The sequence below is a fragment of the Odontesthes bonariensis genome, chromosome 4 (assembly GCF_027942865.1).
Source record: "Odontesthes bonariensis isolate fOdoBon6 chromosome 4, fOdoBon6.hap1, whole genome shotgun sequence".
Lineage (NCBI taxonomy): Eukaryota > Metazoa > Chordata > Actinopteri > Atheriniformes > Atherinopsidae > Odontesthes > Odontesthes bonariensis.
Window position 1 is genome coordinate 10,672,013 of NC_134509.1, and position 144,179 is coordinate 10,816,191.

The 144,179-nt window shown below is 38.4% G+C and overlaps 5 protein-coding genes across 33 annotated transcripts; 3 read left to right on the forward strand and 2 right to left on the reverse strand.

Moving 5' to 3' along the window:
* Positions 1-1,952: 1,952 nt before the first annotated feature.
* Positions 1,953-28,325, reverse strand: prss12 (serine protease 12). Of its 3 annotated transcripts, none has more exons than XM_075462922.1 (14): positions 28,296-28,325; positions 26,288-26,587; positions 24,720-24,858; positions 23,644-23,816; positions 23,338-23,497; positions 22,571-22,749; positions 21,787-21,928; positions 21,467-21,687; positions 16,611-16,752; positions 10,986-11,191; positions 10,297-10,375; positions 8,718-8,840; positions 4,779-5,074; positions 1,953-3,276 (listed from the first exon to the last, which is right to left on the reverse strand). In XM_075462922.1, exons 2-14 carry the CDS (start codon positions 26,532-26,534, stop codon positions 2,954-2,956), a joined length of 2,430 nt encoding a protein of 809 aa, XP_075319037.1. In that variant the 5' UTR covers positions 26,535-26,587; positions 28,296-28,325; the 3' UTR covers positions 1,953-2,953. The 3 variants fall into 3 exon arrangements, with proteins under 3 accessions (XP_075319037.1, XP_075319036.1, XP_075319035.1); XM_075462921.1 differs by lacking the exon at positions 28,296-28,325 and adding an exon at positions 27,549-27,609; XM_075462920.1 differs by lacking the exon at positions 28,296-28,325 and having other exon boundaries at positions 26,288-26,879.
* mettl14 (methyltransferase 14, N6-adenosine-methyltransferase non-catalytic subunit) lies at positions 26,410-38,892 on the forward strand. Of its 2 annotated transcripts, none has more exons than XM_075462924.1 (11): positions 26,410-26,581; positions 28,443-28,531; positions 28,851-28,938; positions 30,171-30,248; positions 32,722-32,809; positions 32,902-32,992; positions 33,147-33,288; positions 33,703-33,795; positions 36,187-36,303; positions 38,037-38,247; positions 38,378-38,892. In XM_075462924.1, exons 1-11 carry the CDS (start codon positions 26,540-26,542, stop codon positions 38,680-38,682), a joined length of 1,344 nt encoding a protein of 447 aa, XP_075319039.1. In that variant the 5' UTR covers positions 26,410-26,539; the 3' UTR covers positions 38,683-38,892. The 2 variants fall into 2 exon arrangements, with proteins under 2 accessions (XP_075319039.1, XP_075319038.1); XM_075462923.1 differs by lacking the exon at positions 26,410-26,581 and adding an exon at positions 27,662-28,149.
* A 14,724-nt stretch (positions 38,893-53,616) lies between these two features.
* Positions 53,617-84,384, forward strand: LOC142378437 (uncharacterized). Of its 26 annotated transcripts, none has more exons than XM_075462926.1 (57): positions 53,617-53,729; positions 55,780-55,828; positions 55,989-56,045; positions 57,290-59,284; positions 59,974-60,096; positions 60,185-60,346; positions 61,178-61,386; positions 61,651-61,715; positions 62,012-62,160; positions 62,259-62,306; positions 62,522-63,004; positions 64,484-64,692; positions 64,957-65,021; positions 65,318-65,466; positions 65,565-65,612; positions 65,829-66,185; positions 66,560-66,634; positions 67,130-67,299; positions 67,714-67,778; positions 68,006-68,160; positions 68,316-68,372; positions 68,599-68,811; positions 69,014-69,168; positions 69,379-69,443; positions 69,709-69,857; positions 70,069-70,107; positions 70,720-70,806; positions 71,009-71,163; positions 71,374-71,438; positions 71,704-71,852; positions 72,050-72,088; positions 72,533-72,766; positions 72,969-73,123; positions 73,334-73,398; positions 73,664-73,812; positions 73,950-73,985; positions 74,514-74,747; positions 74,950-75,104; positions 75,315-75,379; positions 75,645-75,793; positions 76,051-76,089; positions 76,975-77,163; positions 77,366-77,520; positions 77,731-77,795; positions 78,061-78,209; positions 78,479-78,517; positions 79,445-79,633; positions 79,836-79,990; positions 80,201-80,265; positions 80,531-80,679; positions 80,882-80,920; positions 81,170-81,424; positions 81,649-81,803; positions 82,007-82,071; positions 82,337-82,485; positions 82,647-82,682; positions 83,269-84,384. In XM_075462926.1, the coding sequence occupies exons 2-57, from the start codon at positions 55,798-55,800 to the stop codon at positions 83,511-83,513; spliced, it is 9,168 nt and encodes a 3,055-aa protein (XP_075319041.1). In that variant the 5' UTR covers positions 53,617-53,729; positions 55,780-55,797; the 3' UTR covers positions 83,514-84,384. The 26 variants fall into 26 exon arrangements, with proteins under 26 accessions (XP_075319041.1, XP_075319042.1, XP_075319048.1 ...); XM_075462927.1 differs by having other exon boundaries at positions 81,254-81,424; XM_075462933.1 differs by having other exon boundaries at positions 81,317-81,424.
* Positions 84,385-90,984: 6,600 nt separating this feature from the next.
* On the forward strand, positions 90,985-92,277 carry LOC142379243 (5-hydroxytryptamine receptor 4). The gene has a single exon (XM_075464386.1). It carries the CDS (start codon positions 90,985-90,987, stop codon positions 92,059-92,061), a length of 1,077 nt encoding a protein of 358 aa, XP_075320501.1. The 3' UTR covers positions 92,062-92,277.
* Positions 92,278-94,862: 2,585 nt separating this feature from the next.
* adra1d (adrenoceptor alpha 1D) lies at positions 94,863-101,739 on the reverse strand. Its single transcript, XM_075464387.1, has 2 exons — positions 100,454-101,739; positions 94,863-96,186 (listed from the first exon to the last, which is right to left on the reverse strand). The coding sequence occupies exons 1-2, from the start codon at positions 101,403-101,405 to the stop codon at positions 95,639-95,641; spliced, it is 1,500 nt and encodes a 499-aa protein (XP_075320502.1). The 5' UTR covers positions 101,406-101,739; the 3' UTR covers positions 94,863-95,638.
* Between the last annotated feature and the right edge of the window lie 42,440 nt (positions 101,740-144,179).

Consider the following 144,179-nt stretch of genomic DNA (forward strand, 5'->3'; position numbering starts at 1 on the left):
AAGCTCATTGAAATAATAATAATAATAATATATAAGTTTTATATAGCGCTTTTCCAAATGCTCAAAGACGCTTCTAATAATGCCATATGTGCAAATAATGCCATATGTGCTGTACCTTAAGCTGTAGATGGGTCAACAAAAACATTGGAGTGTGATTGTTTTGAATTTTTTAAGCAACTTTTTAAGAATATGGTGTTTTTCTTTCGAAAACAGAATCAAGCTCCAGTTGACAAAACCTAACTCCCAAATTTCTATGTGCAGCCATCTTAAAAAACAGAGTCAAGTCATCGCTCTTATTATCATAATAGTATTTAAATATTTAAAAGAATAAATAAATGATTTGTGTATTGTGAGACTCTGTCCTGCAATGCGTCTGATGTCGTCCACAAAAAAAAAACACATTTGGAAAAAGGACTGAATCTAAAGAGGAAAAGATAAAGAGATAGTGAGTTTGAAAGAATAAATCCCACAGACATTAAAAAGTTCAGAAGAAGAAAAAAGGCTTTTATATACAATCTAAAAAGGCCCTGTAACCATGAAGTCATTAATGTTCTGAAAATTACTTTATGAAAATCAGTTGAACCCTGGATTGGGTTAACGTGTAAGAATTTAATTTAACATTTTTCATTTTTCTCAATAATTTTGTGGTTTATATTTCATACCAGTTTTATTTCCACCCAAGGAAAAAAGAATACATGGCATCAAAGTGGTCGCAATAAACATATTTCATAATGACACCAAGATCATAAAGCATCATCATCTATAAATTCACAGAGAATACATATAAAGTACTAAAGATTTGTGATATTTCTGAATAAATAGCTAAATTTTCATGTTGTAGTGTGCAATAATGACCACTGGATGGCGCACTCATAAAGCTTAGCAGTGGACTGAAAAACTGAGACTTTTCAGAGGCCTTCTTTCAAAGCACAACATAAGATACATTATAATATAGTCTGTTTAATTGCATGAACATTCACATGCAGCTTTTGTTCCTCTAGTTTTTCCTTTACCCTCTGGGCTTGTTATTGTATACGGGGCAGTATTGTTGTATATGTGGACATATTATGGAGTGCTCAGCTTTCTCTCTGTGAAGGGTTGTACTGAGGGAGAAATGCAGGGTGACACCCTCATCTTCAAGGAGGCAATGGTGCCCCCAAATTTCATAGCCTTCATAATTCTACAGAAAATAATCACTTGCGACCCACGTCCAGATCTATAGCAGAAAAGTTAATAGTCTCTGTTGTCAGAATCTTTTGAAGCTATACTTTACACAGGCTACTTCTGCCTTTTCAAATTGCATTGGACAGAAATTATATGACACCGATTTATTCTATTTGTATGCGTTTGAAAAAAATCAATTAGGTTTTGCTTTCACATTTGCATTAAAGGTGAGTTAACACAAGTCGATTATTCAAGTTAATACTACGGTAACAAGCACTGTTCGATTGAAATTCCGTCTAAGATATGACTACAGGACCAAATTTCCCCTGTAAATACTGCAGGTAACAGATGAGTTTAATTCACATGCTAAATGATAACATCTCAACATTAAACAATTGTTTTGACATATAGTTTAAGCACATACAGATTAGAAGTAAAACGCACCAAATCCTGTATAAAATATGTCTATTTCTAAGAATATAGCTTTTCACTGTAACAGTTGGTCCCACCTCTGGTTTGCCTTGTAAATGAAGATGGCTCAGAAACTGGCTGTCGTCACTGTGCGACATACCACTGAAGCTGTGTGTAGGTGTGTGCATACACATTGTCTGACATGGGGGTGCTCTGTTTGACAGCTAGCTGTCAGAAAAAAACCCCGAAAGAGCTCTGCTGCTCCAGCGGATGTAACCTGACAGATATTTGACAAAGCAAGTCACATAAACCACTCAGAAAATATTTCAACATGTGTGTACAGAAAAATCTTAAGAAAAAACACAACAAACTGTGACTTCTTATAAAATGTTAAGTTTATGAGGGAGTGTTATAGCTCATTACAACATTAACACAAAATAAACAATAAGGACAACTTATAAGGATGAAGACACTTGAAGGGTCTTCAATCTCTTCAAGTGTCTTTACTTGTTATCAAAAAGAATGTGGGTACAACAAAGCAATGCTTTAAAATACTGTTTTGTGCTCTGATTTCACTTTTTTTTCTATGCAAACATTACTTCACAAAAAATGAAGGACTAATACATGTTAAATATTAAGTGGAAAATCCTGAGAAATATTAAGACCTGAAATCTGCTTTGAACAGAAAGTAAAACAAAGAAATTGAACATAATGAAATGAGCTTTAGAGACATATTTAACTTCAGCAAATGTCAATATGACTACAATGTCTAACACAGAAGCATTGAATATCATGCAGTAAAAGTACCAAAGAGGGGATTTTAGTGCAAGTATGCAAATTCATATCATGCAATTGCTTACTCTTTACACACGAGTGCATGCACCAACAGTCTACCACGTGTTTGGTCCCTTTTCAACATAGTTACATATTCCAATTCATAAATTAAAATCATAACAAAAGCAAGCACAGAAGGCATTTTTCTTAAAAATGTGTAGTATGCAATGTCAAAACAAAATAGAGACGTTTAAGTTGTGGCAAATCCTTGAAATATTTTGATTTAATACTTTGAATACCTTGACGCTCCTAAGACTTAAATCATAAAGATAAGTGCTGATGATTAAGGTGAAAGCAAAGCAACTTCCTCTCAAAAACAATATAAAACATTTTTGGGAGAATAAAGTTTAGCATTGTCCTCTTAGCCTCCACATTTGAAAGTCACATGATCAGTTGCATCACCTTTTAATCGCGTTATTATATCGTGACATCACATATTCATGACTGAAATATATTGCTGCATTGGTTGCCATCTGACCGATAGAGTCCCAAGAGTCATTTACTCGCATTGAGGGTTCAGTGGTTTCTATTTGTCAGTCACCTTTCATCGCTTTTTCTCATCATGTCCAATTACTTTGCGTATCCAAGAGCTGAAAGCAGAGACTTTGGTGTAAACACCAGGAGACTGTTGTGTCCTGCAGGCATGACCCCAAGATGTGACCCCATAAACCACCCAACCCCCACCTGGACGCTCACACACCAATGGACCTCCACTGTCACCACGGCAACTATCCACACGCTTCTCTGACTGGATGCTGCCGGCGCAGAGCATGCGGCTTGTGAAGGCGCTCTGGAAATACTGCTGGCAGTGGCGGCGAGGGAGAAGGGACAGCGGCGCTTGCTGCAGGGTCTTCGAGTATGAGCGTCCTGTAAAAAGAAAGAGCTCATAATTGATTTTGAAGGGTATGAATAGGCATCTGTAAGTTTACAGATAGGTGGCAATGGCTAAAGCAGCAGCCCAAGATTCTCGTAACATCCCCGGTTATGTATCACACCTGCATCTACAACAACCTTTCCAACTCATGGCTTGGCATCAAGCTTTGTTCCCACATAATGTTTTCTAATGAAAAATTGTCATGCTTTCACAATGGAAGGTCTAATAACCACAAGATTGATTGCTTTGATTGATTGCTTGATTGCCATTTGGTGCAGAAATTCACGGTCTCCAGAGGATGGACTGTGAATTAAACCTTTTATCTACTGCTAATGTTAGATTGGTTTCTGTTTAAACAAACACTTTGGTGCTAGCAAATGTAAGCATTCCAGCACACAAAAATGAAGATCCACTTTGATGGAAATCAAGTGTTTAGCCTTGGAAACACATCCACATGTTGTTCTTTTGATGCTTAAAAAATAGGCCTTAAAATCAGGAAAAAAATCAAAGTGATGATTATGGTTAGGGGTTTAACAAAGAGGAAGCTTGTTTGCTAAATCTCCACGTGCTAGCATCACTGTGAGCCTTAGCAGGGCGACTGTTTTAGCTCACAACACCACTGTGTAATTTCAGGATGTGAAGCAAAGATTTTACTATGTTGGCCAGTGTTCAGTAGATCAGCAGAGTCTCATTTACCACATTCTTGCTATATATGATATGTGATATGAGAGCGACTGAGAGCCAAACACAAGGAGCTGTACAAAGCAGACCACTAGCCTTGAGTCAAATAGCCATTGCGAAACATCATACACTTTAAATAGCCCGTGTTTCCTCACTGAACCAAACTGATAAAGCTCTTGCGCTCACAACAATCACCCACACAAACATGCAAATTTTATCACACACTGGCATGATAGATATCAAAAATTACTTCTCAGTAGGGAGAACATGCTCTTGCATAGTGTGAGCATGACCTTCTGCAGCTCTTATGTTGCTATGATTAATGACATCGGCATGTAATTTAAGGATTGCTAACAGATGTGTGTATGTAAGCAGGATCAAGTGTAAGTACAGACAGAACTTGAAGTCGAACAAGTGCAATTTATTGGAGGAGGATTGATTTTTTACTTTCTCTGGCTTTGTGGTTGAATTATAGAATATTTTTCAAGTGGTATTTTTCTTTGAAACCATTCTGTCATTGTTACACTGTATATACTGTAAAATGTATAACCTAGTCACTAAGACAATACATAGCGAATGTTCCTTTATTTTTCTCCTTTTATTACCTCACTTTTTCAAAAATATACACAATTGTTGAGTTTTTCTCAAACATTATCAAAACATTATTTTTTGGCTGTTATTTATTTTTTTTCCAATGAAAAGTTTCTTTGGCATCAAATGTATTCATAATAAAAGATTTCCAATTGATTCTGTTTTGTAAAATTCTTTTATGCACTCCTCTCCACTCCACACACACACACACACATATTGTCACCTGTGTCACCCCAGCCAGTAATGTGACAGTTGCTGGCTTGTTTGAGCACTCTCTCTTTCCTCATGGGTAGACAGGCGGGAAGGACGTGTCGGCTGAATGACACACACTCCCCCGGCGTCTGGCCCACTGCCCCCGGTGACAGACGAACCAAAGCCAGATCGTAGTCGTTGCTATGGGAGTGGTAGCTTGGTTGGAAGACAATTTGATCAACACCGTACTCCTCTTCATACTCCTCCGGGACAAGGGAGTGGTAGTCGCCTACTCTTACTTTATACTGCTTGGTGCTGTTTCCATACCTGCAGAGGGAGGCATAGAGAGAGGTCTTTAGAAACTACGGGCGTGTTAGTTTCAGCAATCCTACTGTTCATCAAACATAAGTAATAAGTTTATAAGTTCTGGGAGTGAATACCTGGATCAGCAATGGTACAACTAAATATGGCTGAAGCACACACCTTTGAAACCCTCTGTATTGATAGCTTGTAAATTTTGAACAAGATTTCAAGATTTTATGAAAAATTTGAATTACAACTTTTTGCCTGATTACCGAGAATGAGTCACTTTTGATAAATAAGGATTTCACCCTTCTTCCAATTCTTCCAAGGGGTAAACTATTTCAAGCTGGACCTGAGAATGAGAACAGACAGGAATAATACAAATAAATCTATCACTGTGCCTCTGTGTTGTTTATATCTGACTCACTGCTTTATTATTAACATAATAGAGGATTTTAATGCTTTCATTGTACTTGTAAGATATACATGGTCTTTATGAAATGAAGCAAGATGGAGAGAGGAGTGGGGTGAGCCAGGGACAAAGATGGAGGCAAGAGAAAGATGAGAAGAGGAGTGAAAGAAGGAGGCCTTTCGATTGCGCCAAGTCTCTGTGTCCAGTTACACATGCTAGAGAGTTTCCGGAAAGATCTCTTGACCGGTGAATGCCATTGCATTTCTGGCAGAGCAAAGACACTGCTGACCAACCTTTTAAGTACATAAAAATTCCCACGCATACACACACAGTCCAACGTTGCTTATGAAGTAATATAAGACAACCAGCCATGATCTTGTGCTAAAGAAAAATCAGGATTAAAATTGACATTTAATTTGTAGTTGTTATTACTGAAAGCAGTTTAATTACTGCTGGCAGGCACCCTGCTGTACAGTTACAAGGTATAAATAGCTTTAATGTGTTAACTGCATGCGACCAATGACACAAGGTCACTTTTTATGAACCTACTAATGAGAGAGTAAGAAATAAAGTAATATGATCTCGCTAGCAGCATTGGAGAACTTGAGTGTAAATTCAAAAAGCATACGTTGGCATACAAACTAGTTTTTATATTTATGTATTTTTTTATTTTCAGTATTTACAGCATTGCGCAAATTCTTGAGACACGTCTCATTTCTTTATAATTTCCTCTAAAGTAGTCCTGAGCAATAGTTCTAGAGGCTTTCTGCAGGTCTTTCAAAGTGGTTCCTTGAACATAGGTTGCTTTTTTACTCATTTTCAGACAAATCTGTCTTTTGCTTTGTTCAGCCAATTAAAAGTTAAGCTATAAATCATCAAAGCATAAAAAGCAACCTAACTCAAGGAATTAACCAGTGAGAAGCAGTCTACACAGACAACTTGGACCAAAACAAGCTTTAAATTGTATCTCGAGGCACTTGTCATCCTCTCACAAACCCACATTTGTTTCTATTTCTTTAGTTGAATCCACAAAAAAAAATAAAAAAATAAAAACAAAACAACAAAAAAAAACACAGTTTGACAGACATTAAATAGTATTATTGTACAAACAAGGTGACTTCAAAAGAACTATTGGATTAAACCTTGGCATATGTCGGCATGATATGCAGTGTGTCCCCAACATGTTTGAGGAAATTGAACATGTGCACAACAATCAATCCTTGCCAGAATGCAGATTTCAACATTATTGAGGCAGTGTGGGATCATCTTGACAGAGAACAGGACAAAAGGCAGCTAACATCCAAAGAAGAGCTTTTAAATGTCCCTCAAAACCCCTGGAGAACTATTCCTGTAGTTAACTTAAAAGAAATTACAAGAAAGCTTTGTCTAAGAGGGTTCAGTCTGTGCTGATGAATAAAGATGGTCATTCTGAATACTGACATTAAAGCTTGTTAGGATTGTAAAAAACTCTATTTTTGTCTTATGTATTGTATTTTGATTAATGTTTTAATAAATTGCTGCACCTATTTTACTGGCAATGTATTAAAAAATAGGGGTGGCTTGAGACTTTAACACAACATAATAAGTATATATCTATCAATTCATTAGTAACTCTGAATGCTTTGTCTATCTGTGTTCTTGTGTGTGTAGCACCTTATTTGGCTTCATTGATTGTGAAGTCAGAAGTCACTGTTTTGGCCTTTGTGCTCTGGTTTTGCGTGCAGAAATTCCAACAGTTTGGAGCGCGGACAATTGATATGTGAGCAGTCAGAGGAGTACCTTCGAGTGTTTCACATTTACTGTCGAATTACACTGCTCTTTGAAACAAAAGTAAATCTAAAACTTGAGACTATCCTGATAAGGGATCCAAGGGATCCAGTTATAACTAGCATAGAGTGCCTTGTGAAAGTATTCACCCACTTTGACATTTTTCCTATTTTGCTACCTCTCAACCTGAAATTACCATGGACTTTTGTGATATTTGTATCATCTGATCAACAAATGGCAATACCAGGACTTCAACCAAACAATAAGGAATAAATTACTTTCACTCCCTTTTTTTCCAATTTCTGACAATTGATGAGCTCTTCAAGTTTTGCAACAACTTTCTTTGCATAAAACCTATCAATTATTTTCTCTAGCTGTGGCAACACCCTCGTTGTCAGGCTGTTGAGGACAGTTACTGAGTTGTCTCTCTGTATTTTTATAATCATCAGACGAGGCGTGATAGATGGTCTTTCATATTGGCTTTACTTAACAACCTGCGCCATTACAACAGTACCGTGCCAACTGCACATGCGCCCCCTCACACCTGTTGCATGCTGGGTAATGTAGCTCTAAACATAGTACTCATAACATCACAGTTACGATTAAGACTAACTATTATGGCTATGCCTGCTGTGCAGTATTAAATGATTTTTAACCAAGTGGGATTAAAATTAATCATTTCAATCTGTAATTCTACTGGTGTCCCACATCCATTTATTTTATACATGTACCTGTATATATATATATATATATATACATATAGTATATACATATATATATATCGTTGCAAATGGCCTCGTTCCAATGAAGAAAGCTATGGTGAATTGTTTTGTCCTCTTTTAAATGTAAAAACATCAGGCTTTGCAGTGGTGGAGCCTCTGATAACCATATTGAGTTGTGGTTCTAATATCAAACCCAAGGGCCTGAACAAAAACCTGGTAACAATATACATATATATATATATATATATATATATATATATATATATATATATATATATCTTAATATACAGTTGAACCTATCGTAAACTGTATAAACATTAAATGCAGACTCTGTGGTTGGTGTCTTCTCTACCACTGCCTTCTTTACCATATGTGTTAAGTGATTGATTTCAAGTGGCTGGCGCCATGGAGAGGCCCCAACACCAGATGATGTAAGGGATTTCTCCCTACCACCTGCACTATAACCACAGCTAAACCTATACCAATGAATATTGCTGACATTTTTTCCAGGTTCTCATGCATCTGGCGGATATTCTGGCAGAATATGTTGTTTCAGCATTGAAGTGATTTAGCTGATTTTAGGTTGAGTTCAGACTTCAAAGAAAAACATTAACTTAGTGCGAAACATTATAAAGTTTGTAGCAATAGCCAGGACAAATGTATGCAGAAGCACACACACACTATTCCGTGAATAACTTCAAGACTCTGGCACAAAATTAAAGGTGTGTGTGTTAGTGTACTGGAAGAGTGAATGTGTGCTTTGGACCTTTTGAAGCAGTGTGCTGAGGTGAGGACCCAGCAAGTGTCGATGAGGGTTGCGCCACACACCAACCTCCCGTCTCCTTTAGATCCACGCAAACGAATGGCAGCCTGCCACGGCCAGCCACCCCTATAAACATAAACACACACTTACTAATACCAAAGCAATCATAAAAGTGCACAGATCTCCTCAAATGCACTGACAGAATCCAATCCACAAGACTACATTTTCACATTAGCTAAATGAGCACATTGCAAAAAGGCATACGGTTATTGCACGTGGATTCATTTAAACTCAACCATAAACAAATACTAATCATAGCATCGTTTTTTTTTTCTTTTTTCAGCCAGTAAACATTAACAGGACCTGCAGAATGAGTTTACATGAGGCAATGTGAAGTCTAAACATGTATCTCTAAACATGCACACACTCATCCAATGAGTAATAAAAGAACTGCCTATTTCTCCTTCTCTCTCTTGAACCATGTATAAAGCAGGGTGCATATTCTTATTTAGATTTAGATTTTGCCACAGAAAACTTGTAAAATAAGCCCATTTGTACTAAAAAATTATCTCATCCTCCAACAAGATCAGATTTCTAATCATGTGCCTTCATCGTTACATCTGGTCACTTAACAGCGACATCACAGGCCTACATGGTTTTCGTCACATCTTTGTTTTTGTCTTACATTTGCTCTTCTCTTTGCTTAGTGGCGCTGGTTTAGTTCTTTTATTTTCATGATATTATGTAGGAAGTGAACTTTGAAACAGTTTCAAATTTCATTCTTGATGTTTCTTTGGACTTAAACAAATAAGTGAAATGTATGTTGCTTCAGAGTAGAAGAAGAATTGGAAAGGTTCTGCTCGTTTTCTTGAATGACTGGTTGATTACAGCTCAAATTTAGTGTTGAATCATTTGCACTGAAGACTACACAGACCTTTTTTGGAATACCCATTACACTGTGCACTATAAAACACATTGTTCCATGAGTATATAGATGACTGCTGTTTTCACTGGCTGTAAACTGACAGAAATAGAAAAATGTAATGCCTTTTAGGTCATAAAATGCTCAGGAGTGCCAGCAGTATGTACTCCATATTTCAGTACGTTTTTTTTCTTTCTTTCAACAAATGGGTTTGAAAGGTGATTTGGCAGCTATTCTTGTTGGCTCCTGCTGCTCCCTCCAAAATGCAAGAGTTTCTTGAGGAACAGTCAGCTTTCAGCCTGTTGAGATCACCTTTTTACAAAGGGAACAAATGTTGCAAATTTAGTGGACAGTTATGTCATAAGGGCTCACAGTCCCACTCATAGTCGATCAAAAGGGTGACTTTTTTCTCTTTATAATCATAAAGCAATTTCAGTTTCAGGAACAAGAAAAAACAGTTGTGCCCATCAAATTTTTTTTACTTTCCCGAATAATACATTTGGATTTAGGTACAACTGTAGTCCACACAAATTGGAATTTCTTTGCTTGTAGCTTTAAATAAGCTCTTTTCCATCTCCAAATTGTAGACCTGAAATGGGGTTATTTTGTGACAGGCTCTCTCTTGGCTGTTATTAATCCCCGCTGTCCCCTCCAGCTTACCTCAGAGAGTTTTCTCCCCCAATGATTCGACGCTGGCGAGTGTGTATGAGCCTCAGACCACAAATGGAGCTAACAGGATCTGACAGAGACAAAAGAGGGACAATTGGTCACGTATAGGAGAGAACTCGTGGAAGTGTGATGATTGCTAAACCATACATTTCGGCTCAGATGTTGCACCTATTAAATATTTAGACTGGTCAAAAACATCATTTTTGAAATTGATATTTTACTACCACAGGTGAACCTGAAATGGTTTAAAAGTTAAATAAATCAGAGATCCGTTTCAGAGTCTGAGTGTTTGTGATGTTAAAGTCTGTATGGGGAAAAGACAAAACACCGTATTGCGCTGACTTTACTCTCAGAGCATGTTCATGTAAGAAATGGTGGCAGTTGCACATGTGGAGGTAATAGATAGCACTGTATGAGTCAGCCCTGATGTGTGACAGACAGGTTGAAGCAATAACACAGTTCCTCCATTTTACCATCTGGTTTTATACACACAGTCAGCCCCAAACTTTCTACTAAACGTCTTACCATTTGACTTTTCTGCACTGGTTGGCTTCTTGTTCATTTTTTACTTGTAAAAGACACACTGGCAGTGTTTGCTAAACACATTATATTTCTCCATATAAATCAAAGAGGCTCTATTCATATCAAGGAAAACATTTGTTCCCGACAATTTGACTAACCTTTGACCTCTTTGTAGCTTTGCTGTGATTCACCATAGTCACAGATGACCCCGGCGTCCTCACTGTGGCGGCAGTTGTGTGTGCCGGGCATCTGTTTGATACAGTCTGCTAACGAGCGCTCCTCACCATTGCACTTTACATTGTCCACGTGGATGGGGCCTGTCCCTTCCCCGAAGTATGCCATCACACGGGCCTTAGCAATGCCACTGGAGGGGACAGACTGGCATTTAAATGCAATGACTTTGTTTCAGCTATGTGAAACAAGAATACCGACACAGAAAACTTTTCAAAGCAGAAGTCAGAGGAATAGTTGAAGATATGTCGGCTTAGATATTACAGTTTGACATTGTCAGGCTGTGATGTAAACCAGGTCAAAAACCTTTACAATCTGATATCAGCATAATCATTTTCTCACCTCTGACATTAACTAGCAAACACCTCTCGCAGACAAGCTTGTAGATTGTGGTTGCGCATGTGTAGACTGTAAACTTTAATTAAGATTGATAGATAACTGAAGGAGAGGGTCTTATGTTTCATCCCTTGTATATAGTGGGTGACAGATCTTGTAACGCTAGTCATCCATAGGGAATCTCAGGTCTCTAACTAAGACATCTTGCGTGATATCTGTGTCTCCACAGTACTTAGCATACAGGGGGAAAACCTCCAAGTCATTTGGAAGTACGCCTTGAGACCGACATCTACCCGCTTGGTATGTTTCGGTAAGGGGAGCAATTTTTCAGGCAACTCATTTCATGTGCTGCCCATAGAATATTCTGGACACTTTTTTTCACTTTTGGATCAGGTTTAAATATAGCAAAGTTGTAGACAAGAAGAAAAAGTGTGGCTGAAGAGCTGCAGACACAATTGCTGTTAGGATTCCTGTCCACCATGTCCTCAAGCTGACGAAACTCTTTCACTATATCACAGAACCAAGAGTGTGTTCACATTAAAGCTTCTGCATGCTGCAAAGGTCAGAAATTGGACAGAAAATGTTCTTTTCAAGTTCATTACTGTTTTAAAGATACTTTTTTTCACAAATTTTCTAAGACCTATTCAGGGGAGCCCGAAGTGGTAATATTAGTCAGTAGTAGTTTTATTTTACTTCAATTCAAACGTTTCATTTATTCAGAAAATCAGAGCATTTATTTGTCTCTTAACAAGAAAAAGAAAACTGGGCCATACATAATGGAAATAAAACCAGTATACTATGATTTGCAACTCATTATTCAATTTAAAAATGTACAAAGACTATCAAATGAGGAAAGGGTATTATTTTGTTGGGAAACAATATTTCAGAAAGTTCGTAATGATGAAATATATCATTAGTAGAAGTTCTCACGGTGATGCAGCAGATCAGTAACATTATCAGGTAAAAAAAAAAAAAAAAACATCTCCAGGTTAAAGATGGGGAAAAGTTGAACACTTTGTTAAAGACTGTCTGGGCAAATAATTAAACAGGTTGAGAGTATTTTTTATCAGAACAAACTTGCAAAGAATTTGTGGATGATTTCATCATAGACTGAATAATAAATTAATTCATTTTGAAAATCTGTAAAAATATCTTTATGCAGAAGACAAGACAGGAAGGACGGAGGAAACGGTGATCTTGTGGTCCTTAGGTTGCAATGTATTGACAGAGGACGTGATTCTGTTGACGAAATCACTGCACTGGCTCACAAACATCTCTGGAATCCACAGTAAGCAGCTTTAGCTTTCACAAGTGTAAGTTAAAACTTAATAAAAGAAAAAAATAATAATCTATAAAAAGTCCCCTTCTCCTAATCAGAGCTATTTTACGATGGAGATTAAGGTGGCAAACTCTTTAGTAGTCTAAATCTAAATTTGAAATTCTTTCTGGTAATGGAGCCGCATCCTCTACACTACAGAGCAGAGGGACCAAGTGGCTCTATATCAGGCACTGAAAACATCTGCCTCATTATGAAATCAAGAATGAGCTATAAATTAGGCGCTGAAGTGTTGAACAGCCGTGATTCTGTAGCAAATGAGAGTGGGAAAAATGTGTACTTTTTAAAAGTACAGCAACTGGTCTCCTCAGTTCCCAAACACATAAAGTTTTATTTAAAGAAGCGATGTTACACAGAGGTGAACATGAGCCTGTCTTGAATTCATCTCATACATGTGACATTCAATATGTTGTCTCTGTTCTGTTCTCAGTTAACTACAGGGTTGTAAAGGTACCTTTGTAAATCATTATATTTTATTTATACATACTTTTTTGAATTTCAAGTGTCTGAACACATCCATACATAATAGTACACATTCTTATGTACTAAGCCATTCAAAATGTTCAGTACATGTAAGCACATCTGTACTTGGATTGTCCAGTCGAAGGTGATTTTAGCTCAAGCATTTGATTTTTACTGTAATTTGTGTGTATGTGTGTAAATCATATTATGCTTTACAGCCACCAGAGCAACCTCTGTCCCTTAGGGGGGCTGCTATGTAATAAGATGTCACCGCACCCTGCATGACACAAAATGACGATTCCAAGCATGGCTTTTACACACCTCTACAATTCTCCCACAATTATGCACTCCAGATGTGGCTTTCATGCACACGATTATCTGTCATAGAAAATTGGGTAGCTAAGGGACCCTGTTAGGGGGGGTGATGAGACAGAAAATGAAGAGAGTTTGTTTTGATACAGCATTCCCTAGCCATCATTGAGAAAGCATCTCAGAAGGTAGAGATAATGGGAAACAGGTTCCCAGGTTTCACCTTGACACATCTGCCATCATAAAAGTATCTTTTCCAAACTAGCCTGTTCTGTGGCTCGATGTTTATTTTGGGTCTACACAAGGGCTCAAAAAAATCGAACAACAAAGGCAGTTTGCAACACACCGTGACACACCATGACGAGTATTTAAAAACTTCAGTGAAGAACAAAAAAACACATTTTAGTGATTTCCAACTCCCCACATTCTAGTTTAGCCTGAAAATTCAAGACATGTGTGATGACAGTCTGAAGTGGAAACAGAAAGACATGAGAGAAACAGAGAAACGGGGGCTGAGCACAAGACAAATGCCAAGTCTAAAAGGTGGTGATGGATTTTGCAAACACAGTAGGCAGAGTCTGGATTCACTTAAGTCAGTCTAATGTATAGAGTGATCACATTACAAAGCCACAATTCAAAACTGAGTTTTTCTCCAGCAGCTGAACTCTTTTCCGACATCCTGATCCCGACCAAAACTCAAAATGAAATAATGTTAAATAAAATTGCTTGACCATATATGTGTCAACTAGCAGAAACAAGGGTTTTTTGATGCATATAATGTACACATAATGTATAGATTCAATGTGCACTAGTCACTTCATGCACTTCACATCAAGTGAAGTCACATCACTTCATTCAGTAGCAGGTTCAAAGCTGATGTAATTCTTTAATTAACGTAAATGCACTATAGTGGATATGGCTGGTTTATTTATTAACTGGTGAATCAAATTGACATTGCTATTGAACAGCATTATTGTGGGTAAAAATGTATCATTATTCATCCATCCATCCATTTTCTATACCCGCTGAATCCGTCGGTCGGGTCGCGGGGGGGCTGGAGCCTATCCCAGCGGTGTATCATTATTCATGAAGCACAAATGCTCGCATCAGTGCCATTTTCAACATTGTAACATTTTCTCATCTTTCTTTTCAGCTCCTGTCTAAGAAAGCTTTTGATACTTTCCAATCAGGCTTTAGGCCCCACCACAGCACTGAGACAGCTCTGATCAAGGTGACGAATGACATCCGCCTGAACACAGATACAAGTAAAGTCACAGTCTTAGTTCTGTTGGACCTGAGTGCTGCCTTTGACACAGTTGACCATGCGATCTTATTACAGAGATTAGAAGACTGGGTGGGAATCTCTGGTCGTGCTTTAAACTGGTTCAAGTCCTATCTGGAGTACAGGAAATATTTTGTTGAAATTGGTAACTGTGTCTCAGACCAAATGGCTATGACCTGTGGGGTTCCCCAGGGGTCAATCCTGGGACCCGTATTGTTCAATCTGTACATGCTTCCACTAGGCCAGCTAATACGCAGCTATAATGTGTCCTACCACAATTATGCAGATGACACTCAGATCTACGTGTCACTGATGGCAGGAGAACACGAGCCTGAAGATACATTGTGTCACTGCATCGAACAGATCAGTGTGTGGATGCAAAACAATTTTCTCCAGCTAAACTCAGACAAAACTGAAATCATTGTCTGTGGCCCACAGAAACAAAGAGAAAGTGTTCTCAGTCACCTTGAGACTCTCTCTCTAAAACCTAATTATCAAGTTAGAAATCTCGGGGTAATATTGGACTCAGACCTGAACTTTAACAGCCACATTAAATATACTATAAATATAATAATAAAGATAATATAAATATCGACCATATTAGTCCAGTGCTCAGGTCTCTGCACTGGCTTCCTGTCGCTCAGAGAATAGACTTTAAAACAGCTCTGCTTGTGTACAAGTCTCTTCATGGTCAAGCGCCAAAGTACATCTCTGACATGTTAGAGCCATATGAACCAACTGGGACTCTGAGAACCTCAGGGAGGGGTCTCCTGCTGGTGCCCAGAGTCAGGACTAAACAAGGTGAGGCTGCGTTTCAGTTTTATGCTCCTAAAGTCTGGAACAGTCTTCCAGAAGGTGTGAGACAGGCCTCAACTCTGACAATGTTTAAATCCAGGCTGAAAACAGCTTTATTTAGCTGTGCATATGACACCTGAAAGTATTTTATCTGCACTCTTCACTTTTAAATTAATTAATTAATGATTATTTTCAATGGGTTTTTTATTTCTTTATTTTTTCTAATGATTTTATTGACTTTTTATGTAGCTGTAAAGCACTTTGAATGACCTTGTGTACGAATAGTGCTCTATAAATGAAATTGCCTTGCCTTCTTTTAAAGGCGGACTATGCCGAATATTGCTAAAAACATAAGTAAATTATGATAAAACATTTAGACTCATACAAAAAAAAATCTCGCTCAGTCACGCGTTAAGAACCAGTGGAAGTGTGCGATAGTCTAGCAGAGACCGCCAAGTTGCCGGTATGTTTCTAGCTTTTTCTCCCAGTATTTGTTGCATTTGGTCTGACTGTGTGGCACTTTCCTGCACGGTTTTGTGGAGGTGTTTGTGGGGTTGAAGGTGCTCATTTGTGCTTTAAAACGTAATGAAAAGTTTTATTTCTGATTTAACACCGTCTTTTACTCTCAAACCCTTTTCAAGACAGTCCAGATGAGCTGCTGCTCTTCCCTCCTGGGAATTCACACGGCACCGTATTAGTGAATGTTTAAACAAAGCATTAGTTTGTCCGGGGCAAACGCAGATGCTGCTCCAAGTTTGAATCTTGTGTTTGTAAATTGCAACCAAGAGCATTTGTTTAGCATGTCATCTAGCAAAAGATAACCTATCTCTCCAAACTGTGGTTTATCTGTACCGCTCCTTTTCAAATTCACGGCAGTAGGAGGTGTGTGGAATTAACCACTTCAGATGGCAAGTGAAAAATTTCCTTTGATGCACTCCAGGGGTTTTCTTGATTTGTTGTTTTTAGCCCATTATCCTGACTTCCAGGGCCATCAAAGAGTGTCTGTTCACATGTGTGCGCACATATAAATACCTGTAGCCTAGCTGCCGGCACACCACTTCAGCATCATGATCAGTCCATCCATCATCACAGACAGTCCCCCACTGACCAGACAGAAAGAGCTCAACACGACCTTCTCTGGAACTTTCTCCTCCCATAAGCCTTACTGGCATATCTGCAGGAAACACACACACACACAACTCATTTTTGTTTGATTTATGCAGCTCAATATCTTAATATACAGCAAGTGCTTTCAGGGAACTTTTAAAAGTCAATAATTCCCTTGAGAGGCAGGCAGGACTTTCTATAAACAGGATGATGTACAGATATTCCTTGCTGGCTAATAGTTATTTATGTTCATCTAAATTACCTAAAACCCAGAGTCTATAAATGCTCAAAGGAACTACACACAGATTCCCAACAAACCTGATCCCCCAAGCTTGCAGTTTAGTGAATGGGGGCATGTGCACACATGTTCTCTACAAAGGAAGTAGTTGGAACACCTGCATTTTTTTTTTCCTTTTTAAAAGAATGGGTGGGTGTGGATGGGTGTGTGTGTGCCAAAAATGGTAAAAATTCACAAAACTCTTCAGCTCTGTTCCCTCTGTAAAGAGCATTTATTTTCATTTGCTCTCTGTCCTTCACTCACTCTCTGCCTTTTTCTTTCTTTCTCCCACACGTTATTCACACACACACACACACACCAAGCACCCACACTGTTAGTCAAATCAGTGTAAGCTTTATGTTTAATGTGCACGAGCACACCACATATACTGATCTCATTTGAGTGAATGCTAATGGCTTTTCCATATGTGGACATTTTCACTATCAGCTTACACTCTCGCCAAGTGTCATTTCAGTCAGAATTTTTGTTTTCTACAGAAAGACAGAATTACTAAAAAAAAAATGTTTACGCATTGTTTTAAAGCTATGAAACGTGTTATGTGTGTGTTAACCAGCCATAAATACGTTCACCATTAAAGGCGGTAATTCTGTAACATCTTCGGCATGACCTGACTCTTTGTGGCTGCATCAAGTAAAATCCAACATTTAGTCAATGCTTTTATGTGGGACATACAAAGTTAAGCAGGGTGAGATTAAGGTAGAGGAGTTAACTGTGGGAATGTTTACTTCCCCGCTGGTGTTGGCTATTGATTAAACGCTCTTGTTTGTCTTCGTGATAAGAAACCCAAACAATTTTTCCCTCTCTCAACTAACACACACAAACACAGAGAGTCAGTTTGTGTACCCGCACCACAGAGGATTTTACTTTAGGCTCATACAAACACACTCCTTCCAATTAATCTGATGGCGGCTGAAGATGCTGCTGTCATGTGCGAAGGTGCCCAAGACCCTTTATAATTAAATTTGCAAAGGCTTTCTGTCTATCTAGGTCCTACCTTTCCACATTTACATATTGCTTTCAATATGGCACAAATCTGAACTGCATTCAGTGACATAACCTCACAGGCATGCACATAAGCAGCAGGTTAATTTGACATATGATCTGGTATTCAGAGACATGGATCATGTCATTAAATGATGAAATAATAGCTGAAATTTTACTGCTCTGTGATTTTCCTTCCATCATTAGGAAAGGCACGAGACACACATAGCAGACTGCAAATAGCCCGTTGCACAGAATACACAAAAGTATAGTAAAAAGTTAGCATTTTTCTAGATGTAACAACTATTCTAATTTTAAGTTTGTTAAAATCTTTGCTTTTTAGCAAACTCAAGTGTGTGAAAAAGCAATGTTTCACAACCACAGCATGTTTGTCAGGTTAATACTGACATGTTACAGTAAGAGCATTCTAACCTGGTTTTTTGTCACACCTCAAATGATGTAGTGTCTAAATCTGTATAAATGGCAAATATTATACGTCACTGTCGTGTTTGACTGAAATTGCGAGGGACACTGAAGTAAAACTGACCAAAGTAATGAAAAAAACAAAATGCTGCTTTTGTAGCACGTGGAATTAGGCCCAAATAATTTTTAATGCACTGAAGGTTAAATGTTGTTCCTCAATTGTAAGTCGCAAGCATTTGCAAAATTACAAAAAAATAAATGTTTTGTAATGTTGATGGAAATGCAACAGATGAATGTCGCTACAACATGGGTAATACCAACTGATCCCCTACGCACACACAGACACACATATTACATTAGTGTCCTTACACAGCCCAATGTGATGATCTCTAACGGACGATGAAAGAGGCAGAAAGAGTTCAAAGCACCACCAGCTTTATCTGTTTTTCATTCCTTTTCCAAAATAAACAGAACAATTTGGCTATGGTAGGCTGAGGGGGGGGAGGGGGGGGGGGGTTACACACACACACACAAATTGTTGTTATGACGTAACTCTTATGTGGGATGTAGTGTGAGTGTCCCTCAGGCCCAAACAACAAAAGCCTCCTAAAGCCAACTAATGAAATAGCTTGTATGTGCTTGTAAATAGCAGTGATGCTCTTCCAATTTATCATCAAATGGGATATAAAAACTAAAGAGAAGTCTGTCTTTCTGTAACACTGAACAGACTATTCAGAGTGGAATACGGTACATTCAGCATCAAGACAGTTACAATAGTGAGAAATCTGAGCCACTATTCTGCCTCATACATCTCCAGCCTTACCACAGCTTTATTGGTGTCTTGAGGCTGTAGAGACTGACATGAGTAATGATTCTGCCACCCAGCACTTCCCCAAGCTTTCAGCAAGTTCTGACAATGCTATATGTGTATGTACCTTTTTTATAAAGAGGTGCTGTTGTATAAGAAAGAAATACATTTTTAATTTTGCAGCAAAGACTTAGATAGAGGTTTTCCAGCAGGTTTATTACATCGTAATGACTTTTCATGCAGCCCAGTTACTGACACCGGACAGGCCTACTGAGCGCAATGCTTATTAGTAGAAGCATGATTACATCATCCTCTGCCTCTTGGTGAAGGTTGGCTTTCCTCCACTAAGATGAGATCTAATCGACTGCAGATTCAGTCTGGTAGAGATTTTACAAACAGATTTCAGATCGGCTTGCATTGTCATTACCTGCTTTACAAACTGAAGGGAAATTACATAGACTCTTTCATTATTTAATTTCCTGTTCCACATTGCTGGGAAAGCACAGAAGGAAGTCTGAATTTATACTGCTAACAGTGATAGAAATTCTCATAGTTTTAGAGAGCTTTAAGGATTTATAATTGTGTATTCTTCTATTTTTTTAAGTAAAACTCCAAACGTATATATATATTTTCTTGGGAAATAGCACATGCATGAGACAAAGAATTACGATATTTGTCGAACTTCATCTGCTTGAATGAGCCTAAATGAGCGAAATTAGCTTAATGTCCCTTAATTCTACTATGAGATACCGAGCAGCACATAGATAGAAAGCCAGTATGGTCTGAAGTAACCCCATATGGACAATAAAAATGATTCAACTCCACATTAAATGTGCACCATAAATTCCAGTGTAGCGATGTTAAAGTAGTGGTGTTATGATCTCTTGTACTGGCTCATGAAAGAACTATAGTATTTTAGTAATCCAGTTGAACATTGCAATAATCCTGATGTGGATAGTGGAAACACGATGACAAACCTTGTCTTAATATAAAAAACATCATCTTGCATGTACGTAGATGCCTTCAGGATAAATAAGAGAAACATCTTTTGCTGTTTAGAAATGACAACAACACGGCCAAGGACACAGATTCAGCCTGTAGTTCAAAAAGTAGGATTTGTGTTAAAGAATGGCCACAAAAGAAAATGGGTCTTAATTTATGCGCTTTGATATGTGGCATCTGTGAGGGTGAAGGAACAAGTAAGAAATCACAGCTGAATCTGAAATAATGACCTTTTACTGTTTTAAACAAACGTTGTGGCCATGTTTACATTGTTTACTTAAATGCAACATGAAGTCTTACAGTCTTTAATGTTCAAAGTTATGTGGATTTCATAAGTTACAAAGTGTACCTAAAAACAGTTGGTGAGTTTTTTTCTCATGGTCATAGCTTAACTGTGACACTAAATAATTTCAGCTGTACTTACATGTAAAACGACTCTGAAGTTACGTTCCATTCCACAACAGTACGACCTACTCCCTGATTCAATCACATTAATAATAAGAACAATAATTAATATGACAAAACATATTCAAATGCTTTGGAAAGCTCTCTATTTTTTTCCTAATACTTCTGAACTCAAGTAAGATGTAATGACTCAAGGGTAATTATGTCGTTCAACTTAACGTGAACCGATGAACCATTGGTCTTCACACATACCACAGTTCCCTTTGAACTGGGTATTTCTGCTGCCAGCAGTTTGAAATCTTACTGTATACCCTGTGGAGTGCACTTCAGTAACCACCGGGCAATCAGAACACAGACTGAGAAAGTTAGTTTACATGTACAGTTCACAGCGACAGTGAATCTGCAGCTGCTCTTCAGAGGTGAAGGGAGACAAGCCCGTGCTTGCACTACTCTGATGACCTGAAAAGGATTCCTAGGCACGGTTTGTTTAACACATTGCTAAATTTAATTTTTTTTTTATTTTGGTAAAATTGTTCTTTGCAATATTCTTTTTTTGAGTAACGCCATCATCATTTCTTATCGACAAATACTTGTGTCAAAACCAGACACACTGGCCAGAGATGCTCAAAGACTAGCCCCACATGTAACTGCTATCTCTTATCAGAAATACCTTCCTACAGATAGCACCCCAAATGTCCATGAATGTTACGGTTAGTTTGATTTCGGCTGTTTTTTAGGCCCAGAGATAGTAACATCTGAACACATACATACCATGCATAGAGCCTTTTTTTCAACCATTCATAGCAGCAGTGCTGTCTATTAACTTGAATGTAGGCCTCAAAGTACGATAAGACGCAGTCTTACTAGTTGGAAGACTGCCTCCATTGTGCTCAGGGCTGCATGCGATGTTAACATCTTCACTGTGTGTGCAGTCATGGCGGAGCCACTCCCTCCTGTTGCACAACAATAAGCTGGGTTCTTTCCCCGTGCAGCTCACATCATCCAAAAGAATAGGACCTGACCCCATCCCAAAGCGAGAGACTGGGGTGTTGTCTAGACCGTCAGAAAGGAGAGTCTCACCCACTCTGCAAAGCATCCGTGAACACATTCTTTTCATTTATTGATTAGCTATTGATTGGAGTACATGTGAATGTGCATGAATGAGCAAGAATACTCCACAGTACCTGTAACCAAGCTGTCGGCACACCACTTGTGTGTTGGATTCTGTCCAGCCATCATCACACACTGTGCCCCACTGACCTCGGTAGAAGATTTCTAAACGTCCCTCATGACTTCCCGCACCCCCAAACAACCTGGTGGTACCGTCTGCAGAAAATGAGATGAACCGGCACAAAGAAAAAAGATGAGGGTTGCTCTAACAATACATGAAAACATCTTTTCTCCTTTTCTTTCAAAAATGGATCGAGAGGCTTGTAAGTTTTCAGGTGTTATAATTGATCACTACAGTACTTCTGAGGTGTGTAGGTTTGTCGGACAGACTCTAATGAGGAAAAGATTTTTTTTTTCTAATTTGCATTAATTCGTCTTTTTTCCATCTTGTTAGGACATACCTTTCCGGAAACAGACATTCTTACTTGTCTGGACAGGAAAACAACAATGCACAAGATGAACAGTGACATGAATCAATTACAAATAGTGATCCCATAAAGTAGCATGTACAATTCATGTATTCATTTTTCATACCCACTTCATCCTATTCAGGGTTGTGGTAACATGTACGTCAGGAGGATTAAAATCAATGTATATGTTATCTGTTCCACCCTTTATAGACAGTTCAACATACCTGTGGAAATAACGATCCATCATCCTCAAGAACATTTTTCCAGTTAAAGGGTACATGTTGCAACACGTAAATGCGTAACTGATTGATTTGGAGTGAAATATATGTGTGCATACCACTTGCACGTTTTTAACATTATTGTAGACAAGTTAGGAATGTTGGCCTACCTGTAAGACGGCTGCAGGACACTCCTGCATCCTCAGAGTGCAGACAGTTATGCTCTCCCCAAGCGCTTTTTGGACACTGCTCCAGAGTGAGTTCGTTGCCTGTGCAACGCACCTCATCCAGCCACACACGGCCTGAAGCCTTGCCAAAATGTGCCTGGCCCCACGCCCTTGCAACACCACTAAAAAAAAGTAAGCACACAATGTAGTGTACAGTAGAGTAATAGAAGGTTTGATTTGTGGTAGCACTAATGCAATGGGAAACAGATGTGCTGACTGATCGTGCCTTACAAAGGGTATATGATTCTGCATTTGTTTACCGTGGATCATATGTCTTTGGCATACAGCATTTCATATTTACTGTTGAGAAACTGCGTGTTAGGCTCAATCGAACAAACATAAACATTGCAACACATTTCCAGAGAATATAGAGTTGCTAAATATGCATATCACTGTGGTGTTAGAATTCATGCAGGAACAATGAGCCTGATTCACTATTTGACCCCCAGATGTTCTTTACTGCTCACTCTTGTCTCTGTGTGTCTGAATGGAAAGAATACTTGTCATACTTTAGGAGACAGAGGGAGAGAAAGATGGCTTGACACCCACATTAACTCAGCTTCATTATTTTTCTGTCACATGTATTCCTCTTTTGCCATTCTGACAGTACATTTAGTTTATACTACTTAGATTTTAGAATTAATATTAAAAATTAAGAATAATATATCTTTGTGAGTGAGTGTGTGTGTGTTCGTGGTATGTCTTTTCACCTCAACCCCAGCTGTCGACACACCACCTCTGCATCACTGTCGTCCCATTGGTCATCACATATGGAACCCCACTGCCCTGCATGGAAAACTTCAACTGTGCCCTCTGACTCCGAGCGACCTCCCACCAGCCGTATAGGAAGCGTCATGACTGCTGTGGAAACTTTTTTTCCCATTTTGAATTACATACCGAGAGCATTTCTTTAGTGCTGTAAAACTGTAGAAGGTTGGCAAACTGATCTGATTTTATCATATTCATGCAAATCTCGATCCATCAACCTCAAATAATTCCCCATTTGGCTGGCCTACCTTGCTGTTGGGTGCAGGTGACAGCTGCAGCCAGAGAACACTCCTCTCCATTAGAGGTAGTTTTGCGACACTGGAGCAGGTCTGGCTCTTCTCCCTGGCAATGGACTGCCATCCAATGGAGCTTGGCCATGCCTGGATAAAACAGGGGAACTGCACGGGCATGACCTGACATACTGGAAGCAGAACAAAAAACATGTTAACTACTTATACTAATGAAAATTAAGTTTGGTTCTAAACTCATATCAAAATATATATGTATATATATATATATATATATATATGTATACATGTCTGTTTGCTCATGAGCCTAAAATGCAGGGCCAATGCAACAGTTTAACAACCAACAGCTTTCAATAATCGACCATGTGAAAGTCATCAAGAAGGATTCCAGCTGACATATGGCTGAAATTGGCCCTATCTCCTTTTCGCAGTGGACTTTCATTGACTCCTGTGTCGATGTGCACATGCTGATTTGAATATAGACAGGCGTGTGTTCATGTCATAAGGTGGGCCAGCACTGGTGTTAGTGACAGCATGTGTAGTAAGTGTACACAGTGACTCTGTTCTCTGGGGAAGGCAGAACTCTTTCTTAACTGACTACACCAGTCTTATGAACACTGTTGACATGTATGATCTGTCTACAGGCTCCCTTGAGAGCTCTTCCACCATGACTACATGCCAAAGTGAGAGCAAGAGACACATTTGCACACGTGTGTGAAGCAGAGACCAACTGGGGGAAAGAGTGAGCTAGTATCAACGTAAACAGCTGAGCTCTAAAGGCATTTAAATACCTCTGGCGAAGGAAGGGTTGGAATGCAAGGGTCATACAAGAAAAGTACAAAGACTTTGCAGAGAAAGGAGAATGTCTGGAGCATGTTGTGCACATCCCTGAAATCAACATCAAACTCTTCCATCTGTCAAACCTCTGTAAGCAGTTTCAGCTTGTGAAATTTTATGGCAGATGGTGGTTGCACTTGCACCTGCGTCTGAATATTTATGTGAAGAGGAGGAGGCGAAGAAAGAGTGACAAATAGTGCACATTAAGCACAAGTGTATGCATGTGTGCTCTCACTCACCCCTTGCCCAGCTGTTTGCAAACCACTGCAGCGTCTTCATCCCCCCAGTCATTGCTGCACACAGATCCCCAAACCCCTCCCAGGTACACCTCCACCCTGCCATCCAGTTTGGAGCGACCTTCTTGCAGGCGCACTGAGCCTGGAGTGGACGAAAAGACAATCAGAATAAGATAAAGACATGTCTGAAAATGTTGACAGCAATGTGTGAGTTAGAAAAAACAAGGCAAGTGTAGCAACTGGAGAAGAAAATAGGCAAATAGTGCAAATTTAGAAATTGAGAAACAAAAGCTTGGGGGAAAAGAGAAAAGGGAAGACAGACTGCTTTTGGGTTTGTAAAGATGGCACATAAAGCATATCGCTGTCTAAAAATGTAGCCAATTAAACAGTCTAATCTACTGTACTTCAAAAAGTACTCATTTATTTTCAGTTCACAACTTTGAACATATTTAATTTGTTTTACCAAATCACATCTGTTCTATAACAAAACCTTAGTAGTAACAAAAAAAAAGAAACAACAACTTTTGACTCTTTTATATATTGTTACACTTAAATATCTTCACAGCATTTATCCCCAAACACATGAGATGTCTTACTAAAGGGGAACCCTCTCCACTGCCCTACATGTTTATTCTACTGCTGTGTTAAAGACACTAGACACTATGACAAGGATTTGAATTGGAACCGAGCAACTGTGATAGCTGCATTTTTTTCCACACATAGTGCATGCTGTTTACACTGCCAGGGTACATATGTGTATATGAAGAGTTGGGTGGTTGCCTGTGTGCATGTTCATGCTGACACGCACACACCCATAAATAGTTTTATGCACAGGTGGAGGGAGGTCTATCTCATGCTGCTATCAGTATCTGAACTTACACTGGAGAACACCCACTCAGCGTCTGCCCTCTTTTTGCAAAAGCCAGGAAATACAGAAACCATACTCAACACCCAACTGAAAGACATGCAGTCATTCAAATATCTTCAATAACTGTCTTAATATAAATATTATTGAATGAATAACTGGGAATAATCCATCCACACAATGTTGATATACACCAAGACTAAAAATACAGCAGGCTGCCATGCTTGTGCCAGATGGAAATCACACACTATTTCCTGTCACCAGTCTTACAAAGTTAATCTCTGAGTAATCCAGAGATGCAAGGCTTACTGTGTATCCTGTTTTAATTACCTGGCATCAATTTACTCTTTTATGCAGCTTAAACCTGTTTTGCAGCTAATGCCTGTGCAGTCTTGTCGGCACACTTCTTGTTTGCCATCACATCAAGTCACACTTGAGAAACAGAAGGTGTGTCCCTTAAAGTTCAGAGCTCCTGTAAAAAACATCTGTAGACTCCTCTCAGTTCATCATCAGCCCAAATTATTAACAAGACTGCATGATAAGACCTACTTTCTGTTGTAGTTGCATTGAATTTTTAATGATCTCTCTGTTCATTTGGGAATTTGAGCTTGAGTCGGTCCATAATATTATTCGTCATCTTGTACAGATTAGCAATTTATTTTCCCACAAAAAGCCATTCTAACTTCAGGCAGGCCTGCATGTTTACCTTGTTTACAGTCGCAGTACCCCCAGTCTACTCTGCCTTTGTGATTCCTGAAAAAGCACCAGGGTCGGATCCTGCCGTCGGGGTTGCGGCAATGATTGTGCTCCCCTATTCCTTTGCCCGGATAGCGCTCCCTGAATCCGGCCACTTCGGTCCAGTTCATGCACCGGGTTCCGGACTCGGTGACGTCTATGGCTCCCCGGTAGAACTCGTCTTTCCCACGGCTTCGGACGCAGTCGGTGAACGGCATGATGAATGAAGGGACGCTGCTGGAATTACAGCCGCTCGCAGCCACAAGTACGGCTAAAAAGGCAAAAAAAGCCCCATTCATGTTAGATGCGTGACTGTGAGCCGCTGATAACGGTCAAAAGTAATTAACTCATCAGCTGACGCTTTCCAGTCATCCACTCAGCCTCATCGCTTGGCAGTGGGACTGGAGTGAGATGGAAAACGACGCAGATCGATGGAACTCCTTGTGCGTATGTGGGCTGATGGGCAGGCAGCCCTCCGACTAAAATTCATTATCATTATTGCAGTTATAGCATAACCACGCTACACGTCGTATCATTTAACTGTAAACAAACGTGACCCCGAATGGCAGCAGTGCCATTTTGATGTAGAAACATTTTTCTATGGGTGTTTATTTTTCTTTCTTTTTTTTTAAGCCCACGTTTTAAAATTTGGTGATATTATGTGGGCTGTACACGATGTGTGTGAGCTTTATCCTGATATCAAACAGAACTGTGGACTTTGCAGTGCGGATATAAAGGTTTGGACCCAGGCAACGATGCAGGAGTCCATTACCCAGTAGACCACATAAAGAATAATGGCACCATGTTGATAATAAAAAAAGTTAGTTCAGTTAATATAGTTAAAATACATTCCTTTCTTCTTACATTATTGTACATTTTTGCTTTGATTGCGCAAATACAAAATATCAATCGAGGCCTATTTTTGTTTATCTTTATGGATCTTCTACTAGTTAGGATAGCAGTTAGTTAAAAAGAGGCTTTTCTTTGACATACCATGTCCTTGACCAATCTACCAGGTCTGTGTTGATTGGGGACAGCAGAGTGGGCCTTATGTACGTAAGTGGCTGATCATGCATTCTGCATTTTGGCGGAAAACAATACGAAATTCATATCTACATATCAATAAATGCGTACCCTGTGTGTATGACAAACGCATACAATTTGTGACATCGATTTCATCGTGTCTTTGAGCGTGTCAGACTACTAAAGAGCAGAATACAGATAGAACAAACCGTGGACAAAGCGACCCCAAGTGTCTGTTTACTTCATGACCGCTCCGAGGCTTGGTATTATTTTGATTGGAAGAGCAATATGGAAACGTCAAACAAAAGCGTCGTGACTAATGACATCATCATCAGGCGACAAGTCATTCCAATTGTTACACTTTGGTGTCAAACCGGCGTACGCCGCTATTCGGATATGCGGAGCTTTCTTTCATTAGTTTTTTCCCTCGGTTCTGTAGTTGACTCGGTCCTATTGCTTCTCAATAGCTTACCTGCTCATCCTGAGCAACTAAGGTTATCGTGGATGTAAAAGCTCTTGTGTAATCTACCCATACTATGGTTAATTTAGTGGACACAACTCAACAATTAAAGCCTGAGTATACTGGTGGGAAAAACGAGCGCACCCATTGTGATTTTTAGCGGCTATCTCGATAAAGCTGTTTGTTGCAACCGCTCGGTGCTACAAGATTCATGTGAAATTGTGGTGTGCAAAAACAATCACGTTTTTTTTAACCACTTATAATTAACTAATACCAGAGAGGAAATGAATAGCAGGCTTCAAGAGATTCGTGAGAGACAAAAACTTAGGAGGCAGCTGCTAGCTCAACAGGCAAGTACACATTCAACCCCCAGTTGTTAGCATGTTGCTATATATCAAATCCACCAGTCACAGCTGCAGGGGAACTAAATGCATATGTTGTATGGAAAACACAACCTTGGGGTTAAAAAGAAATAATAACTTTAATGGGTGCTTACCTACCAAGCTGACCTAGCAAACATTTGCACTGGTGCAAGTACAGTTATACACGCTAGTGAGTGAAGCAATACATACAGCGATATGATTTGTATCTAAGCAAATATTTTGTCATGGTTTGCATGTACATTTTTGTCATCTAATTATAGCTGGGAGCTGAGAGCGCAGACAGTATCGGAGCGGTCCTTCACAGTAAAGATGAACTGAAAGAGATAGAAGAGACTAGAGAAACATGCAGGTAAGATAAAAATCCTTCCACACAAACAATGCGGAAACAGTTAGTACACAGAAAAAAAAGGTGTAATTGAAAGTTGATCAGTGATATAATTCAGTATGTTTGCAATGTTTCCAAATACAGGCCCAACATTTCAGCCTCGGATGTCTGTGAAAGCATTTTCTCTTAGTTCTTAGTATTTAGCACTTAATTTTGGCTTAAAAATACTTTGAAAAACATTTATCTCGAGTTTGTCTAGTTTGGCCTAATCGTGATCCGTGCCGGCTGCAGATTATTGTGCTGCTGGTGTAGAAATCAGTTGAAATATATTTTGGTTTTGCAGGGCTTCATATGATAGCACAGCTCCCCCTTCCAAAAAGAAGCCACAAACCGAGGGAGAGGACACAGAGGAAGATGTGGAAGAACAAAAAGTGAGTCTAATCATTTCCTGAGTGTATGGGCATCATCAGTTGACACAATCTAAAGAAGACTGGAAAATAATAAATATTTGTAACATTAAACCTATTTAAAACACTTTTAAGCATATGTTACAGATTGATTTTCAACTACAACAATTGTTTGAGGAATGATTTATGTGGGGACACTGTAGGACAAGCAATTCCTTATGGAGGTGGCTCCACTCCCTCAGGGAATGGTGATTAACCTCTTGCCGTTTGATCATTTTTTTTGAAGCAGTCCGAAGAACAGGCATAATTATCATTATATTACTAGATGTAAAGACTGGCCAGATGTGAGCTGCCTTAACAACTGAATTTCCCCACTGTGGGATCAATAAAGTTGATCTAATCGGATCTAAGATGGTGTCTGCTTTAGGTTGTAGTTTGTACCACATAATGTAGACCCAACCAAAAATTCAATTAAACTTTTATGATGAACAAAATAAACCAAACTGAATTTTACTTGAGCTTTTTTTCATTTGTAATTTGATTGATTTGTTTATTTTTTAATAATAAATAGAGCCATGTGTAGTCAGTTTATAAAGATAGATCACATGACTAACGCATGTGTCGTCTGTCTCTGCAGACAGGCTATTCATGTATTATGTTTTGCAGTCTATTCTTGCAGATTTGACAGCTGGCCATGCTGGTTTTCAAACAACTTCTTTATTCAATCGCGTACCCGTGTGTTCAGTGCCTCAGGGTTGCTGCAGGCTTAGTTTAAAGTTCAATGACACGAGGATTCTTTCAACCAACTAATGGTCTGCAGTGTTTTCACGTCACCATTCAGTATTGGTTCAGTTTGCCAGTTTTCATTCAGGAGCCTAAGCTGAGGTAGCGCTAAAAAAATGACTTTCGGTGCTACCCGTGAAAACATCCAAAAAAAAGTAGATTCAATTTGAGTGCAGTTGTGCAGTACCACCTTATTGAAAACGGCTAGATATCTTCTCTCACTCTTAACCTTCCTGCCTAATATTTTAAATAAACTTTATGTAATTACTTCTATCCTTAAGAATTAGTTATCAGTTTATTTGTTTCTGTGAGAAGGATTTTCATGATTAGTCTAATTCTTTTACATATTCAATCAATTCTTCTATGATCAAATTGGTAGCACTTCCGTGGTAGCACAAACAACCATGGAAGCGGTGCCTTTTATAGGCAAAAATATAATTTTTTTGTGTGTTTTGTCTGTTTGTTTGTGTTAGGATGAGGTGGAAGTGCAGCAGCCTGATGAGAGCAACCCATATGAGGAAGTGTATAAAGATTCCAGTACTTTCCTCAAGGTTTGAAAGCTTTCTGTTCCACACACATTCATCATTTTTCTGTTTAAACGCTCTCATACTCGTAATCCACCGATTGTGAAATTCTGGGCAGATACCGTTGTTGGGCAAGGTAATCCAGGGCAGGTTTATTTGGGAAGGATATTATTATTGGATCTTATACAAGACCAGTCAAAGTGCTTTGCATGAAACATTAAAAGCATTACCGCAGCGTACAGAAGAATGATCAAAAGTACATTAAAACAAACTTAAAAAGAGTAAAAGAAAATAAATAAAAACAGAAAAGGCTGAAATAGAATAAGAATAAAAAGTTACAGTGTGAGGAATTAACCATTGTTCCGATAAAAGGAGGCAGCATATACAACAGTTTTTAACCTTGATTTAAAACAGCTGAGAGTTTCAGCAGACTTATGCTGGTGACGGATATTTTTGCCGGAACCATTTATTTTCTCTTTGAGGCCAATGAACGGAGCAAATATGTCTTCTAGTTTTAAATGATTTCAGCTCTTCGTCACACTATGTTTGAATGAGCGCAAATTATTTCCAACAAATGTAGAAAAAAATCTTTCTTTGTTTGGACTTTTCACATAAAACAGATCTGTGTTTTTAAAAATAAAAAAAAGAAAAGAAGAATTCAAAACACTTTTTATACCGTTGAACTATTGCAAAATCAATGACTTATCATGACCCAACCTTTTTGTAGAATTCTTTGTGCTTTACAACATGAAATGGGAATAAATCTTGTCAGTTGTACAAGCACAACAAAACTGAATTATGCTGGTTATTGCCTTGCTTGATGTTTTTTCTATTTCGCGATTGGCCAATTGCAGTTCACAAACCGGATATTTGCCACTCGTGATTAGTTTATTTAGGAAATATGCACGTCACCAGCAATAACATTTCGGTGCCATGTGATGATTTGGTTAGTCTCAGTTCACTTGAATCAGGAAGGTTTTTATTTATTTTTTTTACCAAACAATTTCCTTGAAAACAACCGACAGAGGATTTTTATAACGTCTCGCAGCCACATGAGGTGGGAATTAGGTCAGACATGATGTACCATCCATGCCAAGAGCTCGTGATTCTGACGTCAGGGTTTCTGAGATTAGGTGCAGGAAGTTCCGTCTCTCTGAAAGGTTCCTGCATTAGTTCTGACTTGCTGAACTTGTGTATAACTTTTGGGTATTTCAGGTAATGAACCAATGAGCGGATTCACTGATTAACAGAGCGTAAAATCACATTATTTAAGGTCACAAAACCTCTTCATCTGATTATTTCACACAAAGTTGGTAGGCAAAAAGAAAAAGGTAGCAGGCACATGCACAGTGCAAGCTGCCCTGTCAGTGTGGCTGGTGTGGGCCAATAATGTGGATATTTATTTAGATACACCCAGTTTTATCAAACTAAAAGGAAACGTCCTCCTCAGACAGAGGTCAGAATACCATTCAGACGATGCTTTAAAGAATGAATAAACTCAGTTGTTTTTAATAGAATGTAGTAGAATGTTCTGTCGAATAGAACAACTTTTGTTGAAATCTCAGTTTTAGCGGAATTACAAAATGTTCCAGATGTCTATGGTGAGCAGATGATTTGGAGCAGTGTGAAAATGTTTCAAAGTTAAAAACTGGGAGTAAAAACAATTAAAAACAAAACCATACCGTCAAAATAAAAATATTGTTTTGTTACAATCAGATATTCTTCACACGAGTGCTGAGCATACTTCCGTCGTTGGCAAAACTGAGATAAGCAAGCCTCATTTTAGCTGAACTGAATGTTGAAGGACAAGTTTTGGTTTTGCAGGTCGACTCTGTGCTTCACAAATCTTGGGCGTAGTCACGGGAATGTCACAAAGAAAGTCAGATGATTCATCTGGCATTAAACTCTCAATGACGCTGTCTTGTAGTTTTATCAAGATGAGTTAATTGTGGCTGAGCCTGATGTTCAATTCTGTGTTGTTCAACTAGTCATGCATCTACCTGAAGGTTGTGATGATATAACGTTTGGAAATGTAACTTCTTTTCTAATACTGTTCTTAGCCATGAAGGCATGGCACAGTACCGTGACAGCAAACGGCGCAAATACACAAAAGTTATCTTTTTCTTCTTAGAAAGCAAGTTAAGTCAATTTTAGATGCAACTCCTGCACCGACGATCCATCTGGATAACCGTGGCTTTGACCACTGCTGTGGATATAGGTTTGATAGAAATGCAACAGGGTGTTGCTTAATAAATAAGAAATAGGGCCCATGTCTCTGGTTATTAAAAAAAAAAAGAATACTTTTTGATTTTTTTTTTTTTTCTTTTTTATCATTGATGTGGCCTCTCTACCCTGACACACTTTATTGTTTCTGTGAGTCTACGTTTTTGAATGTTGCAATTTTCAAAAGTAACTGCATTAAATTTCTATGTATGTTCTTGTCTTTTTTTTAAATTAGCCTTTGTCCTTCTTCTCTCTTCCTCTTTTCGTTCCCTCTCAGGGTACCCAGAGTTTGAACCCTCATAATGACTACTGCCAGCATTTTGTGGACACAGGGCACAGGCCACAGAACTTCATCAGAGATGTTGGTGAGTGTATGCTTGCTTTTGTGAGTGTTCCCAATCACGTGTATGCAGGCTTTGTGCATGTGCATCTCTGACCTCTTTCCTCTGTGTTTAAGGCTTGGCCGACCGATTTGAAGAATACCCTAAACTCAGAGAGTTGATCCGACTAAAAGATGAACTCATATCCAGCACCAACATTCCTCCCATGTATGTTAAAAGATGACGTGAATATTAATATTTGCCTGATTGTCAGTTTAATTAAACATTGCTTGATTTAAGGCACTGTCGTTGATGTCTAGTCGGCATCAGCATTTCTGAGAAGAGCTGGCTCTGCTTGAGGCGTTTATGTGTCTGTGTTAAGGTACCTCCAAGCTGATCCAGAGCACTTTGACCTGCGAGATTTGAAGTGCCAATTTGACGTGATTCTGCTTGAGCCTCCCCTAGAGGAATACTACAGAGAGTCTGGCATCAGCCACACTGAACGGTTCTGGACCTGGGATGACGTATGTATGCATGCATCTTTAGATGGCTTGCATTTAGCACTCGTATGTTAAAAAATACGAAATGTACTTAGGAGTGGCTTGGAGTGTCATGTTCATCAAAACAAAGAAAGATAACCAGTAATGTGTTGAAGTAAGAAATGAATGTATCAGTTATATATATATATATATCTTTCTAAAACAAACCAAAGCTAAATTAACATAGTTTTGTGAGTGATGTAAAGGACCTGTAACCCACGGGCACACGCAAAGATCCAGAATGATCCCACTGATGTGCAAATGTTGAAAAGCAGCCCAAAAGCTTCGCATTCGAGAAAAAAGGTCACTGTACCAATTTGAGAATTGTATGTTTACTATGTATGAAGCATCCCTTAAAGCATTTTTTTTTCACAATTCTCTACTTTCTTACTGTTGTAGATCATGAGACTGGAAATTGAGGAGATCTCCGCCATACGCTCCTTCGTCTTTCTCTGGTGCGGCTCTGGAGAAGGACTTGATTTGGGCAGAATGGTAACATAATCTAAGTAATTTCAAAGCCCAGACCACAATAAACCAGCCAGATGTATCGAGTACTAATTATGTCTGTTGGATTTCTGTGTATTTGATACCCGAGTTAGATAACAAGCGTGTATGTTGTGATAGCCTCACGTGTGCCTTTGTGTTCGTACCGTAACTCTTCACGGCGTATGTAAGGCCTTCATCTATTACGTGTCGTTTCGTGCCAAGTAAGCAGACCTATAAAGAGTTTTGTTATTTTTGTTACATGTAGATATTTTTTACTCTGACGTACGTTGTCTTTGAGCTTATCAGCAGCACTGAGTCACAGCCTCGCCCTGCGGTTTAAAAATAACATTTGATTGTTCCCATCACCTGTTTTGTCTCATGTTTGAGACACAAGGACACGGGAGCAACTTTTACAAGTTTACATTGTAAAAGGTTATTAACATGACATTATTTAAAGCACCAAAACAAATGTCGGATCTTTGTGATGTCTGCAGTGGCTTTTCGGCTGTTCTCTGTTTTAGACGTAGCTGAGAAGCAACTGCAGACTATAATTACCCAGACAAACTGGCATACGGAACCTGGGTGTCATCCTGGACTCCACCCTTTCATTTCGGTCCCACATCAAGAGTATCACTAAATCTGCCTTTTTTCACCTCAGAAACATCTCAAGACTCCGGCCCTCATTATCCGACTCAGTAACAGAGACCCTCATCCACTCATTTATCTCCTCCCGTCTGGACTACTGCAATGGTGTCCTGTCTGGGCTACCCAGTAATGGCCCTGTCACACTGTTGCGTATGAGAGAAGCGTATGAGTTGCGTATGAAAATTAATAATATAATTTTCATACGCACGAAAAGTCCTTGAAAATAAAGAATGACTAGCGTATGAGTAGCATATGAACTGCGCATGCCCAGCGTACGTTTCAACGCGCCTATATCAGCAGCCTTTCCACATTAATTTGCTCCATTATTGCAGTAGACGATGCGCTATCAACATCTCTCGAGACATTCATCTCGATCATGCCTCCCAAGAAGCAATCGTCGTTTGCCCGGGCCCTGGGCCGAGGAAAAGGCAAAAAAACACAAGAATCCTTCTCACCCAAACCTGCTGAAATGCCTGATGCACCTGCGGCTGATGAGTTACATGCTTCTGAGCGATCAAGTTCCACAACTCCTCCTCCTGACCGCTCCCGTGAATCGTCGGTTGCCTGCCGCCTCCATCTCCGCCCGTCTGGCGGAGATGGAGGCGGCAGACGGGCGGAGGCTATAAATACGCTAGCTGTACGGTACACCTTCATGCCAACATATGGCAATTTATGTCCAGCGTTCTCGACCTATCAGGAAAGTACCTATATCGTACCTCTAGCGTATTCAGCGTATGCCTAGCGTATGCTTAGCGTATTAACCATACGCACAAAAGTTTTGAGCATGTTCAAAAATTTATTTCTGCCTCAGCGTATGTCAACGTATGCCAGCGTGCTTGAAACGTATACAACCTATGCCTAACGTTCCCCTGGCGTATGTCAGCGTATACCAGCGTATGAGTGATAATTTTCATACGCAACTCATATGTTTCTCTCATACGCAACAGTGTGACAGGGCCATAAGGCCCTTGACAGGTTGCAGTGTGTTCAAAACTCAGCTGCCAGGGTGCTAACTCACACCAAGCCCTGGCAGCACATCACCCCCATCCTAAAGCAACTTCACTGGCTCCCAGTCAAAGCATGCGTTACCTTTAAAATCCTTCTCTTGACCTACAAATCTCTCCACTCACTTGCACCTAAGTACATCTCTGATCTCCTCCACCCCTACTCCCAGTCACGGCTTCTGCGCTCCTCAGACAAGGACCTACTTTCCGTTCCTCGCACCAGACTAAAAACATGGAGATGGGGCCTTCTGTTCAACTGCCCCTACCCTATGGAACAATCTGCCACTTCACATCCGTTCTGCCCCCTCTCTACTACAGTTCAGAAAGAATCTAAAAACACATCTCTTCTCCATGTCCTATTCTTAAACCCACCCCTCCGCCCCCCCCCCCTTTTTTTTTCTCTTGTTAAGCGACCTTGGGTACCCTGAAAGGCGCTTTATAAGTCCAAGTAATTATTATTATTATTGTAAAACCAACAGTGCAATTAATACGTATATTACATGAGTACAACTGAAAGTACAACTATTGACAGTTTCGATTCTGCAGCACATTAGGGTATTGTCGGTCATTGGCTTAGAAAAAATGTATTTTGGATTGAATATACGTTATTTATTGATATATGAATGCAGCCATTTCAGATTATTTTTTAAAAAAAAAGTTCACCATTTAATAAGTGCCTTTTAAATTGAGTGCTTGGTTTCTCCTTGCAGTAAACACATCTGTCATTTTATTATATCCTGGATTATAGTGTCTGAGGAAGTGGGGCTTCAGGAGGTGTGAGGATATCTGTTGGATCAAGACCAACAAGAATAACCCAGGCAAGACCAAGGCACTGGACCCAAAAGCAGTGTTCCAGAGGACCAAGGTACACACAAAAAGAACCACCAGAAATGTATTCTAGACATTTATAGTGGTGTAAACCTTACGCAATATCATGAAATAATGATTGTTACAGATTTCACATATGATAAGTTAAGTTAAGTGACTTTATTTATACCCGGAGGTAGATTTGGTCCTCCGCTTTTAACCCATCCAGGTTGGCACCTGTTGACATAGATGCACAGGGTCACACACTCAAGAGACAGATGCCAACCTGGAGCGGTGGGCAGCCATGAAAGCAGCCGGGGAGCATGGGGGTACGGTGCCTTGCTCAAGGGCACCTCAGCCATGACAAGGAGGTGGACTGACACCCCTCCAGCTATCCGTTCCACCAAGCGAGAGTGGGAATCGAACCGCCAACCTTCCGGTTATTGGATGACCGACTCTGACCACTGTGCCTCCCCAATATGCCGCCCAATATGATGCAGTGATGAGGGAGCCGTTAGCAGACAAACCTACCCAAAGGTCTTAGCGTGGTGTTAGGTACCACATGCAGCCACAATAGCTTTGGTGGACATTGGCACTGATATGAGAATGCTGATCATTGATGACAGTGCTCCTCTTCCTGCTCTTGACGGGGGCATTGTTTTCTTCTCCACTTTTGTCGTTGTAGTGTAGTTAGCGGAAGTGTTTTTACTTTTTTCAATTATTTATCTTTTGATCTTGAGCCACAGGTTAAGTGCTTGCATTTATTTGCATTTTGTGTTGGTTTTTTTCCACTAATAATTCATAAACTTGTGACTTGAGTTGCAGGTTTAGCTTTAGTGAAAGGACTGACTGGATTTATTTTTTTTATTTAGAAAGAATTCAGTCATTTTTTTAATTATTTAGTTTAAATACATATTTACTAATGTCCAGCATGTTCTATTGTTTAAAAATTATTGACTGTTCAATGGAAAAGTTTTTTTATTTTTCTTGTTTTTAACTACGACAGCTTTTCTAAGACTTGAGCATGTTCTCTCTAGAACAGGAAGAAAAATAAGCTTAAACAAGTTTGTCATTTCTGCTCATGCCGGCTCTGTCTGTATTCTGTATCTCTTTCTTTGTATCTGAGTTTCACTGAAGGTGGAGCTCCAACGGCTTCTTTTACATTGCTACACATGCGCACACACACACGGATATCAGCGGTGAACCAGTTGAAAGTATTCATGACGCATCGCCTCAGGCTTACAGTTCATCAGCCAAACCACAAATATGGTGTAAAAACATTCTGGTTTCTGCTGAAAGACAGGAGAGACTTTTAGTCTCATACCCAACACATTTCAAGCATTTGTTTTTAAGAGTAACTGCAAAACGTTTCATTTATTGTACAGTTCTAATGCATAAATATGGTCATATATTAAAGATGTGTGACTCTGCGAAAAGGTGTACTTGGACTGTTTTTCAATTATCATTATACTTCTATTCAGTTGAGTTTATAAAGCATCAATTAAAAGTCATCTCAAGGCACTTTGTGGAGAATGTACCAAGTTCAACCCATGTCCAATCAATTACAGTCCAATTCAGTATTGAGTTCAATACAGTTGAATATAGTATGGTTTTATTGAATTGTGGCATAAAATTGCTATTCATATGACAATATTTATCTCTATTTTGTCTGGGGCAACATGTCTTTATGTAAAAAAGTTGTTGTTGTGACAGGCCTTTCTGTATATGCTACATCTAAACTGCTACCAATGTTAATTGCATCCATAGTGATGTAAAATGCTCTTGTTCCAGGAGCACTGCCTGATGGGAATCAAGGGAACGGTGCGCAGGAGTACGGATGGTGATTTCATCCATGCCAATGTGGATATCGACTTGATCATCACTGAGGAGCCCGAGATGGGGAATGTTGAGAAGCCTGTGGAGATCTTCCACATCATTGAGCACTTCTGTTTGGGCCGCAGGAGGCTGCACCTGTTTGGAAGAGACTCAACCATCCGACCGGGTGAGATGGATGCGCTCTTTCCATGAAAAACATAAATGAACCATGTCCATGGTTGCTTTCTTTTTCACTTTCTCTGTCTGGGCTTGTTTCTCAAGGAGCATGTTTTGTTTTGTTTGTTTCTCATTTGTAGGCTGGCTGACAGTTGGTCCCACTTTGACAAACACCAACTTTAACCCAGAGACCTATGCCTCACACTTTCCTTTTCCTGACACTCATCTATCTGGCTGCACGGAGGAAATAGAGAGGCTGCGGCCCAAATCGCCTGTTAAGCTGAAGTCGGATCGTGGTGGCGGAGCACCCAGAGGGGGACGTGGTGGGCCAAATGCTGGTAGAGGTGGAGACAGGGGCAGAGAAAGAAACAGACCAAACTTCCGAGGGGACAGAGGAGGGTTCAGGGGCAGGGGAGGGCCACATAGAGGGTTTCCACCTCGCTAAACCAACTTACACAAAGGTTGTTTTTAGTTTTTTTTTTTTGTTGTTGTCCTTTTAACACGCTTGTTATTGTTAAATAGCGGCTGTTGGGCATTTTGAACGTGTGATAAGTCTTTTTTTGTTTTTTTAAAACAATTTTGTTCTGTGAATATTTTTTTTTATGCATCTACATCTACAACTACTATTGCCAGAATAAATTTCCTTTGTATAATTTTTGTTTGTGTCTTGCCCTTTGTTATTAGCTCAAGTCTTTCCTTTGAATGCAGTTATGGAAATACTGTCCAACTGTAGAGCTCTAATATTTAAAGAGCTGGTGGTCAAAATTCAACGTGTAAAAACTAAGTGATTAAGTTAGTTTCTACAATTTATTTTTTTTGTATTGTTATTCCAAAATGTCAAATATAGTACGGTCTTACTTCTACAATAGCTCTTATTAAGATATTTGTCATCTTCAGCACGCATGTTGACTCCGCTCAAGCTGATTGGTTGTTTGCCTCTGTTCATGTACTTTCCGCATGGTCTTACTTCTACAATAGCTCTTATTAACATATTTGTCATCTTCGTCAGAGCAGCATGCATGTCGACTCCGCTCAAGCTGATTGGTTGTTTGCCTCTGTTCATGTACTTTCCACATGCTGTTGAGCATGTCTTTAGAGTGCCTAAAGGAAGGAGTGTTACTATTTAAGGAATGTTGCATGTACGGTTAAAATTGCTAAATCATTTTGTGTACACTGTGCGTGTACCTGCACCTGTTAATCATCCTTTAAAAAATATTTTAGCCTTCAACAGTGTACAATTACCACTATTGTTTGATTCCCAGGTATGGATCCAAGCCGTCCACATAATGAGTCTGATTCAGCTGATTAAGCATAATTAGAAGCTCAACTGCAGAGAAGAATTAAAACAAAATTGGCTTTAGCAGGAAGCAGGTTTTATTTCACATTTGGCCTAAGGTAACACCGTGGCTCAGTTTTGACAGAAAGACTTGCTCGCACAGCTGAAAACTTGTCAAGCGTTTGCAGGACACTTTTTTTTTTTTTTTTTTGTACCTAAGAATTTATGGTGAACAAAATGATGCACAGCAGTTCTTTTTATCAACTGACGAGTGCTATATCCATTAGGCCGTCGTAGCAGGGAAGTGACTGCTGTGCCTATTAAGGTATAAGCTATAAAACTAACTATGGTTACCCGTTTCCCAACGCTTCCTCCTTCACTATCAAACTGAACAATAAAACTTTTATCCATTTCAAACACTCTTCTTTTCTCGGGTAACAAATTGAACAGCCAGCAGTAACCCTAGATTGGGATGTTTCAAGTATATTTTAGAACTTGTCATTTCAATCATTTCAATAAATACATTTCCACAAGAATAATATCCATAGCCATAAAAGCGCAGGGCTGCATCCCACTTAGAGCAGGTTGTCCTTTGTCTTGTCAAAACTTATAAGACTTTAATACAAGTTTCTCATTATGGATGCTATTTGTACATCAGTCAAAGTTGCACCAAACTTAAGACATATTTTTAGTACTATTTTGCTGGCATTCTTTCTGTAAACTCAGATATAATAGTTTTCAACATATTTAACACTGGACAAAAGCAAAAAAAATATGCATCGCAGCATGCGCAAATCACAGCATCCAGCGTTTAATTCATAGTTGTTGATTATCCGTGTGTTTTCTATTATGTCTCTATGGACAGTGAAATAAAGTAATTATGAAATCACAGATGCAGAATTAATGTCATATCTTAACATTAATGACGTGTGAAAAACAGTCTTATCAAGCTAGAATTTTCAATTTTCTTAAGTCATTAATTTGGCAGAAGGCGTGATCATGCGACAGCACTGTGTGAGGAAACTTGGCAGTGTTCTCAGAAACAATAAGGAAAACGCCATAACGAGGATGTAATCTGAAACAATCAACTTCATTGTAAAAAGATACTTCGGACACAAGACAGTGTCATGCAAATAAACTTTCTCAGCATTCAGAAGTGATTACAAGGCAGTCTCAACAATTATGTAATCTGCAACAATAGACCAGACTATGCAGGTTGTTTTGTAATACACCTCACTATAAATTAAGTAAACACAACAACGCCAGTTTGCCATGTAACTTATTACTGGCTATTAATCCCCGTACTCATTCTAAAAATAAACATACAAATCGTATAAACATATTACAACAACAGATTTTTGCTGTGTAATAGCAGTAATAATGATAATAATAACATATACATTAGAACTAATAAAAATAATGATAGCACACTGTATAATTAAGAAAGGTCGAGCAACAACTTTTATATTCGATAAAAGTCTAATTTGATTTCTTGCAACCTCTTGAATACGTTTTGTTACTTTCATGTTTGAAAAAAAAATGTTTTTCATAATTCACCCTGGACCACCAACAAGTGATCATAGACTGTCTTTTGTGCCCTTGACTTTGTAACAAGCCACTTGTGACAGAAAATAACGTTTTGACTGAAAAGATCAAATCTAAACGTCTGACTGGTGAGATTGATCGAGAATGAAGTTACATCGATGGATTATTTGATAACTGCCAATAAATTAGTGCATTTAAACATCAATCCTAATTTAATTTCTATTTGAATTAAATAGCAATGCCCGAATGACTGTAAATTAGCAAAGCATTTTATCTGTATTTTCATTCATCGGTTACTGCCTAATTCCTCTGTCTGAATCGTCTCTTTTTCCGCTGTGCTGGTAGATCGTTCTGTCTTTGTAGTTACAGTACATTAGTCTCCTCTCCTCAGCAGAGGGAAGGAGGGGACAGACGTGAAGTTCTCCCACGCGTTTGATCTTTTGTGTCATTCATGGATGCCACAACATAGACACAACCTAACTCTCAAAGCCTTTCATGAATTGTGTGCCTTTTGTTTTGACAAGCTCGCTAAAAATACAAAGAGCATTGTTTCGAGATAAAAAATAAAGAAAAAAATAATCCAGAGAAAAGACCAGAAAACAAAAGCCAAAGAAAATAAACTGGAAGAAAGAGCATCGTTGTGATCCACATGAGAAATGGAATCTATGACTTTTACACATTTGACTAGAAAGCACACAGCTGTCCATCCTCTATCAGTAGAAAAGCTGCTTGAATTTGATCATCTTCAGCTTTTTTTTTCTGTTACAGCAATGATAGCATATTGTTATTATTCTCATCCTTAGAGTCTGCGTGCATGTCAGTCGTCATGTGGAAATGTTTTTTTTTTTTAAACATCCATTGTACCAGAGACTGCTGCTGTCAGCATCACAAACAGGCAAAATTATAGTGACAAACCTTGAAAGGGGTGCAGCTGAGATTAAAACAACAGCTGAGTGAGTCGCGGGTGTGGCCACTTCCACAGTACAGGCTCGTGTGATCCCATCACAACAGCGTCTGCTTTTTAGTGTACAAAGACCAAAAGAATGCAGTTGTTTTGAACATTAATATGTTAGACAAACACTACTTCTTATTTTTTTTTCACAATGGTCGACAATTTTTGAAAGATTTTTTCATTCTCCAGCAGACATGGCTACGTAAAGATCTTCTGGGGCACAAGCCCCCAGTCACCTTAATCAATTATTTTGAGGTTGAAGACCTGCTTCTCATAAACGTATAGACAGAATGCTACATGAACATCTCTTCACGACGTCCACTACTGCGCCTACTGCCATATAGCTGGAGCTGAAAAAAAAACTGGTAAAACCTAGAAGTGTAGGCTCGTGATATAAATCTTTATGAAAAAAAAATCCACCGAATAGTAACACCGTCAAATGTTTAAGGCCTAAAAGTAGTACTCTGAATTTACAGAAAACAAGTTTTCATCTCACCTTCTTTGTTCTGACACTTCATTCAACGCCCTCTGTTCCTCCAGCATCCTCCTCCTCTGTTTATTAACACCAAAGAAAAAGGAGAATTCAATTAACCGTAGCCTCCGTTAACTGATATGATTTTCAGCATGATTTCAGTGTGTTTGCTGAGTTATTGTGTGTGTTTTTGTGGAATCCCAGTGAATGTGGGTGAAACAGTTACTGCCTTCCCATTGTAACCATCTCTCTGTCCAGCTTCTATCCTGGCTTTTCGTGCTCACTTTTCTGCTCCCCCCTCTCCGTCATCCTGTCTGCTCGTGTGCTCTCAACAAAAATTCAAACATTAAAAACAAAATTTAAAGTCTAATCTGAGGTTGTGAACTGATTTATAACATTAATGTTAGCTTGTTATAGGAAATGCAGTCAGGAGTCAGGTTGTGTTTTGAATTTACTCCCTCATCTGAAATTGGTTGTCTACTTTAAAAAGAAGAGAATTGTATCACCCTCTATTGGAAAACCGATTATTCAAGCGAATGAGGGTTTAATCCAACGCTCCAAAACTCACTGTCTACTTTGTAGCCCAACTTTACAAAGATAAAAGATGTTGTGACAGTTCTTGATAGAAGTGCATCACAATCTCGTAAGGCAATTGTGCAAGCAGTACAGGCAGAACTAAAGAGTCCGTTTTAACCATCCATCACCATCAGCTTTGAGTCTAGCTTGCTGCCAAGTTTACTTCTTACTTTATTTGGCCTGTCTGTTTTAGCACGTAGCAGTCAAATATTCTCTGTCACAAATTTTTCCTGAATCGTCTACTTCTCTGCTACAAGCGCAGACGTGTACACTGTCGCACAAAATGCCCAGTGCTCCACTAAAAGACAGCAACAGTTTCACCTCAGCTTCTAATTAATCTGCAATGCTTGATATTGTGGAGTTATGAAAAATAACTCTCTCAAATGATTCCAAACTGCCTGCATGTTAAAACTCCTGTTGTGAGTTTTTACTGCGGAACAGCTGCTCAGTACTGAGGCACGTAGACCCAGTTTAAAGGGTCTGGTGTCACCTATGGCTACAAGATCTCCTACCTCTGAGTATGTTCACGTCAAAAGAAAAGATTAAGACACTTGTCAGCCATAACAATTTAAACATGCACATTCATAAGTCATGTGTCATGTGAAGCTGACACACAGCTGATTTATAAGCTGGAGCTTTTGTAGTAAAGTCCGTCATTGTTTCAAGTAACATTTTTTCATTGAATACTTTTTTGTTTATTGTTTATTTAATCATTACAATGCTTTTCATTTTCCAGACATAAATCAAGAGCAAGCAAAGAGTAATCATCAGGCTGACAATCACCCTTTTCATATAATCACAGACTTTAGTGCAGCAATTACCATATCAACAAGCTGACCTACCGCAACTCTCAGGTTAACTTGGCCTTCACCCACTTCAATGTGGGCTCCTCATGATAGATTAGATGATATGTGAGCAAACAAAAATGAATGAATGAATGAAAAAAGAAAACAACTAATTCTCAAAGCAATGGGTTGGTGTGAACTGAGGACAACTCCTCTCAGACTTTTGCTTCCAGCTTTAATGATTATTCAAAAGTGCTACTAACATGGTGCACATGTTATAAAATTTGGGAAGATCATGACAAGCCAAAACCACACTAAAAGAGTACGGTACATTTTTACCATTGTAAAGTGGCCTGTTGCACTTTCAACTTGCTTTAGGCCATGCTTTTTGAGTTGATTTGGGGAATTATTGAGGGCAAAATAAAATGTCATACCTACTGGGCACAGCTTTTCTATGTTGGTTGAAAGCTGATTAAGTGCTTGATAATTACAACCAATTACAATCAACTATCCCCTTATGTGTCTTTTCAAATAAAAATAACTATCTTAGTCTAGACATAAACTGTACATAAATGATAATATTTGAGATTTGTTTGTGGTATTTGACTGTTCAACTTCAACAAATGTTCAGATTAGTTGAAGGAGATTTCTATATCTTCCTTAGAGCCATGCAGGAGCCACAATCTCATACAAACTTCTGCTGTATTACAGCCGAAAGCCAAGATACGTACAACCACGCTTTACCATTGTTGTGGTTTATGCTGCAACAGAGGAACAAATAACGATATTTTTAGGGGTCTGCAATTTCCATTTTCCAGTTTTCTTCTATTTGAAGAAGATGCACTCCAAATGGGAATACACAGAGCTTGGGGGTGGTGGACAAATCACAAGATGTGGGTTGGGGCTGACAACAGCGAGAGCAATCTGATATGAACTACAGGCTTATGTTTAACAGCAGAACAACATAGTTGCGACAACATACATTTCGTCTTCTGCTCGCTCATGAGTTGTGCTTTCCCCTCCTACAACAAGACGTAGGAGGGGAACTCACGAGAAACAAACGTCCCTCAAGCGTAGTCCGTACTGTTTTACAGTAGACTAGATTGTGCATTTTCTTGATCATGCTTACAGTTAACAACCTGTCTTTGTTTTATTATGCCACCATAGAAATACTTTATGCTCTTTGTATTCAATAAATACCTTTAACAATAGTGTTAAAGCCATCTGTTTAAAGTCTTATGAAACCTTTTGATGGCACAGCCTACAACCTTTGTCCTTTGAAGGAGGAAGTTGGAAATCTTTTTCTTAAATACTGACATGTCACATTAGAATGGGGAACTTTTACAGAGTGTTGTTTCCCATCCTCTGATTAAAAAACATGTTTGACTACATTACACTGAAAAACGTCTGACTGCCAATGGCAAACAGATCTTTATCTTTTCTTTTTTGGTTCTTTGGACTTGATAGACTAGACAAAAGATTATCAATGACTAAGACATAACATCTCAGATGTAATACAAACAGGCAAAACAAAAAGGAATCTATAAAGATCAATTACTTTCACGTACAGTTTTTTTTTACAACATCTTAAGCGGTAACTCTTCAGATCTTTTGCAGAATGAAAGACTCCAATCAAAATAATACAAATATATATAAAAAGCACAATTTTGTCATTATATTCCTCTTACATAAGCCTTATTCTGTTTTTGTTTTTTTAATTCTGACATTTCTACTTTCCTGGGGATTACAAAAGACACAAAAATTACAAAAAGAAATTCACGAAACACTGCATGAGACCAATTTTTGTTAATGGAACTCATGGACATATTCATTAGCAGTATTCAAGTTTTCTAGCAACCTGTTGCTTTTTTCTTATCATAACTTTTTGTTTTAATTGGAATTGTACGAATGGGACTAATTTAGATTTCAATTATCTTAATTTAATTCGATTGTTATTATATTATTGAATTGGATTATCATTGGTTTGAATTGGACTGTGTCTTTAAAGTACCTTGAGATGACATTTGTTGGGATTTGGCACAATATAGATAAACTTGACTTCAACTCAATCATATTTCCCTCTATACGCTTGAGACAATACTGAACATCAGAACAAAATATTTTTACTGCAAGCTCAGAGAACACATTTGGAATGGCAAAAGCATAGATTAGTGTATCCAGTGTAACTACAGTAAAAAGTACTAAATAAGCAAGAAAGAAAGAAAGGAGGAGATATTCCCTCTTTCTCATATTCATACCAAAGGAACCAAAGACGCTCATGGTTCAGACAACTCTGCTTGTAGGTTCTTTTTAGCTCCCTCCTTGTATTGCTATAGTTTTACCAGCACTTCAAAATATGACAAGCAGTTTCAACAGTGGGAGTAATAGTAGTAATTATTGCAGTAGTAGTGGTTACTCCAGAGCTCATAAGCAATGGTACAAGGGCTTGAAACAGTATTAACAGTATCCGCTTTAGAAATAATGATGACAGTGTTGGTTGATCTACTAGAATTGGAAGTATTGTTTGTGATACTGGCTGTGGTACTTTTTGAAATAGAACATTATTTTTCCACCACAAACAAATAATACTACTTTAAAGTTAAAAAAAATCCCCCGCAACATTTACAAAGAATGGGTGATGAAAATGATTCTAGGTTAGGAACAGGACGGAAAACAATTTAAGAGATCATACTACAAACATGCACAAGTAACAGGAGCAATATTATGGCAAAGTGGAACTGAATATTTCGGGAAAACTCCCATTAATGTACTATGGGAACTTAAAGGCTCACAAGTAAGATCACACTTAACTTAAGATAATTTCAGTTTCAAAATATCCAGCAGCAACAAAATATCACATGAATAAAGGAAACAAAAAAAGGGCAGAAGCTATGTGGCCATATCTGCCATGGGAGCATGACGGCAGATAAAAGTATACTTAATGCGGTGCAGGACAAAGGTGAGAACAGAGTTGGTGACCGTACAACTGTCTGCACAAAGGCCAAAACAAAAGTTAAACGTATATAACAGCTGCACTCCGCTGTCTCTCTGCTCTAAATTTGATCATTTATCAATTACATCCTTCGAAGTCAGCTGGCAGACTGCACTCTTTTTCACTATTATCTATTGTACTCTGAAATCTCTTCCTGGTTTGGTCAGTTTATGTCATGCTGTCTGCTGCGGGAAGGTTGATGCACAGTTCTAAACACATATATAACTATACATGTCTTTTTAAAAAAATAATTTTTAACCCCTTGTCCTGTCCAGCATTATGGCAGCAGAATTGTAATCTGAATACCGTTAATGCCAAACACATTTGCTATGCCGGCCCGAGGGAAGCTTTATGAATGTAAAGCGCCGTGTATACTCTCGCAGCAGTGTGTCGCAGTGAGCTTGTCGCAGACATGACGCAGTTATTTTTGATTTATGCCCACTTTTGAAGCGCTATGCCACGCCACAACGCAAGAGGGACAATCACGAACAAGCTAGGATTGTGGGTGTGGTGGGTGGCGTCTTTCTCTTCCGGTTACGGAGGTCATTCAACAACAATGGCGACTGGACGAATGCGCACTTTGATTGAGATGCAGCTGATCGATCTAGAAATAAAAGAAATATTGCTACTACTGGAGCTGGCAGAGAGGCGAAAGAATCGTCACGGTTAGCGTCACCATTAGCCAGTTAGCAAACCGGAAAAACGCATAGTGTAGAGCGGATGTAGAGTTGACCAATCAGAGGCCTCCTTTCTCTCCTCCCTGCGGCGATGTCTGCGGCACTGTCTGCGGTGAGTTACAATTTTGAGGAGGTGCACCAGAGTGTCTGCGTTAACTGCGACACACACGCAGACAACCTGGTTTCCGACCATAAACCGCCCTTAAGCCTGATTTATACTCGGAAACCAGGTCGTCTGCGTGTGTGTCGCAGTTAACGCAGACATGCCCCCCCCCTACGCAGACACTACGCAGACACTCTGGTGCACCTCCTCAAAATTGTAACTCACCGCAGACAGTGCCGCAGACATCGCCGCAGGAGGAGAGAAAGGAGGCCTCTGATTGGTCAACTCTACATCCGCTCTACACTATGCGTATTTCCGGTTTGCTAACCGGCTGACGCTAACCGTGCTAACCGTGCTAACCGTGCTAACCGTGACGATTCTTTCCCTCTCTGCCAGCTCCAGTAGTAGCAATATTTCTTCTATTTCTAGATCGATCAGCTGCATCTCAATCAAAGTGCGCATTCGTCCAGTCGCCATTGTTGTTGAATGACCTCCGTAACCGTAACACTCACAATCCTAGCTTGTTCGTGATTGTCCCTCTTGCATTGTGGCGTGGGATTAACATAGCGCAGACAGCGCTTCAAGGCATAAATCAAAAATAACTGCGTTGTGTCTGCGACAAGCTCACTGCGACACACTGCTGCGAAGTATACACGAGCCTTTAAGCCTGATTTATACTCGGAAACCAGGTCGTCTGCGTGTGTGTCGCAGTTAACGCAGACATGCCCCCCCCCCCCTTACGCAGACACTACGCAGACACTCTGGTGCACCTCCTCAAAATTGTAACTCACCGCAGAGACAGTGCCGCAGAAATCGCCGCAGGGAGGAGAGAAAGGAGGCCTCTGATTGGTCAACTCTACATCCGCTCTACACTATGCGTATTTCTGGTTTGCTAACCGGCTAATGGTGACGCTAACCGTGACGATTCTTTTGCCTCTCTGCCAGCTCCAGTAGTAGCAATATTTCTTCTATTTCTAGATCGATCAGCTGCATCTCAATCAAAGTGCGCATTCGTCCAGTCGCCATTGTTGTTGAATGACCTCCGTAACCGTAACACCCACAATCCTAGCTTGTTCGTGATTGTCCCTCTTGCGTTGTGGCCAGGGTCGTAACCAGGATTTTTCAAATACCGAGGTCAAATATTGCGATAAATCTTATTTGACAAAAAAAAAACATCCTAATATGTTGACTTTTTAAAATACAGTTTGGAAATGTGAATCAACAGAGGTAAATCACAAGTCCATCAAGGAGGTGAATATGTAGGTGAACAAGTTTATTATAACAATGTGATCACAAAAGTAGAGTATTTGAGTGAGTGAGTGAGACTCAGTTCTTCCCCTTTCTTCCTCTACTGACTCTCTCTCTTCAACTCCCTCATTCTCATCCTCTCCTGTGTCATCTGTTTTAAAATATCCTCATCAGCATCACCATTAATATTATTGTTATTATTAATATTCCATTATTATTATTATTACTATTGTCACCATCATCACCATGCATGTGCATGACCCACTAAAAGGTCAAATGAATGAGTTGGGTTATTGGTCTAACCAATGTGCAAAATTTTAGACACCATTTGCAATAAAATCCAAATGGTTCATTTGGAAAAATGCAATCATTTTACCTAAGTAACTGGTTGAATCCACCCACTAAATTAACATCGTAGAATGTGCCAAACAGACCACAAGATGTTGGCTGTATTTTAGATGTATAGTCTCAATTCAATCCATTCACTCAACACAGAGAAGACATAGGTATCATGCTGGGCCTGACAACTAGCTAAATGCTGGTAAAACTTGGCTTCATAATGCACCATGAGCAGCACAACTAACCTCAAGATTGTGTCATATGAGGGAGTACACGGGGTATTTCATTCTGTTATTTTGCCCCGTGTGCATCATCAATTGTTTTAAGTAAAATGAAAAATATAAGTTTCTGACCCAGTTCCTATTAGTCTGCTTTATTTACATGTAGGAAGCCATATAGCACTGAACAAAACTGTAGCTAGTGAGGCTGAATGACCACTAGCCACAGTTGGCACAAAACTGTCAAGCCCTGATTAAAAAAAAAAAAAGTTAGCTTAACAGCCCAAGCCGTGTCACGATTCCCAATAATTTCATTACAGGTCGCTACTTTTTTTTTTTTGGAAAATCGAATTGAGAGAGAGATTTGTGTGCAGTGTGTTTGTGCCGACTGGAAAACGAAATCCTAACCAAGGGGCTTTGTGACTGTTGCTTGAAATGCTGAGGACAATGATCTAGCATCCTCCTATTCCTAGCCGCGCTTTGAACAAATATGAACATTATGAACTGTCACTCATTCTCACTGGCGATTGGCGAAATGAACTCACCTCCTTCTCTCTTTCTTTTCCCCTGGCCAGTTGGCTTTCCAAAGCTGAGTTTAGTTTGTTTAGTAGATTTCTTCATCTTGCTTCCATTTCCTAGCTGACTTTCGCGTCGAAGCTGTGTAATATGATAAACATGTTTCCAATGGCGGGTGGCGTAAAAAAAAAAGAAAAAAAGAAAAAAAAGTCGGGTGGCGTTTTTCCGCTCAGTTTTAAAATATAACGTGATGATAAAGGGATTATGTGGACTTTATTTTCAGAAAAAAAAATGAGAATGCATGCTGATCTTTCCACCAATCAAAGTCAGAACGATTTTCATCATATATTAATTTGACATTTCTCTGAATAAAAAAAATAAAAAATTTAAAAAAAATAAAAAAAACACCGGGGAAAATACCGAGGTCATGACCTGTGTGTCCTCAATGCTGGTTACGGCACTGGTTGTGGCGTGGGATTAACATAGCGCAGACAGCGCTTCAAGGCATAGCCTAAATCAAAAATAACTGCGTCGTGTCTGCGACAAGCTCACTGCGACACACTGCTGCGAAGTATACACGAGCCTTTAAGCTCCCCTTGATGCCCATTAACTCCTTATGTTTATTTATTTATTTTTGTTACAATAGTTAACATGATGTGTGATAGTACTGAACCGGACCGGGGGACAGAGAGAGGGGGAGAGCGAAGAAGGAAAAAAAAAAAGAAACAGAAACATTAAGAGACAAACATAGAAAACAGTAAAAAGTCACACAACCAGCTGCTACACCTGTCAAAACAAAACTGAAGACAATCCACAGCTTTTGTGGGGAATCCAGCCTTAGAGACACCAGGAGCACCTGTAGCCAGACAAGCAGAGAACAAACACACAAAACAAAAAAAAAGCACAAGCAGCAGCCATCACATGTAGTATAACTCTGGATATAGATGACCTTAAACCACAGGACAACACAACAACTGATTAGCGAGCATGCTACTTGGCTAATGAATGTGTGTGTGTGTGTGTGTGTGTGTGTGTCTGCATGAACATGCAATACACATAGATGGTCCCACATAATAACCATGCTTAAATATCAGTGTATAGGGCCACAATCCACAGCCCCCCCAGCAATCAGAATCAGGCTGAGAGGGCCCCCAGACCCAGGCCACCAGCAGCCCCCATGGAGCACAGAACCAGAAGACTGCACCCGCCCCATACCTGAGAGGGCCAGGCGCCCCAGACAGCCAAGCATAGTGAGCCATCACATGCCCCAGTGCCCCCGGCCAAGCAACCCGGGAGTCAAGACGTGCCCACAGGTGGGTGAAGCCATGACGGGGAGAGGCAACACCCTCCCCCCCATCAGGAACAGCACAAGCATGCTCATGTTCCCCCTCCCCCAACTCCGCTGGGGTGTGGCGCAGTGGGCCAGCAGCCCCCCAGATCCCGAACCAGCAGGACAACTCTTCCTCCCGCCCCAGGCAGCAACCAGGCAACAAGGGTGTGGGAAGACCCCCCCCCCCCCCCCCCGTCTAGCTCTTCAACATTTTTCTAATAGTGAGCATTTAAAATTTAGGGGCGCGGCCCGCCGGGCAGCCTACTTACCCAAAGAGCCTACCAGATACCACTCGGTGCTACCACCCCCCAAGACGCAGGCCGACAGGGCCCCCAGACCCAGGCCACCAACAGCGCCCAAGGAGCACAGAACCCGGGAAGCCCACCGTAGGGACAACCATGCATCCACCCAGAAGACAGCAGAGGAAGCCCCCGGACAGAGCCCCCACAAGCATAGGGCAGAGGCCAGAGGTGGCAGCCTACCAGCCCCGCCAGGCCCCCGCCACCCAGACATGGGTCGTGCGCCGGAACCGGCCCCCGCAAGTCCGAGCACCACCAAACCCCCTATATAACTATACATGTCTGTAACTGTTGATTGTATATATTGTATTTATGCCTGACAGGTACAGAAATCATAGAAATGTGTGTGGCTTCTGCGGGACTGCCAGATGCATGCAATCATGATTTAGCATAAAATTCTTTACTTTGAAATCAGAACTTAACTCCCAGTTTCCTGGTATGTTTCATGCAACACACACCTTACCCACACACACACCCTCTTACACTTACCGGCAGATCACATTCTTCCTCATTCTGCAGGAGCTGGAAAAAGTATGAGGGGGAGGGGGAGAGCTTGTTGACTTACATTTCTATGATGCCAAGCTTATACACCATTGTGTCCACAATAATGTCTACAGACTATTTAGAGGCATGGTAACAATTGAAAGTATTGATTCAGTTTTAATCTCTTTATTCTTTTTAGTTTTGTGACTTTAAGTAGCTTGTTTACAGACTGATTCAAGAAACTACAAATCATCATTGACATGCAGACCATCAATACAAATCCTTTGTGGGTATTGTCCAAACAGCATATCTTATTCTAATCAGAATGATAGCATAGTAATATATATTTTGCTTAAAATGACAAATTTACTTAGTTACTGTTGCTAGCTATATTGTAAAGCGTGTCTCGTCTCTTATGCATTGCAGTAATCTTTTACGTCACAGGGATGACGCATTGTAAAAACGACATTGCCATTCTTTTCAAGTAAGAATGCTTCAAGAAAATAGCATCTAAAATTAGCTGTTTTTACATATCACTCATTTTGTGAAAAGCTGCAAACCGTGTAGAGAACATGCATCTCAGTCAATTTTGATTATAGTATGAAAATATAAATACTACAATTACTTTGTGAATGAAGGAAAGCACAAAATGTGTAGAAAAAAACAACATTGCTGACACTGTAGAAAAATAATACTGGTTGTACAATAAATAAAAGCAGAAAACCAACAATGTCCTTGCAACTATCTCTGATTGTAATGGCATACTGGTTGATAATCTAAATAATCTTTAGATTTAGCCTAATTCAGGTGGTAGAATGATAATTATGAAATTATTCAATTAACTATTTAATTCCACAACCATTACAGACATGTTTTACTCTGTTTGCACAGCTCTTAAGTTACTGAACCAGTTAAAATAATCATCACTAAAATGACTATTTTTAACAAGTGCATACAAAGCCTTTGAATTTGTGGTTTCTTCTTGATGACCATCACTACCTTAACATGGTTCATCAGATATAAAAGCTTCCTAGTCTACCAGTTCTTTTGGTGGGCATATATGCCTGACTGATGATCAACTATACTTTGAGATGTTTTCTTTCTTTGCTTTTTTTTTTTACATCTTCTTATCATTCTGGTAAAAATTCTCAGAGGGGACAACGAACATTAGTCCATCTGACAGGTGTACAAAATATTTTTGGTTATGACGATCACACAATGATTGTGAGAAAACAAAGCAGTTTTGAGGCACTACCACTTCTCAAGTATCAAATATACATTTATATATATATATATGACCTTTTGCAGAAGTGCTTGAAAATCCCATATCTGTATATCCAAAAATTGCATGAATGCTGTTTACTTTGCCCACTAAACAACAATGGCATTTCAATTGCTCAAACCTACGTCAGCATACCCCCCCCCACACACACACACACACCAACTTGGTTGTATATCAAGCTCTCCTTCATTCTTTTTACATAAAAAAAATTTACAAGAAAACAAGTCTAACAAGTTCGGTGAGAAATTCCTCTTAAAAAACCTCAGCCACAGACAACTCTTCACTTCCATCGTTTGAGTCCAGAAGGAAAGGTGTCTGTTGCGATCTCAGTTTTTGGACAAATCATCCACAGGTTGTTGAGAATATAAGAACATTTCTACACACTTGGACTCCACTGGGGTAAGAAAGTACATCTTTATATTTGAATAACTGTTTATAACTGAAAATGTAATATGACTTAGTACTGTATGAGAAATTACTTTGCATCCAGCAACTTTCTTTGCAAATGTTTGAAATGATGTAAGCGAACATCAGATTTAGCTTTTTCTTCCAAATCTTAATGGTTCAGTAACTGTCTTTCAAAAGTTTGGTTTTCTGTATAACTGTTTGTTGAATTGCATTCAAGCAAAAACCTTTGATTTCTAACTGTAATTTCTGCAATGTGTGCTTTACTTTTCCCACTTTTTTGGTATTTTATCAAAGACACCTTTAATCTTTATTGGTTCATTGCACCATAGATTCTAACAACAAAAAATGTCAAAAAGCAAAACATTAATTTTGAAAATATCCCTTCAATTAGAGGATCTTACAGTTAAACCTACAGCATATATTTGATGTGTACTTGTACGCTATGTGTACATTGACATGTACATTGACAGATTGCAATGCTTGGGTTGTCAGGGTGTGGCTGCTCTCGGAGCACCATCGTGCTCTGCCCATGGGATGCAATGAATATAGTAGTTTTTTGTTGGATAACAGGTTTTTGTGAGTCTCAAAGAATGTCACTTTTGTAAATATATCTTCTTTTATTGACAAATATACTGATATTTGAAAAAAATAATCATACAATTGCAACTAACTGTAAAAATGTGTAGAACAGAAACAGAGTGGTGTACTATGATGTAATTTATATAGAAGATCTATAATATTTGGTCACATCTTCAATGTGCAACGTTAAGGTCAGAATGTTTAAGGGATGTGAAGAATGTCTTTTGACTGATATTATAATGCGTGAAAAAAATGCAACAAAAAATGGCAGAGTCAGTCCTCTAATGCATTGTAGTGCCAAACATATGCCACCAGAGGCCAATTATGATACAGCAAACTGGCGAGTTACTTTGGCAGCCAAACTAACTATACACTCGTGTACAGCCAGATAGTTCTTACCCTGTGTTTTAAATACTTTGGATTAAGATCCAGTGATACAGGGCAGCCAGTAAACCCAAATTGAGATGTGTGTGTTAATTGTTACACAGGTTTATGGTGAAAGCAAGCAGCTATCAATCTCTATTGTGCATCACAAATACCTCTACATCTGTGTTTCAAGTGCAGAACTTCACAAAGTTCAATTAAAGCCAGACAGTCCTTATACCTTTGAGAGTTATGGGTCTCAGCGATTAACTAAAATATCATCCAATACATTTTGACTGGTTAATTAATGTCCTGATCAAAAGCTGACATAACATGATGTCATTATTGCCATCCAACTGATTTCTGATGATTGGTTATTATTATATAACTTGTAAATAAAATATTTAGTTGGACAGACACTGGAATTTAATTCATATGAAATATAGTTACTGAAAGTAGAAAAATAACTGACACAACATGGCATGATGGTGTTCCTAAATTATGAGCCCGGAAAATAAATTGTTTAGACAAATTCTAGGCCTCGCAGAAAGCGGATACACCTGTGGATGGAATCTTGAATGGCAACTGTAGATGTGGGACTGCTATGTCAGTTTGAGGAAGAGTTTCACAAACTCGTCTCACTGGAATGTTGGCATAACCAATTCCAAACATCTCACTCCTGAGAATGTGTAAGAGAGTAGTTAATCTATGAGTTAACAAGTGAGTCAATGTCAAGGATAGAAACCTGGGAAAGTACAGTCACTGAATAATAAGCACTCTTTTTGTGTCGTTTTATCTGAGCTGTTGTATTAAGTGTGCCTTCTAAAACTGATAATGGTTGAGATGAATTCTAACTATAGCTACACTTTAGGCAGTTGTATGGGTTATAAAAATGACAATGAGACAAGAGTCTCAACCTTTACTTTTACATTACTTGCATGCAAGTAGAATACAGATATCCTAGATGTATGTAGCCAAATATGTGTTAACAGGACAGAGAAAATTCTCTTTTTAACATGTGTTTTAAGAGCACAGTTTGATAAAATGGCTTCAGCATGCATTTCTTTCAACAAATGAAAATGTATTCGATGTTTAACAGGAGGCAGACACTCAGACGATGGAACTTCTCGTTTTCCTTCTGTTAGCAGGTAATTGTTGGCTTGCATGTGTCAATGTATGTCTGATTGTGTCTGTGTGTGTGTGAGAATTGGGATTGTTAGAGAGAAAGAGAAAGAGAGGGTGGGGGGGGGTAACAACAGTATCTTGAATTAGACTGAAATTATTCATCAACTATGTTTTTGTCTGTAGGGCTGGTTGGAACAACATCAGCTCAAGCTACTGGTACTGGTACTACCCCAACACCAGGTAATGTAAATAAAAGTTTCAATAATAATAATAATAATATTAATAAATAATTTGGGCCAAACCAAGGGGAAAACATTTTCATTAGCATCCTTGAGATCCTTATCATCTCTTATATATTGACTCTACCTTTTTTTTTTGTTATACTAGGATTTCTGTATCAGTTTTATGAGGCAGGATCAAATGCTACAGCACATCATGTTATTTAGAAAATTCCAAAAATATGAGTCTCAACAGTGTTGAAGAATAATCTCATGTGTCTATTAAACAATGAGATTAGAGTGATGTAGTATAGTTCTGAATATTCCCCACCAGAGGCCAGTTATGTCACTGGTGAAACAGGTTGGCAGCAGAGCTGAAAATAAAGTCCTGTATAACAGTGTCTACTATACACTCTTTGGAGTTTTGTAGTGCTCAACATTTGCCACCAGAGGTCAGTAATGATACAGCAAACTGGTGAAACAGGTTGGCAGCAGCACTGAAAATACACTCATGCACTGCTGGACAGCTGTGTTTATAATACAAATGATTAGATCTAATGATACAGGGGAGCCCGTCAGCTTAATTAAGCTACGTGTGTTAATTGCTACTAAAGAGTTATGGTGAAAGCAAGCAACTCATCAAGCTGTCATTCTCCATTGTGCCTTACAAATATCACCTCAGAACTTTGCAAAGTTCAGCTAAAGCCAGACAAAGAAGCTATACCTCTCTTCTTGACCAAAATATTCAAGAGATAGAAAATCTCTTGAATATGTGAAAATCCAACAATTTCACACTATTTTCAACAATGTCGGATAAGGATAAGTAACTCGTGAATTTTTCAGCATATTTTTTTTTTATCTGTCCATTTAGGCCAAAGCATATACCAACCATCCATTTAATTTCTTCTCATCAAAGAAATCAATAGAAACATAAAAAATCATTTTTACAAGATAATAATTTACTTAATTAAGAGTTCTACTCACGTGTGAGAGAAGGTGCTTGGAAACTATTTGAATATGAAAAATTGTTCTGTAATAATAAGGAATCCTAAGGAAATAATAAGGAATAAAGAATAATAAGGAAATATTATAATATTATATATGAACTTTTCAGGGTAATTTTAAATTTAAATCAAAATATCAAATTCATATTGTAAAAAGATCTTACATCATATCTTAACTTCTCTCTGTTTGAATTTTGTTAATGTCACACATTTCCACCGATCAATACAACTTCGTCCACGGTGATTACAACTTCACTACCAGATAGCACAACTTCATCCACGGTGAACACAACTTCATTACCAGACAACGCAACTTCATTACCAGACAACGCAACTTCATCCACGGTGAACACAACTTCATTACCAGACGACGCAACTTCATTACCAGACAACGCAACTTCATCCACGGTGAACACAACTTCATTACCAGACGACGCAACTTCATCCACGGTGAACACAACTTCATTACCAGACAACGCAACTTCATCCACGGTGAACACAACTTCACTACCAGACAACACAACTTCATTACCAGACAACGCAACTTCATTACCAGACAACACAACTTCATCCACGGTGAACACAACTTCACTACCAGACAACACAACTTCATTCCCAGACAACACAACTTCATTACCAGATAACACAACTTCATCCACGGTGAACACAACTTCACTACCAGACAACACAACTTCATTACCAGACAACACAACTTCATTACCAGACAACACAACTTCATCCACGGTGAACACAACTTCACTACCAGACAACACAACTTCATTACCAGACAACACAACTTCATTACCAGATAACACAACTTCATCCACGGTGAACACAACTTCACTACCAGACAACACAACTTCATTACCAGACAACACAACTTCACTACCAGATAACACAACTTCATCCACGGTGAACACAACTTCATTACCAGATAACACAACTTCATCCACGGTGAACACAACTTCACTACCAGACAACACAACTTCATTACCAGACAACACAACTTCATTACCAGACAACACAACTTCATCCACGGTGAACACAACTTCACTACCAGACAACACAACTTCATTCCCAGACAACACAACTTCATTACCAGATAACACAACTTCATCCACGGTGAACACAACTTCATTACCAGACAACGCAACTTCATCCACGGTGAACACAACTTCACTACCAGACAACACAACTTCATTACCAGACAACGCAACTTCATCCACGGTGAACACAACTTCACTACCAGACAACACAACTTCATTACCAGACAACGCAACTTCATCCACGGTGAACACAACTTCATTACCAGACAACACAACTTCATCCACGGTGAACACAACTTCACTACCAGACAACGCAACTTCATTACCAGACAACGCAACTTCATCCACGGTGAACACAACTTCATTACCAGACAACGCAACTTCATCCACGGTGAACACAACTTCATCCACGGTGAACACAACTTCATTACCAGACAACGCAACTTCATCCACGGTGAACACAACTTCATTACCAGACAACGCAACTTCATCCACGGTGAACACAACTTCATTACCAGACAACGCAACTTCATCCACGGTGAACACAACTTCATTACCAGACAACGCAACTTCATCCACGGTGAACACAACTTCATTACCAGATAACGCAACTTCATCCACGGTGAACACAACTTCATTACCAGACAACGCAACTTCATCCACGGTGAACACAACTTCATTACCAGACAACGCAACTTCATCCACGGTGAACACAACTTCACTACCAGACAACGCAACTTCATCCACGGTGAACACAACTTCATCCACGGTGAACACAACTTCACTACCAGACAACGCAACTTCATCCACGGTGAACACAACTTCATCCACGGTGAACACAACTTCACTACCAGACAACGCAACTTCATCCACGGTGAACACAACTTCATCCACGGTTAACACAACTTCACTACCAGACAACGCAACTTCATCCACAGTGAACACAACTTCATCCACGGTGAACACAACTTCACTACCAGACAACGCAACTTCATCCACGGTGAACACAACTTCATTACCAGACAACACAACGTCCTCCGTGGTCAATGCAACTTCATCAATAGTCAACACAACTTCATCACCGGTCAACACAATTTCATCAACAGTCAACACAACTTCATCATCAATTAACACAACTTCACCGTTTAACACAACCTTTTCAGCAGTCAACACAACTTCATCACCAGTCAACGTCTCAATTCCAGCAGAGGGTATGATATCTAAAGTGAATTTAATGTCTTTAACAATCAATTCAACATCATTAGACATTAAAGGGAAGGTGTGCAACGTATAGAGAGCATGTATGGTGGTTCATATATGCAGGAAATACAGGAAATTTCACCACACACACGTTATACAGGATACAGTGTTCTGTTTGTCTGTTTGTTTCTCTAGCACACACACCACACATTCACACACCAATGGACACGCTGGGGGCAACATGGGATTCAGAATCTTGTCTGAGGACACTTCAACTTGTTGTCTCGGGAAGCTGGGGTTTATTGAAAATTATTATTTGAGGGGGTTATTTCATTGGTCTTTAATAAGTTTTATGGTTTACACAAAAGAAAGAGTTTATGATTTTGAGACAAAAACCTCTTAAAACAAAGAGAAAACAAATCTACACAACAATATTTGAACAAATTCTAGGTATGATTAAGAAATCTTAATTAGATGGTTCTATTGCATGCAACTAAAGATTTTATCAGGAGAGCCAACTTCTGCCCTGTATTGTTAAAAAAAAAAAAAATGAAAATGTTTTTTCACTTACTGGTTGTAGCTATGACTTTCCCTAAATCATAGGACTTTTGCTGAAACACCAAGCAGCTGTAAAGTCATTTTGTGCACTGTATGATTTCAGCAAAATCATACATATAATGCAGCACACTTTCATTTACAGTCAACACAACCCAATCAACAGTCACCCTAACATCAACACATGGAAATACAACTTCACCTCTTAACCAAACCTCAACTCAGCAAAACACAACCTCTCCACCACCAGTCGTCACAACATCTTCAGGTTATCTAAGTTCTCCAAAAGTCATATAATTAAAGCCAGCTGATGTAATTTTCTGCAACCTCATTGCCTTTTAATGAAAACTCAACAGGGAATTCAACTTCATCAACAATGAACACAGCCTCGCCATCAGTGAACCAAAGCACAGCAGCAAATGCAACATCAGCACCTGTCCAAATAACGTCAACCTCTGTGAACACAACCTCGTCAAACACAGCCTCGCCACCAGCAGTCATCACAAGTTCATCTTCAGGTAAGTCATATTATTATAGCCAGCTGATGTTATTTTCTGCAATCTCATTACCTTTTAATGAAAACTCAAAAGTAAATTCAACTTCATCACCAATCGTCATAATGCTTGACCTCACTTTCACCGGCCACCACACCATTTATAGATAACTGAATTCCAGCCAAACGTACTGTCTCTTTATTTTCCTTGATTTTCTCAATAAACATGAAATCCTTAGAAAGCAATGTCTACATGCAGCCTTTTTTGTAGATGTACTTTGGAACTCCCATACTAGCTCAAAAGTAACATATATATATATATATATATATGTGATATATTATCACATATATCATATATGTATCATCCATGTGAATTTCAGTATTTATGTTTATATGTTTTTGTCTTCCTAATTATTGTTCTTTCAAGTAATACAACCTCACTACCACACATTATGACCACACCCACAACAGCCACTGCAATGCCAGTGAATTAAACTTGTGCCTCAGTCAATATCCTGTATCACTAAATCTCCTATAATAAGGTTACCTATACTTTACCTGTATGCCTGTTATTATCACTTTAATAACACATTTCATCACTATTTCATAAACTGCCCCACCATCCACAACAACATCTGCTCTTGTAAATGCATCTTCACAAGCAGGATAAGAACAATCTGGCTTCACTGGTAGTTTATAATTACCCAATGCAGCATCACCACCTGCCAATATGTCACTACAGAAAGTCAACATTATCTCATTTAATAAAAATCAGTCATTATTCAACCTATTTTGCATTCATCATGTGCCTTTTAAGGGAAATGTCTTTGGTTGTTGAAACTTTTTTAATTTCTAGGTCATGCAAGTTCCCCAGCTGTGAGTGAAAATTCGACAACTTCCATCATTACTACTGGTGCTCCAACTACAGTTAGAACTACAACACCTGCCCCACCGCCGGAGCCTAAAATCTCTTTGGGATTCAGTTTGAAACAAACCTTTACTCCAGAACTTGGAAACGCTTCATCACCAGCGTTCAAGGAATTAGAAACTAAAGTAACTTCTGCGGTGAGTTTGTATTTCTTTGCATACAGCATATTCAGTTGGTCAACATTTTTTCTTGTAAAATGAATACATTTTCCACACCCTCAAACTCGGGGAAATCACAAGAAAAATTATATGGTTATTGTCAACAATAACTAAGAGGTCATTATGACTGAAAAAGGCTGAGTTAACTTCTTTTTCAGGCAGTAATGATCATACACTCACACACAAAAAAACATACAGAAAAAAAGACAAAATGATTTTAACTGAAGGACTTTCGTCACACAGCTCAACAACATTTATTCACAAAAATTTGGGGAGGCCTTTAATCGCACCATCATCAAAGGCTTCAGGTATGTGATCTCTCTTTTTTTATAACTCTTTTGAATACGTCTTTTATCTTAGGTTGGAAACAAATGTAAAATGTACTTTAGTTTTACTTTTCTAATGAACAAAAAAAGATATTGTAGAAATGAGAAAAGACAATATGATTACATACTTCCATTTGATTTGTTGTTTCAGATCTGTTGTCACTGTTACACCTGTCATGAAATGGCAGTTACACAACTTAGCAGAGCTCCAATAAACAATACGGTCAGATTGCCGATAGCATTCAGTTATTTGAATCTGTAACAAATGTTTTTCACAGGAGTGGATCTGTTGTGGCAGATGTTGAGCTGGTATTCAATGAAGGACAGACACTTCCAAATGCCACTGCAGCTGCTGATACTTTAGTGGAAGCTGCTGCTTCTGGTAACTTATCTCTGCCTGTCAATGCATCAACTATTGTAGCCAGAGGTAAGGCAGTTGTTGTTTTTTTTCCTCAAATGTACAAGACTAATTTCTTCGATTAGAATATAGCACCAATTGTGTAATTGGAAATATGTCATTTTCAGTTGTAGAGACACCAACTGTAGCTCCAGTCACCACTGCACCTTCAACAGGTAAAAAAAAATATTTGTATCTTTGATATATTTCTTAAATTTTCTCATCTTTAAGGATTTGGGAGGGCTTTGTTTTAAGTAAGAACTGTTCCACTTATCATCAATTTAACTGTTCTATTGCTTTATTATGAGTGGTTATGAAAAAGCCCAATTAGTACATTTCTTTGACTGACTTTATTTCTAACATTGTGTAACCTAACATCTACTCCATGAAGCCTCAGCACCAATCAGTACGACCAAACTACCAACAAATGTCACGTCATCACCTATTAACTTGACCACACAACTTGTAAACATGACCTCACCACCGGTCAGCCCAACCACACAACTGAGCAACATCACATCACCTCATCTGAACATGACGTCATCACCAACTGTTTCAACCTCAACAATTCTCAATGCAACGTCACTACCACTTAACCAGACCTCACCACCGGTCAGCCCAACCACACAACTGAGCAACATCACATCACCTCATCTGAACATGACGTCATCACCAACTGTTTCAACCTCAACAATTCTCAATGCAACCTCACTGCCACTTAACCAGACCTCACCACCGGTCAGCCCAACCACACAACTGAGCAACATCACATCACCACCACTCAACATGACATCACCAGCACTCAATGCAACTTCACCACCACTCAACATGACTTCACCAGCCTCACCTCAAGTCAGCACAACGCCACTGCCAGGTATAAATGAAAATGAAAACAAATCATTTGAGGAAACTCTTTATTTGTAAGTGCCAAAAAAACCCCCACTAAAGCCTCGTGTCCACTATGCAGTCCGGTACGTGTTGGTTCAGAACGGTGCGGTACGGGTCGGGTCGCTTTGGGGTCAGCTTGCGTTCCCACTGTACAAAGGGGACCCTCAGGGGTGGGCGGAGTGCGTGCCGAAGCGTAAATAGCAAATAACAGCAAATAACAAATAACATCCTAATTTCGAACCACCTCCAAGCTTCTTCAGCTTAATGCGACACTGGCTCGCGGTCTTGTTGAAACCACTTTCTGCCATTTTTGTGGCAATCAGCTGGAAAACTTTTTCATTTCGCACAGCGCCATTGAGCTCCCGCTGCACAGCCTCCTCACCAACAACGGAGAGCAGAGCCTGGAGCCGGGTACCCCAAGCAGAAGGGTTACAAAAATGGTAACGGTACGGTACGGATTGGTGCGCTTTCGTGGTAATGGAAACACTGAAATAAGCGAACCGTTCCGACCCGACCCGTACCGGACTGCATAGTGGAAACATGCCATAAATGTCTTCTTATTTATAAATTGAAAGCCTGATTATGTGTATTGGATTAACAAAACTGTTCTAAAACCTGTTCTCTAGGTAACTGAATTTCAGCCACAGTCTCTTAATTTTCCTTGATTTTCTCAACAAACTTGAAATCCTCAGAAAGCAATGTCTACATGCAGCCTTTTTTATAGATGCACTTTGTATTAGTTTGGAACTCCCATACCAGCTCAAAAGTAATATATATGTATATATATATATATATATATCACATATATCATATATGAATAATCCATGTGAATTTCAGTATTAATGATTATATGTTTTTGTCTTCCTAATTATTTTTCTTTCAAGTAATACAACCTCACTACCACACATTATGACCACACCCACAACAGCCACTGCAATGCCAGTGAATTAAACTTGTGCCTCAGTCAATATCCTGTATCACTAAATCTCCTATAATAAGGTTACCTATACTTTACCTGTATGCCTGTTATTATCACTTTAATAACACATTTCATCACTATTTCATAAACTGCCCCACCATCCACAACAACATCTGCTCTTGTAAATGCATCTTCACAAGAAAGATGAGAACAATTTGGCTTCACTAGTACTTTTTTATTTTAACCTTTTACTGACCAATTGCACTTTATGTTTGTCCTGTGTTATCTGTTGTTGTTCTATGTGCTTATGTTGTTGTCTTGCTGCACATTCATTCGCCCCTTTTGGGGACAATAAAGTGGAAAGTTGAAGTTGAAGTTGTAGTTTATAACTACCCAATGCAGCATCACCACCAGCCAATATGTCACTACAGAAAGTCAACATTATCTCATTTAATAAAAATCAGTCATTATTCAACCTATTTTGCATTCATCATGTGCCTTTTGATGGAAATGTCTTTAGTTGTTGAAACTTTTTTTCATTTCTAGGTCATGCAAGTTCCCCAGCTGTGAGTGAAAATTCGACAACTTCCATCATTACTACTGGTGCTCCAACTACAGTTAGAACTACAACACCTGCCCCACCGCCGGAGCCTAAAATCTCTTTGGGATTCAGTTTGAAACAAACCTTTACTCCAGAACTTGGAAACGCTTCATCACCAGCGTTCAAGGAATTAGAAACTAAAGTAACTTCTGCGGTGAGTTTGTATTTCTTTGCATACAGCATATTCAGTTGGTCAACATTTTTTCTTGTAAAATGAATACATTTTCCACACCCTCAAACTCGGGGAAATCACAAGAAAAATTATATGGTTATTGTCAACAATAACTAAGAGGTCATTATGACTGAAAAAGGCTGAGTTAACTTCTTTTTCAGGCAGGAATGATCATACACTCACACACAAAAAAACATACAGAAAAAAAGACAAAATGATTTTAACTGAAGGACTTTCGTCACACAGCTCAACAACATTTATTCACAAAAATTTGGGGAGGCCTTTAATCGCACCATCATCAAAGGCTTCAGGTATGTGATCTCTCTTTTTTTATAACTCTTTTGAATACGTCTTTTATCTTAGGTTGGAAACAAATGTAAAATGTACTTTAGTTTTACTTTTCTAATGAACAAAAAAAGATATTGTAGAAATGAGAAAAGACAATATGATTACATACTTCCATTTGATTTGTTGTTTCAGATCTGTTGTCACTGTTACACCTGTCATGAAATGGCAGTTACACAACTTAGCAGAGCTCCAATAAACAATACGGTCAGATTGCCGATAGCATTCAGTTATTTGAATCTGTAACAAATGTTTTTCACAGGAGTGGATCTGTTGTGGCAGATGTTGAGCTGGTATTCAATGAAGGACAGACACTTCCAAATGCCACTGCAGCTGCTGATACTTTAGTGGAAGCTGCTGCTTCTGGTAACTTATCTCTGCCTGTCAATGCATCAACTATTGTAGCCAGAGGTAAGGCAGTTGTTGTTTTTTTTCCTCAAATGCACAAGACTAATCTCTTCGATTAGAATATAGCACCAATTGTGTAATTGGAAATATGTCATTTTCAGTTGTAGAGACACCAACTGTAGCTCCAGTCACCACTGCACCTTCAACAGGTAAAAAAAACTATTTCTATCTTTGATATATTTCTTAAATTTTCTCATCTTTAAGGATTTGGGAGGGCTTTGTTTTAAGTAAGAACTGTTCCACTTCCACATCATCAATTTAACTGTTCTATTGCTTTATTATGAGTGGTTCTGAAAAAGCCCAACTACATTTCTTTGACTGACTTTATTTCTAACATGGTGTAACCTAACCTCTACTCCATGAAGCCTCAGCACCAATCAGTACGACCAAACTACCAACAAATGTCACGTCATCACCTATTAACTTGACCACACAACTTGTAAACATGACCTCACCACCGGTCAGCCCAACCACACAACTGAGCAACATCACATCACCTCATCTGAACATGACGTCATCACCAACTGTTTCAACCTCAACAATTCTCAATGCAACGTCACTACCACTTAACCAGACCTCACCACCGGTCAGCCCAACCACACAACCGACCAACATCACATCACCTCATCTGAACATGACATCACCAGCACTCAATGCAACTTCACCACCACTCAACATGACTTCACCAACCTCACCTCAAGTCAGCACAACGCCACTGCCAGGTATAAATGAAAATTAAAACAAATCATTTGAGGAAACTCTTTATTTGTAAGTGCCAAAAAAAAACAACACACTAAATGTCGTCTTATTTAAAAATTGAAAGCCTGGTTATTTGTATTTGGTTTTCAAAACTGTTCTAAAACCAAAGCAAAAATGTAATATTTCAGTTTATATGTCTTGGTGTAAAAGTGTGCCACTGTGTGAAAACTAGAGAGTCTGTCCTGAATTTCACTCATGTGTGTGTTTGTAAAGAGACAAAGTCTAAAAAAAACATGTATATGTCTTCATTTAATTAATAATTTATATTTACCACCACTCAATGCAACTTCACCACCACTCAACATGACTTCACCACCACTCAACATGACTTCACCAGCACTCAATGCAACTTCACCACCACTCAACATGACTTCACCAACCTCACCTCAAGTCACCACAACGCCACTGCCAGGTATAAATGAAAATTAAAACAAATCATTTGATGAAACTCTTTATTTGTAAGTGCCAAAAAAAAAAAAGACACTAAATGTCGTTTCATTTAAAAAATGAAAGCCTGATTATTCGTTTTTGGTTTGCAAAACTGTTCTAAAACCAAAGCAAAAATGTAATATTTCAGTTCATATGTCTTGGTGTAAAAGTGTGCCACTGTGTGAAAACTAGAGAGTCTGTCCTGAATTTCACTCGTGTGTGTGTTTGTAAAGAGACAAAGTCTAAAAAAAACGTTGACATTTAATTAATAATTTATATTTACCATCAGTCAACGCTACCTCACCAACACTTAATGGTTTTCATCAATAAACAAAGTCTGATGCTTTATATGTGGCCCCAAATATAATCAGCAACAAAACAAGTCTTATTTCTTGCTGCAACTTCTATAAATGCAAACTTGTCAAATGTAATACTTGGTGATATTAACATACTTCTGTGAATGCAACCTTTCCACTAGCAAATGTAACACAACCAAACATTACAACGGTTTCTACGATCATAACAACTGCCGTGCCAGCACCACCAAGGGTCAGCCTGGGATTTAGTTTGCAACAAAACTTTTCATCTGACCTTGGTAATGAGACTTCTCCAGTGTTCCTGGCATTAGCAAAACAAGTACAAGATTCGGTAAGTATAAGAGCATGTCTTGTTAACTGCGATCTCATACATAATAAATTACGTATTCATTGGAAATTATTTGACAAAATATATTACATTGTTTGTACAAATGCATTCATGTTGTACCCTGCCACCAATGAAACAAAGTAGAATCAGGGAAACAATGGAGACTACTCCTGTCGCACTCACAATAAGAAGCTAATAATTTAAAAAAACATTACATGTCCATATTTCAGCAGACCTTTGACTGATACAGTCCAGTATTAAAATAATCATGATATGGATGAAATGTGTAGACATGCATTTTTCAACTTTGAAAAAATTTGGTAAGATAATCACGAAATTCATGGTGCAGTTATGGCTATTCTCCCGCATGGCTCATCCCTAATTTTCAATAACTTATTGTCAATTTCGTCTCTCCAGCTTGATCTCGTCTACAAGAACAAATTTGGGAATCGTTTCGTCCGATCTAAAGTCAGATCTTTCAGGTACGTCACATCACCACAAAGACAAAAACAGTTTCAATTCTAAAAGAAAAATGCTGTACAATTTTCTGTGCTCAAATGTTTAGAAGAAGTGTGTGCTTTAAAGTCTGATTGCTTATTGGCTTACATGACAATTGTGCCAAGATAAAAATTCTAAGTCATATCATCATTTGACATTGGATTGCCTGAAATAAAAGAGATGATAAATCTAATAATAATTTCTCTTACAGACAAGGTTCCGTTGTGGTAGATGCTGAGTTGATATTTAATGATACCAGCTCTGTCCCAGAAGATAATGAGGTGGCAAATACTCTGGTGGAAGCAGCCAACAGTTCCAACCCCAACTTCACTCTATCAGTGAATACAGCAACCATTGTTGCAACAAGTAAGTTTCTTCGTTTTTCATGGAATTTTTTTCAATAATATGTGGTACTATGAAACACAGTGAGCAAGTGAAATTTATCACTGCACCGTGAGCTGTTACCAAGCTTAAAGCTATTACATGTAAGAGAACAATCACGTTTTTTTTTGTCCCGGCAGGAGTGGTTACGACCACGGTTGTGCCTTCCACATCAGTGGGTTCAACTGTGTCAACAGGTAATAACATGACATTTGTTACATTTTTACTGTTTAATTCAACAAATCACATCTTACACATGAATTAAAGGGATTGTAAAACATGTTTAATCTCCATTGTGGTGTATGTGGAATATTCTAAATGAGAGCAAACTGGTTATAAACATTGATTGGCAGTTGTAAGACAAATACAGTATTTGTGGTGAACTAAATATTTATCTATTAACAAAAATAATTCCACCACCAGTTGCGCAAACTTCACCACCACTCACTTCAACCTCATCCCCACTGAATGCAACTTCACCACCACTCAATGCAACTTCAGCACCAGTCAACATTACATCACCAGCACTCAATGCCACTTCTCCAACAGTCAACATGACATCACCAACACTGAATGCAACTTCACCACCACTCAATGTAACCTCAGTGCCACCATTGTCCACCACGTCCCCTACAGGTAATAGGTCATTTGGTGTCTCTCAAAGCTAATACATAAATTTCAATTGATTTTACACAGCGGAAAAATAGAATAAGATTAATTAAGAATAATTAATTCCTCATGTGTCATCTCTAGCTGCAGGTTTTGCGATTCTGAACTTGTTCTATTGCACACATGTTAATATTAAATGTTTATGTAAGTAATTTTACTTTCCTTCCAGCTGCTACCACAACTGCTACTGTGATCGTAACCACTGCCGCACCACCAGAAACAACAGTCAAATTGGGATTTAGCCTGCAACAAACCTTTACCTCTGGACTTTCAAACAGTGATTCTGATGAGTTCAAGACATTAGCAAACAGAATACAAGAAGCTGTAAGTATAAATTTCTTGTTATCATTGATCTTGTGCTAAATAGAATAAATGTGATTTGTTTTGCAAATTATTTTAGCATTTTTGATAATACAATATTACAGAATGGCAGTGATGTGTAATGCAGCATAGTGTCGTTACAGCTGTTGTCTCACATTTCTCAACCTTGAAATTAGATAGCACTTCAACTTCTTGTTGATTTCATTTTTACAGCTGGATTCCATCTATAGGACAAGATTTGGCGTCCGTTTCCTGCGATCTCTCATCAGAGCTTTCAGGTACATGGCATCATGTCACAGACAATAATTATCAAGGCGATATTGTACTTTAAATAAGTTATAATATACCCAGATCCAAATATATGACAGTTATGAACGTATTTTAAAAAAGGCTCCAAGCTCTAAAAAATTTATGTTTCTCTTCAAAATGATTGCTCATTTGCTTTATTGAGAATTTTGTCACTTTGAAACATCCACTACTTATTATAATTTCACAATCAGCTGTCTGAAAGAAACAATGATTAAATAATAATTTCTCTTACAGACAAGGTTCCGTTGTGGTAGATGCTGATCTGGTATTCCATAATGCCAGCTCCGTCCCAGAAACAACCGAGGTGGCAAATGCTCTGGTGACAGCATCCAACAGTTCCAACTTCACACTCCCGTTGAACACGTCAAGTGTGGTTGCAACAAGTAAGACTCCTTATATATATGTATATATATATATATTTATATATATATACATATATATATATATATATACATATATATATATATATATATATATATATATATATATATATATTCGTTGATCATTAGTATTAACCGTAGAAAGCAAACAGGGTTTATTACAGTATCAAAATCTAACCCATTTAGTTTAACAATTTGATTTTTGTCTTGGTAGGAATTAATGCAACAACTCAACCTACCACACCAACTACAGGTAATATCATGACCCAACCACCTCATGACACTTTGACTTTGTTTAGTTTTAGAGATCAAATGGTTTCATCACCTCATGCACATAATGGACTAACAGGACCATAGATGTTTACTCACAGCTTACATATACATGGAATATTGTGAAATACAAGCAATCTGCAGTAATACTGATCACTATGAGAAGGGAAGTTTATTTTACATGTCATCATCTTAATCTAAATGATCTCCCCACCAGTTAACCCCACATCCTCACCACTAAACATAACCTCACCAGTAGTCACCATGACTTCACCAGCACTCAATGCAACCTCACCACCACTCAACATGACTTCACCAGCACTCAATGCAACCTCACCACCACTCAACATGACATCACCAGCACTCAATGCAACCTCACCACCACTCAACATGACATCACCAGCACTCAATGCAACCTCACCACCACTCAACATGACATCACCAGCACTCAATGCAACTTCACCACCTGTCAACATGACATCACCACCACTCAATGCAACTTCACCACCTGTCAACATGACATCACCACCACTCAATGCAACTTTGCCACCTGTCAACATGACATCACCACCACTCAATGCAACTTCTCCAACAGTCAACATGACATCACCAACACTGAATGGAACTTCACCACCACTCAATGTCACCTCAGTGCCAACATTGTCCACCACGTCCCCTACAGGTAAAAGGTCATTTAGTGTCTCTTACAGGTAATACATGAATTTCAATTGATTTTACACAGCGGGAAAATAGAATAAAATTAATTAAGAATAATTAATTCCTCATGTCTCATCTCTAGCTGCAGATTTTGCGATTCTGAACTTGTTCTATTGCACACATGTTAATATTAAATGTTTATGTGAGTAATTTTACTTTCCTTCCAGCTGCTACCACATCTGCTACTGTGATCGTAACCACTGCCGCACCACCAGAATCAACAGTCAAATTGGGATTTAGCCTGCAACAAACCTTTACCTCTGGACTTTCAAACAGTGATTCTGATGAGTTCAAGACATTAGCAAACAGAATACAAGAAGCTGTAAGTATAAATTTCTTGTTATCATTGATCTTGTGCTAAATAGAATAAATGTGATTTGTTTTGCAAATTATTTTAGCATTTTTGATAATACAATATTACAGAATGGCAGTGATGTGTAATGCAGCATAGTGTCGTTACAGCAGTTGTCTCACATTTCTCAACCTTGAAATTAGATAGTACTTCAACTTCTTGTTGATTTCATTTTTACAGCTGGATTCCATCTATAGGACAAGATTTGGCGTCCGTTTCCTGCGATCTCTCATCAGAGCTTTCAGGTACATGGCATCATGTCACAGACAATAATTATCAAGGCGATATTATACTTTAAATAAGTTATAATATACCCATATCCAAATATATGATAGTTATGGACGTATTTTAAAAAAGACTCCAAGCTCTAAAAAATTTATGTTTCTCTTCAAAATGATTGCTCATTTGCTTTATTGAGAATTTTGTCACTTTGAAACATCCACTACTTATTATAATTTCACAATCAGCTGTCTGAAAGAAACAATGATTAAATAATAATTTCTCTTACAGACAAGGTTCCGTTGTGGTAGATGCTGATCTGGTATTCCATAATGCCAGCTCCGTCCCAGAAACAACCGAGGTGGCAAATGCTCTGGTGACAGCATCCAACAGTTCCAACTTCACGCTCCCGTTGAACACATCAAGTGTGGTTGCAACAAGTAAGACTCCTTATATATGTATATATATATATATATATATATATATACATATATATATATATATATATATATATATATCTACAAATATATTTATATATTCGTTGATCATTAGTATTAACCGTAGAAAGCAAACAGGGTTTATTACAGTATCAAAATCTAACCCATTTAGTTAAACAATTTGATTTTTGTCTTGGTAGGAATTAATACAACAACTCAACCTACCACACCAACTACAGGTAATATCATGACGCAACCACCTCATGACACTTTGACTTTGTTTAGTTTTAGAGATCAAATGGTTTCATCACCTCATGCACATAATGGACTAACAGGACCATAGATGTTTACTCACAGCTTACATATACATGGAATATTGTGAAATACAAGCAAACTGCAGTAATACTGATCACTATGAGAAGGGAAGTTTATTTTACATGTCATCATCTTAATCTAAATGATCTCCCCACCAGTTAACCCCACATCCTCACCACTAAACATAACCTCACCAGTAGTCACCATGACTTCACCAGCACTCAATGCAACCTCACCACCACTCAACATGACATCACCACCACTCAATGCAACTTCAACACCTGTCAACATGACATCACCACCACTCAATGCAACTTCACCACCACTCAACATGACATCACCACCACTCAATGCAACTTCTCCAACAGCCAGTGCAACTTCACCACCTGTCAACATGACATCACCACCACTCAATGCAACTTCACCACCTGTCAACATTACTTCACCACCACTCAATGCAACTTCAGCACCAGTCAACATTACATCACCAGCACTCAATGCCACTTCTCCAACAGTCAACATGACATCACCAACACTGAATGCAACTTCACCACCACTCAATGTCACCTCAGTGCCAACATTGTCCACCACGTCCCCCACAGGTAAAAGGTCTTTTAGTGTCTCTCAAAGCTAATACATTCATTTCAATTGATTTTACACAGCGGAAAAATAGAATAAGATTAATTAAGAATAATTAATTCCTCATGTGTCATCTCTAGCTGCAGGTTTTGCGATTCTGAACTTGTTCTATTGCACACATGTTAATATTAAATGTTTATGTAAGTAATTTTACTTTCCTTCCAGCTGCTACCACAACTGCTACTGTGATCGTAACCACTGCCGCACCACCAGAATCAACAGTCAAATTGGGATTTAGCCTGCAACAAACCTTTACCTCTGGACTTTCAAACAGTGATTCTGATGAGTTCAAGACATTAGCAAACAGAATACAAGAAGTTGTAAGTATAAATTTCTTGTTATCATTGATCTTGTGCTAAATAGAATAAATGTGATTTGTTTTGCAAATTATTTTAGCATTTTTGATAATACAATATTACAGAATGGCAGTGATGTGTAATGCAGCATAGTGTCGTTACAGCAGTTGTCTCACATTTCTCAACCTTGAAATTATATAGTACTTCAACTTCTTGTTGATTTCATTTTTACAGCTGGATTCCATCTATAGGACAAGATTTGGCGTCCGTTTCCTGCGATCTCTCATCAGAGCTTTCAGGTACATGGCATCATGTCACAGACAATAATTATCAAGGCGATATTATACTTTAAATAAGTTATAATATACCCATATCCAAATATATGATAGTTATGGACGTATTTTAAAAAAGACTCCAAGCTCTAAAAAATTTATGTTTCTCTTCAAAATGATTGCTCATTTGCTTTATTGAGAATTTTGTCACTTTGAAACATCCACTACTTATTATAATTTCACAATCAGCTGTCTGAAAGAAACAATGATTAAATAATAATTTCTCTTACAGACAAGGTTCCGTTGTGGTAGATGCTGATCTGGTATTCCATAATGCCAGCTCCGTCCCAGAAACAACCGAGGTGGCAAATGCTCTGGTGACAGCATCCAACAGTTCCAACTTCACGCTCCCGTTGAACACGTCAAGTGTGGTTGCAACAAGTAAGACTCCTTATATATATATATATATATTTATATATTCGTTGATCATTAGTATTAACCGTAGAAAACAAAAAGGGTTTATTACAGTATCAAAATCTAACCCATTTAGTTTAACAATTTGATTTTTGTCTTGGTAGGAATTAATGCAACTCAACCTACCACACCAACTACAGGTAATATCATGACGCAACCACCTCATGACACTTTGACTTTGTTTAGTTTTAGAGATCAAATGGTTTCATCACCTCATGCACATAATGGACTAACAGCACCATAGATGTTTACTCACAGCTTACATATACATGGAATATTGTGAAATACAAGCAATCTGCAGTAATACTGATCACTATGAGAAGGGAAGTTTATTTTACATGTCATCATCTTAATCTAAATGATCTCCCCACCAGTTAACCCCACATCCTCACCACTAAACATAACCTCACCAGTAGTCACCATGACTTCACCAGCACTCAATGCAACCTCACCACCACTCAACATGACATCACCAGCACTCAATGCAACCTCACCACCACTCAACATGACATCATCACCACTCAATGCAACCTCACCACCACTCAACATGACATCACCACCACTCAATGCAACTTCAACACCTGTCAACATGACATCACCACCACTCAATGCAACTTCACCACCACTCAACATGACATCACCACCACTCAATGCAACTTCTCCAACAGCCAGTGCAACTTCACCACCTGTCAACATGACATCACCACCACTCAATGCAACTTCACCACCTGTCAACATTACTTCACCACCACTCAATGCAACTTCAGCACCAGTCAACATTACATCACCAGCACTCAATGCCACTTCTCCAACAGTCAACATGACATCACCAACACTGAATGCAACTTCACCACCACTCAATGTCACCTCAGTGCCAACATTGTCCACCACGTCCCCCACAGGTAAAAGGTCTTTTAGTGTCTCTCAAAGCTAATACATTCATTTCAATTGATTTTACACAGCGGAAAAATAGAATAAGATTAATTAAGAATAATTAATTCCTCATGTGTCATCTCTAGCTGCAGGTTTTGCGATTCTGAACTTGTTCTATTGCACACATGTTAATATTAAATGTTTATGTAAGTAATTTTACTTTCCTTCCAGCTGCTACCACAACTGCTACTGTGATCGTAACCACTGCCGCACCACCAGAATCAACAGTCAAATTGGGATTTAGCCTGCAACAAACCTTTACCTCTGGACTTTCAAACAGTGATTCTGATGAGTTCAAGACATTAGCAAACAGAATACAAGAAGTTGTAAGTATAAATTTCTTGTTATCATTGATCTTGTGCTAAATAGAATAAATGTGATTTGTTTTGCAAATTATTTTAGCATTTTTGATAATACAATATTACAGAATGGCAGTGATGTGTAATGCAGCATAGTGTCGTTACAGCAGTTGTCTCACATTTCTCAACCTTGAAATTATATAGTACTTCAACTTCTTGTTGATTTCATTTTTACAGCTGGATTCCATCTATAGGACAAGATTTGGCGTCCGTTTCCTGCGATCTCTCATCAGAGCTTTCAGGTACATGGCATCATGTCACAGACAATAATTATCAAGGCGATATTATACTTTAAATAAGTTATAATATACCCATATCCAAATATATGATAGTTATGGACGTATTTTAAAAAAGACTCCAAGCTCTAAAAAATTTATGTTTCTCTTCAAAATGATTGCTCATTTGCTTTATTGAGAATTTTGTCACTTTGAAACATCCACTACTTATTATAATTTCACTATCAGCTGTCTGAAAGAAACAATGATTAAATAATAATTTCTCTTACAGACAAGGTTCCGTTGTGGTAGATGCTGATCTGGTATTCCATAATGCCAGCTCCGTCCCAGAAACAACCGAGGTGGCAAATGCTCTGGTGACAGCATCCAACAGTTCCAACTTCACGCTCCCGTTGAACACGTCAAGTGTGGTTGCAACAAGTAAGACTCCTTATATATATGTATATATATATATATATGTATATATATATATATATATATATATGTATATATATATATATATATATGTATATATATATATATTTTTATATATATATATATATATATATATATATATATATGTATATATATATATATATTTGTTGATCATTAGTATTAACCGTAGAAAGCAAACAGGGTTCATTACAGTATCAAAATCTAACCCATTTAGTTTAACAATTTGATTTTTGTCTTGGTAGGAATTAATACAACAACTCAACCTACCACACCAACTACAGGTAATATCATGACCCAACCACCTCATGACACTTTGACTTTGTTTAGTTTTAGAGATCCAATGGTTTCATCACCTCATGCACATAATGGACTAACAGCACCATAGATGTTTACTCACAGCTTACATATACATGGAATATTGTGAAATACAAGCAAACTGCAGTAATACTGATCACTATGAGAAGGGAAGTTTATTTTACATGTCATCATCTTAATCTAAATGATCTCCCCACCAGTTAACCCCACATCCTCACCACTAAACATAACCTCACCAGTAGTCACCATGACTTCACCAGCACTCAATGCAACCTCACCACCACTCAACATGACATCACCACCACTCAATGCAACCTCACCACCACTCAACATGACAACACCATCACTAAATGCAACTTCACCACCAGTCAACATTACATCACCACCACTCAATGCAACCTCACCACCTGTCAACATGACATCACCAGCACTCAATGCAACCTCAGCACCACTCAACATGACAACACCATCACTAAATGCAACTTCACCACCAGTCAACATTACATCACCACCACTCAATGCAACCTCACCACCTGTCAACATGACATCACCACCACTCAATGCAACTTCACCACCTGTCAACATGACATCACCACCACTCAATGCAACTTCTCCAACAGCCAGTGCAACTTCACCACCAGTCAACATTACATCACCACCACTCAATGCAACCTCACCACCTGTCAACATGACATCACCACCACTCAATGCAACTTCACCACCAGTCAACATTACATCACCACCACTCAATGCAACCTCACCACCTGTCAACATGACATCACCACCACTCAATGCAACTTCACCACCTGTCAACATGACATCACCACCACTCAATGCAACTTCTCCAACAGCCAGTGCAACTTCACCACCTGTCAACATTACATCACCACCACTCAATGCAACTTCACCACCAGTCAACATGACATCACCACCACTCAATGCCACTTCTCCAACAGTCAACATGACATCACCAACACTGAATGCAACTTCACCACCACTCAATGCAACTTCTCCACCATTGTCCACCACTTCACCTACAGGTAATAGGTCATTTGGTGTCTCTCAAAGCTAATACATAAATTTCAATTGATTTTACACAGCGGAAAAATAGAATAAGATTAATTAAGAATAATTAATTCCTCATGTCTCATCTCTAGCTGCAGGTTTTGCGATTCTGAACTTGTTCTATTGCACACATGTTAATATTAAATGTTTATGTGAGTAATTTTACTTTCCTTCCAGCTGCTACCACAACTGCTACTGTGATCGTAACCACTGCCGCACCACCAGAAACAACAGTCCAATTGGGATTTAGCCTGCAACAAACCTTTACCTCTGGACTTTCAAACAGTGATTCTGATGAGTTCAAGACATTAGCAAACAGAATACAAGAAGTTGTAAGTATAAATTTCTTGTTATCATTGATCTTGTGCTAAATAGAATAAATGTGATTTGTTTTGCAAATTATTTTAGCATTTTTGATAATACAATATTACAGAATGGCAGTGATGTGTAATGCAGCATAGTGTCGTTACAGCAGTTGTCTCACATTTCTCAACCTTGAAATTAGATAGCACTTCAACTTCTTGTTGATTTCATTTTTACAGCTGGATTCCATCTATAGGACAAGATTTGGCGTCCGTTTCCTGCGATCTCTCATCAGAGCTTTCAGGTACATGGCATCATGTCACAGACAATAATTATCAAGGCGATATTATACTTTAAATAAGTTATAATATACCCATATCCAAATATATGATAGTTATGGACGTATTTTAAAAAAGGCTCCAAGCTCTAAAAAATGTATGTTTCTCTTCAAAATGATTGCTCATTTGCTTTATTGAGAATTTTGTCACTTTGAAACATCCACTACTTATTATAATTTCACAATCAGCTGTCTGAAAGAAACAATGATTAAATAATAATTTCTCTTACAGACAAGGTTCCGTTGTGGTAGATGCTGATCTGGTATTCCATAATGCCAGCTCCGTCCCAGAAACAACCGAGGTGGCAAATGCTCTGGTGACAGCATCCAACAGTTCCAACTTCACGCTCCCGTTGAACACGTCAAGTGTGGTTGCAACAAGTAAGACTCCTTATATATATGTATATATATATATATATGTATATATATATATATATATATATATGTATATATATATATATTTTTATATATATATATATATATATATATATATATATATATATATATATATATATATATATATATATATATATGTATATATATATATATATTTGTTGATCATTAGTATTAACCGTAGAAAGCAAACAGGGTTCATTACAGTATCAAAATCTAACCCATTTAGTTTAACAATTTGATTTTTGTCTTGGTAGGAATTAATACAACAACTCAACCTACCACACCAACTACAGGTAATATCATGACCCAACCACCTCATGACACTTTGACTTTGTTTAGTTTTAGAGATCCAATGGTTTCATCGCCTCATGCACATAATGGACTAACAGCACCATAGATGTTTACTCACAGCTTACATATACATGGAATATTGTGAAATACAAGCAAACTGCAGTAATACTGATCACTATGAGAAGGGAAGTTTATTTTACATGTCATCATCTTAATCTAAATGATCTCCCCACCAGTTAACCCCACATCCTCACCACTAAACATAACCTCACCAGTAGTCACCATGACTTCACCAGCACTCAATGCAACCTCACCACCACTCAACATGACATCACCACCACTCAATGCAACCTCACCACCACTCAACATGACATCACCAGCACTCAATGCAACCTCACCACCACTCAACATGACAACACCATCACTAAATGCAACTTCACCACCAGTCAACATTACATCACCACCACTCAATGCAACCTCACCACCTGTCAACATGACATCACCAGCACTCAATGCAACCTCAGCACCACTCAACATGACAACACCATCACTAAATGCAACTTCACCACCAGTCAACATTACATCACCACCACTCAATGCAACCTCACCACCTGTCAACATGACATCACCACCACTCAATGCAACTTCACCACCTGTCAACATGACATCACCACCACTCAATGCAACTTCTCCAACAGCCAGTGCAACTTCACCACCAGTCAACATTACATCACCACCACTCAATGCAACCTCACCACCTGTCAACATGACATCACCACCACTCAATGCAACTTCACCACCAGTCAACATTACATCACCACCACTCAATGCAACTTCACCACCTGTCAACATTACATCACCACCACTCAATGCAACTTCACCACCTGTCAACATGACATCACCACCACTCAATGCAACTTCTCCAACAGCCAGTGCAACTTCACCACCTGTCAACATTACATCACCACCACTCAATGCAACTTCAGCACCAGTCAACATGACATCACCACCACTCAATGCCACTTCTCCAACAGTCAACATGACATCACCAACACTGAATGCAACTTCACCACCACTCAATGCAACTTCTCCACCATTGTCCACCACTTCACCTACAGGTAATAGGTCATTTGGTGTCTCTCAAAGCTAATACATAAATTTCAATTGATTTTACACAGCGGAAAAATAGAATAAGATTAATTAAGAATAATTAATTCCTCATGTCTCATCTCTAGCTGCAGGTTTTGCGATTCTGAACTTGTTCTATTGCACACATGTTAATATTAAATGTTTATGTGAGTAATTTTACTTTCCTTCCAGCTGCTACCACAACTGCTACTGTGATCGTAACCACTGCCGCACCACCAGAAACAACAGTCCAATTGGGATTTAGCCTGCAACAAACCTTTACCTCTGGACTTTCAAACAGTGATTCTGATGAGTTCAAGACATTAGCAAACAGAATACAAGAAGTTGTAAGTATAAATTTCTTGTTATCATTGATCTTGTGCTAAATAGAATAAATGTGATTTGTTTTGCAAATTATTTTAGCATTTTTGATAATACAATATTACAGAATGGCAGTGATGTGTAATGCAGCATAGTGTCGTTACAGCAGTTGTCTCACATTTCTCAACCTTGAAATTAGATAGCACTTCAACTTCTTGTTGATTTCATTTTTACAGCTGGATTCCATCTATAGGACAAGATTTGGCGTCCGTTTCCTGCGATCTCTCATCAGAGCTTTCAGGTACATGGCATCATGTCACAGACAATAATTATCAAGGCGATATTATACTTTAAATAAGTTATAATATACCCATATCCAAATATATGATAGTTATGGACGTATTTTAAAAAAGGCTCCAAGCTCTAAAAAATGTATGTTTCTCTTCAAAATGATTGCTCATTTGCTTTATTGAGAATTTTGTCACTTTGAAACATCCACTACTTATTATAATTTCACAATCAGCTGTCTGAAAGAAACAATGATTAAATAATAATTTCTCTTACAGACAAGGTTCCGTTGTGGTAGATGCTGATCTGGTATTCCGTAATGCCAGCTCCGTCCCAGAAACAACTGAGGTTGCAAATGCTCTGGTGACAGCATCCAACAGTTCCAACTTCACGCTCCCGTTGAACATATCAAGTGTGGTTGCAACAAGTAAGACTCCTTATGTATATATATATATGCTTTGCTTTCTCCGGTAAATACTAATGATCAACAAATATATACATATATATATATACAAATATATATATATATTTGTTGACCATTAGTATATACCGGAGAAAGCAAAGCAGTCTTCATTACAGTATCAAAATTTAACCCAATTAGTTTAACAATTTGATTTTTGTCTTGGTAGGAATTAATACAACAACTCAACCTACCACACCAACTACAGGTAATACCTCACCACCACTCAACATGACAACACCATCTCTCTATGCAACTTCAGCACCACTCAACATGACAACACCATCACTCAATGCAACCTCACCACCACTCAATGCAACTTCAGCACCACTCAACATGACAACACCATCACTCAATGCAACTTCAGCACCAGTCAACATGACATCACCACCACTCAATGCAACTTCAGCACCACTCAACATGACATCACCATCACTCAATGCAACTTCTCCAACAGCCAGTGCAACTTCACCACAACTGAATTCAACTTCCTCACTTGCCAACATGACATCACCATCACTCAATGCAACTTCTCCAACAGCCAGTGCAACTTCACCACCTGTCAACATTACATCACCACCACTCAATGTAACTTCTCCAACAGCCAGTGCAACTTCACCACCTGTCAACATGACATCACCACCACTGAATTCAACTTCACCACCAGTCAATGTCACCTCAGTGCCACCATTGTCCACCACGTCCCCTACAGGTAATAGGTCATTTAGTGTCTCTTACAGCTAATACATTAGTTTCAATTGATTTCACACAGCGGAAAAATAGAATAAGATTAATTAAGATAAATTAATTCCTCATGTGTAATATGTCATTAAGATCTGTGTCATCTCTAGCTGCATTTTTTGCGATTCTGAACTTGTTCTATTGCACACAGGTTAATATTAAACGTTTATGTAAGTAATTTTACTTTCCTTCCAGCTGTTACCACAACTGCTACTGTGATCGTAACCAATGCCGCACCACCAGAAACAATTGTCAAATTGGGATTTAGCCTGCGACAAACCTTTACCTCTGGACTTTTAAACAGTGATTCTGATGAGTTCAAGACATTAGCAAACAGAATACAAGAAGTTGTAAGTATAAATTTCTTGTTATCATTGATCTTATGCTAAATGAAATAAATGTGATTTGTTTTGAAAAATATTTTAGAATTTTTGATAATACAATATTACAGAATGGCAGTGATGTGTAATATAGCATAGTGTAGTTATAGCAGTTGTCTCACATTTCCCAACATTTCCCAACCTTCAACTTCTTGTTGATTTCATTTTTACAGCTGGATTCCATCTATAGGACCAGATTTGGCGTCCGTTTCCTGCGATCTCTTATCAGAGCTTTCAGGTACATGGCAACATGTCACAGACAATAGTTATCAAGGCGATATTATACTTTAAATAAGTTATAATATACCCATATCCAAATATATGACAGTTATGGACGTATTTTAAAAAAGGCTCCAAGCTCTAAAAAATTTATGTTTCTCTTCAAAATGATTGCTCATTTGCTTTATTGAGAATTTTGTCACTTTGAAACATCCACTGCTTATTATAATTTCACAATCAGCTGTCTGAAAGAAACAATGATTAAATAATAATTTCTCTTACAGACAAGGTTCCGTTGTGGTAGATGCTGATCTGGTATTCCGTAATGCCAGCTCCGTCCCAGAAACAACTGAGGTGGAAAATGCTCTGGTGACAGCATCCAACAATTCCAACTTCACACTCCCGTTGAACACGTCAAGTGTGGTTGCAACAAGTAAGACTCCTTTTATACATATATATATATATATATATATATATATATATATATATATATATTTGTTGATCTTTAGTATTTACCGTAGAAAGCAAACAGGGTTCATTACAGTATCAAAATCTAACCCAATTAGTTTAACAATTTGATTTTTTTCTTGGTAGGAATTAATACAACTCAACCTACCACACCAACTACAGGTAATATCATGACCCAACCACCTCATGACACTTTGACTTTGTTTAGTTTTAGAGATCAAATGGTTTTATCACCTCATGCATATAATGGACTAACAGGACCATAGATGTTTACTATTTACTAGTAGTAAGCATTCGCTTACCACTGCTCAATGCAACTTTACCACCAGTAAGCATGACCTCACCACCACCTATTTCAACTTGACTATCATTATTAAAGCCTACAATTTCCACAGCAGGTAACTGATTGTCTCCATTAACCAATACATCTGTACCAGTTTTCGTTTTTCACTCAGCACACAAAATCGACGTTCTAGTATACATTGGTACCAAAACCTGTTTCATTTTGAGCACATTGAGTTGCCTGTGGTATGAAATGCGCTATATAAATAAAGATTGATTGATTTATTGATTGATTTGTAAATTTATAGTTAACAATCTCAACTAAAATTAGATTTACTTCCACTCATTGTGATTTCCCCATGCTTCTAAGCATGTAAGTATAGGGGTAAAACTTAATATGTTCATCAACGTTTTATTTAGAGACTTGCTACAGAATAACATTAATTGATAATTGGTTTGCTTACAGTCTCCACAACTACAGTTGCAACAACTGCAGCTCCAACAACTGCAGCTGCAACAACTGCAGCTGCAACAACTGCAGCTCCAACAACTGCAGCTGCAACAACTGCAGCTGCAACAACTGCAGCTCCAACAACTGTTGCTGCAACCACAGCTCCAAGTACCACTGCTAATGCTCCCACTACTACTACAACTACTGTAATCTTTTCACTTACAATGCTGGCTGTTGCACAGGTGCTGATTAATTTATAGCATCTAAGAGTCTCAGTAGCATTTGCTGCATGGACAAAAGTGCAACAATGCTTGTGCTTGTAAAAAAAAACAAAACAACAAAAGCTATAACAAGTGTGCATTATGATATTTGCCAATACATCATGTGGTAAAAAGATGTGTGCTGCATGTCAGAGATGAAGACAGTTTTTCCAAATGTTATATTGTATTTTATTTAAGGTACTAATCATGACAATTCTAAGCTAATCTATTTACTATACTTGTTTTGAAAATGCATTTATTTTGTTTGATTTTTTTTCCCCAGTATTGGACTGTTAAAATATTCTAAAAAATGCAAATACATAGAGAATAACGTACCACAAATGTATTTCTTATTAATAGCACTATACAGTATCACTCAGCAGGATACAATTTATCATCCAAAGGAACTCTTCAGTGAACGGGTGAAAATTAAGAGGTGTGTTGTTTATGTAGTATGGCACCAAAAGGTAGGAGAATTGAGGTTAAATAATCTTAAAGCTGGAGAAGATTTGTATTGTGTTTGAGATCAACAATTAATTTAACAGTTTTCAACAATTAGTTTTTATTCCAGATTTGTAAATGTGAGAACAAATATAATGACTATGAACTTTATGCAGCTAATTTTATCAATCAAACTGCCATCATATGTCTTTTGGCAACAACACCCAGTTCCAAGTGATTAGTGTTGGATGTGCACTGCGTTAAATGAGAAGTTAGATGATAGTCAAAAATGTTTAGGCACTATAATGACGTAAACATATATGCTTGATTGATCAACAGGGCCTATTGAATACTTTTTGTGTATGCTTTAAAAAAATGGATAAAACTGCACTGTTAATCAGCAAACTAATAAAAGGGTATATTTAAAATATTGTGTTGTTATTTGAATGTTTTTCTTTAGCTTCTCTTTTGTTGTCTTTGTCACTCATATTAAGAATGGATATGCTTCATATATGTTTGTAATGACTCATGAAAATAAACCTTTCAAATCATAATCTTTTTAAAAACAGAAATAAAAAACAAATTGATCATATTGTGCAAAAAAAAGAGGTTTTCAGAGGATAATCTGGAGATTCACAACTAAAAGTGTGTGTGTGTGTGTGTGTGTGTGTGCATAAGATAAATGCTGGAATGGAAACATTACTGTCATTGTTATGAATAATCTAAAAACAACAACAAAAAAAACTTTTAGCAGCCTCCGTTCAGCAGCCATAAAATACATTGGAAGTGCAATCGAACATTCAGTAAACAGATTAATGACTACATACATAGATTGAATTTTCTATGTAAATGAAAATAAAACTATGCAAAAGATTTAAAAAAATCTAAATAGAAAGCACCATATAAAGTCTCCAGCATAATCGCCTCCAGAGGGTAACCTTAGTGCAGTGTTTCTCAATTCCGGTCCTTGGGACCCACTGCCCTACATGTTCGATGTTTCCCTCCTCCAGCACACCTGATTCAAATGAATGGCTCCTGATCAGGCCACTGCAGAGTTTGGTGACGAGTTGATCATTTGAATCAGGTGTGCTGGAGGAGGGAAACATCAAAAACATGCAGGGCATGTTCACTCCTCCCCCATACAGCTGAGCTGAAACCACATACAGTGTCCAGCATAGAAAACATTGCCTGTCAAAGTTGTTTTTTTTAGTTTCTGTCCACACATCAGACTTTTTTCATAATCCCAAATAAATTCAAAAATAAAAATGGTCAGCTTCATCCTTGAGGACTATTTTCCACATCCATTGCATGGTTAATGTGGCAGTATATCTCCTTAGGAGCTAGAATCCTATATTAGTCAAGAATGTGACAGCATTCTTCTCTGAAAGGTTCAGCAACTGGTCTCCTCAGTTCTTACATTTTTACAGACTGTTGTTAAAACAAGAGGGGATGCTATACGGAGGTAATCTTGGCCCTGAACTTTTTTTAGGTGGGTTCGCTAATATTTTTCACAAAGTTGTGAATTATCTCAATTGATATGTTTTCTATATTTTATTGCAAAGCATATATATATTTGCTCATGATAATCTTCATACATACTTAACAATGATTGCATTCTGTTTTTATTTACATTTAACACATCGTCCCAAGTTTTTGAGTGAGAGCAATACTCTAAATTACACTGTTGATAATGAAATGTGTAATCAGCTTTGATAGGTTAGTGTCTTAGCACTCCAGTCTCTTCACTTGTCTTTCAGGAACAAAAGAGCAGATGTGCAGCAGGGTACCCTGCCTGTTAAGCATACTTGCAATACACATATGAATGACTGGTCTAAAAACATAAAGCAAACAGAGAAAATTAATCATTAAGCCTTTTATTGCACCCTTCATTAAAAATCCCTCATGTTTAATTAGAATACATTCGCCACACTTGAAATACGTCTGTCACTGGCTAGGGCCCAAGGTATTCATGCTTGGCAGGACTGACTCTGGTCTATTGCTCACTGACAAACATGAAAGGGCTGATGAGAGCTGTTTTAGGCATATGTAGAAAGCTGCATCTGTGCAAAAATAGATATGCTTTAGAATTATTATTATTATTATTATTATTATTATTATTATTAATAAAATATCTACGCTCAGTGTTGGTTAGCTTAGCTTTTTAGCGATTTTTGTCAGCATATATTAAAGTATAAAACTAATGGCAATAAAGTAGCAGAAATAGAATGACCTAATCATGACGCTTTTACTGGAGTCCTGATATGTTCTAGAGATGTTTTAGACACATTCCAGAGCAGTGGCATGTGCAAACACAAATGTCCACAACGTTTGCTCTAGATTTCTTGTAGATATTTTCCAATTAGATCCCTGCTAAAATCACTGCAACATCAGTGGCCGAGCCAATGTGCTCAAGTTGCAGCAAATATTCTGGAGAATTTGCTGTGACTGAGTTGTGTGAGCGTGTGTGCTGGTAACGGTTGCTGCTAATTCTTCAACCCACTGACCTGGTTGCTGCCTTCCACTTGTTCCTCGTTATTGTCAATATGCTCAGATGTTATTGCCACAGGTGATATGCTAAATGACAGCACATCCCACACACTGGACTTTTAAGGATAGATGTTACAGGAGAGAAGAGAACACATTTAAACAAATTACTTCATATAACCATAAAGGTTCCACAACAATAAACGGTAATGATAAAATATTTTGGAACTAACAAGCCAATCCTCATTACCCTCCTCCACCTTGGATGTATGATGCAATATTTTAGAATTCTACACGTTGAAATTGATGATGATCAAACAATAATACAGAGAGGGCTTAGGAAAGTATCCTCTACCTTTTCAACCAACTCTCAGTGCACAATGTGGATTAGCTACATTTGTCCATGGCTCAAAAGAGTGCCAATATTGTAGTTGTATTGTTTTGTTTAGGGCAGCATTTACGTGATGTGATGGCAATCCCCGAACTCTAATTATGGTATTTTCAATAAAAAAGTAAAATAACTTATTTGATGACTGACACTATGGGTTTGTTACATTGCTGTTCATGTACTAAAACCACCAGTTATCCCTTCCTACCTTAGAAGTGGCAAACAGCAATTTTGTGACAGTTTAATGTAATGTAAAATCTAGGCATGCTGCAGTTTTTCACAGACAAACATTCATGTAACTATTTTATTGCCTTGAACTTTTTTTACCTTTATTGTAAAAGTGCCATATTTTGCACAACATGGCCATGAGATGTCCTCAATGTAGTCTGTGTTGACCTTTTCGGTGAAATTATTGTAAGTCGTGTGGTTTTAATTGACGTTTGAATAACAGCCTTCTGCAATAGACATAGTTCATAAAAGGTTTGATCCACAGTGTATAGCCAAAAGTGAATGAATGCATAATTGTATAAATAGGGCTAGGTGTTTCAATCCCTAACATTTCTGCAGAGCACTCACCTTGTATGGAGATGCGTTTGAGTGTTTTGGGGTATTTAAATGGGAACAGAGGGTAGGAGAGAAGAGAGGTAGTGAGAAGAGAGAGAGAGGGTGAGGAAGGCAGAGTCAGGGAGAGGTGCCGGATCCTAGCCTCATTGGGTGTTTCGGCCAATTATCACAAGACATACTTAGCTGGGGAAGGCCCACCACAGGCTCATAAGACCTGGGCGTGTGCCGCCTAGTGACTGAAGTGGTCTTTGGCAGCCCATCCGGTTTCTTTTCGTTTCAGCCACAACCAGTGACCGCTTCGTTCAGGCACAGTGGAGAGTTCTTTGATTAATTTCCGCTGTGCCTGCCCTCTGATACTTAACTCCTTTAGCAGCCTTGTGGTGGAAAAGGCCACAAACCCCCTGCAACCCACTTCCACTGGACACACTCTCACCTTCCAACCTCACTGATCTGCCTCTGCTGCTCTGCTGCCAACAGAAGAAGTACAAGAGGAAGCAACAGACACAGAAGTACGACAGAGTGTTGAGATAAACAGAGCATATTGACATGTTAAAAGCACAGTAGCTAAAACCTCCTTGCAAGTAAACATAGCCTTTGCCTCAAATCCCTCAAACAAAGAAACCACATTGAAACGTGAAAAAAAGCCGAAGACTAAATATTGGTGTTGCTTATCTTAACTAGAAACAGATTATAGGCAGTAAAGGACCAAAATCTATTGTAGAACTACAATTCTAACCTTTGGATCCAGTTTATGTTGTTACTATAACTTGCCTTACAGTGCCAATATGTTAATGTATGTGCTAGAAATTGAGCTATTTATATAATGTAAATTGCACAGATGTAAAAGTGTCTTTGTTATTATACCCAGCAATCACAGTATCAGCAGAAAGATCCAAATTACTTTGTAATCGTCTTATTATTTGTCAGAAACTTAATAGTCAGACACTGAATGGATGTCAACTCAAAACTGGGGGGAAAAAAAAGCACAAAACATTGAATAGAGTTGGCAGGGGAGTTGGCACCAGGCTGCATTTTATTAGCTTGATAACTGTTGCATACGATTATTACAGCCTACTCCCCACCCCTCCCTTTCGTCTGCATAAAGCCTAGGTTGATGGAGCTGCAGTATTGCACAGACACGAGGGCAGACGATCATCTTTCTTCGAAACAGGTGAGAATCATGGTTAACTCATTTAACATCACCAAAGCTATTCTTTGTAGAATCATTTAGGAAAAGAACGATAATCCTACTTTATTTTATGCTTTAGATATGGCTTTTTGATTGCAGTGATTCTAAGAGAAAGTGGAATGTCCTTTAATATTTCATATTTCATATTCATGTTTATGTCAGTGTCATACCAGCATTATTTTCCACAAATCGGAAGCGTAATAACAGATTTCCACAGTGTATAAATTAATCTTTTCATTAATTTACTTTCATTACTCTATTAGTAATGTCATTTGTAAAAGGATGACATAAAGATATTACAAAGAGCTTTTGCAATCACGATATACGATTATACTCATCCAGTAATTACTGTCTTTTGACACTGTAAATCATTATATCAACTTTGAAGAGACTGTTATGACAGAGTCATAACTCAAATGTAAGTGTATGATTCTTGCAGTTATGACATCAGAATTGAGCTTTGAAAAAAATGTAAAAAATATTTCTGCATGGAGATAGGGTGAGAGGAGGACCGTCCCTATATTTCTTCACTAAACAGTGAAATGCCCTCTATTTCCAGGTGGGCATATTAAAAAAAGCCTTGACCTGCTTTCATAGAAAAAAAAAAAAAAGATGACTGCAGACTTTTTGATGTTCACAGCAGAAACTAATATAAAAGTGAATAACATTAACATGTTTGCACAATTTCAGTGCAACAAATAAAAACAATGTAACATTTTAAGAGTATGCCCCATTAACATATTTCTGGTTACAGTAACCTGATATATACTATTATTATTATCATCATTAATATTTATTAATTTATTAAAGATTAAAATCTTTAATTGTACCGTACTGTACATAATAGTGACACAGTTCCTTAACTTAAACCCTATGAATTAAACATTTCCATGGAAGAATCATTCCAGAAGTAAAGCTCAGTCAATGTTATGGTTTGCATTATCGTCATAGCTGTTATGCTGCAAATAAGTGGAACAAACTGCCAGTGGAGATTAAACTTTCACCAAATGTAGACATTTTTAAATCCAGGTTAAAAACATTTCTTTTCTCATGTGTCTATGCATGAAATATCTTTTAACTTATCTAGACTGTTGCCTGATTTTAAATTCATTTAAATGATTTTATTTGTTTCTCTTTATATTATTTTATGTATTTTTAATGCTTCTTGCACTCCCTGCTACAATGCTTTTATTTTATGTAAAGCACTTTGAACTGTTTGTAAAAAATTATATATAATATATAATATAATAATAAATTTGATTTGATTTGATTTGATTTCATCTGGGAGAAAGCCATTCCACTCTTCTGAAACACTGAATTTAATTTAATGTGTAAATTTAGTCAGCTGAACTCAAGATTGTTCAGAAATATTTTTTCTAATTCCAGCATAAAGGATGAAGTGCATACATGGATGAAATTATTATATTTTTTTTTATCTTGCAACTCAAAAAAAAATCCAATTTGTCTTATTTATGTGAAACGTGACATTGTAGTTTGATTGATTGGCGCAATCTAAGTGTTGTTTTGTTTTTACATTAAGTTAATTTGATTTGCAAAGTCCTAATGAATTGTTCTGGATGATTATAGTATTGTAAGCATGTTGCAGTTTTTACACTGTAAATAGGTATATATTTGAATCATACATTACCCTATTTTTACTCATGGTCAATGATGGTAAGTACAATTCAAGACAAAAGATTATAATTGGTTAATCAAAAAAACTAAAACATGGGAATGTAAAAAAAACATTATTTTATCTCGTCCCATCATGACAGCATTATCCCTGTGGTACTAATTAAAATATATTTCAAGTCAACAGGAACATCTGCTCCACTGGCACAGGAAGCTTAATCCGATTCTGTAATATGATGTAATGCTAACAAACACACTTGTGTAAAAATACTGTGAGTAATAAGTAGTATTCTCACAATTCAGCACATAGGGGTAGATTTTTAAATGAAAATGTCAAATTCCTAAACACCTCCAGTGCTTGTCATGAGTCGCTGTCATTGGGAAAATTTCCCCTCCAAAAGCCCCGGTGACGGCTGAGTTGGATAGACACTTCACTTCTTCCAGGGTTAATAGTATATTATTTAAAAGTTTTGGCAGATTTTTGTTATAGTTTAGAAAAACCCATCCAAAAAACAAACACGTCTACCAGATTATTATTAAAAGAAACCACTTGCAACACAACAGGTAAGCAGATAGAGTGTCAGATAAAGAAACTCTATCTCAGGCTTGCAGTGTCACGTGACTCATTTTTTAAACTAAAGCTAAAGTTTAGAGAATAGCTGATAATAAGTTTGCATAGTGTCGTAATTCAGTCAAAAACTTCTGTGTGGTCCATTCAACAAAGTATTGATTTCCAACTTTGTCTGCATATCTTGACAGGTTTTTATGAAACCATGGATAACAGCAGCCTGGGATGGCCTCAAGATGCGAACACATCTCTTCAGATTGAACTTCATTCCTGCACATCATTCAGGAACCAGGTCTCCCGCATTTTCCTGTATGTCTCTCTCTCAGTTGGAATCGCCTGTACTGTGGTGGGCAACTTTCTGGTTGTCTTGTCAATTGGCTACTTCAAGCAGCTGCAGTCTCCAACAAACTCTTTTGTCATGTCCCTTGCTGTAGCTGACTGTCTTGTAGGCCTGGTGGTGATGCCTTATAGTATGATTCGGACTGTGGAAGGATGCTGGTATTTCGGTACCCTTTTTTGTAAGCTTCATTCTAGCCTTGATGTCATGCTTTGCACTGCCTCCATATTCCATCTCAGCTGCATAGCCTTTGACCGTTATTATGCAGTCTGCAACCCACTTGTTTACTCCCTAAAGATGTCCCAACGTCGGGTAGCTCTTCTCATTGGCATTTGTTGGGCTGTTCCTATGCTCATTTCCTTTGGCCCTATAATGCTAGATCTTCACATTGCTGAAATAGACGTGTTCATTCCTAAAGATGCATGTGTGTTCCTGGTCAGCCGCATATATGCTGTCATGGCTTCCTTGGTTGCCTTTTACCTGCCTATGGCTATCATGCTAGTGGCCTACTGGAAGATCTTCAAAGTTGCAAAGCGGCAGGCCATGCAGATCAGTGCCATGGAAAGCCAGATGGCTGCTGGAGTGGGCAAAGACTCAAGCAAGAAAAAAAGACATCGCAACACGATGAAAAGGGAAAGAAAAGCAGCAAAAACTTTAGGTATCATCATGGGAGTTTTCCTTATCTTTTGGATGCCTTTCTTCACAGTCAACATTGTGGATCCCTTCATTGAATACAGCACAGAGGTCATCATCTGGGATGTATTTCTCTGGTTAGGATATATCAACTCATCTCTGAATCCTTTCCTGTATGGGTTTTTCAACCGTTCCTTTCGAAGGGCATTCCTCATGTTCATGGGCTGCAGGGTATGCCTTCCCGGATCATCCCCAGGAATGGAGTTATCGCACACTAGGAAAGAAGCAAATGAATGTGCAGATCAACCATGAAATGAAGATAGTACCTGTACATTTTGTGTAGCTATCGAAAGATCAATGATGAGTTTGATTGACAAGGGTTCTCTAACCATAATGTACGAAATCACATATTGTCCTTCCAGATTTATAATCCAGCTTGATTCTGCCACAATGGCTTTTCCAAAGAAGTAGTGCTTGCAACATCATTTGCTTAGGGTAATTTTATTGGGTTACTCTTGATTTGTGTTTGTGGTGTTAGATGATAATCCATCCAGAAATTAGCAGAAAGAAATTTAGTATATCCATGTTTTTATGAAAAGACAAATGGTGTCTCACAATCAAGGAGTTATTCCATGATTGTGAGACACCTTCCGATATTTTCTGTTAAAATTATTCTTAAAATGGAAAGCCACCAAATGATCCATGAGAGTAGAAGACAAGTGAGGGAAATTTACATTATTATTTCATGTCCATACAAACTAGAAGTTTTGGAGGGCTAAACTAAACATAAACCATTGATTACAAGTAACAAGTTGCTGACTTAATCTCAGGTAAAAACCTCACTAATGCTTAAAACTATCTTTTAATATATAAACTTTATTTCAATGTCCCTCTTCTAAAGTATTTTGAGTGTTTGCAGTGTTTGAGTATTTTGATTACTTGCATCAAATTCTAGATTTATTTATATCTTTTTAAATAAAATGATGTTGGTCAATGACGACACTGAAAATTATTTTCTTTGTGTTTGTTGCAGAAGATTCAAATTAATTGAGAAATTCCAGAAATAACGTTTTTGTTGCATTTCCAAAAACTTTTCTGTAAATTGGATTTGTACACAAGTCAACTGTTGAAGTTCATCAAAATGGATGGAAAGCATCTTATTTACAAAAGTTTATTGCAACTAGATGTCAAGCTTTGGCGTATAAAGAAATATCTTTCATGCAGTTTGGCTGTAAATATTAGTATTAGTTTTGTTTTTTGAGGGGAGAAAGTTACTCTTTTGTTGATGTAAGGATTAACAGTTGTTGTCTAAGCAGTAAGATGTGTCTCGGTGCTAGTAGTCGAATATATCAACTCATTTGTAACTCTTTCAGATAAAAAAAATAAGTAAATTAAAAAAAAAGATAAAACGAAGTAACGCAGATTAAATTTAACCTGACAGAAGAGCCAGGACTTCAAGCAACTGTGGAATAGTAAAACCTTCTCAATGACCTGACAGAAAGATGAGAGATCACAGGTGTTTAACAGAGGTTTTCAAGGTAGTTGTGTAATATCTCAAATACAATGGGTTAAAGTCGCTGCTGATATGAGAAGAGATGTGGCATGTTTGGAAAATGTGCAGCAATCATTTTCTTGCTTGTGTAACATATGGTACATAACAAGTTAAGGTCCCTGTTTTAAAAACATGAAGTTAGTTTATGTTAAATTAGCCTGTATGGCTACTCTCTGAATGCATTTAAAGGAATTTATATCTTCCTTTGCTGTAAATTATGGTCTTTTCATTATCCAGGATAAATAGTCTCAAAGTTGAGTCATCTGTAATTTTGCACTAATAATGAGATAGTAATACATGATTACAATCACTGGTAACTTATAGCCTTTATATATCCAAATCTGCTATACAGACAACGGACATAATTGATGTGCAGTATGCTGTTGGTATTTGTGCTTCAATTCATGTTAAGCTAGTGATGCTATAAAAAGCCTCCTCAATGAAGTTTACCTGTACTTTAACACTGTTATGAACCCAAATTTTGTTTAACTTTTCACTGCATACAAGACACATTACACAACATAAAAGCAATGTTTGTAATAAAAATTTCAAAATGAGCTTTTTTTCCACATCTCGTTCAGTTAAGTTAATGGTGGGGAAGAAGTAAGTAGAAGCATGAATTTAGCTTGTTTGAGACACACATTTCCATTTTTCATGCGTTTGTGAAAAAAGCCTTGATTCTGATTATCATTGGTCCAATAAAAAAATGCAAAGAATATATATTTATGTGTGTTTTTGTTCATTTTTTTCAACCCAGGTCAAGGGAGGATCTAAGTGAACTCATGGTGGAAAAAGTCTGTTAACGGGAAGCAGTTATCAATCAATAGTCCTGATAAAGTCTCTCTGTCTTTCTTTTGCCTGCAGCACCCGCCTCATGAAATAGTGTCTTTGTGTCAATACAACCTATTCTCACAAGAAAACGTGTCAAAGGAATATGTGTTCACGTTTTCAAAAGACAATGCAGGCACAGAAACCATGAACGGTTAAACATGACCACGCCTGTTGTTTTGTATATTACAGAGTTAAGTTGACTTGATGTCAACTTGTAACCATGAATTTATTAACATTATAGCTAAAGGTCCCTTTTCTATTCCTTACCCTAACCAGCTGCAACTTACAGCTCATTAGAGAAGAGAACAGTATTTGGACAATAATGGGTCAGTTATTATAGAGTACATTCAAGAGTGAGAATGTGTGGCTCAGTCTCTTAATTTTAGGAATTTTTGTGTCTGTTCGTCAATCAGCAGATTGTACTATTCTGCTCAGATCTGAGATGAGTTGACTTACTTTCTCTTTAAACACACACACTCACAACACAACATGTACACACAAATATCAACCATCCAAAGGCATAGCTACAACTTAAAGTTGATCAGGTGCAGGAGGTAAAACAGCCAATACACTAGTGACATCTGCTGGATGGAGAATATACATATTACAGTGCGCTTTATGCTAACTCCACGCAAAAAAACCCCTTTTTTTCCTTATTTCCTTTTTATTTGCATCTGACATAAACATGACAATACAAAACAAATAAACAAACAAACAAAAAAAAAGCACATTAATTTCACATTAGCACTCAAATGGCATTGCAAATTACACTTAGGTGTAGACATCAATGCCAGGTTACCCTACATACCCAAGACAATAAATACTGTGCAACAACTTTATTCTTTGCTGGCTTCTTTTCTTACGCCTTGTCAAAAAAAAGAAAAAAAGAAAAAGAAAGAAAGAAAGGAAAAGGTGGCATGACATATACTCTGATATTTTACATTTTGACTCAGTCCAGACTTTGAAGCAACAATAAAAGTTGCGCTTACGACTCTGCTCAGATAGTGTTTCAGTACACTTGTTTCAGTACAGCTGCATGTGATATGTTACTTGTTAAACCTTCAAATCAGCAAAATATCAAACAAAGATGTTTGTCACCACACAGCATCAGCTGGCTAAGAGTTAAAGACAAGGAGAATATAAAACTGAACAAAATAAAAGTTTACAGTAATAATGATTATGCTCGTTTGTGTTAAGTCTGCGTTGTAATGGGGATGCGTGGCACCCTAAAATGACAGCAGTAAGTCCAAAAAGTTTGCTACTGTAGAGTTCACCTCCAAAACAAGGATTTAAGCAGTTCACAAGAAGTTTAATTTTAATAAACACAATGGTCACAAGGGTTCAGATAAGGTTTTAGTGTCATTTGTGCTGGGATCATTCCTCTCAGCTTTAATCAAACTTTGATTCTCAGATATTTTCCTAATTTTATGCCCTATCACAGTCTTTCTTGCATGTTGGTCCAGTGTGGCCCATTGAAAAAAAAATTAAAGACTCTCCAGGGGCCCTCTAAATGTCAGTCTCCTTCAGACTGTAACACTCTGCCAGATCATAGAACTGATAACTGTTCTGCTCACATGAGTTGCAAATCCCCATAGAGACTGTATCTACTGTATCAGTGTGACCCACTGATACAGTGGTGCTTTTTCCTGTACCTCCCTTGATTTTATTTGACAGATTATTCACTTTTTCTCTGAAATGGAAGGAAGACTTCTGCAGTGGAAAAAGGTTCCATCTCTTTAAACCAATCGAGCATCCTTTCCTCTTATGTAACCATGAGCTGCCCCAGGATTCATGCATAGAGTAGCCAGGCGTATAGTTTCCCCTCTGATCTCTTGCCCTTTCCTTCACAGCTGTCCGCCACCTCTGGTCGTAGAACCGACGCAGGACCCTCCGTTTTTGGTGACACTGACATCTGAGGAGACGAGTGAAAGCCCGCTGAAACTCTTTGCTTGAGCATGGGTAGATCATTGGATTGATGCAGCTGTTGAAATATCCCAGCCAAAACACCACCTTGAACACAGTTTCAGATGGTTTCAGTACTGGGAAGAAGGAACCTAGAGGAAGGTGGAAACATCAGAATTGGGGACAATTGAAGCAAAATCTTAGCACAAAAAGAATATTTTTCCATAAACTTGTGTTCTATATCAGATAATTATTCTTGGCAACTGGAAGCTGTATGTCATTGTGCTTTATATAAATAATAAATTAGAGTAATGTCAATAACAGTTGATGCCACCATCTTCAATCTTTTTTTCTTTTCTTTTTCTTTTTGCTTTGTTGACGAGAGCTGCTCCTCTCCCATTTGACTTATAGCCTAGAATGAAAGCACTGTCTGTCTGACAATGGGATATTTTTTTTGCATTGATTCAACAAGGCATTCTGGTTCTGTTTATAAAACAGAAACAGGAAGTTCAGCCATTTTATGGACACGATAAACTACAAACCCTCAGTGCAGAGAACTTTCTTTGTGATGTGCTGTTTTTCAAGGAGGATGAAGATTAGATAAAACATTTACTTATGTTTAAAATATTTCTTGAACTATATCACACTTATCCTACTTTGCCAACACATGGGGATCTTTTTCTTGTTATGCATATATTGATGATAGCGGAGTAAAATACTTTTTTCTTCTTTTTTTTTCTAGGCAGGCATGAAGCATCCTTAGCTTTATTGCATATGCAATTTCTAATTACACCATGCTGTAAGTTTTCCTTAAGTGGGGGTTCCTGTGTTATGTAAACCCTGCAAAGTTACTCATTAAAGGGGCCTCACCTAATGAAGAGGACACCTTGTCTATAGGGAAAACTGACTAATTTGAGAGGCATGAAAACTTTTCAGTTTTAATTTAATCTACCTCTGTACATCTCATCGACAGCACTGTTTTCCTGCTTTGCTTGTATCTTTATACTTGCAATGGTATTTTTAGTTTGACATGCTATGACATGCTGTATTTTGTGGAATGTTGTCTTTTCCCACTGCTCACTGGTTGTTCTTGTCTCCCCAGGCTTTAGATTGAAGACAGCATGGACCCCCGGACACAGAGGCAGCATTGCACAGCGGTAATGTCAAGTCTGCACTGCCTTGGCCCAGAAGTCCATTTTCATTTCAATTCCCTTCACAAAATGTGAAAAGATATGAGATGGCTTGCACATGATTTTCAAAGCAATGGCTTCATGCTGTTTTGATATCCGCTAACAACAACATAATGTGCACCACGAAATCTAAAATGAAGAAATGAATCATAAAACGGAGCCCTAAATCTTGTTTGAAATGTTTTCTGCAGTTGAACAGCATGTTGTGTGTGGCATTTGCCTCTGATAGAGCCCCTAAGCCAAATTTAACTCAAAATACTTATTAAGATTCATAAACTCATTAATGGAAGTGATGTTCTCCATTAACTCTTCTGCCTAAAATGACGTAACCTTCAGAGGCAGACAGCATATGATTTATCACCCTGATGCTCAGCCAGTACCATGACATCAGGTAATGTTCTTTTTGTCTGTCAGTTTTCTTGTTTGTTGTCTTTCAGACTGAATATAAATGTTTTTCCTTTATGTTTTGATGTCTGTAAGATGATTTGCTTTTTTTAATCGTATCCTTTCTTTCTTAACGTTTACTTTGGCTTACAGCTTAAGACAAACTATTAAGCAAAGCTCAAATGCTTTGAATCTACACTGAACCCCATTCAGAAGTCTTGGGACCTGTCAAATTTTTCAGACATTGTATTGTGACAGCTCTTTTGTGTGAGCAGACGGAACCCTGAACAGTTCTCTGTTAGAGAGCTTGCATGGAATTTTATCTCCTTGACATTTTATTTTCAGAGCAAAGGTCAATATTTTACAAGTGGCTTTTTAAAAGTCACCCTCTCATAGTCAATGAGTACTATGATCTAGTTCATGCATTTGTAGGCCATACTGGCAAACTACTTATAGCAGTGGCCACAGTGTCACCTAATCCACCTGAAACTGTAAATCTAATACTACAGTGTACATATGGGACAATTGTTGTATGGCTCCTGATGTTTTAGTTTTTTGTCAGGAAGGCTGTAACTGTTGATTAATAATCCTATCTTTCAATAGTTTCTAAAATCTCCATCTTAATAAAAAGAAAAGTCTTCATGGGTGCTGAATGAAGCTTAACAAACGGTGTTAGGACGATCTCAATGGATTTTTAGATGAGTCAGAGTACTCCATCTGGATTTACATCATCACAGAGAAAAGACCCGATTGGTATGAGATGTGCTAAAATTCCATTTCTGCCTCTCAGTAAAAGGTTACTTATTAATGATAGTTCTTACAATGGTTCCAACATTAATCTGGCTGACAAAGTATGTGTAAGAAGGGGTCTAAAAGCTCATCCATCAGTCATGCACGACTCACTCCACAGAGATGAATTGACAGCACGTCATTGATCCCTATGGGGAGCTTGTGTTTTGAAATACATCTTTTGAGGAGGTCAGAGTTCAGGACTACATAGACAGCATCTGTGAAAAAAAATTCTCAGAGCCAGATGGTTTCCAACAAGGAAGAAAGATCATAGGAGCTCTGAGATTTATTTGGCTTTAACAAAGTACAGCACAGGGATTAAGATACAGCAGACACTAGTTTAGTGTTCTTCATGGTCTGACTATCTTAACCATAAAAATAAGAAGCCTCTTCCATATTGGGAATCAAAAATCCCCAAAAACAACTTAAGATAACATCAGATGCATTTTTCTGCGATAACAATCCATTTAGGCTTGGTTTCTTCTCATTCTCTCTTTTGAATACTAAATTTTGTTGTGCTGCTGTTTCCAACTAATGCACCTGGGTCAATTTTCCAACAAGCAGGTTGTAAAGTGTACTCATGACGTCACATAATGCGATCATTATGACAATGTAGAACGAAATTCTGGTCTTGAAAACTGAATTAATGATTTTGGTTGCTTATATCCCTATGGAGAAATAATGTTATGTGTACTGAAAGATCATTAAAATGACTTGTTTGAAGCTCATTCTTCTCATAAGTCCTCTTTAATCAGAAGAAAAAAGGATCTGCCTTACACTTCTGCATACAAATAAACTTGCCCTTTTCTCTCCTATTGAATGGATGACGTGATTAGTAGCACCCAAATCATTTCTTGCACCATTTCTCTCCCTGCAGGGTTTTGCACTGATAATCCTGTAAAGTGAGAGGTGCATGTGAGCTATGTGAGCTATGCCTGATAAAATACGGGTCATTTGTTCAGGATGGCTTTTAAAATCAACTAAAATGAAGACATCTGAACGGAAAATACATGAGGACATTATTGGTGGATGTAAGTTGGTGCCTTTACTGTAGTTTTTCACAGTAGAGGGAAGCAAGTAGGCATGAAGGATCAATCTGTTTGATTTATGTATTGGCATAGTGACTTAAAGCGGTTATCCTCAATGAAAGGCCATGTAATCCATTTGTAATAATAAATGACCAACAACGTCTTGTTTCACTTTCTAAATCTTATTTTTTTTTCAGTATTCTGGTAAATTTCTGAATTATCCTCAACATTGCTCTCTATTATCTCTCAATCCAAATAATGAATTGTTTCAAGACCTTGTGGTATTTGATAGTGTGAGTTTGCAGTGACCTTTCTATCATCGATGTATGAAAAAAATCTCTCAGCAAATATTATTATTGTTATTATTACAACCCTCTGGTCTCTGAAGCATCCTGTTTCAGAGTGCTTGTTACTGAAGAATGGCAGCCTGTTATTGCTGCTCTTTAAAAATTGCAACATAAACCATCTGAAGATTTAACAGACTGTCAGAAAAACAAGAGACATGCATCAAGCCAGGCTGCAACTTTGACCTTTTCAGACCAAAACATTTTTATATCTGTATATATATACATATGACATCATAATAATCTAATTTAGAGAATTTATTGTCATTTTCAGTTTTTGTTTTGCCAGACACGTACTTACATCTTAGAGTGTTGCTCAATGATTTATTCGACTACTGTGCTTGCAACCAAAATAGAACTCTACTAAAAGTTGTCAAGTGAAGCTGCATAAAAATAGCATTAACGTTTTGTCTCGCTAAATGAGACGAATACATCAATTATTCAGACTCAACATGCCTAATTAACATACGTAATGTCGAATATCATTGCAAAGTACATCTACTAAATTAAAAGAGGTCGATTCATAGATAGAATGGAAGAAGATTAAAAGCATCAATGGTGGAAAAAATTGCATAAAATGTATTCGTTTAAGAAGAGGCGTGGATTCAACAAGATCTTAAAGATTTGCTCTAAAGTACATGCACTATATGCTCCCGAAAAGAAAAATGAAAATTATGAACATACCCAATGGCAGAAAGAAGAAAAAGGGCAGCCAACAGAGGATGAACATCCCCACCACGATGGCAAGAGTTTTTGCAGCCTTTTTTTCCCGAGAGAACTTCATCAGCCGCACTGAGAGCGAACTTCGAAACGGATGGTTTTTGTTGCTTTTGGCAGGACGAGCGTCCTCCAGCACGCTGCGACAGTGTATACGGAGCACCACTTCCACCGACTTATTTCTCTCCCGTTTAACACCCGCTTCCAGGCTCTTAGTAGTCCTGCGGGCCACCACGTACACCCTAAAATACATAATGAGAATGACCATGAGCGGCAGGTAAAAAGAGAACAGAGAGGAGAAGAGCGCGTATCCCGGCTCCTCGGTTATGCTGCAGATGCTCTCGTCCACAGGCGGCGGTTCCTTCCATCCCAGGAGTGGTCCAACAGAGATTACCGTAGATGATACCCACACAAGCACTAAAATAGCCACTGCCTTTTTTTCTGTCATGATACTTGGGTATTTAAGGCAGTATTTGACCCCAATATACCGGTCGATGGAGATGATGCAGAGGCTGAGGATGGAGGCGGTACAGCAGAGCACATCCACAGCTGCCCAGATGTTACAGAAAACCCGGCCAAACACCCAGCATCCTAGAACCTCTAGAGAAGCAGAGAAGGGCAGGACAATAGTGGCCAACAGAAGGTCTGCCATGGCTAAGTTGACGATGAAGAAGTTTGTGACAGTCTGTAAATGTTTATTGCAAACCACAGACAGGATGACCAAAATATTCCCTACGATTGCCACCATAATAAAAACGGAGAGGAAAATCCCAACACCGACAACCTGCGAGTCGAACGTGAAGTTCCCGCATGTTGTGATGCTATCATTAAGAAATATGTGATCCAAAGCAGATTCGTTGAACGCTTCAGCAAAATACAGCCCATAGTTGCTTTTGTTCCTCAAGTTAGATTCTGTCATTTTGCGCCATAAAGAGAACTTTGGAGGAAGTTTTCTTAAGAAAGCAGTACAACGGAAATTGTTTTCAGTCCCACGCCATGCTGTCTCTCCAGCCTGACAACGAAGGCAGCTGTCCTCAGAATCAACATTTGCCGACGAGCAAACCAAGGAATAATACTAATAGAAAAATAAATATACCAAAATCACAATAATAAATCCAAGTGCGCGCCTGATAAAGAAGCTGGTCTTTACAGAGAAAAAAACAACTCAGAAAATCTTTATAAAAATCCTATAAGCAGAATTAATGAAAATAACAAACGTAAAATTTCAGGTCTATTTCACTGTATTTCTTCCATGCAACTGCGCCTAAATGGTGGCATCCTCTGCAACAACTCTCCGATCACAGAGTCAGAGCTGGTACCGCAGGTCTGAACCGACAGCTCCACCCACTCCACACATGTTCGCGTTGCGTCCACAGCCTCCACCAGAGAGCGTAGCAATAAATATGGTCTCGAATTCTTTATGCTCTGACCGTTTTCATATCTTTTGCCTGACTCAAGCCATTTTCATAAACAGGCCTTTGTGCTATCTGTGGATTATGAACTTATAGCACCTCATATATTTTTGTAAAGAAAATTAAAAAAAACAAGGCCAACAAAAGAAAATTAAATGTTTGAAAAAAAAATGACCACATATTTAACCTGACTAAAACAGAGTCAGTCATCAGATAGATCATCTAATCTGACCAACATCTGAGCTGACCACTGGTCTGCGCCCTCAGGCAGAGCTGTGAAGTTTCCCAGACATTGTGGCTGCCATCACCGGGCCTGCAGGGCTTATAAAGAGGGAGAGGCCTGGCTAAACCCCAAGGGACACTGGAGGAGAGAAAGGGTCAAGAGGCAGAGTCACAGAGAGGACAAACAAGGTTTTATAGGAAAATGCCCCAAAGTCCCACTTTGTTCGGTGTAGCAGCGTGTTGGGACAGATATGCACCTTATTGAAATATGATGAATCTTAAGCAGGTGAAAAGCTGAAAAGTAAGTGTGACAAACGGATTGACCTACTGTACCAACTTAATGAATTTATTTACAGGTTTACAGAAGGCAGTGCTTCTGCTGTGACTTGTTCTACCCCTGAATACTGTGAGCTGACTCCTCCCTGCTGGTTGAGGTTTGTATATCAGTTTTTATAGTTGAGAATGAATAAACATAATCAGACAATTTGAGCACCCATGTATACTTTTACAGTCCTTGCTAATTTATCTACAAAATTCACAGTTCGTAGCTTTGCTAAAATTTACTCCGATGTCCATCAATTCAATGTGTCTCACAAAAAGCAAGGAATATTGCATGACCCCTTTGCATTGGATAGTTTCCAACTATATCTTCTTTGCTAAATAACCTGTATGACGAGGACACCACATAATCTGGAGGATTTGTGTGTTGGCAGTTTAAAGGTGTCACTCTACAAAGTAATGATATGTAAGGACTCTTGCACGCCATATAGCAAATCTGTGGAATGAAAAAAAAATAAATAAAAAAATGACAATGACAATGAACAGTCTATTTATTTTTACTTTAAATTTTGCCTGAATAATTTCGATACCAGACAGCTAATAAGTATCTGCGATATTGCTCAGTGCAATTGGTTTAAAGATTATTGCTTTCTAGATTATTTAGATTAAAAATCTCTCAAAGAATCTGACACATTTGATGGATTTTCACCATCCTAAACAACACTGACATTTACTGAAATATGCAAATATCAAGGCTCATAGAACACCACATGCAAAAAAACAATTTTTTGTACAATTCCAATTTAACTGAAAGTCAAAATTTTGTATGACCTTTTTTCTATCCTTCAATACAGTCTGAACCCTGTTTGACAAAGCTTTCCTGTGATTTCTTCCGATCTTCACAAATTGTTCTCCAGGCTTCTTGAGTGACATTCTAAAGCTCTTCTTTGGATGTTGGTTGCCTTTTGTTCTGTTCTTTGTCAAGATTATCCCACACTGCTGCAGTAATGCTGAGGTCCGCTTCTGGGGTAGATTCATCACACCATAAGTCCTGTTTCCACTCATTTTCATTTTTTTTTGTGTAATTTGGCATACCTTAGTCTCTTTTTTCCCTTCCTGAAGAATGGCTTTGTGTCAGCCACCCTTGCATGGAAATCTTTTCTGATGTTGCTTCAGTGAACACTAAATTGAACAACTGCATGTCTCAGGTAGCCTGGCTGACGCGTCCACAATCTCGATGAGATGGTGGTCTGGGAACTAGGTGTGCATTTTCTCGTATTTGAGGCGTGGTTTACGAATGCCTATAGCCGTTTATTGGGCGCTACGAATGTCTATCAAATGGCGTCTGGTTCTTCTCATGCTGCTACTACTACTGTAGACAACAAAGTATATGCTATATTCTACATGAATTTTTACGTTGTAGAGTTGTGAATTTATTTTATCAATGGAGAAATTGAGCAGCCTTGCTTTGTTGTCTACAGTAGTAGATCAACCCTCATCTTACATTGAAGCTCCCAGATCAAGGAAGTGACGTTGACGAAGCTTTAGCAGCAGAGAAACTATCAGGCTTGTGTTGATAATAATAAACTCCTGGACTATTTTCAAACTTCCAAATGCATCGTTTTGTGAGTACAGACCATATTTGTACTACTATAGAAGTTTGGTGTCATGGCATGTGATTTTAGTGTGGTAATTTTGGAGATACTGCCAGGGTCCATTAGTGCTTGTACTAAGCTATTCGGGATAACTCAGTAACTCAGCTGATGTTCAGCCAATATCGGAAAAACTTCGGGTGGGCTACTTGGCTGGATGTCACGGTTCAAATGACCTTAGGGTGAATCTACTCCGAAACACTTTCTAAGGCTGCATTGAACGGTAACGTTGTGTCCGCTGCCATGTTGGATTAACACTCTACAAGCTTCGGTGTAGCGCATAGACGTCGTCATCGTCTTGCTGCCCCCCCCCCGTTCTGTGATTGGTTCCCAAACTCAGGCAAAAATAAGGGCGGTGGTTTCCAGGCTGACTTTGCAGTGAGAATGAAATCGAGCGCAAAGCAGCATGGGAATTCCCAGGCTATGTCTCAGGTCCTGTGTCAGATCTTTGCTGGATTTTCTTTCTTATTTCTTAAGGATCACTTTAAGATAGTTTTTTTTTAGGCCTGCTACTTCTCCTTTTGTCTTATGTCCAGTTTTTTTTAATCTTTGTACTCATCCCTCATAGAACAAGACCTGACAGAGTGATTGTTTTAAAGCAGCAGAACACCATCACATCTTGAGAGAGGTTGTTATATATATACATACACAAGGGCTGTCAGAATTAATTAATTGTAATATATATATATATGTGTATTACATTCGTTTATATATGTAATATACATAAAAAAAAATATATATATACACACATCCATTTTAGTTTTCCACCTTCCACTCCTTATAGGGGGCGCTGTTGTGCTTTAGAGAATCACCGCTTTCAACTAATACAAAGAAGAAGAGTTTTTACGGGACGTTATTGTCAAAACAATATTGTCGTTGTATTGTTAAATTATAACAAGGCTTCCATGAGAAGTGGTAGTTGATGAAACGTGGCTGAGCTATTCTAAAAATTGAAAAACGAATTTTAAGTGGGTACAACGGAGCATTTTAGGTAGGTATACGGAAATCCCATTGCACACTAGAACAAGATATGCCAAGTTTTCAGATAATATGTCTTTGGGAGTCATCTTGTTGGTGTGAAAATACTATTTTATGTCTGTCAAACTGCATTATCTTTGGCAATTCTCTTAGATGCAACTAAAGAAATGGGAAGAAATTATGTGTGGTCGCGACAGGTTGCAACAACAATGTGCCTAAAGACATGAGTTTAGAATTACTTCCTTGTTAAATTGTGTGTTATTTGTAGATACAACATTGGTTCATCTCATCAGCAAGGTTTCTTTTTTAATGCTTGAATGATTCTTAGGTCAGGTTCAAGTGACCTCGAAAAAAAACCCAGATTCTTCTGATAATGATCAGGTTCTATGAAGTGGACTGAGAATAAGTGTAAAAGCAGCCAACGTTCAAAGGAAAACTTTTAAAGACTATCAGAAAGCCTGAAGAAATATTGCTTGAGATGATTTTAAAAGATTGAAAAAACTCTGGGTCCTTTGAACCAAAATATATAGAAATTAGGGGTGGCTCAAGACTTTTGTACAGTACTGTAAAATAACACTTATGAATTGATACTGAGGGTGCACGGTGGTGTTGTGGTTGGCACTGTCACTCACAGCAACATGGTCGCTGGTTCAAACCACAGCTGGGGCTTCTCCCTGTGCATGCATGGGTTCTTTCTATGAGTAAGTGTGAGTGTGCATGGTTGTTTATTTCATTTGTCTCTGTGTGGCCCTGTGGTTAGGTTTGGAGTATTTACTCAGTGGTCTCCCTCCGCAGCTCGATAGCTGCCGTGGAGTTTGGTGTAGCGACCAGGTGGGTGCACACTCGACTCAGGATCTGGCTGGTCATGCTGCGTGTATTAGCGCTTTTGAAGTAACTCAGTAGGCCGTGGGAAACTTTTTGGGGTTTGAGGTGTGTTAAAAGTGGGTGCGACAGACAGACACAGGGTCCATATATGTGCATGTTATGTGCTGTAAAGGGGGGGGGGGGGGGGTACAAAGTTACTCAAATAAATTTTTCAAATCGTGGCCTGGAGGGGGGGAACTTATGGTTAGGGCCCAGGGTCCTGCATTCTGCCTCTCGCTAAATGGCAGCTGGGATAGGCACCAGGCCCCTGAATTGGAATAAGCAGGTATAGAAAATGGATGGATTGGCACTCACAACTGTGTTGTTTTCAGTATGAAAATAATTTCTAGAGGTTATTCAATCTCAAATTGTCTCCGATTAGCTCTTTATCAGATTTAGTGTTTATTTTAAACCAAATAAAAAGGTAACTTTACTTTTTTTTTAGTTATCATTAGTACCATAAGACTATGCAAATAAACTTGCCAAAAGTCTAAGTTTTATGGATTGGTGTAATGTCACAAGATCACCAACATAAATAGGTGCCATGAATATGTGCAATAATTGCCAAAAATGTCTCTTTGGACCAGCTTGGTTTGAATTTCATTCAATCCCCTGTATGTGGGCAGTAGCCCTTCTGTTTCAGGTCACTGAGAGTCTGCTCAGCTGTCTGAGCACATCTTCATAACTGGATTCATAAAAAAGTTACAGTGTCCTCAGGTCCACCTGCTCCTCCTAATGAGAGGGCTAAACCTGCAGTTGTGCAGACCCAACTGAAGGAAATAAATGACAGGAGGAGTTTTTTCAATGGTGCTGAGCATGAGCCTGTCACAATGTTTTTCAGGCTAGTTTGTACCTAAAAAACTGAGATTGGACAGGGGTTGGTTGGTTGGATGGTCGGGTGTTGCTGGTTGAAAGCATTGGCTCCATTACTTTACTGAGCAGTGGCCAAGGGGAGGAATAAAGATGCAAGTTCTGAAATGTATGGGCTACATCATTTAATCCTCTAAACACATCACGCCAGTTTTAAAATCGTTACACTGGCTTCCAGTCAGTCACAGAATAGATTTTAATTACAAGTCCCAGAACGGTTTAGGCCCAAAATACATCTGTGATATGTTCAGAGAATATAAACCCAGCAGAGCTCTTAGATCCAAGGACTCAGGTCAGCTGGTCCAGTCCAGAGTCCAGACTAAACATGGAGAAGCAGCATTTAGCTGTTATGCTGCAAACAAGTGGAACAAACTGCCAGTGGAGATTAAACTTTCACCAAATGTGGACATTTTTAAATCCAGGTTAAAAACATTTCTTTTCTCATGTGTCTATGCATGAAATCTGCACAGTATCCTTTAACTTATCTATATTGTTGCTTGTTTATAATCATTTTAATTAATTTTAATTATTTTAATTGTTTATCTTTCTTTTATGTATTTTTAATGCTTCTTCCACTCCCCGCTGCAATGCTTTTATTTTATGTAAAGCACTTTGAATCGTTTTGTACACAAAATGTGCTATACAAATTCATTTGACTTGACTTTTTTGAGGTCAATAATATCTTGGAATCAATTCTTAGCTTTATGGGAGCCAAAGAAGTTCTACTGATGAGGGTTAGTGTGATTCAGGATCTAATTAGCGCTGGTTAGCAGCCTGGCTTCAGTGTCAAAAACGCAGGGTGTTGCTTTCTTATTTTAGACTTGTGATTGAAAGCATTCTCTGGGTTTTTTAATCATGTCCCCCTGAAAGAAAAACAGCTTTGTGCAAGAATGTTTATCTGATGGTCGAAGAAGAGATTTTTGTCAAGGATAACAGTCCAGTGTTTTGAGGAGGATTTTACAGTGGGACTGTCACAAGACAATCTTTGCCCTCTTGATTGTATAGGTTACACATCAGTCACAATACACAAGTACCTCACACTGGAATTATCATTTAATTCCATCAAGCTTGCAACATTGAGTTGTTGTTCTTTTGTGTAGGTATACTAATGTTCTGTACAATTTTTGAGGAGGACACACGAGGTGTGACTAATAAAAAAAAAGTTAGCACAGCAGAACAAGGGAGAGCATGGTTTGTATGCTAAATTAAGGATCATTTGAATGTATTTGAACAAGGAGTTCCCCTCCTTGTAAGCAACAGGTTCAAGGTACTTGTGTATGTTCTTTTTTGAATTTCCCCCATTGGGGGATGGATAAAGTATTTTTCTATTCTATTCTATTCTATTCTTGTCGGAATGTTCTGGTATTTAAGGTCTGGAAAAGTGACCCCATAGAGAGTTCATGGTTTAACTTTATTTATTTATTGCCCTATAGTCATGGGTCTTGCCTGAATTCTCTCCCATTGCCAATTAATTTTCCTGGTGTGCTTTTGAGAGGGGTCTGGCTGCAGACCTGCACTGTGAGGTCTCCCGCACTGTGAGGACCGGAAGCGAGAATTTTTCGTTCCCCATTTGAAATGTGGAGACGACGAGGTGATTAAAAGTCGAGTGACAACAACTTTTCGTCATATGAAGAAACAGAAACAGTCTTTATTCACTAGAACGTTACGTTGCACACTATATACACTGTAAAGTTATATTAATTTGAAAGAATCAGGTGTTTTACTTTTGGGTAGTCTTTAGTATTGTTATCGTATCGATAGTGCTCACTTAAATGTGCCATTTTCCAAGACCAAGAAAACTGAGTTATATCATATAGTTTTTAATATCATTTTGTTTTACTTATTATGACATTATATGTCTCTTACAGATGCATATTTCAATATTACCCTTTGGCATAACACCGGCACTACGCCCAAAATTGAACGCTGCACATCTTGTTGCAACCTGTTTCACTGCCCTCTGTGCCTAACATTTAAACCAACAAAATGGGTTGCAGAGCCACTTAGAGGCACATAGGAAAGGTGGCATTTTATTTAAAGGTAAGCATAATGTATTTGTCTGTGTGTTTGATGACCTTTCATGCTCTGACAAAAAAGCTGACACATTTTTTTCCTTTAGACCAGTGCGGTGGTACGAGCTGTGCATCACTGTGCATCACTGTGCATCAATTGTGGAGAAAGATTCTTGTGCAATAAAACACTTACAAAAAATAAAATAAAAAGACATTTGAAAGTTTGTTTTGTGTCTACTGTTTTCTCCTGTAACAGAGGTTATTGGCTATCTGGGTCATGTAGGTATTCAGTAATTCACTTATTACACTTCACAATATTAATATAATGTTATTAGAATATATATTATATATATATATATATATATATATATATATATTAGAATATATAAGAATTGAGTAAATCAATATGTAAATGCGTCCAACAGTGCAGGGGGTTACATTTTCAACGATAAGTAATGGTATAGAAGCAAAGAATAGGGTGGAGCTCAGAAGCATTATGCCATCATACATTAAGGTGTACTTACAGAGATTTATTGTTTCAAAATGAATTTGTAGTGCAAACTAAACTAACAGCTGTTGTTTTTGCGAATTAAATTAAAATACTAGAGTAAAATATGTATATAGTAAAAAAATGTTTTGAGTAGGCCAATAATGTTTTAACATCTAGTCTCCATTGATTATCTGTAGAATAACCCTATAAGTGGTCGTAACGTTTAAAAATGTAATGTTTAAAACGTTTAAAAAAAAAAAACCCATCCAAATCATGTCTGAATGGCTTAGTTTTGTCCATGAAAAATGTAGCTTATTTACTCCGTGCTCTGTGACAGTCGGCTAACTTCACACGGAGGTTGCGACTGCTAGATTTGGGCAACATGGCAGGATGTTTATCAGATTTTGACGACGTGGACGACAACTTTGAGTGCAATGGACGTCCTTACCAGAGTGAATGAGCTGTGCTGCAGCGGTGCGCATCGATGACATTATCCCAGTAGACACGTGTGTAGAAAGCCCCCCGATAAGCCCCCCGATAGCCGCCAATAACAACAACACGGCAGCTCTCAGCTAACAATGCAATAGTACACGTTTATTCATTCATTCATTCATCTTAAAGTATTGGTGAAATAAAGACAGATAATGCCTTATTTAGAGGCTGTATTGTCTATGCCCTGTTCTCTCCCATTATATGGATGTAGGCAGATCTCGAGTAATCTGAATATCTTCCGAAAGACACAGACTTTCACCAAACTGTTATCGGTGAGTAGATGAACGTATTTTTTACGTATTTAGAAATAAGGTCCAGGTTTTCAAAAAAAAACTTCCCCTTTAAGGAAAAAAAAAGCAGTTTTATGGTTTTGGCTTTCTTTCAGTCGAGTTTCAATGTGAACTAGAGGTAACATCATCTGCCTCTCACCCTCTCTACATATAGAGGTGTTGATGTTCACCTTGTAACTGTACCTCACAGAGCACTCTTATTAAACCATGGCAATTTGTTGCATTCACTGCTTTATTTGAACCACATGGAAATAGGAGCATTTATCACACTTTTCCAACATGAGATTAATGCCATTTGGGGAAAAAAAAAGGGGGGGGGGTGACAACCATCTGCCGGTGGAGAAGAGTGAAAAGAAAAGTGGCATCATTATATCATTACCTTTTATGATAAGAATGTTGTCCAATGTGGTTTTGATAATGCACTCTTTCCTACTTTTTGTAACATCTTTTTCCCGTATCCTTACTGGCAAGGCTTTTCATCTTCAAATTTGATCTTCAGAAGCAAAACCAGATTTCTTACCACGCTGTTCTTTTGTTGTGCCTCTATCATGCAAAAACCATAATGTTTAAAGTGACTACATTACATTCCAAATAGATTAGTTTTGACTCAAGGCAAGGAATTCACTTTTTCTCACAACCACGAGAACCTGAATTCAAAAACAGTGTCAAACAAGGACTGCTGTGATGGCCACTGTGAATGCAAACCATATCATAATTGCCAGTCTGGATTGGTATGTTACCAGGTATTCTGTTTGTGTAAAAGTCATAGAGGTCATAGCGTTGGCTCTGAGATTGTCCAGTACAGTATACCAACAAGGGAGAGTCTGAGTCACTATATGAATGTTCTGCTTAAAGAAGCATAAATGAGCTGTACTGTTTCATTATCTTCTGGAAAGTCAAAGTAGAGATGTGGTCATTTTCAGGCCAAATACGGGGAAATAAACGTGTTAGGGCACCTGAGAGAAATACATGCTGCAAAAACAAAGCAAAATGTTTGGGTGTATTCTGTTGCTTTTTTTTTTTTTAAATAATAGTTTGGAAACACTTATATTTTAATGCTATAAAATATTCACATATACAAAATAACATCAATATTATCATATACCTTTTGAGATTTGAGATATTTTTACGTGTTTTTGGTTTCCATTGTCTTGTTGTCCTGTGTAGGACTTTGTAGCTCAGCCTTTAATAGGCAATCAGTAATATACAATTGCATTTAGCGGTTTAACACACACATTTATCCAATAATGTCATAATGTCAGCTTCAGTACAGTTAGAGACCTTGGGGTAAGCATTGAGATGCTTCAAACAGGTAAAGAACTGAAAAACAATTGTTTTTCGTGTTAGAGGTATTCTCAGAAGAGATGAGTCAGTAGTTGGACACCCCTTCCCCCATCCCCCTGATTGTACGTGGTAGGTCATTCCAACTTTGTGAAACCACAAATTAAAGCATTTTGAATTTTTTTGGTTTGCATGAGCAAATGATGGGAGCAACATTAGAGGAATCCAAATGGCTATCAGTCATGATACCTGTTGTACAGAGTGGGGCCCAAGCACCAAGCCTTAGAGCACTCCTATGGAGAAGCAATGGCTTGTGGACATTTGTCCTTGTCATGTTTCGCTGAAAGAATGCTTTCTATGTACATATTTTTTCTCCAGACAGCCTGGAATATATGAATATGCATACGGTGATCAAACACAAATGTTTGAATAGCAATACAGACATAAAAGCAAATTAAACAAACTATTTATGCATTCACATGATATCGCACACCTTACAATACAATCCAAATAGCACAAAGTAATTGGTTCATGACATTTCTGATGTAATACTCATGATGCTGCTGTAAGTAAGGCTGGTGTTCAAACTGTTCAAAGCAATTGATTCCATCTGAGCACTCATTAGAGCAGCATTACAGGGCATCTTTACTTTGATGTGTGCTTTCCACTTGCTCTATATGAAATTGCCAGCATCACAATGCAAACTCAGGTGTGGACTATTCTTTTGCAATATAACACTACTACGCCTGTGCAGCATCCCCTCAGCGTGGGGTCACTTCATGATTACACAGACAGAGCAGGGCTGTAACATCACTGTTACGACCCCAGGTCTAGGGGATCAGGGTGGTAACATAAAATGTGTCCAGAGGGAAGAAGTTTAAGTGTAAAAATAATTTATTACAACAAAAAAAGGTTCCCAAAACGAAAGAGGGGTACACTGTAACCAAACAAACAACTAATTGAAAACACTAGAGTTGGCTAACTCAAAACACTAAACCAAACAAACAAGTACAAGTACAAATCCAATCAACGTTTCCATAAGTCTTTAAACAAATGACTGCAACAAGCCAAGTGGGGGGGGATCAGCTGCACAAAATGACTTCCTAAAGCTGTCCCCTTGGTGAAATGACTTCAGGAGCCTTTTATGATTTGCAGGTGGACCTCATCCCTCACTGATTGGGTTGTCATCTCCCGCTGGTCCAATAGCGTAGCTTTGCAGTTCCCAGGCAGCCAATCACCCAAGAGTGCTCCAACACTCGAATCTGCATACAAAAAGAGTCATGCACATCCTCTAGAGGCCAGGGGCCGTAACATCACAGAGCCACAGATTAATGAGACACGTCCAAAAGAAACCCAGCGTCTCCTCGAAAGTCCCAAGGCCATATATTCCAGCTGGCTATTGTTCTCAGACAGAGGATATATGGAACTGCATTAAATCAGTACCTGACGGCAGTCTGCTTCTTATAAAATGCTGAACTGTCAAATCGCAAGAATACTTCCTCTGGCTTGCTTGAAAGAAACCTCAGTGGTGGTAAATAAGCCCATAGTAAGTTGTGGCTCAGGTGGGAGAGGGGTCAATTTAATTGTTTAATTGTTAGTGTTTAAAACCATACATCCCACTGGCAAATAACTAAGTATCCTTCAGCAGGACACAAAACCACAATCTGAATCCATCTACAGTGGGCCAACATGTCTGGTGGTAACTGTCAGATTGGAGGTTTTGTTAAACACTGTACTTCTGGGGTTTCCAAAACATCAAACCTCCTGCTTCACAACTAGTTGTTACAATAGGTGTATCTGTGTGATAGATTGTAAATCATTACCAACTACTATGAAACACACACATGCAAATAAACATGCAATACTATCAGACATGCCTTACCTGTAGAGACCGTGGGTCTGAAAGCCAGTGAAACACGTGGGACACCATCTGTGAACTGTAAATTGCCCGTGTAAAAAAAAAATCACCCAGCGCGAAGATTACATAAGGCTAAATGGTATGGCAACAAAAGAAAATGGGCACAGCAGTTTCACAATTAACTGTCAGAAGCAGTTACCACACACCCTCAGAGTGTCTGATGTGTGGGTTTCAAGAAATAAAATTGGGACGGGGGTTGAGAGGGAGTTGTGCTGTAAATCTGCTCAGAAGTCTCTTGGATGTCCATGTTTTTGAAGAAACAGGAATAATTCATCTGTATTTTCTTCTTCGACTGAGCTTTTAACATGTGCCCTGAAGTAATGCAAATTGAATGCACATACAAAGCGATTCTACATTGAGGTCTTGCTTCATCAGAGCAGTCTAGGCTTGTCAGAGATTCATACTGAATAAGCATCCCCAAGATGACAAATGAAAGTCATGACAAATGTCAAATTTCTAAACGAACCATACACTTGGAAATACTGAACCACAGGGACACAGTAACAGTTACGTCTCACGTTAGAGAGTGCCAAAGAGTGGTATATAAAAAAGGAAACAAAAATCACTGCCATGCAGTATTTAGATGAACTAGCTTTACTACAATAATTCTACCAGTCCTGGAATAAACAGGTCTCATGCATACTATTTTTTTTTTTTTGTGGTTTGATCACACAAATTTGCAAAATATTTAGCCCATCAACTGTATGAAAGTTGAACTTCTCCCCTTATATGCTGCTATGCTATTATTTGCACATCACAACAATTGGGACTCAAACCCCATCAAGAAATCAAGCAAATAAACATAGAAAACATACAATAACTGTATAAAGCAATCACAAACTTCCACATTAATCTCAGACTTTATTTTATTTTATTTTCTCCTCACAGACAAACATCTATCCTGTCCTCTCCAAAGTACCAATGCAGGAGATTTTCTTTCTAGATTAGAACACTGCCAGCACTTTTTCAGATGAAATAGCCCAATAGACACATGGAGATACTCTACGCTCTGTAAATTATAGTTAAGGTGCCATGTTGCTGAGTCCCTGTAGGAAAACATTCCACTTAGAATTATAAGAAAATAAGCAGGCGAGAGACCTCATGTCATTGTATACAAGTAATTTATTTGTAGTTTACAGCTAATATTTAATAATTTCTCTTCAATTTGAGGGAATTTGAAATACTAAATGAATACTGTTAATAGATCTGTGGCTACATGCTGCGGCTATTTCCGTCGTCCGTTAGCTCACATTATCTAATTTCTAAATAGAAAATAACAACAAAACATTTCATGAAAACAACTTACAGACAATTTTGGGAGACAATATATGTGCAAGTTAAGGGTAGTGGGAGGGTTTGTTTGCTAAATGCACTTGCAAGCTTTCTCTAAGCATGAGACAAGATCCTTTCTGTAGAAAGTTAATAATTTTACTGCTGATTGAATACAGCAAGGCAGATTAATTGCAGGTACTGGAAATCATAAATAGGCTTTGCCAGTCTTCTTCTTTTACAGTGATGTGCCTCAAAGTGCATGACACAACAATTAAAAATTACATTCTCAGCTTCAGTGCTTTCACATAAAACACAACAATTGACACCAAAAGATATATGGCCCCAGATACAGAGAGAGAGGAGAGGCTGAACATCAATGAAAGTTTTTCAAAAAGTCCTAGACACTGAAACTTAAACTGCAAGTTTCGAATGAGGGCCAGTAGGAAAAACTCATAGCAGGGCTGCAAATGATTATTTTCAGTGCTGATTGCAATTATTAATGTTACGTTTAAATATCGACGCCTTTCTGTTAAACACACATGAAGACTATATAAGAGTAATAATGACACATGTGCATGAAAACTGTTGTACTTTAACTGTCTTTGTTTTTTATCCACACTCATGTTGTGATGGCCTTTCTCTGACACTATGTAAATCTCACTTAATTGCAAGACACTGACCAAGTTTACAGAGACAACCCTCCTGACATCTGCTCCGTGTACTCTGAGTGTCCTCCAAAACACAGAGGCCCTGCATCGCCTTTCTCACGCTACATGCACTGGTGTGTCTGTGTCCGTGAGTGTGGACGGATGAGATCAACACTGATCCTTTCAATGAATGTGTACAGTTAAACACAACACATGTTCATATCCTTTTGGCCTGGATTTGATGTAGTGTAAACCATACTGGGTTTACACTTTACACTCATTGTAGACCCAGTTTTGTGTTTGTGTGTAAGCTTGAACTGAATGAACAGTGCAATGTTTTTTTTTTAACATTCTTTGCAACATGATCTATTATTTGCATCCATCACTGGGCTGTCTGGTGATTTAATCACCTCGTGCATAATTAGAATTCATGCTTATTTTATACCTCATTTCCAAATTACAAGCACTGTCATGTTGCCCAGGGTCACTTTCTCTTCAGCACCAAAATTAGTATCTTATTGGCTTGCGCACGTTTTAATCATTTGACACAGTTCTCTTAATATGAACGCAGTATCATTAATCTTTTGAAAAACTTGGCTTTTTATCGTTTGCTTAATTACTCCATATTAAAAATTATTCACTCCTGCCAGCATATAATCATTTAGTGAAGCAATGCTTGATGATAACCAATGAAAAGATCAGTCGGAAAAAACTTTGGGGGAAGTTTTAAAGTGTTACATCTTTGTGTTCAGTGAGTTTGCATTTTTGCATTAGCATTGATATAGTTCACCTTACTTAAAGAAGTAATAAGCTAATAATACTCCAACAGGACTTTGTTTCATGTTTTACATCCTACCTCGTAAATCTGTCCCCTTTTCTTGAATTTTTTTCTGAGTCCAAAGTTGAACATTCTGATTACAAATTGTTTATCGAACACATGATCAGCAAGCACTAACTGAAGTTGTCGCATAAAAAGTAAACTGGCAGCATTAGTGGAAAGTAGTCCATATAACAAGAGTTCTAATTGTTAGCATCTAAACTTTATACAAAAAAAATAGAGGAATGGATAGACAGGGAAACCTAAGGTGTATGGAACCAGTGTGCGACGGATAACTTACAACAAGATTTAATTTGTCTAATCTTGCAAACGTCTGTTATGTTGCTTCAGAGTTCCTGTGATGAAATGTCCTCCCAACGTACATGACTTTGAAATGCAACTCACAATTAGATATTGCCCACAAGAAAGATAAGTATCAGCTGTCTGTGCCGAATTGCAACCGATGAGAATGTAAGTATTTGATAATAAAACTCAGTCTGTCATTTTAATTAACAGTTTTTATAACAGCTTGGTGAAAGGATGTTTGTGTTCTATTGTGAATTAAAAATATTGATTTGTGAGATTGCAAATCGTTGTATTTTGTTTTTATTTACATATCATCATCCAGGTGAAAGCACAGTCCTTTGGAGGTTGCTCATATAGAATGGACAGGCTCAGAGAATCTACTAAAAACAATAAGAATTTAGGCTCTACAATTTTTGCACTTTACACTGACCAAAAATCAGGACGTGTTATCTAGTGAAGCCTTGTTGGACTTTTAAAACACATCTCATCCATATGTCTGAGGTGGAAAGACAAATTCGTTAAGATACTGTCGGAAGCCCAGAAAAGATTGTTAGCGGTGATGCGAAAAAGAAAGATAGAGGAACAAAAGAAAACAATATTTGTGCAACGTCAACAGTAGCAACATTGAGTGACAATATAATGACACTATATTGCCAGATTTATTGACAGTCCGCTCTTATCTTAGCTGCCAAAGGGTGTGCAAATCTACTGTATTCCTTTCAGTTCCTTCACTGTTTTGTTTTGAACACCGAATGCAAGTACAGTGCAATATTCTTCTGTATCACAACCTACTGTTCTCATGTGCTTCATATCACTTGCAGTCAGCAAAGCTAGAAGCACCAAGGAATCAACAAAGAATTGCTGCTAAGCTAGTGGGAGATAATATCCGTGGTAAGGAGGTGCCAACATTGATTTACATGCAACATTTCAAATCTGCTCCTGCCATTTCCTGTTATCATGGTTATATAATAAGCAGAAATAAACTGAGAGCTTCACATTCCCTACACGATTCTGGACAGTCATATCAATGTATAAACATGTTGATATTTTCTCTCTCTCAAACAGTCAGATCAAATACAACAAGTGATTTTATGTTTTATTCCATTTTAATGTCTCAATTAACTCAAAGATTGAATACCTTATTGTACAACCACTGCAGCAGCTGTCCATCTGTACTGTGAACAGCTGTCAGTAGGAATGCAGTCTTTTAGTTTTCTGTCCTCCTGAGTGTGGTAATATGACATTTGTTTTTATATAAGACAGAAATACATTGATTCTTCATTTACCTTTGTGTTTATACCACATGGTAAATTGCTGTGGAAACAGTAAAAATGGGAAATGGAATATGACATTAACAAAGGAATTGAAGGCATTTGACAAAAACAACCTACTTTGATATCCATGGAATCAAGAAGAACAGCAAAGCCGGAAAAGAAACTCTTTAGTTTTGCTCAGATTTTAAATTTATCTAAAATTTTAAATAGCATGCATTATAACAATATAACTTTATATTGCTTTATGTGGTTTTAAAGCTCTGTTAGACACTCTATCGCAGTTTTGTTTAATTTGTGGAGGAAGCTCAAACACACTTGTGGTTATTCACATAATTAGAGTCGTCTTATTGGTATCTAGGTTTTGATTTTAGTTTTAGTGTCTGTTCATTCTCTTGTTTTGTTTTTTCTCTGGATTTTGTTTTCTTGTGCTCATTAGTTTTTGTCAAGTTTTTAATATGTATTTAGCACTAAATTTGATTTTCCTGTTGGTTTTATTTGGTAATGGTTTCCTCCTTATGAGTTCTGTTGTGCTGTGGTTCCCACTCTTGATTCACACCTGATCTTAGTTTCCTTAGTACTCCACATCTGTTGCTCATTTGTTTGCTACCTCAGCAGATATTATGTCTGCGTGATATTGGGTAAACATGCAATATCACTCAGTGGGGTTACATGGCACTGAAAGGATCGAATAATTGGCTAAATTACAATAAGATTGAGTTATTAATCTGACAAGAAATTGGATTGGATCGGGTTACTCGCGGTGGATGGTATATAAACAAATATAAATAGCATCAGTCTCAGGTGTATTAATGCGGGCTCGTTAGATTAATGCATGCTCGTTAGATGTGGAACGAACACTAAAGCAGAACTTCCTCTATATAGAATTCAGCCGTCATAGATAGATAGATAGATAGATAGATAGATAGATAGATAGATAGATAGATAGATAGATAGATAGATAGATAGATAGATAGATACTTTATTGATCCCAAAGGAAATTCAAGCATCCAGTAGCAACATAATAATAAAGCAATAAAAATGTTTATACAACTATAAACAATTAAAAAATATAAAGTTACCGTACAAGTAGCAAAGAAATAAAGAAGTACCATCACTGAGAGCTGTTGTACAGCCTGATCAGACGTAAACTGCCAACTCGCTTTTATACATTGTAAGCAGAGACCCGATTGGCTAGTAATCTCAGCAATCAGAAAACTCAAAATTAATTTCCTGCCACAGTAACATTTAAAAAAACAATTTTTCTGATATCATTCTAATTTAATTGTGGGTGCTATCAATGACGTGCAAAATGGTTCTGCACAAAGCAATGGCTTCTGGGGCTCTGTAATGTTCAGATTATTATAGGTGGCATGATGGAAAGGATCTGTATTGAAACCCTATTGAAGGAAAAGTTTTGTGAGCAGGAGTAAGAGGGAGCAGCCCTGAGAACAGTGGAGTGACATACTGTAACAGTTGGAAGAGAAAACGTAGCTGTCTAAAACAGTGGTTTGTGTGTGTGCTTTTCCTAAATGTGGCAACAAAATGTTGATCCACACTTGGCAAAGCTTTCACAGACTACCTTTGGGTGACTATGACACAGTAAAGTTGAGTCTAGTTATCCCAGCATTGGATGGACACTACTTGTCTGTATACTGCACAGAAAGAAGAAGACAATTTTCTTGAAGACAAACTCTGTTCCAGTAGCGGGAGACCTGCTATGGACTGAGTTTGTTTTTACTTTTTTAAGGTTCAACCTTCTCCAGCTGTTGCTGGTCTTACTCACTGCTCATCCTCTCTAAAATATCGGGGTCGTCCTCTGGAAATAAATTAATACTGAGAAATCTTCTTGTCCGATTAGATTCAGATGACCTCACAACAAAGGTGAACTGATCATCAGCAGAACCAGGAGTTTTCCTGGTGGGCCGCTGGACTGTTGGGCTGACAGTATGTAAATAAAGGAATAATGTAATCTAAAATGAACTGATTCATGCTTTAATCTGCTGTCCCTTAATGTGTGGTTAGTGTCCCAGACAGAGGTTGGGTGGGAAGGCGTTATGATATAATTGATTGTGGTCTTGAAATAGTTTCTCATGTTCCTTCCATGTAGCCATGCTCTTAGTTGTGTTCGGCACTTGTTGTTCCTTTAGCTTTGCTCTGTTGTGGAAAAGACAGAAGTCAAAGTGGACAAAGATCTGCTTTGTGATGGAGTGAAACTAATGAAGACTGTCCAGTGCAATTGCTCTCATTGTTTTTCGCATGTGCTTCTTTGCTGTTCATTTTTTTTTTTTTTTTGTGAAATCAGTTGTTGTTGGCCCCTCCCAGCTTCAGCTAACTCTTAAACAATCAGCATTCATCTCCAGAACCTATAAATTGTTAGCTTTTTGGGAGGCACCATTTGTTTGTCTTTGTCAAAAAAATGGCCATCTGCAGAGGCTGAGAGCAACACTGACAGATACTTCCATGGGGTATAAAACAGCTCTTACTAAGTCACTGCTCAGTGGAGCATGAAGGACATGTCAGACTCTGCATCACTCAGCTTGCAAGACTGAGAGTCTAGGAGACTTTTGACACTTTGGGAGGAGTACTGTCTTGGTATATCTTTGTCGTAGTCAACAGGAAAAAGCTGTTTATGTGTCTGCGTAAAAGTCTCAGTATATAAGCCTGTTATTTATTGTCCAGCAGCTATAATGGTCATCAGCCTGAAACTGTGTGAAATCCAATCTTGCTGCAGCTATCTGTGTTTGACAACTGTGCAGATGAATTAATCTTGTGTATTTTTATCAGGCCTGCTTAATAGCTGAATGTTTGAAATGTACACTGTGTCTATTGCCAGTGAGTGTTTTTTGTTTTCCTTTAATTTGTCTTGTGTGCTGCAACCCAATTTTTTTGCCGTAAGTAGTGAGTAAAGTCATCAGAGCCAAACTTTTGAAATCTGAGAAGGAAAGAGGTTTTAATTATCCATACTAACACTATATGTCAGTAAGATTTCATTTTAGTGTGTAGACCACAGCCTGTTTGTGGATTAATGGAGTTCCTCTTTAAGCCAGTTCCCATAAAAAAGAATAATGTTGCCACTTTATTGTTACTGCATTCATGTGTGCAGACTGATGTTGACTCTGAGAGCACACAGGGTTCTAGTCACACAACAAATGAGTTACCTGTCTGCCTGCTATGATGACAGATGATTATTGATATATCAAATATACTGGCTATTTACACAAAGGCCAGCTATAACACCATGTCAGTGATTATTCCTCAGGCGTACCAAGCCATGTACAACAGCTTCTAATCAGAGTTAGTTACTTTACTGTCCTTATCACAGTGTATGGGCATAGTATTAAGAGTTTAACGCCATCTGTGTGTTAATGAACTTTTTGAAGGATGAATTACAAAAACTTGGATAACAGATAGATAGACTTTATTAATCCCGAGAGAAATTTAAGGATCCAGTAGATTATACAGACAGACAAAGAATACACAATACACTGATTACAAATCAGAATACAAAATACAACACTAGTGCAACACAACACAACACACAACCACACTCAACACAGCATACTAACATCACAGATCACAGTTCACATACACAAAACAAGGAATGAACAAAAATGTACAAGAAGAGGAGTGGGATAGTAGCGGATGCAATGGTAGGGAGGTAAGACAATGTTTGTGTCGGTGGGAGTGCTCCAGGGGGAAGTGATGTTGTGCTGAATGTGCGGATAGTGCAAAAACAAAGTGTGTGCATGATATAGTGTGGGCAGTGCAAATGGGAGAGTGCATGATAACAGAGTCTGTGCAAATGTTTGTGCAATGGCTAATATAGCCAGTAGGGGAGGGTGTGTTGGATGGTTCACACAGTGAAGTCCATCTCGCTTCACCTCTCCTTGCGTGTGGCGTTGAATGACCCTGGGGACAAAGGACTTCCTCAGCCTGTCTGATGAGCATGCCAGTGACCGGAGTCTGTCACTGAAAATACTCCTCTGACTGTCCAAAGCTCTGTGCAGTGGGTGGTGAACGTTGTCCAGGATGGTCAGCAGCCTGCTCAGTGTCCTACAATTTTCTAACTAAGCTTAACGAAAGCAAGCAAGATATTCTTTTTTTTCCTGGTGCATACATACAAAGTCTTGTGCTTGTATACATGTGTACGGTCAATGTGATCCCAAATATTAAACATTTTACTTCCAAATAATGTTTGAACACCAGCCTGTGGTGACTGCTGCTAATAAGGCATTGTTCTTTCTAAACTGATCAATGTTAAAAGGAACAATTTCATCGCTTTTTAAAGAAATCTGATTTACCGACTGTTGTCAGAAAGGAGAGAAGAAAATGTCTCGATTCTTTCCTCTCTCAATACATCGAATTTGCAGACCCCTTTGTGACCTGAAAAGGTGAAAAGCACAAAGGTGAACAGATCCCCCTATGAAGCACTAATCAGCCTTCTTAAATTTTCATTAAGCAGATACATTCTTGTCTATCATTGTTATTTCTCTGCTAGAGCTGTTGCTGCAAAACTCTCTCTAAAATGTCTCTGGTGCAAGCAAAGCACGACGAATGCTGTTTTTGGCTGCAAGAGATGGAACATAAGCTGCTCCGTTGGATTTAAACTGTGGACAATTAAACTGTGCGTTTGGCACAGAGCTAAATCCAGCTGGTATTCTAAGCAGGTATAATGAACAATCTGTCAAGCATTTTGAGCTGTAATACACATTCTGAGGAAAAATTAACCTCACAAAAACATGTTAGGAAGGCTAAAATATGCTGTCGTTGCCGTTTGTGAAGCAGAAATCATGATAGAAGACTGAGAACATCAAAAAAGTAATGAGCTAACAAAAGTAAAGAAGCTAATATGTCACTGTAATGAGACAGGATAGATTTATAATAGTGAAGCAATTAATGATTTTGGGTGAGGCAGCTATTTCAGCCCTCATGCATCAGTTCTTCCATAAACACTTCTGATAACTGACATACTTCTCTGATCATCACTAGAGTTCCCAAAGTGCTGAGCTGCAAACGTAGTGTGTTGTGCAGTCTTAAAATATTTATAACCAAACTTTGACAATTATTTTTATACTCGGCTTTCTGAGCATTTGGGTTGACAGATGGGTTTATCATTGGCCTTGTAGGCCTTTCTTTTTCCTGTTTGGTTCTGGGAACTCCTGGAAATAACTCCAAATTATTTCCACTGTCCTTATCTCACAGTTGCACAGGGAAGAGTGACAGGTGCAAGAAGCCATGGTAGTTAAATGATTTGGAGTGGAACCACTAAACCATTACACCTCTGAATCTGCTGTCAAGTCGGAGCTCACACGTTTCTCCAAACTGGGATTGTGCTCTCAAAGCAAATGTTCAGACAAGCACATTAGGAATAACATTTTGTGTTGAGAAAAAAAAAACAGTCCACGTCAGATGTCACAGCAAATAATTAGCTTTGACTGTGATGATTAGCTGTGCGTATCACTTCCTTGAAAAGACCACCCAACACATATCGAGCTACATGGGGAACAATAGGATTGAGGGACTATCCATCCATCCATTTTCTATACCCGCTTAATTCAATTTTGGGACGCGGGGAGTGGACTGGAGCCTGTCCCAGCTCTAATTGGCCAAGAAGCAGGGTACACCCTGGACAGTTCGCCAGTCCATCACAGGGCCACACAGAGATAAACAACCACACACGCTCACACTCACTCCTACAGACAACATAGAATCACTAATAAACATGCATGTTTTTGTACGTGGGGGGAAAGGTGGAGTAGCCTACCTGGAGAGAACCCACGCATACACAGAGAGAACATGCAAGCTCCACACAGAAAAGGCCCCAGCCGGGATTCAGACCAGGAACCCTACTTGCTGTGAGGTGATGGTGCTAACTGCCACACCCTCATGCAGCCCACATATATAAATATGTATATGTTTTATAGAAGTGTTTTTGTTTCGTTCTAAATGAAAAAACTATGCATCTTACACATTCTTCAGACCATGGAAACCTGTCAGGGCCAGAATGGAACAGATTTTCAGCCTGGAAGTTTAATATGCTGGAGCGGCACACTGCCTATATGTGGATGAATTTGGATAAATTAAACAACGATTCAGTTCTTACTAATCTGCAGTTTTTATTTTTAGATGCTTTGTCAGTTTAAAAGTTGTCCAATCTTGTCACATCATTCTAAACAGTGTGTTCGTCTCTGAATCTTTGTTTATTAGTGTTTTATATTATTAAAAATTACTGACAATTACTGGAAATGAGTATTTCCTTTACGGTGCACATTAGGATGGAGGTTTCTAAGTTCTCTGAGTCACTGAGCTATGGATTAGGCAGCTTTAATGAATCATTTAGCTCTTAACATTATATAAAAGTTAAAATGCAGAACATAGAAGCTATACATGTGAAATGTATAAATGAAACTGACTTATAGGGAATGTCTCATTCTGATTAACATACCTCAGTTGTCGGTTGAGCATATAGATCTCACACAGAATCCTCAGAAATTACTATCCTACTGTTCCTCTCAAAAAAATTTTAATTTGATGTTTAATTTAGTTTTGGTGGTGGTGGCTTCCTTTGTTGTGCAAGGACTTTGTTTAATTCTGTGCAGGTGTCCATAAACTACAAGTAGGTGCGTGGGTTTACAAAAAGTTTGTCACAAGTGATGCTCCATTGTAATTCTCATGTTGTTAATTTTCTATTCAAAATTATTCATAAAGGAACCTTAAAACGTTAAGCAGGGTATCTCCTCTAACACTAAAGTATGACCCCTATTCCTAAATGTCCTGTCTCACTTATTTCTCCCAGTAAATTTTAGGAGAAAAATATCAGGACGTGAGAATCACTTTTTATCTCACAAGTTTTAGAAGCGCAAACAATTTCAGTGTCTTCATAATTCTCATCATTGACTGGGCTATTCGCTGCTCAAGGGCTACAAAAGCATTTGGTGAAGAGACTATTTAACTGCACATATAAATCTTGTTTCAAAATTTCCTCTTCACAACATTATATCACTGGCGACTTGACAATTTTACTTTGCAGCATGCTGAAAACCTGACATTCTACAGTGATTACCAGACTATCAATGTTTTATCAATATACAGTATATATGAATGTTTATTTATCATTAGTGGTTTGCATCGCGCTGTCATGAGTGTAGAAAGTAAAATCTACAAACAGTGCGTAGATTAAGTGGTGTAATAAGAGCTGAAATAGCCTTTTTATTTTTAACAGGAACATCAGCCAATTGTTAAGCAACCAGCTGGACATGCTCCCAAAGCTCCAGATTAGCCACTCTGGCAATGGTATACATGTTTTTCAACTCAAATCTGATATGTTGAAGTGGAAAAAATTTCACAGAGGTTACTCCCTTGAGGTTACTCTTTTTTGTCATTCATTTATAAGATATACTCTTATTAATTTGTTAGTTGCTGCTGTGCATCAGGATAGCTGCTCTCACACTGTTTGAAGACCTTACTAATGACTTTATTAGTAAAAAAAAACTATTACTTAGAGATCGTTCTGATTTTTCTGACACTACATAATACATGAGTCATGCGCTACTTTAGGACGACATATGGTTGTTGTTCTTGACCTGTGTGAGGAGCTGTGTCTGATGCCTTCTTTGTGTGAGCTGATGCGCTTTTCCCTCTCATTTGTAATCCACCTATTTATGCTTTTGCATCATTTTTACCTTGGCCAGAGAACCTTGTTCTGAAAAAACAGAGCTGCTCATTGCAGATTCAATTATCTCCACTTCACTGAAGACTGTCAGTTTTGCATCCGGTAAAACCACACTGCCTTTTTGCTCTTGCTTTCACAGTCATGTGTAAATAGTTGTGATGCGAACCACATTTTTATATGCAAATGATTCACTAGATAAATGTCTTCATCCATTCTAGGCTAAAGAGGTGTGGAAACCAGGGCCCTCATTCATCATTAGGGCGTAGAATCCCTTCTAAATCCTGTCGTATGAGTGAAATTTAGAATGTGCCCAAGTACAAAAAAATCGGCATTCATCAAACGTTCTTAGACAGGTCGTACGCACACGGGTAGGTAATCTGCAATGATAAATACCACACCTGCCAGTTCACCTTGCGCGGGCACGAGCAGACTAATTTGCATCATGGAACGCCCCCAAGTAACCATATATGGCACCAACATTCCCTTTAAAAGCCACCAGAACTTGCTTGCTTGCTTGCTGGCGCTTGACTCAGAGCGGGGATCTCGAAAACACATGAGAAGCTATACAGAATCATACGCGGCGGACAGCACAGCTTTATGCCAATTACGCACACAGGCTCCACATCTCCACACACGCATCGCGTCTGCAATCATAACTCATTAGGGGAAATCACATTTTGCCAATATTTTAGAGACCCCCCAACATTTCCCAAATCATGTTTTCGGGGGGTCTCGTGTCAGTTTCAGGGGGTCTCGGATCCCCCGAGTCCCCCCGTAGTTCGAACACTGAATATAAACAATGTTGCAAACATGCTGCGCAACACTCACCAATAAGCCATCCATCTTCAACAGCTCCTTCTTGTAAACGAAGGCCCACGGAGCTGTTCTGCAAAATAAAGGAATCGTGCGTCCCCCCTGGCCATAGGGCAACGACATTGAGAAGCAGCATATCACTGTCGCATATAAGCTGTACATTAATGGAGTGCTTCCCCTTCCTATTCACGAGGTTGTATTCGTGCTGTGATGGTGCTTTTAGTGCGACGTGAGTGCAGTCCAGTGGTGTAGTCTACGTTGAACGCAGGTATACGGCGTATACCCACCTCTTTTTTGGGGGGATTTCCGTATACCTACCTAAAATGCTCCGTTGTACCCACTTAAAATTCGTTTTTCAATTTTTAGAATAGCTCAGCCACGTTTCATCAACTACCACTTCTCATGGAAGCCTTGTTATAATTTAACAATACAACGACAATATTGTTTTGACAATAACGTCCCATAGAAACTCTTCTTCTTTGTATTAGTTGAAAGCGGTGATTCTCTAAAGCACAACAGCGCCCCCTATAAGGAGTGGAAGGTGGAAAACTAAAATGGATGTGTGTATATATATTTTTTTTTTGTGTATATTACATATATAAACGAATGTAATACACATATATATATATTACAATTAATTAATTCTGACAGCCCTTGTGTATGTATATATATAACAACCTCTCTCAAGATGTGATGGTGTTCTGCTGCTTTAAAACAATCACTCTGTTAGGTCTTGCTCTATGAGGGATGAGTACAAAGATTAAGTGCCACAGGGAGTCCCATTGCCACTGAGATACACAGCACACAGTCCACACAATCAAAGTGAGTTTATGATGTCCCTCATCCTGTCCCTCATGCATGCAAGGGGCAGGTAAGTGCAAAGCTGCGACCCCACAAACATGTTTGTCCCTTAACACGTTAAGACAGCATTATAAATGTGCTGTTACCAGAATGGCAATGACCAAATCGTAGTGCATTATTAAAAGCCCTGTGTTATGTCATAGTATTGTAGTACTATGGTACTTAACTTTTCAATGACTATTACAGCGCGCCACTGGAGGTACGGCGTGCATTAAGGGGCTACTATTGGTTCCGAGTCCCGACCCCTAGTTTGGTACCACGGGCCTATGACTGGCCAACTATACAGTATACCCACCTCAAAAAGGTAGACTACACCACTGGTGCAGTCTATTGCTCCTATGACGTTGGGGAACTGCGCGATACCATAAAACCCTCGCTTAATGTCTGCCTGGCGTGGACCCCCATAAGGGAATCAAATGTAAGTCGGGGCCAAAGAAATAATCGCATCCAACACTGTGGGCAGAATTCGGCTCATGGACGGCTGAGAAATGCCGCATCGATGGCCCCAATTCACGGCAGAGGTCGATCAATATATGTTTTGGAAATCTGAACCTGCTTAGAAGCCACTCACTACTTTCTGCCAATAAATCTGCACGCTCCCTAAACACGCGCTCCCTCCGTAGCGCACGGTTTTCCAGATCCTCAAGCAATGCAAGATGGGCCATGTTGCGTTCTGAATGGCATGTCCTATGTGTGCCTTTTATACCCATATCAATTAAACTAGGCTGATTATTGTCAGGTCTTCTGGTGAAACAATTATTGTTACACTCTGAATGAAATGCAATGAACGCCAGGTAGGTCTAATGCACCGTGCTTTGGAATTGCATAGGCTACACGGACCCAGATGCCGTCAGACATACTGTAATGTAACAATTGAATGAACATTGTAATATTCCCCTGTGCACCGATCAACACCATTTGCAGTTTCGTAATTCTACCACTAGGCAATGTGCGTAAGCATGGTCAAAACTGTGCGTAGATTTAGGCACATTTCTAAGTTCAAGTACATGTTCATAAATCCCACACTTTGCTCAGGAATGATCGCACGCATGCTTAACGCACAGATCTGTTCCTAAGAACGCTTGATAAATGAGGGCCCAGGCTCTTGCAGGTGCATAGATTTTTACATGGATTAAGATTTTATAACAGCACCAAATGCATGCAAGATTTTTATCAATTTGGTAAATGATAAAGCTGGTGCATGCATGCACACAGTTTTATTCCTAAAACTTCATAGAGCCTCTTGCCTCAGGCACTCCTAAGTAATTTTAGTCTTTCACAGGACAAGAAAAGAAAACAGCAAAGAAAAGAGTGTCAATTATGAAATAACATGGCACTGTACTTTTTACTTCCCAAAAGACATATTTGATGTGTTAAACATATTGACATATTCCGTGTAGAACAGATGTAATTACTTTTGATCTTCTTGCTTTGTGGTTGGAAAAATTCTTTAATATCCGTGTATTTCTTTTTTGTAGAAGCTTACAAGCATCCATGGATTTCAGATAGTTTTTATTATGTGAGTGTTTAGATACGTCGTGGTACTGCTGTACTTTACTGACGCTTTAAAAGACTTTGCAAATAGCCTAAATTTAGGGCAACTTTCCTTTCTTTTTACACAACCAAATATTTTCCCGACTTCAGACTTAACATTTGATGGTACATTGTACATTACGTCAGCGTCATCCATTAGACGTGTTTTTATTTTTACTCTGCAAGCGTCATACTCTTATCTATTACGTCTGCAACGACTCTGTGCAGGATCTACAGAGAAAACCCATCAAAAAAAGTTTTCCCAGACACAGCAGTGTTGACTTACACGACTCACAACAAACTTGCAACCTCTGACAGAGGGAAATCTGCTCTCACAAATATCTGTTTATCTGTGCTTATTGGGATATATTCTGTGTGTATTATAACCAATCAGCATCTTGATGTGCCTCTAGAAAAAACTAAGTCAATGTGTCTGTCAGACCAAACCTAGACATTTAAAAGCCTTGTAAACATGTTAGATTGACTGAGTGAAATCGTACATAGAAGCACTGAACAAAGACACATAAATAATGAGGTTTTTGGTGCAATCACTCCTGCGTATGTCCACTAGACATAGATGACCTTGAGTCATTTCATTCATACATTTTACTCTTTCTTTTGTCAGACGTCTGCATCAGAGATTGTGATTGAGAAGTGTTTGTCAAACATGCACACTCGCACACAGAGTAAAAATCGAGTCTTGGTCACAGTGCTCGACCCAATAGAAGGTCAGTGTGTATAATATTTAATTTACTGGACTCCAGATTTAATATTAGTATCCTCCACAACCACGTTTACATAATCAAGTGACTAATACTTTTTTCATATAAATTGCACATTTAAAAATGTTTTGAAACCCAAAGAACTTCATTGGTAACTGTGAATTACTCACAGCCACAAGCAGGAATGATGCTCAGACCATGCAAACTATGAGCATTTGAACTAGGGGTGAATTGGAGCCAGAGGGAAAGCAGCCAGGTCATACTACTCTGGGGGTTGCACAGTATGAAAATGTCTTTTAATTATTCTTTCTTTTTTATGTGGATATTTTAAGCCATTTATTCAAACAGGACTTTCTTTTTGTTCTTTTACCTTTTCCCACAGAAAACATGCTAGCAGACCACAGACTCAAAGGACTGGAGGTGGAAAGCCATTTCAAACCCTTGACTCACGCATGCATCCACACGCCTTCAGTGACGTTGAGTTGATAACATGAAAAGTGGAGAACAGAGGAATTACAAGCTCATTTACAGTTGCAAAGTTTTCAATAAAGCTGCCCTCATTTACATATCTTTCTGTTTCTTTTGTCAAACAGTTAAACACATCAGAACATATGTTTGAAAGCGAGCCATTTAAGACTACGTGTCATCACGCAGTCACTTCTGTTTTTATTACCGCAGCATCCTCTGACAAAATCCCAATTCATGTAACCGAAAAACAATGTCTGTGTAGTGAATTTGGCTATAATTACACATGTGATCATCTTCAAATGATAAAGTTTGATGCGGTACGCTGTCTTGAATGTTTTCTCATACAGTCCACAGTGTCGCAATGTGGGATATATTTAGGTTAATTTCTTGTCGAGCTGCAGCTGCAGTTTAACCATGCATATAACAGTGCTGAGTGAAACAGTATAGCTCAGTGGTGTGTGTTTTAATTGCATGTTTTTGAATAACATTGGAGCTCAGTGACAGAGGAATAATTCATCAACTCTGTTGGTTTTGGTCTTTTTACTGGATGATTTATCAAACAATCTTCAATCTATAAAATGCCATTAGTTTTTTTGTGTAACAAATGTTATGTATTGACATTATTATTAACAGTTAACTTGAAGTAATTATCATGGAGTGGGAAAATATTAATTCGAAGAACCGTGTTCGATAACAGATGCATTATGTTGTTTAATTAATCCACAGGGAAGCATTGCTCAGAAGAAACATAACTGTGACTTAGAGAAAAGTTTAATAAGGAAGACTTATGGGAAATTGCTGCGTTTCCCTTTTTGCTGTGCTTTCCCTTTGCTTTTATCTACATCTACAACAACAAACACACTAATCAGCCGCTCTAACCTCAGCCTGCAGAGGAAGAAAGAAAGCCTCTGTGGTCGCTGTATCTTGGCCTCAGAGTGTTCACACAGGTCTGTTCACATAACCTCAGTTTGGGGCAGAGGAACTTGACAGCACTATTTTTCTTTCTCTCATTGCCACGTGTGGTTGCTGCTTGGCGCAGCCATCTTTTTTGCATTGGTTTGGCACTTTGCATTTCATCATGAGGCTTGGTTTGGCAAAGTAGCATAGCAAAGTAGACGAGAGGATTTCTTTCCCCCCAACTGTCAGTAAGGCTTAGCAGATAGATGGACAACCGGTGCCCCGTTAGTGTCTGTAGAAAATGTCACCCCACCATTACAATATCCATTCATCTTCCGTAGAGGAGAATTGCACAGAGGTTGAAGGGGGCATTCGTCTACCTGGTTTGGGACACTGGTGTCCTCTTACTTATTGACATCAGTCAGTGGCCCTCAGTTAAATAAGATTTAAGACATGTTGAGCAAAGACTTACAAGGTAGGAGAAAGACAAGAGGAATACCTTATTAGATTTTTTTTCTTAATCCTATGCCACAGACTAATTCCATCAGCTTCATAAGTCCTGACAGATAATTGACAGTGCAGCATCATACCTTATATCTGCAGATGGCTTTTTGCATGTGTATGTGTGAGTGTGCGTGCGTGTGTGTGGGTGTGTATGCGTGTGTGTGTGTGTGTGCATGCTTTTATTATTCATTAGGGTTCAATTTAAGTGGTACAGAAAAATCGCAGTGTGTAACTAAAAATAGCGCAGAGGACATTCATTGGCATTCCATGAGGCATAGCTCTTGGCTTAATGGACATGTGGAAGTAAAATACTTCAACCAAGACTCGGTTTCATTTCTGCACCAGAAAGAATAATGAAACAGCACTTTGTATAATTACGTGGCATCAAAACCAGAGAAAAGCCACACTGAAACAATAAACCTTCAATTTCCTCAGTATTCACATGTGGTGTTAAAAACATAAAATGGGAGACTGGTGATGGCTCCTGAGAGGAGATAGAATCTTTTATCAGAGAACAAGAAGAAATGTGTCAGACTATATGGAAACAAGCCATTGCATTGAGTGTTGGTTTAAGCACACATCACCATTTAGAATTTAGAAAGCATTTAATTTTCAAGGTTGCTCCACAAGATTAAAGAACTGCTACTTCACAAAACACATATAGCACATTGGCTCTATTGCACTAAATTCCATCGGATTTCACTAGATGCATTTGCCTTTTGTTAATTGTTGTAACAATCCATCTAGACACTACACAATGAAATTATCAATCAAAAGGAACATTTTGGAATGTTTTGTTTTCTTGCAAGTTTCTTAAAGATAAAACAAAACACACTATAAACTGTAATTATTATACCCTATTTACACAAGTGCTCATTTTCTTCCCTTGGTGTTAATTTAAAGCACTTTTGGTGGCAACAGGAGGCTCAAGTCTTTAGAGTGATTCCACAAGCTTGGTACACCTTCCATTTGGAAGTTTTGTGCGTTATTTGCTGCATAAACCTTCAAGCTTAAATTCCCAGAAATGTTCTTTTGGGTTTAGGTCTGAACTGGCATATGATGTGGTTTGTTTTGTTGAAATGACAGATTTTACAACCCAGTAACTTTGGAAAAATGTTTTCAGGATTGCTCTATTTTTTTCTTTTTCACCCATCTCTCTATCCTGACAGTCTCACAGTGTCATTTGCAGAGAAACATCCCCACATAATGACGCTGCTGTCACTGGGTCTGACTGAAGAGTTGGTAATAATGAGGTGATGCGCAGCACATTGTTTCCTCCAAATATGCCGTTGGGAATTGTGGCCTCATAGCAGGGGCGTGGCTACGGGAGGGCTAGGGGGGGTGGGGGGCACTGCCCCCCCAGGAACAAGTCCTGCCCCCCTGAGAAATGCCCTGTCCATCCAAAGAAAACTGGCCAGAAAAAAGGCCACGATTTATTATCTCTGTTTATGTCTTGTATTGATAGAATAAATGCAGGTAGTGATTTTAAAAAAGCATATATCTGCAAAGTTTATAGCTTTATTTATTTTTTTTGTTATCGTGTTTCCCCCCATCCGTAACCTTAACCCCTTGCTGCTGAAAAAAAAACATTTCACATTTTCGGATGTTTTTGTTGTATGTAATGATCTGAAATGTAGACTTAATGAAGGTAATAAAAAGCTGGAGTTGGCTGGATGTCTTGCCCCAAGTATCTACTTGAATTTAAACCCTCAATGGAGAATGTGGAGCATGTTAAACAAAAGCTATTGCATCCTAAAGTCCTGGTCTAAAAACCTCTCCAAAATAGGACATATTTGCAACATGGCGAAGGGGTTAAGGGGCAGAACAATCGTCAAAACTGCTTTCCAGTTGGTTCGTTTGAGTAGGGGGCGTGTCTGTCAGTCCTCCTCCATTCAAATAGCACAACGCTGTGCGGGAGTTTACTTTAAGCCCATACAGTGCATGTGTCGGCAGCTTGAGCTTTCGTCAACCAAATTTAAATACCTGACAACTTCGATTCATGTTCCTATTTCGTTCTTCTCTGTCATCTTTTCACAAAGTAGTGGTAGTAGTTTTTGTTGAGTTGAGCTTGTTTGTTTCATTTACTTGTTTATTTGTGTAGATCAACACATTTCTTGTGACCCTGATGGCGTTGTAATGGTGCGTTTGCATGCATCATACAAGTTCTACATTTCTTTACAAAAAAAAACCTCAAAAAAAATTCCACACTGTTAACAAAAATGACGGTCATGATTTATGCTAGTGTGACCATATTTTCATATTACCGAATTGAAATATTACTATTATTATAATTATTTTTATTATTATTATTATTATTATTATTATAATTATACTTGAAGTTGTGGTAGTGGTTTTCCACCGATTTTTTTCAGGTATTGTTTTCTGCCCCCCCAGATGAGCTAACTGCCCACCCACACATGCCATTCCGGTCACACCTCTGCCTCATAGCTTGATATTTGTTTGACCAGACCAAAGAATTTTGGTTTTTACAGTCTGGCAGTGATACAGGTACCATTTGGAAAAGATGCGCCGGGTTTGACTTTTGTCTTTTAGAGATAGATAGATAAATACCTTATTCATCCTGAAGGAAAATTTGGGAGGATTTTGGAGAGGAATGAGAGCTGGCAACCCACTCTACCACTAACGTCTATCTAGTAAAATGCTGCACAGCTGCACAGGGCTCCACAAAGCAACTTTGGATGTCATTTATAATGACTCTTAGATTGTTGTTTAGATTTCTCAATAAGTTGAATCTAGTAAAAAAATATGTTAATGGACGCCAACAATACTGAAGGTACACACAGCAAAGATAAAAGAGAGAAAGGCTACTAAGGCTCCATTAATTCGACAGTCGATTGTTGGCTTGGTGTATAAGCCCATTTAGGAGGATGTAGACTGCTTTCAGTACTGCAGAGAGTAGTTATGTCCTTCCCCAGTCTGTGCAGTGACACATTCATGGCTCTGAGTCTCTTCACAGCTTTCTTCACCTCACGACTTGACTTTGACTCATATGTGAACCTTCAACAGAGAGACCTCATATTGAAAGGCGTGTGCTTTTCATGATAATGTTCTGTGAATTCAATTAGCTACAAGTGTCCTCCAGTCCAACTATAGAAGCCTTTCAAGGACCACTGAAAGATGTAGGGAGCACCAGAGTTCAATTTCATTGGAAAGAGTCTGAATGCTATGAGACTGTAAATGGGATACAGTCTTTTATTTTTAATAAATCATCAAAAAGGTTTTTAATTTAATTCATCCAAGTTGTAGCTACAACTAAGATCAGCAGGTCCATATAATGTGTCCCTCCGTCTAATGAATACATGAGAAATTATTTTAAAAATCTCTAAAGTTCAGTCTCATTAGAAGCCTTATGTGTAATGTTTATAGCTATTTTGAATGTTCTCTTCTTTACACACTTATTCTTATATTTTCTTTTTAAATCTCTCTTTGCCAATTGAATCTAATCATTGGCTACATCAGTTTTATTTTAGCAGTTGTCAATATTATATTGACAAGTTCTTTTATTGGGCACGAGTGACAAAGTTTTCCCAGGGCTCCACATGGACTCTAACCAGTACAACTGTTAAATTTTGGAGATACAATTGCAATTGCAATGACACATCACCAGGAGAAGTATCAATTAAAGGTAGGGTAGGAGATCCTGGATTTTGAGTCCAGCGAAGCTGCATTTTGAAAATACACAGGTCAAAAGTCCCAACCCTTTTTTTTACTTTCCCCCCGAAGCCACGCCTCTAGAGTACATGAACGCGCACTGTTCTGACAGCAAGCATCGATCGTTGCCGTATTTAGTATTTAGTATTTAGTATTTAGTATATGATAACTATACGTTTAATAATGCTAGGTGCTAGCCAAGCTGGCTTGGTTTAGCTTCCTGCCAAGCTTCTGGGCGCGTAATTCGTTCACGAAGAAGGGTACGCTCACAGGAAGGAGGGGGAGGGAGGAGCAGATTGCAGTTTGATAGACGGCATCAGAATCCAATCATCGGTAAAGGTCCGTTCAGTATGATTGGATAGTGTTTTTCCTAGATTGTACGTTCTAGAGGCCACTAAAACTTTAAATTTTTGTGTCAAAACTTTTAATTAATTGGTTGCAATGGGGGTGTGAAGTATTTCAAGCAATATGTAAAAAAATGCTCCAGAAAAAGAACCCCTACCCCACCTTTAAGGTAAAAGCTTATTGTTGTAGGACTGCCTGAGGCTCTGATATATTAGTCAGAGAACAGCCTGCGGACTGTGCACATCAGGTGTCTCCTGTTTCTGCTTTTCTTCGCACAAAAAAAGTTAAATATTACGTGTTATTTTACATCATTGTCTTGGTAAGGGGCGTTAATAGCCTTTGTTATGTAATTTTAATTAAAAAAAAAGTTTATGCTTGATGTGGAAATTAATTAGAAACGTTTCCTGTCGACCTCTATGTAGTTTGCAACATTTCATGTTAACAGTTTAAAAAAAAAAGCAGCCTTGAATCATACTTTTGTTATGTAGTTTATGTTTTGAGTAAAATAATCGTATTTCAGGAACATAAACTGGATGAAAGTGTTTATTTAATGTATTGTTAATGTTTTTTTTCCATTTATTTGACTTTAGATATCAAGTAAAGTGACTTAAAAAGGCTCAATGTTTCTCATACGCTGCTGAGCAGATGTACAGTATTTTGGAACTTTAAACAGTGTTGTGAGACCTGGAGTCCAACAAAACATTAACAGGGTAAATGTTTTTAATGTCTACCAATTTGAATAGTTATACAGAATGGATTTGCATGGGCCTGTGATGGACTCGCGACCTGTTGCACTGATAGCTGGGATAGGCTCCAGTCCCCCTGCGAACCTGAGTTGGACAAAGCGAGTATAGAAAGTGGATGGATGGATCTAGTTGATTTCATCAGTTTGATATGTGAAATGTGAATTTGTTTTGTATAAGTATAAGTGTGATGTATACACTTGGACTGCAGACCATGTGCAACTTGCATGAATAGTACAAAAACAAAAACACAAAACATTTTTGTGTTTGGAAAAATGTTCATGTTACAGTCTGAATTATATCCTGGATGTTTAAAGAAAACAGTGCAAAATAAGCAAGTTAGGTGTGGGGAGATAGCTCATGATCTGGAAGCGAATCACATCATTGTTATCTTGTCTTGCCTGGTCATCATGAAGCCAAGAATGCCATCAAGACATGAGGATTTACTGGAGATTTACTAAAGCCATAAATTATTCATGGCCCAAGGAAGGTGGCTTTTACATTCAACGTGTCCTACTTGAGCATCTGATAACAACACAGATGAGAAATGGCATGTTGTGTCAGTTGAAGCACTGCTAGATTTTTCTAAAGCTTTTTGTTTTATGAATTCTGCTTTTTAAATGTTAACGTGGACTACTTTTGATTAGTTCAACTGTGCAGAGTGCTTGGTGAAAAAATAAAACAATTACATTGTTGGTGCCACTCCTGATGAAGAGAAGCTGTCTGAAAGCAGATTGCACACTGATAATAATCTTTGAGAGCTCTGGGCTGAGCTGCTGGGGGAATATGTTTGTTGTTTGTTTTGTTTATTTTATTTAACAGTGTCACACACCAAAAAGGTGCCCCTGCGCTGTTGGTAAGCTTCCAACACATATTGGGCTAAATAAAACATCTTCTCCCTAAAATATGTTAGTCTGCACTCATCGGACATAGAAAATAAATCATGACATTCCAAGGTCAATTTAAGGAGGAGCTTAGGTCTAACTTCGTGGTAAAAAGGACAGTAAAACACAAAATGCATCTCATTTTCCACCTCCTTTAAGTCACTCAGGTGACACTTTCTGTTCTCCTCTGGGATTGCATTAAAAACGTCCAGTTTTAACCGCCAGAGGCAAGATACCACTTCTCAATTGGGCACAAACAGACCTCTGCGCTCTGGTAAGGTTGAGGGTGACATAATGCTCTGGTTGGTAGACAGACTTTATCAAACAATACATTCTCAGTTTAGGTTTGTACAGAATTTCTTCTGCCCAATTTTGTTTATAGTTTTCAAATAATGTAATCTTAATTTGTTTAACACTACAGGATAATTTATTTCTATATATGTATTGGAGATCTACTTCATGAAATATACTGGAAAGTTCATTTGTCCAACGACAATTTTTTGAGAAGTTCCACAAAAAAATTTGTTCGACAAGTCTGTTGTCAGACATGTTGATGAGTCTATTCCACAGTCGCACCATGTCACCCTTAATCCGCACTTCGCATGGCTCCCATCCCATATCACCACATACTGCGAGTTTAGGGGCCATTTTGTGCACACCAAGGAAGCAGCGCATAGCTCTGTTCTGAACTGAATATGAATGAAGAGAATTCTGAGGCAACATAACATGTAATTAATGACTTTACATCCTTGAAGTAGTTATTTGTGTGAGAAGGCAAAGAATGTTTTCACATTTCTGAGAAGAAAACTGAAAGAAAAAGTTCAAAAGCTACCATTTTAAACCTTTTGCTGATGGCAAGAATTCCCAGAGCAAAGTTCACAAAATTAAATACAACTGAAATACCCCTGAAAACCACAAACAGAATTATTAAGCTGACCCTTTAATAGTCCTGTGTGTTTTTCTGAGATTGGCCATAATGGCAACATTCATTATGAGTCAATGAGTGTTTTTTTTAGATTAATTTAATTTCCTTCACCGACGGTGTGTAAATATTTTGATATTTTTTGTGTGAAACCGCAAGACTGTGAACTCAATCGGTGGACATCACTCTCAAAGTACACCTGCTGCTGCAGGTGAGGTTTAAATAAATAATGTGAAAGCAGTGATTGATATTCTGTGAACTTCCCTGCTCCAGGAGCAGAGTACACTTCAGCCTCACATCCATTACAATGAACTCTAAGGAACAAAGTAAACCAAAGTCTTTTCGTTGCATTAAAACTCCCAAACTGCCCAATTCATTCCATTTGAAGAGGCTTTTCATGCTCCAGTTGTGTGATGAGAAACTTTTTTTATGTACTGCTTTGATCCATTTTTATACGTTTCGCGTAATGTTATCAGTTTTAAACCCGAGACAAACAATAAAGCATTTGTCACACAATTAGCTAAACTCAGCGGCATCTGAATTGCTCTTTGCTGGAGATGAACCAACAGAAAATTATCATCATTGTCACAGCCTCTCTGTGTTGCCCATGAGCAACTTCATGGTGATCACCCCCATGCACGTGTTTACCTTCTCAATAACGAGAACTGGCACCCTCTTATTATATTTGAATAAACCTCGTAAACTCCCTTGATCAACTTCCCAACAGAAGAAATGTGGGTGTGTTCCTGCCCTTGACATTCTAACAACAGAAACAACAAAAAGTTTCAAACTGAACTACTGACATCTGTGATGTATATAAACCCTTGAAATAAGATGGTTTCATCTTTTTGCTCACTCAGTGATTCCTGTGCAGTTATTAATGTGAAACAACAAACATGCATAATGCGCCCCTCGGTTTGTCTTCTTTTTGCTGAAGTGAGCACCTACAGAGGAAACAAAACTACTCTTTGAGTCCTTCAGTCAAAAGTGATAAATCCATCCAAACTCTTTTGACAATTCAGTCGAATTTCAGAAAAGTTTTCAACTTATTTAAATTAATACTATGTAACTTCTCAAAAAACCCATTATGGAGCTCCCCCTACAGGCTTGGAGGTAATGTACGGTTACGACATTCACCAACGAGTAAAAGCTGTTCCGAGAGCAACTCTAGTCCGGTCTCTTGCTTTGTCGGCTTCGGTGCCTCTGCCATGATGATCGTACTGACAATGTTGCGCTAGCTTAGCCTTATACCTGGGAGTGTGAGAGGGGTCTATTTGTTTTTTCGGTAGGTGTGCCAGAAAGCAAGTTGAAGTACTTCCGCTCAGCTCCCGGGCCGGTCCAGCAAAGTTACATAGCGCAGTTTTTCCAACTCCCCCCGAAGGGCATAGGAGACAGGCCAATCGTAATATTAAAACTCATTCTTGCCGTACAAATTTTTTTCAAGCTGTTATTTTAAGGTAGAAATGTTACATAGTATTGCTTCTATGTCTTTTTTTCATTGATCTATTACTTTGAAGCAATCTGCAATCTAATTTCAACGCATCAATACAAATGAGGTTTTCAAAATTCTTTTCAAATGGTTTTATGTCGCATTCTGCAGACACAATTACTGTAAAGTGCTGCAATGCCAGAAGATCATTTTGAGGGTGAGCGCTTGAGAATACATTTGAAAGTATTGCATGCACTGTTATTCTGTACTACTGAGAAAGACACCACAATGTCCATTACTGCACGCAAATCCAGTGTATTTTTTCTCAACTTTTAGTTGTAATTCACTCCACAACTTCACAGGTCAACTGACATGATTGTTATATTTCGGTACTGTCTGGATCTTTATCATGCAAATTCACAGCAAAGCTTACATCAGTTAGTACGTAGATGGGATACATCCAGGTCGGGTTCAAACTATAGTCACTGCTGAACTGCGGCAATAGGAGCCAGTTGAGATGTTTCAGGCATCTGAGCATAATGTCTTCTGGATGCATTCCATTGGAGGTGTTTCAGACACCTCCTACCAAAGGAAGCCCTGGGTTGGAGAGATGTTTGTGGGAGGTCTCAACTTTTCTGCCCTTACAGTCACCCCCACAGAGTTGCAGAAAATAGGTGGATTGGTGGACATCCATCCATCCATTTTCTAGACCCGCTTAATCAAACTCAGGGTCACAGGGGTGCTGGAGTCTATCCCAGCTTACAGGGCCACATGGAGACAAACGAGACACACAAAGAGACAAAACAAAATCTCAGACAGAAAACAATTACTTTCCAAAACATTTTTCATTTACCCCTATAATAACTTGCCTTTCCCGCTCAGGCTCTCCATAAATGACCCAGCATCTCCTTCGCTCATAGGTGTAAACTTTAGGAATACTTCTTCGGAAAGTATGTCTTTATATTATATAGTAACGTGTAACGGTAAACAACAAGAAATAGCAAGAAAAGATTTGTTTTGGAGAAAATGCTTTCAACATCTGTCACAGAGCTGAACCCACATGCTACAGCAAGGCAGCGGGGCAGTTTAACTGGTCCACTTATAATTAGTGTGAACATGTGAAGCATGAAACAACTTCTCTGTGTGCTCCATAAAGTCACTGCTGGGGCATGCTTTAGATCCATATCTGTTCCTGCTCTCCCATTTCTTTTTTTCAGGCATGACTTACAAGTGAAACACAAAGCCTGGAGTTTTTCGTCTTTCTTCTCTTTAACCAAGGTAATCTAAGTTGCAGATCTTGCCAAGTTCTGGATAGACTAATAGGCAGACACCAAGAAAAACACATCTCTCAATGATCGGCACATCATTCTCATATGTTCTCCAGAACATAGTTTTAAAATTAGAAGTTATTATTACGACCTGATGTCTTTGACTTGGGCTTTCAGCCTCTGAAGAGATGAAACAATAGTAGGAGAGAAAAGTGGAAAATCTTGGTTTAAAGTGAAAAAGAGTCAGATATTTGATTTGAGCCTTAGTTCAATTGCTTTTCTAAAAGTTTATTCTCTTATTCCATCACTTTTTTTTTACTACCAATTTTTCGTACACTTATGACATTCATGACAAGTGATAGCACTTGTGTCCATAGTGCAAGGAAGGTGTACTTATAAACAATGTGTGACTGTGTTTTTTGGAATAAACTAGTGTTTCCACCTTGTTGTCCTGCATTAATCATGCAGTTTCTTCCCAGTGTAGTGTAAATGTCAGTGTTTTCATCATCAAAATATACAGCGAAATGAGGGGGAAATAGAGATGACCTCTAGGATAGGGAGGTGGTAGGAGCGCTGGGACTCAACATCAGCCTGTTCCACTCTAAACATCTAAAAGAGGTTCATCTCTTGGCTCCCGTCTTCTTCTGCTGTGGGAAAATTCCTCAGATGTCATTAGGGGAGGCTTCCTCCTTCCGGTCATACACAGAAAGTGTAAGGAGACTGAAGTTGAATCCCCAAAGTTTTTGCCTCAGGGCATAAGGTTAAGGAAAGTGTTGCAGATCAAGAAAATATCCCATGTCTATTTGTCAATTCATTTTCACCGAGAGAGAGTGAGCGAGAGAGTGAGTGAGATCTGGTTTTCTATCAAAACAACTTGTCATTGGTAAACCACATTATTTCTTGAATGTGTATTCTTTCCCCTGTACACTTTTGAAAAGGGTTGGAAGTTTTGATCGTTCACAGCTTAGAACCTGAAGCTAAAAACTAAAATAAATCAAAATAAATTTTGTTTGGAACAGGTCTCAAAAGGGTCAGAATGAAAAACACATAATTAAATTGCAAAACCTCAACAGTGAGAGAACAGGTCTAATCAAGCCATCTGTTTTTGCACCATGAGCAGAGCTGTTATTAGACCACCCAAACAGCTTTCCCTGAAATCCTTCAGCTCAAACGCTTTTTTTTTTCTGCAGAACTTGCTTACAGTTACGTACCTCATAGTTTGCTTAATGCTGCTATTTGTCATTGCAACAGTACCAAATACCACTTATGGTGGAGTCACACTGTAATATGCACCCCATTCATTTCAACAATAAAGGCGACAAGAAGCATCTACTGTTATAAAGAGATCTCACGTCCTTTTCCATCATATTGAATTGATCTGGCTGAAATGCCACAAAAAGTGGGACTGCGTCTTGGTTTTGAGGGTATTAACTGTTGCTATTAATTCTTGTTTGTTTTCAGTTGCTACATAAAATAATTACAGCACGAACAGTCAAGTCAAAGATGTGTTTACGTGCCAAGGAAATGTTATTTATATTTTTTTTAATTTTATACATGCAAATGTGATCTGGTGGATTGTGTTGGATGCTTTTTCTTACCAACACGGCTTTAGTTCTGCTAATATTGGTCTTACTGCAGCATTGGCCCAAGGAGAGCATGCAGGTTACTTCACAACATGATGCTTAACTTAGTCTCTTGTACGAGAAAGCAGTGATTGCAATCACTTGGTGTATTGAAAAAGAACAAGACATGAGCTGATGATTTAGTCTCAAATTTTGCTGACATTAGGGTGGAAAGAGGCATTCCAAAGGTGTTCTTATGCTCTTACACTGATTTTAAAACTGAAGGAAAGGACTGGGGAAATATTGTTTTCAACTATGGAGATAACAAGAGAAAATGAATTAATTGATTAAAAAAAAGCAAACAAATGCCTTTCTCTTTTGCCTTTGAATGGTGGAGACAGCATGATTCCAGTCGGTACTTGTCCAACTAGCAGTAAGTGATTAAGAGGCAACGGTAAGGCAATTTCATTCTTTTACAAAAAGCCAGTAATCAACGTTATAATTCCAAATAAGGCTTCCACTTTTGCCTTGTTTTCTCTGTCTCCCGCCTCAGCTAAGTACCTCAGAAATGTTCAGCCATAGAATTAGCTTGTGTAGAAGATTTGAAGACAGACACCGCCACCACTTTTCATGGCATTTCATACAGCTGGGATCTCAACCCTACACAAATGTTTGGATAAGGCTCTAAGCACACGTTTCAATCCTGAAATTAGTTAATAATGAGATGATGATACATTAAATATTGCAGCTGCACGCATGTATGCTGAGCTGACATAGGAGTTAACACAGAGCGAACCATTAGGCCGTATCTGATTACAGCCCATCACCTAGGCAACCAAGTGCCTTTGTGGTCTGATCCATGCAAGACACTCTGGACTAAAGATTACAAGCACACAGCACTTGACTTCGACAACAGTGAAAGGTTTCAGATCTCTGTAATTTCACTTGAAATGGGAAAAGTAGCAAAATATGGCAAAACATGAGCCAGAATACACAAGAGAAAAACCAAACTAGTATGACAGCAAATCCTTTTCTCAGGGGATTTCTTAATTGCTACATAAAGATCTTGAATTTATTCCTGGAACCACGGCCAGTTGGAGAAAAGCTGTGCTCCGAAAACACAAAATGGGTGCAGCTCAGAGTTTGGAGAAATGTGCCACAGGCAAAACGACAGAGAATATGATCACCTCGACAGGTAAGTTCTTCTTAATTTTGTGATACGTGTCACATCAAAAGAAAAAAAAAGGGTCAAACTTATCAGTAAAATCAAAGCACATTCACCTTTGATGGACAGATCTGGTAAAACGAGTCATTTACACATGATTGTGTGTCATCCTTATATCTCCTGCTCTATTTTACAGTTCCTCGTGTCTCTTGTTTAGTCTTCTGTTTTGCTTTTTCTTGTCAGTTAGTGTGAGAGTTCACCTGACCTTCCAGTGTTTCAATATCTAAAAAAACAATGTTTTTCATGACACAATAAAGAAAAACTCTACACGATATAAAGATACCAAAACCACTTTATTCTGTAACAATGTTCTGATATTAAAACAGGTGTTCCAGATATGAAAGAGTTCAAACTGTTTTTTATACTCTGGTCATAATGACTCATCATTTGAAGTGTGCTGGTAATAGTCATAAAACAGGCTGGTCTTGTGATATAACGTAGTAATAACCTACCATGATATGTGTGTTATTACCAGATATATTTTGCTGCTTGCTGGTTTTGTACACTGTATACTATGAACAAATGACACCCAGAGTTATACTTTCACCCTAACTACATTCTTTTCCATTTTAATGGGTTAGCTAGACAGAGAAAAGGTTCAAAATACATAGAAATAACACACAGTGTTTCAGTCTCATATAAGAAAACTGTGGTGTTGACCCTCAAGCTCCATGTCACAGTACATCACTTGAACTTTTATATCCTAAATGCTTTTTATGCTATCACCATACATACCATATATCACCGGAGATAGCTTCCACAAGAGGTTCTCTGTCATTCATCAAAATGTCTTTTCCAAGGATTCCTATTTATTTTCAGTGTCAGTAAATGTTGTTTTAAGGAATTCAACCTCAGCAGAGGAATTAGTGCTAAGTAATTTGGCATATCTTCCTTAAAGCAATTCTTGAGGGACATGAATCACCACACTGATAGGAGATGCAAATAGCAAATTTCAGGAACAAGCCTTTTCCTGAAAACAATGTTAGAACTTTGGACTGAACGGTCACGTTTTGTAGGCTTAAATTTGTGGACTGTAAAATGTGATTAATCAGTTGGACATATAAGCAAAGAAAGATACAGGTACCCTTTGGACCAAG

Excerpts from the sequence above, each read along its gene's own strand:
- LOC142378437 (XM_075462926.1), top strand. The coding sequence starts at position 55,798 with ATGGAACTTCTCGTTTTCCTTCTGTTAGCAG. Across the intron at positions 62,307-62,521 it reads CACCACTGCACCTTCAACAG|CCTCAGCACCAATCAGTACG; the intron begins GTAAAAAAAAAT and ends TACTCCATGAAG. Across the intron at positions 68,373-68,598 it reads GGGTTCAACTGTGTCAACAG|TTGCGCAAACTTCACCACCA; the intron begins GTAATAACATGA and ends TTCCACCACCAG.
- adra1d (XM_075464387.1), bottom strand. The coding sequence starts at position 101,405 with ATGACAGAATCTAACTTGAGGAACAAAAGCAACTATGGGCTGTATTTT. Across the intron at positions 96,187-100,453 it reads TTTCTTCTTTCTGCCATTGG|GTTCCTTCTTCCCAGTACTG; the intron begins GTATGTTCATAA and ends ACCTTCCTCTAG.
- LOC142379243 (XM_075464386.1), top strand. The coding sequence starts at position 90,985 with ATGGATAACAGCAGCCTGGGATGGCCTCAAGATGCGAACACATCTCTT.
- mettl14 (XM_075462923.1), top strand. The coding sequence starts at position 28,084 with ATGAATAGCAGGCTTCAAGAGATTCGTGAGAGACAAAAACTTAGGAGG. Across the intron at positions 33,289-33,702 it reads GGTTCTGGACCTGGGATGAC|ATCATGAGACTGGAAATTGA; the intron begins GTATGTATGCAT and ends TTACTGTTGTAG. Across the intron at positions 36,304-38,036 it reads CAGTGTTCCAGAGGACCAAG|GAGCACTGCCTGATGGGAAT; the intron begins GTACACACAAAA and ends CTCTTGTTCCAG.
- prss12 (XM_075462920.1), bottom strand. The coding sequence starts at position 26,615 with ATGAATGGGGCTTTTTTTGCCTTTTTAGCCGTACTTGTGGCTGCGAGC. Across the intron at positions 23,498-23,643 it reads CACCTGCACCCAACAGCAAG|TTTCCACAGCAGTCATGACG; the intron begins GTAGGCCAGCCA and ends TGGGAAAAAAAG. Across the intron at positions 5,075-8,717 it reads TCAGCACACTGCTTCAAAAG|GTATGGAAACAGCACCAAGC; the intron begins GTCCAAAGCACA and ends CTCCCTCTGCAG.